This window comes from Nannobrachium achirus (assembly GCF_963921795.1).
Source record: "Nannobrachium achirus genome assembly, chromosome: 23".
NCBI classification, from domain to species: Eukaryota; Metazoa; Chordata; class Actinopteri; order Myctophiformes; family Myctophidae; genus Nannobrachium; species Nannobrachium achirus.
The window spans coordinates 17510382-17639656 of record NC_137830.1 but is presented as its reverse complement, the minus strand read 5'-3'; the positions used below and the strand labels follow the sequence as shown (position 1 = coordinate 17639656).

Genomic DNA, 129275 nt, shown 5'->3' with positions numbered 1-129275 from the left:
TGCGCATTTGTGTACTGTGTGATGTCATACTGATGTCAGCAGTGTGATGTCATACTGATGTAGCAGTTATGTCTCTATATATGGAGTTATAGGTTGTCCATGCCCAAATATGGGGCTTGTGAGGTCAGACTTAGTGAGATGTGTCGGTTATCTCCATTTATGGAGATTCAACCTTCAATGTGTAACTAATATGGCTACCTAACGACTAGCCACGTGACGTGAATGTGAGTGAGGGTCTTTGTAACACTACAGTGGAGTGGCAAGAAGTGGGATTTGATTTGCTATTTTGGATGATCAGATCACATTCAGTGTGTGAACTTTCTGAATTTATGTTGACTGAAATCTCTATATTTCGACGTCCCATTAGTCTGACTAAAGGTTAGGGTTAGGTTTAGGGCATAGTAGCATTCACCAGGTTAACATTCACCTGGTTAGCATTCACCAGTGTCGGCAGGTTAGCATTTCACCAGCTATAGCATTCACCAGCGTCGAAACTAATGGGACGTCGAACAAACTCATGGTGCTCAAGTACACTTTAATACAATGTATCCAGATCAAGGCCAATCTGGGAACCCAAGGTAAACACATGATACATGGAATGCAGAGACTAGCGGTAGACTAGGATCACAGGTAAACCAAGATCCAAGCATCATTCTAATCAATATTCAATCAAAAACTATAGCATACCAGGTAAACAATGAGCCTAGCGGGTGCGTAGCGTTGTTCCAACGTCTCGTTACTCCGACGTTCCGTTGGTCCGACTCTCCCCATAGACCAGGGGTTCTCAAACCTTTTTAGGCTGTGACCCCCAAAATAAACATATTTGAACTGGGGACGCCCACCCTGGCAAGCACTTGGAATTGTCGGTATTACATTTAATGTGACTCAGTTTCACAGATAAATATTGTGAAAATAGCAGATCTACATGCTCACATCGCCTCGCAACGGCTATTTTCTTGAAAGTCTTTCTTGAATTGTCTTGAAAGTCCTTAAATTGTCACTTTATTATAAATGTGCAGATACCCTGTATACAAATACTGTGTGTTTGTTTACCATTGAGTGAGAAAATAAATTACATTAAGCTAATCATCTGGGGACCCCCCAAACTTTGAGAACCACTGCCATAGACTAACACTACATGAGGGATTGAATGTCCCTGAGGACTCTCAGAAGTAATGTTGGAGAACCCAGACCGGTGCCCGTTGGGCAGAATAGTCACCATTGACAACCGTGCCCAGGCTGTGATGTCATCTCCCGATTTGGGCACTGTAGTGATGTCAGTCAGTGATGTCAGCCATCTCCAAATTTGGTCACTTGTTTCATCATGTCAGACAGACATTATTTAGGCATTGTTTCAGCATGAGGCTGTTACCATTGTGGCGACACTGTTTAATATCAGTGATGGCAGCATGCAGACTGTTTCACCCGTTTATGCCCATACAGTATGGTGTCCCGTGATGTCTGGCATTGTTTCAGCATGCGGCTGTTAACATGGTGACGACACTGTTTAGTATCAATGATGTCAGCATGCGGACAGACGACAGACGGCGGACAGACAGACCTTCCGTAAATTAATAGTTAGATGTGTAACCCTAACCCCGCGCCCCTAGTGGCCAAAAAGTGAAAAACTTCTGGGAACCCAGATTACCCTAACCCTAACCGCACACAGGACTAATGAGACGTCGGACTTTCGTTATGCTCCGGAGTCTATAGCATATCTGTCAAAATAATGCTTTCTAAAATACTTACCTTGTGGTCAAGACAAAGCCTAAGTAACATAAACTTGAGAACATGACATGGTCGTCATAGGTCAAGTGTCTTTAGCATTCTGGGTCATTTGGAGGGGCTTAATGCACATTATGGGAGGCCAGTAATGAAGGAGTTACAGTACAGTAGTCAAATTCTGATATGACTGATCTGGATAACAAACTGGGCTGACTCCTGGGTGAGGAAGGGTCTAATCCTTTGAACGTTATGAAGGCCACCAAGGCCCTTGGCCATTGGAACCAAAGCCACCAGGGAGTTGTCTATGGAAACAGTGCACAGGGAGTGGCTCACCGTGTCAAATGCTGCCAGGAGATTCAGGACTGCAGAGCGGGAGGCAGCCGGGGGAGCATGGAGTGATTCTACGACTGCAAGGAGTACGGTTTCCGTGGTGTGAGGCGGTTTGAATCCTGACTGATTGGGGTCCAATAGGTTGTTCTGTGAGAGATGGAGAGAAAGCTTTATCCCCAACCCCAACTATCCATAATTTATTTTACTTTCTTCATCTTAATGAAGTTTATTTTTCATTTTTGTGTGGTGTCTTTCAATGTCCAGATGAGCACAATAGTATAGAACATTGCAGTGGGGGTGGTTTACTGGTCCCACAAAAAAAAAATCTCCCATTCATTTCCTCATAAATTATACTTTCACGAAAATATTTATAACAATCATGTTAAGCCTAGAACCAAGCCATCCAGGATGGCAGTGAATCATGAACATGAAACCTTTGTTTCTATGAAAAGAACATTTTGAAAATCGCTTAACAAAGGGTATTTATTAAATGTAGTATATCAAATAATTAAATATTGAAATATGTTTTCATATAGGATCAGAGGTTGTATGGTCACGATTCACCGCCGTCCTGGATGGCTTGGTTCTAGGCTTAACATAATTGTTATAAATAGTTTTGTAAAAGTCTATGGGGAAAATTAATGGGAGATGTTTTAGTGGGACCAGTAAACCACTTCCGCCGTGATGCTTTATTAGTCAGATGATGTATTATTATTGTTGTTGCTGTTATTAGTATTATGAAAGCCAACTCCCAGACTCATTGAAATGTTCGAAAGAAGAAAGCTCATCAAGATCTTTCCCATAGCTTTGAAGATCTTCCCTGCAGCTGTGAAGATGCATGAAGATGACGTGCATTCATTTGACTGAAAACTGTGAACAACACCCCAACAGTGAGTGCATTCACAGAATGACATCTAAGTGTGTGTCTTTTCTATATCAGTCATTGTTAAAAAACCCTCTGGTTGACAGCATACACTTAAACAGCTAAAAAACAAAAGCCCCCGTCAAATTACATAGGAAGCCTTGTCATCATGCAGAGATTAAATGAATAACACTTGTTCCTCTAATTCAATGGTCTGTGCACTGCAGTTATAGGAGCAGACTATCTGTCCTGACATCATTTAACACTGTGCTCCATTAAAATGTTTTGTCACCCAACAGTTTATTGTATGGGTTTCTGTCATAAGACGTGACAGTATCGAATAGCTGCATAAAGCCTTGTAGGTATTTTTGAGACTGGATGAAAGTTAAATTCATAAACAGCATGAACCACAGCTTCCCTTTTCTGGACATGTCATGATTGGTTGAACATTCAGCATTCAAATACCAGTAAGACTCCCTAATCGGGAGATAAGCGACCGTCAGGTCGCAGCGTGATTTTAGGCCAAAATGTGTAGGAGCAGTGTCCAAAAATGTGTTTGAAAAAAACGGCCTGATGGTAGCGCTATATGAGACAGATCCATGTTGATGAGATTAGTGTAGAGTAGACATACTGTGTACCGATTTGCGTGATTTTAGGGCAAAATCTGTAGGAGCAGTGTCCAAAAATGTGTTTGAAAGAATAGTCCTGATGGTGGCGCTATATGGGACAGATCCATGTTGATGACATGAGTGTAGACATACTGTGTACCGATTTGCGTGATTTTAGGGCAAATGTTTTAGGAGCAGTGTCCAAAAATGTGTTTTGTAAGAATCGGCCTCATGGTGGCGCTAGAAGAGGGCCATGTGAGAATTGAGGTGGAGGTTGTGGTTTGGCAGGCAAGGAGTGTGTGTGTAAAGTTTGCCATGGATCGGGTCAATGGTTGCGGAGATATGAGTAGGGCAAAAGTGTGACGTGTGACATGTGACTGACTGACTGACGGACGGACAGCCGGTGGAGGTTTTGATAGTAAATGCGACCTGGCGGTCGCAATCAGATCAACAAGCTCATCTACAAAATGAGAGCTTGTAGATTGGCTATTTCCGGTGAAGAGATTTAGTGTAACAAAAGGTGTGGAAAAAGCAACGCTGGGGTGGCCAAGGATTCCTGGGGGACACCGGTCGAAGTAAACAAGTTAAAAAAGGGACCTTTTTACTAAACAGAACTGGGGCCATACTGTAACTGGGGGTTTGTCAGCAAGTGTAAATGGGAAGAGAGTTTTCAAACGGCTGAAAAATGAAGACAGATTTGAAAGGGGATACAGTGCCTGTCACCTCAAATCTTCCGCTTGCTGTATCAAAGCCACCCGGCACCATGGTGAGGCGCGCGCGCACTCGCACACGCACTCGCACACACACACACACACACACACACACACACACACACACACACACACACACACACTTACTTGGAGAGTTTACAAAATAAAAGCTGGCAGAGATAAGAGAAGAACAAAATACAAAGGAAACAGGCTTAAATTACCAGTAAGACTACCTAATCGGTCTCTTATCTCCACAAATAGGCCAAAAGTTTGTTTTACCAAAATCGTCCTGATGGTGGCGCTAGATGGGACAGATGCGTTTTGATTACATGACTGTAGAGATACTGTGCGATTTGTGTGATTTTAGGGCAAAATCTGTAGGAGCAGTGTCCAAAAATGTGTTTTAAAAAATCGGCCTGAAGGTGGCGCTAAATGGGACAGATCCATGTTGGTGAGATGAGTGTAGACATACTGTGTACCGATGTGCGTGATTTTAGGGCAGAATCTGTAGGAGCAGTGTCCAAAAATGTGTAGGAAAAAATTGGCCTGATGGTGGCGCTATATGGGACAGGTCCATGTTGATGACATGAGTGTAGACATACTGTGTAGCGATTTGCGTGATTTTAGGGCAAAATCTGTAGGAGCAGTGTCCAAAAATGTGTTTTGCAAGAATCGGCCTCATGGTGGCGCTAGAAGAGGGCCATGTGAGAAATGAGGGGTGGGGTCTCCGCGCCGCCAAGGCGGACGAATAGGTACCGGCCCCGGCTCTCTTGGTCGCTCCTAGCCCGAGTTAAGGCATTTTATGTGAGCTGCAGTGGAGGGGGTCCTCCACTGGGGGCGTCACCACTTTTGCATCCGTTCTGGAGCACCAGGAGTCGGTGGTCCCCGGGAATTCCCCGTGAGCAGCCCCGTTGGGGTGGTCATTTGGTCATTTTTCCACATTTGGTAATTTTTTACACCTGGGGGTCCCTGGAGCTCCGGGGGTCCTTGGAGGTTGTAGTTTGGCAGGCAAGGAGTTTGTGTGGAAATTTTGCCATGGATCGGGGCAACGGTGGCGGAGATATGAGTAGGGGGAAAGTGTGACGTGTGACGAGTGACGTGAAGGAAGGAAGGAAGGAAGGAAGGAAGGAAGGAAGGAAGGACGGACAGACAGACAGACTGATGGCTGGTGGAGGTTTGGATAGTATGAGAGTGTAAAAGTAACTGCGACCTACCGGCATAGAGTAGTGTGCACACACCACGAGCATGTGCATGGATTCACATGCACGCCTGTGTCTTTTTGTGCGCCAGTGTCTTTGTGTATTGTCTTTGTGTATTGTCTTTGTGCGTCCGTGTTCTAGCTCACCCTTTGTCTACGTCGGGGCTGGGGGACCACAAGGGATCCACAAGGGAACTGAAAGTTTGCGACTGAAAGTGTACAAATGGAGTTTGGTATTTTACAGTGCATATACTGGGGTCCCAGAGATACATTGAATCGATTGGGAGTTCTTGGCCTATAGTGCAGTGGTTTTCAACCTGTGGGTCGGGACCCCCAGGCCTCAATTCTTAGTGCTCGTAAGGGTGGGGGGGTCCCCATGCAGTTAAACTATGATTATTTTGGGGGTCGCGGCCTGGAAAAGTTGAGAACCACTGGCCTGGGCTCCTTGAAATGAAAAAGGTTTGAAAATCACTGATCTAGCTGGCAGCCTAGCAGGTTCCGGTACTCAAAGTGCAAAGTACAAAGAAGCTCAGTATGACCCCCCTGTATATGCATCAGGTATAACCTTCCACTCACAAGCTCACCATCTGTCCCTGTCATCTCCTTATTACCACACGGCCCTCTGACCCTCACTTCCACCAAGCAAAGGAAAGACGACTCTACAGTCCAGCCAAACTGACAGCGTGACAATGGCCCCTTTTCACAGCAGCCATTTTGACAGGTAAACACAGCTGAAGGTAATGACGTTAATCGTGGGTGTGGATAATTTGGGTGTTCAAGAGTTCAAGGTTGTGCTTTATTGTTACATCTTGAGGTCAGGGAATGAGATGCAGGGGCTGACATTTCTAAAGGGGGCTTTTGGTGAAAATATTGAAAATAGCAGACCTCCAAGCTCACTCGCACCGCAACGCGTTGTGAACTTGGAGGTCTGCTATTTTCGGTACTTGATACCACACTAAACTAAGCATAAAAAAGGAAATACTGGAGAGGTGGCGTACAGCATGGATTTCTACACAGAGAGTGCAATTATTTCAACATAAGATGTTGCATTCAAGTTCAGGAGTTTGGACAAGGCAAATGGCATGGAAAGAGGGCATTTGCATTTCGTTCACCATAGTAAAAACAACATTCATGGGCTGGAGAGGGCACTTTTTACAGACGGGTAAAAGGGCAGGGGCTCAAGCCCCCTTTGATGTCTATGTGTGCACGTGCCTGGTACAGGTACCTAAGAGTAAAGGTATTTGTGCGTGTGTCAGCAAACATGAGGTTAATTGTACAGGATGTGTTGATGAAGGCACACAGTGACAGCAAAATGAAACACATACACACAATGAATGTCATTATTGTATCTTCTGTGTTTGTTTACTGGTCAGAATGGCAGCTGTGGAAAAAGGGTCCAATATTGCTTTCAAACGTAATCTACAAGATACTTTGCTGCTTCGCTCACTTCCGAGCAAATCCATAACCTACAGTAACTACTAGGTGACCACATCCTCACTAGTCACTGCCTTTCTTGTAAATTTGTCGCGCGCGCACGCACGCACGCACGCACGCACGCACGCACGCACGCACGCACGCACGCACGCACGCACGCACGCACGCACGCACGCACACACACACACACACACACACACACACACACACACACACACACACACACACACACACACACGCAAGCATGGCTTGCGCGCGTATGTCTGATAAGAAAGTAATGAGGCAGTTTATTGACGCAAGGCCTCCATACCTCCTTTGGACTTCAAAGCAGTGTCTGATGACTTCCTATGAGTCAAGGGCCTCCACCTTCTCTCAGAGCAGCCCGCTCAGCATTCATCTGTCATCGGCAGTGCTTTCAGGAGCATTAGGACTGCAGCGTCAGTCGTTGGTAATAAAACAGTCACACAGTGACACCACAGTGTCTTCAGTCTACAAACACAAACATAATGGTTCTTTAAAAGGCTATAGGCTATATGGTTTCTACTAAAGAATCATTTTATTTAGTGACATTTTCTAGAGAACCTTTTTTTTGGGGGGGTGGTGGGGGGTGGTCAGAGGAACCAGAAACGATTCTTTGAGGTACACATTTAACCACATAAACCCTATAATGTCCCTATTCGGGCATGTCTCAATACTAGGCAAACATTCGTCGAAAATAGCTGATCTACAAGCTACACAGCTCACAACGCAAAAATGGTTCTTCTATGGCATCGCCCTTAAGAAGCCGTTTCGGTTCCACTTGGCACCTTTATTCTTCTGTGTGTGTAGTATGGTGGTGTTCCGTGGGTGTTGCACGTGTCTGGTAGCCAGATGTTTTTAGCTGACGTACGTCGTTCGGTAACTGCCAGCATGCAGCATTCCTGCTCTGTAGTAGTAGCCACTGAAAGCACAGACAGACAAGGACACGCTAGCAGTGGCGTCAGTTCAGAAAAAGCTAAGGTATGGCAACATGACTGGTGTCTTGCACGCGCGCGAAGGCGCGCGTGCAAGACACCAGTCATGTTGCCATACCTTAGGAACAGGCATGATACATTTATTTTAAGTACATTTTATTCTTTTCTCCGTTTCTACGGTTTCTTGGGCTGGATATGGCAGCCTGGAACGGTTGTTCAAGTGCAGCTAAACTTGGCATATTTGTTAAATTTTGCATTTGTAGTTATTTTACTGTAATTTAACAACATAATAACCAGCACAGATAGACAAAGAGACATGCATGGATTTGTATTTAAAAGTTGTTGTTTTTTTTATTCCCCCCCCCCCCTCCCACCCCTGGACCCAGGGTATGGCAGCTGCATACCCCTGCCATACCCAATTGACGCCCCTGCACGCTAGCTGTAACAAAATCCGGTTGCTGTTGGCTGTCCTAATGTACTTTTAACCCCACTGGCACCAGATAATAAAATCAACCAAACTCACTGCAGTCTATGTCCTCTTGGAAGGGGAAAAACAAAAGCCTGTCCTCGTTGAAAAGGTTGAACTGAAACTTTTTTTCAAACAAAACAAAACAATATGGCAAAATGCAGGACTAATGAGATTGAACTGTTCCCACGCAAATGTTTGATGTGTTTTATTACATCAGATGGAGCTAGATGTGTTTGTTACAGTTCCTTCAAAGTGAACAATACACATGGACAATAACAATGCATTAGGGCAACAATGACAATGATCAATTCATATGTTGGTTATTTAGAAATGCGTATTTGATTGAGACCATAAAATGTCGTCAGACTAATAAAGTAGAGAAGGAAAAAAGTTTTCTGAACCCAAACAGACATCTTAAAATGGCTTAAATATTCTTACTGTTTTTCATTTTATGATATGGAACACACATTGAATTCAACTGATTTTCCATCAGTCAATAAGAAGATTATTCGATGAATCATTTCACCCGTCCCCTACACTGCCTGAAAATAACATAAAGGAGGGAAACGTTTGAGGTTCTGCCAGAAACGTGCCAATGGGCCGATAGGCTCCATGCATATACGCCATTTTGTTCTACTTCCGGGTGTCTTTCGACTTCCTTCACAGGTGTTACTGATGATACTAATGAAGGCTCTGTTTGATTTATTGTACAGTGGTTCTTTAATTTCAAGGACCCCCATAACTCTATACAAATGGAATCAACAAATGGAAGCAAGGGTCCATTTGCTTCCATTTGTACACTCTCAGAGTTACACACCCCACTCAAGGACACTTTGAGACCCACTGGTGTAGCAGAGTGTTTCCAGTGAGCCAACATGCACAATATCAGCAGCCTGACTCTGTTTGACCAGATTGGAACAGACCCTTCATTAGTATCATCGGTAACACCTGTGAAGGAAGTCGAAAGACACCCGGAAGTAGAACAAAATGGCGTATATGCATATAGCCTATTACATGAGTTATATTTTGTCATTGTTGGGTGGAAACCTTGTATGTCCAAAACCGTTTGTTTTGCATTTATCATTTATCAAAATGATTTAAACTAGTGAAAACAGCCGATCTACAAGCACACAACGCCTCGCGGTGCGAGGCGTTGTGTGCTTGTAGATCTGCTGTTTTCACTACTTTTGTGCGACGGCCTTGTATGGTGAAGCAGGGCTTTGCTTTGCGAAAAAAAAATTGACTTGACGACAGTGACGATTTACTTTGTTGACTGCCCAGCCCCCAAAATGGAACGAAGGCCGTCATTTTATTTTTAATCTTTTCCTAATGGCCAGCCTAGACCGGCCGGGAATGAACCGGCCGTTCGGGAGTTGTCCCGCTTTTCCCAATGGCCAGCACATCCCTGGTAGCCTGATTTCAGACTCAGCTCACGCTTTAGTCTGAAACTGTGCTCCATTCTGAGCGATTTACGGGGGACTTTTTTGCGAGCGTGCACGCGCGTGTCCGCGCGCGAGTGATCGCGACGCACGTTGATCGAGACGCACGGTGGACGCGACGCACCGTCGGGGAGTGTGTGTGTGATTGTGTGTGTGTCTCTGTCTGTGCCAGTGACTGCTTCCACACAGAACTGCGACCAGAAACTTGTAATCAACATTAAACAGCTTGGTGAAATCAGTGCGCTCGTGCGTGTGTGTGTGTGTGCCTTCCTCTGTGTGTGTGAACTTCGTTTGAATCGTTTCAACTGCTGCGCGGATTGGATATTCGTTAGACCCACCCCACCCCCACCCCCACCCCGCGCGCTCATTGGACAGCCGAAAATAAAAACCGATTCATGTACTAAGCTCCAGACCAGAGAAAGAGTCCACTCTGAGAGTGGGCGGGGTCTCTGGTCTGGAAGCAGGCTACATCCCTGGGTTCTGCCATGTGGAACAGTTTATACTGACCAGTATCTGGCTGTTCTGTTTGACCAGCTATCAGGAGACCCAGAATTTGAGGGCCTCTCAACTCATGCCAGTTCATGAGCAGCAGTGGCAAAACATTGTCCACAACTTTTGAGTCGACACGCAGGAACCATTTGGTACGGCTTAAGAGGCTCGCTGGGGAAGCTCAATGTCTTTGATCAAAATCACGTCCGACCTCTAAAACTAAACACACAGACGGCGACATCTGGACAACAGGGGCAGCAGCACTGGCAGAGGTCATTGCTATTATTCATTCTATAGTCTGAACGTTGTGTACACCGCTCACAGATGGTTTGCATCAATGGCCAGAGCCAGACATAGATAGAACATGAAAGTCTATGTGTGCAGTGCACGTGCACACGTAGACATTAAAAGGGGCTTGAGCCCCTGCCCTTTTACCTGTCTGTAAAAAGTGCCCACTCCAGACCATGAATGCAGTTTTTACTATGGTGAAAGAAATGCAAATGTCCCCCCCTTTCCATGTCATACCTGACGGCAGCATTCAAAAGAATCGTTTTGTCCAAAAATTCTCCTGAACTTGAATGCAGCATCTTATGTTGAAAGAATTGCCCTCTCTGTATAGAAATCCATGCCGTTACACACCACATCTCCAGTATTCACTTTAGCTTAGTGTGCTATCAGGTACCGGAAATAGCCAACCTCCAAGCTCTGTAAGCTTGGAGGTCTGCTACTTTCAATATTTTCACCAAAGGCCTTTTTAGAATTTCAGCCCCTGCCTCTCTAACATTCTCTGCACGTCCCTGACCTGAATTCAAACACACGTGTAGGAAACCAAACATACCGTATCCCTCCTCATTCAGAGGGGGAACTGCCTGGCCAAGGAACATATTAGGCCTCTGGGCATCAGGCAGGGCTACTCTGCTACTACTGTATATGTATACCTTCCCAGATTTTCGAGCGGTGCTCCTGGAAGGAGCTAAGTTCCAACATCCGGCTTTGTCCGGGCCCTGAGGTGTACACAAGTGCCTACATCTTGGCGCAAAGCACTCAAAGTTTGTTGTAAGCCCAGGGTCACATTGGCCAAGCTTCGCGGGACGCTTAATTAACACATATGGTGCCAACCCCGAGTTTCCCGAGTTTGTATTGGTACTAGTGCTGTGCCAACCCCGAGTTTCCCGAGTTTGGGCCGTTTTTGATTTTTTTTTTTTTTTTTTTTTTTTTCAATTTTTTTTTTCCAAATTTTTTTTTGGGACCTCCAGAAATGTATTAGGCATGATCGCGATCGCGAAATTGCATGTTTAACCCCCATACCAACCCATTCTTTCAAACATGGCAGCCATGTTTGTTTACATCTGAAGAAAACATAATGGCTGATAAATCATGAATGCCTGAACGGATTTCCAAGCGGATTTTTTTGTTTGAAAGCTGTGAACAGCATCTACACACGTGGTGCATCATCTAGGCATGGGCGTGCACTTTTTACACACTTGCACAATTACATGGAAGTCTATGGTAACCATGGCAACGCGGGACATTGGCCGGAAAAAATCATTGCAACATAAGTGTTGTTTAAATTAACTCATAAATAGCACAGCTCAACTTCACACTAGGTGTGATTTTTGTTTCCGGCTGACTCCAGCTTATAAGCAATTCCCATGGCGGCAGACCTGGTCCGTAAATATAACGTGACAATCAAAGCCTCAAAAGTCCCCAATGTATTTGTTTATTTTACTTAACCTTGTTAAACCAGGCAAAAAAAGAAAATTGAGAGCAGATTCTAATTAACATTTGTGGCCTGACAAAAAGCAAGGCATCTTGAGGACAGGGGAGATGTCGCCAAAAGAAAACAACATTCAAGTTAAAAAAACAGACTAAAGAGAACACAATATAATAAATCCCGGAACACGGTAGAAAAAGAACACAATAAAATAGATAGAAGGAATAAAAACTGCAGTGACCTTAGAAAAGACAACAAATAAACAGAGCTAACAGCAGCACTTTCATTTGAGAATGTTCATAACAGAATCTGTAAGAGCCGTTTTGTGAGAAATCCAGGTTTAAACGTTTTCGTATAGGTCACCACTCCAGTGAGTCTCCGGCTGCAGCAGATTGAGACGGCGACAAACCGAAATCTTCAACAGAATCAAGTGAGCATAACAGGTGTTGTTGTATACAGCAAATTAGGCATGCAACAGCTGACACAGAACGGGGTACTACAGACCAGTGGTGGAAAAACTCATGTGTTTTTACTTATAAGTAAAAGTATCATTACTGTAATGTACTGTAGAAACACTCTGTCTGTTACAAGTAAAAGTCCAAAATTGTTGTGGGCTCTCTGAAAGCGAGCACACGTATGTTATCTTCATTATTTATCTATCAGTCAAGTTCTCCACGACAGTACAAAGGCAGGGCCCTTAGCCAATGAGGACGCAGCCAAAGGGTAGATCTTTATGCCCATACATACATGGTGTTACATGCAAGCCCACACTGTTTCGTAGGAACAGTATTTCTAGTTCAAAATGTACTTGAGTAATAGTACAAAGGTATTGGCATCAAAATGTACTTAAAGTATAACTCATTATGCAGAATGTACCATTTCAAGTTTTCAAATGTATAAACATCTTTTGAAAATTTCTGATCTAATAGGCAGTGCTATTTTCAAATGGCCAAAATGTATATGGGTTGAAGTGGTTAATTTTGTAATAATAATCTACAAAGTAACTATAGTAACTAAAGTTTTCAAATGATTTATAGTGGAGTAAAAGTACAATATTTGGATCCGAGATGTAGTGGAGAAGAAGTAAAAGTATTGGAAATTGGAAATACTCAAAGTTCAAACACCTCAACATTTTACTTCAGTACCGTACTTGAGTAAATGTACTTTGGACTGTCAATATGGTATGAGAAGGACAGAGTGTTATCTAATCCAGATTTCCAAAATGTTATATTCAGTAACATGGTCTAGAGTAGACCAGTAGACCCGTCAAGGGTGGAGATACTAGAGGCATTTGGACACATGACCCCTTCTAACAAACTTTAAACTGAAGGAGTAAGCTGGAGAAGGCCGGTTGGGCTCTCCTGAAATCAACACCGGAGTAATTGACAGAGTGGAATGGACGTGAATCTGCTACAGAACTGGCTATCTTATGCATATAAATGGAAAAGCATGTAAGTCGACCTATAGAATCAAGGAACTCCTTTTGAAGGGTCACTGTGGGTCTAGTCTCTCAAGAACAGACGAACTGAACTCGAGTTAAAACTGAGCTCCAGTTAAAAGTCAAGTGAAAAGAGCGACCAAACTCTTCCTTGATGATGGCTAGCCAGATTGCTGTGGGTCAAACAACAGTAATTCTCAATTGTGACCAGGTGCGTTTAATTGCAATCCCATGATTCCCCCTGAATGCTTCCACTCTGCTGTTAACCAATTCAAACCATAGCCATGCTCGACAATAAACGAAAGACAAAATAATAGAAAACTGTTTTTCTATTACATTACTCCTTAGTTTTCTACCTGGCCTTTCACTGCCACGAGGCAAAAGTGAAATATTGATCGACGCCAAGAGCCTGGCTGACCACTCAGTAATGGTAGTTAAAGGACAACTTTGGGTTTTTTACAACAAGGGTTCATATTTTAGAAGATAGTCATTAGAGAAAAGAAAAGATAAGTGTTGTTCTTTCTATCGTTTTAGTGATTTTAACGATTTTGATTTGCATGCATGCCCCCAGGTTGGGGGCATGCATGCAAGTGGCTAAATATGTATTTTTAGACACAATAAGCCCATTCCCAAGATGCACCACAATCTTTCATGGGCAGATGTGACTTATGGGGGCTGGTGTAAATAGTAACAAAAAAATCGCCACTGAAATCAAAATACTAAAACCGCCAAAACAATAGAAAGCAGTAAATGAAAACATTTTAACACCTTTGTTGTAAAAAAAACAAAGTTTTCCTTTAAGACATGGATCTATATTTTCTTTATTTTTCTCTCGATAGGATCCACAAATGGAGACATGAAACAGATCTCTGCATCCTCACTGCCAGAACAAAGGCTCAGGAACGAACGTCCTCTGGGACGCTAACTCTGATTTATCAAGCTGCCCTCACGACTGCTGGCGAACGGCTGTATCCAGTGCCCCCCCAGGTCATATTTCCTCTGGAGTATTCAGACTATATACAGTAGACCGTATGCCTCTCAGATCTTTCTTTTCCTCCTCCGTCCGCCTGTCAGGGTTCACAGGTCCCTCTGCTTCAAGCAAACATGAAAAGCAGGTTAGTATTCATGGGCAGAGAGACATGAGCCACACACACACCTGCTGTATAGCTAGCCCACACCACAGCCCACACATACATGTACAGTATATCAGTCAAATCCATTGTTCACATTTAGGGTTAGGGTTATTGAATGCTTAACCAGTGAAAAATCGCAGACATACAAGCTCACAGAGCGACACTGCGAGCTTGTAGATCTGCTATTTTTGAAAAAGTCGTGAAAATGTGTGCAAATCTTTGAATATGTGTATTTTTAAAGCGAACGTTTGTAACTCAAATTTTGCTTCTGGGTGGTCTCTGGGTCCGTGGGCCAAACACACATAATTTTGGGGGTCCTTCACATGAAAACCACTGACATAGTAGTCTCTCAAGAACAGACTAACTGAGCTCCATTTAAGTGAAAAGGACCTTTTCTTTGACGATGGCTGGCCAGATTGCTGACATAGAAACATAGGTTTTTCAAAAAATCTTAGAAGGATTCAAAAGACACTTATAGAATCAGGTCAAAATTCTAATTTTCACGATTTTTCAAAAATAGCAGATCTACAAGCTCGCTGAGCTTGTATATATGCTATTTTTCAATAGTTAAAGCATAAAATAATGATACACAATAATGTGTACCCGTTCTAAATGAGTTAAAGCTGCAATCCTCTTCATATAGTGGAGATCGGTTCAAATAACGTTTTATTGATGAAAATAAGTTGTGGATTACAGGTGAGAGTGTACAAATGTAATCAAATGGGCTGGTAAAGTATGGATCTGTTTAATAACCTTTGTACGCTTTACAGTAGAAACAAGTTACAAATAGAAACAGTAAAATCCTACTAACCCTAACCCTGCATTATGGAAGCACGAAGGGTCATATTCTTGTTTTTCTCCCTCAAATCCCCAATTGTGGGTTTTGCTAACATTGCATTAATTACATAGGCTATCCCCTGAACCTTAGACGAGATGCTGCTCCCTCATTGGCTAAAGGCCCAGCCAACAAGATATGGCCACATACCCACAAACATACTGTACATACTGTACATAGATACCACCCACAGACAGCTATCTTCACCCTACTTGCGGGCTCTGCTGGCACGATAAACGTAGAACTATTCAGGCAGTGGTGGCCTAAATGTTAAAGGAAGCAAGTTTGTAAATGAAAGGTTCCCGGTTCGATTCCCTGGACCAACAGGGGACAAAAAAAAGAAAAAGATCTGGGTGGAGAAGTGAAAGGCCTCCACCTACCCTATAACACTGCTGAAGTGCCCTTGAGCACCAACCCTTGAGTAGCCAACACAGTATAAGACTGTGGTTGTACTGGGCAGTTCTCATGTTTTAATGTGTGTGTGTGTGTGTGTGTGTGTGTGTGTGTGTGTGTGTGTGTGTGTGTGTGTGCGTGCGTGCGTGCGTGCGTGCGTGCATGCGTGCGTGTGTGTGTGCACGCACGTGTGAGTGCGTGTACGTGTGAGAGAGAGAGCTAGTGTGTTTCCCCCACTCCCACTGATCTAATTGTAAACATCAGTGCTGCTCAGGGAGGTGCAGAGGATGTTAGAGAGGCATGAGCTGACATTTCTAAAAGGGCCTTTTGGTGAAAAAATAGAGACCTCCAAGCTCACATTGTGTCGCGTTGCGACGCGTTGTGAGCTTGGAGGTCGGCTATTTTCGTTGATTGATACCACACGGAACTAAGCATAATCAAGTCAATACTAGAGATGTGGCGTAACGGCATGGATTTCTACACTCAGTGGAATAAATTCCTTAACAAAGACTTTCTTTACCAACGTGTTTGTAAAGGTGTCTAGTAACACAGACTGAAATTCAGTTTCCCTAGGAGAATCCATTACAGCTGATGAAAGTTGGGGTCCCATTAACTTCGAGGGGGCGGCATAGCTCAGGGGTAGAGAAACTGGTATTAGAGCACGAAGGGTATAAATCCCGAAGGGTTCCCAGTTCGAATCCGGGCTCCCCCTGAGTTAATGTCGAAGGGTCCTTGGGCAAGACTCTGAACCCCTAATTGCCTCCGGTGAGTAGGTTGGTGCCTTGCATGGCTTCCTCCGCCACCGGTGTATGAATGTGTGTGTGAATGGGTGAATGTAATGCACAATCTATGTAAAGCGCTTTGGATTAAAAGCGCTATATAAATGCACCATTTACCATTTACCATTTACCATTTACATATACAGGAAAAAACACACCAAAATAAATATGCTTTAAGTAGCATGTGAGGGGTCAAACTAGGAGAGAGGGCGAGTGCCAAAGTCCGGCCGGCCGTAGTAGTACCTCGGACGGCCGCTAGTAAATTCAGACGGCCGGTGCTATATTCGGCCGGCCGCTAGTAAATTCAGCCGGCCGGTATATTCGGCGGAGGTCTTTTCGGGGTCGGGTCCTACTCTGACGTAATATGGTCTTTTGGAGGTCTTTTCGGGGTCGTACGTCGTACTGAGGTCTTTTCGGGGTCGGGTCCTACTCTGACGTCATATGGAGGTCTTTTGGAGGTCTTTTCGAGGTTGGGTCCTACTCTGACGTCATATGGAGGTCTTTTGGAGGTCTTTTCGGGGTTGTACGTCGTACTGAGGTCTTTTCAGGGTCGGGTCCTACTCTGACGTCATATGGAGGTCTTTTGGAGGTCTTTTCGGGGTCGTACGTCGTATGGAGGTCTTTTCGGGGTCTTTTCGGGGTCGGGTCCTACTCTGATGTCATATGGAGGTCTTTTGGAGGTCTTTTCGGGGTCGGGTCCTACTCTGACGTCATATGGAGGTCTTTTCGCCGGCCTAATGTACCGGCCGGCCGCGACTTTGGCACTCGCCCTTACTGGAGACTAGGGTTTTTTCATGATTCTGAATCCATAGCAAGCATTTATTTTGCGAAAAACATTCCTTGGGCTAAGAACGGCCCCACAAAACTATGGTTTAGTGACGAGTCATCACTTTTCACCGTTTTGTGAGAGCCGCCCAAGGAATGTCTTTAGTGCAAACCGAATGCTTGCAATGGATTCAGAATCATGAAAAACCCCTCACATGCTTCTTAAAGCATATTTATTTTGGTGTGTTTTTTCCTGTATAGTAAAGTTAATGGGACCCCAACTTTCATCAGCTGTAATGGATTCCCCTAGGGAAACTGAATTTCAGTCTTTGGGAGGGGTCCATCCTATGTTCCCCAGGTTCTATGTTCCCCAGGTTCTATGTTCCCCGCTTCCCCCCCAAAAAGGTTCTATGTTCCCCATGTTCTATGTTCCCCACCCACCCTCCCCACAAAAAGGTTCTATATTCCCCGCTCAACAAAAAAAAAAAGGATCTACTGTATGTTCCCCACCAAAAAAAAAAGTATATGTTCCCAACTCAAATGCAGGAAATGGGGGCAATCCTAATTTAGTTGCCCAGGTACCCAGATGTCTCCACCCCTAAGTTGGATGCCCACATGTCACTATGTCCAGGACATGTCTCCACTCCGACATGACTTCTTATTGTCGGAGTGGCAGCACTTCCATAGAGGTTAGGTTTAGGGTTAGGGTTAGTGTCGGAATGGAGACATGTTGGAAAGGAGACATGTTGGATCCAGGTGCACCAGGCCCAGATGTCCAGGTGCACACTCGCCAGATGCCCAGTCATAACAAAAGTATGGTGTCCAGATGTCCCTAGTGCCCCCTGTCCCACTAGTATTCGCATTTTCTCCCCATTATTGTGTGTTTTGAGTTGTTATTAATAATTAGAAATGAATGTTTCCCATGCATTTTTGGATGAGTGGGGAACATAGAACCGTTTTTAAGTTGAGCGGGGAACTTGGAACCCTTTTTTGTGGGGGTAAGTGGGGAACATAGAACCTGGGGAACATAGGACCTTTTTTGGGTAAGTGGAGAACATAGAACCTTTTTTGAGGGGGTAAATGGGGAACATAGAACCTGGGGAACATAGGTACGGTCCCCTTTGGGAGATGTGTTACTAGACACCTTTACAAACACATTTATGAGGAAAGTGTTTAGTAAGGAATTTATTCCGGGACTCTTTAAGATATCCCCTGACTATTAAGTGGTTTTATGTTTGATGCTTCAATTCATGGGTTGCATTTGTAGTCCTACAGCGGCCATGTTGAGGACCAACACAGGTGTTCCGATTGGCGTAGAACATTAGTTCTATACCAATCAGACAAATTGAAACACCTGTGTTGGTCCTCAACATGGCTGTTTAGAACTACAAACGCAACCCATGAAATTGCCTATTTTACTAAAACTAGGGGCTCACATCTAGCCTGCTTCCAGACCATAGACCCCGCCCACTCTCAGAGTGGACTGTTTCTCTGGTCTGGAGCTGAGTACATGAATCGGCAGTTATCAGCCAAAGTTTTCGGCTTCTCCAATGAGCGCGGGGGTGGGGGTGGGTCTAACGATTATCCAATCCGCGCCGCAGCCCGTATTTTCAAGCGACATCATCATCAGAGCGTCATCATTAGAAGACGAGGTGCTCACGTGGGTGCTCACGAGGAGACCTGTAGTGATTGGGTTTTTTAAAAATCAAAGCACCTCCCACCCCCCTCCCTTCCAGAAATCGCCCACAATAGGGCACATGTTTCAGACTACTGCGTGAGCTGAGTGAGTCTGAGATCAGGCTAGCTCACATCTAGAGTTTGGGTCGATACGCGGCCCTCACACTGCACAGTGGATCCGACCAGTATGCCCATAGGCTATACTGTATGTACTCTGTTTCAGTTCGATGTCCCTTTTTAAGCCCATACTGTATATGGAGATCACTGAAGTCATCACTATATTCACATATATGGGCATGCCCCCTGTAAGAGCAATTTGACTTTTGAGCCATGTTTCTTATTTTGATGATGTCACTATGAAGGCCACGGTCACATGTTTATTTTATACAGAGTATAGGACTTTGGAGAGAATAAATGTTATAGTTTATGAACTCAACGACAACATCTGGAACCACAGGCGTAGCGACCCCCCGCCGGGCCCCAATGCAACGTTTTCACCACAGGTGAAAATAAACACCACATGTTTATTTTACATGCCAAGTATTGGACTTGGACTTGGACACTACACGCTGCTGTCTAGCAACCTTGTTTAGGTCTGGAGGAACAACAGAGACTAGAGAGGCACTGAAAAAGGAGAGTGAACTAACTCTAAGCTGAAAGAAAGAACCACCAGCATCTACTACTATGATTGTGTTCCTCAAGGTGCCTCTGTGAACCTGTCTGAATATGGATGGTGACAGCAGTAATGATGTGCATGCGGAGCTGGACTCTGTGGAGGCTGATCTTCAGGTTGTGGAGATCAAGATCGCAGAGCTCCTGGGGAAGCAGGCTGAACTGAACGCCCGCAGGAAGAGGCTTCTGCGCAGGCTGGAGGAGGCCTGTGATGCTGCCCAGCCCTCGGAGTCCGCTTCTTCCGCATCGTCATCTTCATCATCAAAGTCATCTGGTGCCGAGCGGGCGATGACCAAGCAAGACCTGAAACGCTATGATAATCCTGACTTTGCTTGGTCCAAGGACGTGGAACTGCATCTGAAGGATTCCTTTCAGCTGTCCAAGTTCCGCCCTCTCCAGCTGCGGGCCATCAACCTGAGCATGGACGGCAGAGACCTGTTCCTCGTCATGCCCACCGGACGAGGGAAGAGCCTCTGTTACCAACTCCCTGCTGTCTGCTCACAGGGTTTCACTTTGGTTGTCACTCCCTTGGTGTCGCTGATGGAGGACCAGCTCATGTATCTGAGGTCCATAGATGTGTCAGCCGTCACTCTCAATGCTTCTAGCAGCAAGGAACACACTATGATGGTCCTGAATGGAATGACCGACACGAAGGCCCCTTTCAAGTTGGTGTACGTGACTCCAGAGAAGGTAGCCAAGAGCAAGATGCTCATGTCTCGGCTGGAGAAGGCCAACAACGCAAACCGCCTGCGTCGCATCGCTGTGGACGAGGTGCACTGCTGCAGCCAGTGGGGCCATGACTTTAGACCTGACTATAAACTGCTGGGCATCCTGAAGAGGCAGTTCCCCAATGTCCCGTTGCTGGGGCTGACGGCCACAGCCACCAGCAGCGTGCTGAAGGACTGCCAGAAGATCCTGTGTGTGCCTCAGCCAATCACCATCACCACATCCTTCAACCGCACCAACCTCTATTACGAGGTTCGACAAAAAGATTCCAACATTGATGTGGCCATTAGCGACATCTCCTCACTGATCATGAATCGATACAAGGACCAGTCAGGCATTGTGTACGTGTTCTCCCAGAAGGATGCAGAGGTGGTGTCGTCAGACCTTCAGAAGCGGGGCATCCAGGCTTATCCGTATCACGCCAACATGCTACCTGAAGACAAGTCACACGTTCACCGAAATTGGACCTCCAACAAGATTAAAGTGGTGGTCGCCACAGTGGCGTTCGGCATGGGCATCGACAAGCCTGACGTGAGGTTTGTCATCCACTACACCATCAGCAAATCTATCGAGAACTACTACCAGGAGAGTGGACGGGCAGGCAGAGATGATCGTCCCGCCGACTGCATCGTCTACTTCGGGTTCGCCGACATCTTCAGGATCAGCACCATGGTGGTGATGGAGAACGTGGGCCAGAAGAAGCTGCTCCAGATGGTCGACTACTGCCAGAATGTCGACAGGTGTCGACGGTCTCTCATGGCAGTTCATTTTGATGAGGTGTGGGATGATGAGGGCTGCAACGACATGTGCGATGCTTGCCGTCATGGAAAAGACTGCGTCACTGTAGACGTCACGAAGCATGCGCGGGACGTGGTGCAGATCGTGGAGCTGTCAGCGTCCATGGATGAGAAGATGACTCCTCTGAAGGTGGTGGACGCCTGGACGGGGAAAGGCCCCGCCAAGCGCAGGAACATGATCCAGACCACCTCCATGTCCCGGCTCAAGGCAGAGGCCATCATTGTCAGCCTACTGCTGCTGGGTTACCTCAGCGAGGATTTCAGCTTCACCCCGTACACCACCTACTTCTACTTGAAGGTGGGACGCAAAGCCCCCCTGCTCAAGAGCCAGGGTCACACCGTGACCATGACCACCAGGAAGACAGGGGCTGAATCTGCCACGGTTAAAGCCTCAGATGCGAGTGACCAGAAAAGGGCCAAAGAGCAAAAGAGAACAGTTGAGAGTTTGATGATATGATGTGATGACATTGTAAATACTTTTTGTACCAAAGCGTTTGCTAAATATCTGATCTAAGCTGATTTAAGTAAATCTATATTTTTATATTATATCTAAGTACCAAAAGCCAATGTTTTACAGTATTGTCCCACAGTCAGGTTACTAGAGTTCATTTTAAGGTTCATCCACTCACGCACAGTCCTGTCTCACACGCACGCCAGCATGCACCTAGAGCGTGATCACCTCATGCTCACCTCATGTCACCAATGATATAGTAGTGCATGCTCTGTGAATGTTGTTTTGCATGAGTTAGCTTGTGCGCACCGATACTCCTCAGCCGCCTTGAAAAAGCTACATTTCTCTGTTATCTTCTGTGAATGATGTTTTGCACCTGTTTTGCACAAGTCAGCCTGTACGTGCAGATACCCGCACCCACGCACTTGCGGGGTCTCAGCCGCCTTGGAAAAGCTACATTTCTCTGTTATCTGTAAAGAGAAACCCAACGATTCCTGGCACAGCCCAGGGGCGGGGGAAGGAGGAGTGAAGATCACGTGGTGATGGGGCGGAGGCAGACAGCCTTGCCCCCCTGAGTGTGTGGCCCAATCATGCCTGCCCAGCTGAAGAAACATCCAATAGAGTCCAGCCCGGGACTCCTCCCACGAACCAATCAGAAAGTCTCACCTCCCCTGCTGAAGACCTGCGAAATACTATAAAGACTCTTGTTACTTTCATTTTGCGTCCGTCTCTACGAGAACACCACAGCTTGCTGTTGTGTGCTTTACTGAACGAACCTCTTGGTACCGGTACTTGGATTATTTTCTCTTTTGTCTCCTTACATAGATTTTACTTAGAACTTAGAATAGCCCATTTGTGCAAACGGTATTGATATAATAAAGTTAACTGCTATTATTTTAAATAGAAGTCTCCTGTTTTTAGTATTGATTTCACTGGCACATCCATACTCATTCTTGTTCTACGCATAACCTCACCTTCTGAAGTTTTAGTGCAACTTAGGCGGAGTAGAGAGGCTCGGGCCTCGAGCCTTGTTCTTCTCGTTTGGAGAGAGGTTCTTCCAAAACCTGGTGACCCCGACGTGATGAGTTTTGTGCCTTTTTAACAATTTTCGAGATTCAAAATTTTCGGAAAAAACGCGTTGTTGCTTTCCCTGAGTGTTCCAGTTCCAACCAGTACAACAGGTGATCACCTACAATATCTAACAAGGTAAGCACAAACCTCTTACACTGAAATTGTGCACATTGGCATAGGTTCTAAATTTAGTTGTGCTGTTGTATGAACTGTCAAACATTCTAGTTCGATAGGAATATTACAGTAAAATCTGTGGGACAAACACTGCTTGGGAGCGTAGTATAACTGCATCCTACTGTAAGGAGCGCAGTATAAAGAAGTTGCCTACTGTAAGGAGCGCAGTATAAAGAAGTTGCCTACTGTAAGGAGCGCAGTATAAAGAAGTTGCCTACTGTAAGGAGCGCAGTATAAAGAAGTTGCCTACTGTAAGGAGCGCAGTATAAAGAAGTTGCCTATGTGTAAAAGTGTGAGGGGAGTGCATTTCCCAATAACACAACGGTGTATCCGCCGTATTGTAAATAATAACAGTGTCTCTGGAGTACAAGGGGGGCTGTTACGGTGTCTCCGCCGTGTTGTGAATGTTTAAACAGTGTCTCTGGAGGACAAGAGGGACTGTGAGAGATTGTGAGAGCGAATGGAATAAAGTGAATGATTGATGATTTGAATGAACTCAATGTATAACGGACTGTTTTAAAAATAGTTAAACAATTTTGTAAGCTCTCTAAATAATTTTAGTAGATAGAATACATCCCAGCGTTCCTTCTGAGCATATATATTATATATATTGTCAGCATATAAATCGGGGACTACAGTTTGAGGCATGGGACATGTATATTGTTGTTATTGATATTGGTGGTTCACTGCGAGGGCAGGCATTTAGTGAGTGTGGTTATTGTGAGCGTTGACAATATTGGTTAACAGTTTCAAACAAGCAAGTCAGTTGGTAATGTTATACACATAGCATAAGATGCCAAGTACAAGTCGAGTTTGAGATGTGATTGACCAAAGGTTGTCATTTGAGGTGTTGTAAGTGTTGGTTTGACTATTTGCCCTGTCCTCGCTGACTGCGCCGCGCGATTCCTTCTAAGTGAACATTTTTGAATTAAAACCATTTTTGAACATTTTAGAATAAAAACCAATCTTGACTGTCTCAAAGAGTCCAGAAATTAGAAAGTCTTAAGAAGCTTCCGACCATTAGATGGTTTGGATAAAAATACTTAAACAGTGTTAAATCATTAATTAAACCTAGTATAAGTCTGACAATTCCTGCCTGTGTACTGTTGTAAGACGAACAGCTAAAGTAAGAATATCTTTGTCAATGTGTACTACAGTAACAGCCTATTTTACTGAAGCTGGTGTACTAACAAGTTATATATAGTTCATCTCCCAGTCTCGATTGGTGTTTTAAAATTGCCGTCAATTATCATAAACATTGGTTCATAGAAATTCAGAAGACACATGGACAAATTAGTGAGACCTAAAAAATCAGGACACAGACTCTCAAAAGGCAAAGACAATCCAATTATGACTCAACCAGTGAGCCAGGGTTGCAAGACATCGAGAAAAATCCCCAAACCACTTAGAGAGCCTTCTGGGTGGACCAGAACTAGTTACACTCTAAAAGAATTGGAAAGTATAAGAAATGATCCCTGGGCTTTTCCCTTTTTCCCCTTTTTGCCAAATGAGTGTTTGGTAGCTGTGATCAGAACCGACAGACCCGGGGAAGAAACTGAAACCATTATTTCTTCCTCCCAAACACAAAATGAAGGGCTAAGGCCCATACACACAGTACTACTCCACTCTAGAAACTCCACCGAGAGGGACTTTCCCCCGACTATAAGTTGGTCTACGACTCATTACAAACATTTTCTAGCAAACTGTAGGCACGTGTCTGACCAGCACCAATCAGGATCTGTGTCTCTGCTGCCCGACAGAGATCCATTCACTTCCGAACCTGAAACTGAAGGGTTCTCTGAACATGTCGCGATTTCGGTGACATACAACCCGAAAAACCCGACTGTAATCTGGAACAACCCAGAAATCCAGAGGTTCTGTGAATTGTCCACTAACTCGGAAGGCAGCAGAGTAGTGGTGAAATTAGGATATGGACGGACCCACACTTGGGCGTCCCAAATTACCAAACTCAGAGCAAGACTAATATTGAGTGACTTACAGGCAGGCCGCACTATTCCTAATTGGAAAGACCACAAGTGCACAGGTCGGACTTGTGCTACTCCATTGACTCCACTCCCTAAAGTTGAGCAGGCTAATCCATTCTTGCCCCCAGACGCTGAGCGTCGTTCTCTTAATCAGTCAACTCCTTTCCTATTGTTACTTCCTGCGGCCCCTGTTTCAGTGCCTGATCTGCCTCAGGATCCAGACGTCCCAGCGGTACCTACAGTAGCATCAGCCCCGCCCCAGAGCCCAGACGTCCCATCTGGGGTGCCTGCTGCAGCGCCGGTTCCGCCTCAGGACTTTGTTCCCCCTGCTGACAATCCCAATCCAATCATTGAAGGGCTGATAATCCCTGCATGTTTAATATTGTGAGCTGAACAGTCAAATTTAAGAAGTCCAATTGTCAATGTGTACTACTGTACCGGCCTACTTTACAAGAGATGGGAAACTTATAGGTTATAGTTCAACTCCCAGCCCTGAATGGTGTTTCGACATAGTCATTGGTTATTGCCATTGTGTGTTTACAGAGATTTTAGAAAATAGGGCACAATTAGGAACAAGGATAATTGAGGTCGAAACCCGTCAGTGCTGTCTCTGTTTCATTAGGAGAGGAGACTGAAGGACAACAGACTCTAATAGTTCTATACATTTCAATAAATTATATTTCAGAACAGACCCATTCCGTCCAATTGCAGAGCCTATTTGTACTCACCACCCGTTAGAATTCTGTTTATATGAACCAAGGTCCTTTTTGGATAGAGAACCTTTGAGATTTTACAATTTGGGAATTTTTAATGTCTGACATCCGTCCACTGGTTTACTGCGCTTCTAACCTTGAAGGTGAACTGTTTAGTTGGAGTGCTACCCTCAGCACGGAGTGGAGTTTTAAAATAGTAATAGGTCCAACTGTTACTTTTACTGAAAAATTAATGAATCACGATCAACTCCTACACCGTATTGCAGAGCTTTTTCAAATTCATTGCCCCATGTGTTTAACTGATAACGGTGAGTGGCAACAAATAGACCAATACAGAGAGAAGTTCTTGAAGTCCACCCCGCTAGACCCCATGCGACGCTGCTACCCTAACTTAGCAACTCTAGGAACACCCATATCACTCGAAACACCCATAGGAGGCTCCCCTGGTCAGGAATCTGAGGATGGGGAAAGGGGAAGAAAGAGTAACAGTAAGAGAAGGGGGAGCAAGAGAGAAGAAGGAAAACCGCAAGTAAAGATAGTGACGGTCCTCCAGCGAGGATGAGAAAACAGGAAAGAAAAGTAAGTTGAAGGGGAGGAGCTCTGACACGAGGCCAAAGAGAAGTGAAAATGCTCACTCCTCTGAGGGCTCAGAGCGAGACAGATTAGATGACGAAAGGGCCAGGGTGAGGGATAGACACCCAGCTGAAGGATTGAGGAGATGAGAAAGCTAGAGTTGGAAAGAGAAAGGTTGTTAGAATGGCAGGACCAGGTTGCAAGAGCAGAAGAGAGGAAAAGAAAGGATTATGAGGGCTTCCCTCCAAATCAGCGAAGCGACCAGGGGCCGCCTCCGTCACACCAAAATGCACCCACTCACAGTCCATATAACCTGCCCCCCCCCCCCTTACACAGCACCCTCTCCCGCAGGGATGGACGGGTACCTCCAAGGTCTCTCTCAGGCCAATACCCACCAGCCCCCACTACAGCCCCACCTGACATACACATAGCCGTACAAGCAGCAATGACTGACTACTTCAGCCAGAACCAAAATTACGCCCAAGACCAAGGTTACTAGGGCTGCCCAAGAAGATTGAGGGTAGCTGCAGCAGAGGAAGCCAATAAGCCATTTATTAGATGTTTCCGAGAAGGACGGCATTTTCAATGTAGTCCTGTATCAGAAACATAAGGGGGATGGTGGGGAACGTAGTGTAATAGCACACTACTCAAAGATTTTGCTCAAATGATAGTAAGTCTGTTAAATGTTGTGCTGTCATGTACTAATGTCTGTTGTTCTATGTCTCCACAGAAATCATCTATTGATAACTGCATGAACACCACCTCTGACGCCAAAACAGGATAACTGAGAGATCTGGGCGTTTAGATAAGAACCTACACTTACACATAATTTAGAAATTGACTATGCCCAGATTTAAAGAAAGAGTTGAAAACATATAGTAAGTCAGAGAGTGATATTAGGATATATAGGAACACCAAGCCCAGCCGTCTGAAGTATACCATGCTCTTGACTGTACTTACGCTCCTCAAAATATGGATGTTTGTACACTTGATAACTCCTGTCCAAGGTGCAAACCGCATATCCGGAGGGACCAAGCATCAGATTATTATCATCATTACATGTTCTGTACTGAGGGAGTGGATTGTTCCACTCACGTGAAAGGGTACTGGTATACTTACTACGGCACTGGTTATCATGTATACGCATGCTTAGGAAATTGCAAGGACAATTGTCAAATTATTGCAGGATCCCGCCCCTTGTCCAATCGCCATAACGGAGGCTGCAGAGTTGTGTTCCCACGACACCTCCCCAGGCACTGTAGCGTTAGGTATATCTCTGTGCGAACGCAATATCCATCTTAATGACGGTTATTGCACCTCTGTGGCTCTAGATGGCACCCTGCTAAATGTCTCATGCCCATGGTTTAATGTATCCGTTTCTCACCTCAGCTATGCTGCTGTGTGGACTTGCGGCAGAGCCGCAAGACATTTTCTCCCACCCAAATGGAACGGCTGCTGCCACCCGGGTTATATTTTTACCAGTGTTATAATTTACCCTGTTGTTCCCCCAGAAGATGACAATGCCCACAATAGAGTTAAGAGGAGCCTAACACCCACCACTGCCTGGGCCACTCCAGACCAGACTCAGACTAACTTAGAATACATTAGGGCCAAGTACCCAGGTTACACATTCAAGGACCCATGGACTGACTCAGACTCCCAAATGGCCTATGGCCTAGGTGCCACCACCTTTATCACCTCTGGTGTGACTGAAGAGTTCACCCTGAAAAAGATTAACACTCTAGCTGCCGAACTGCTAATGTTACATGACTCCCTCTCTGACCTCCAGCTGGCAGGTCAGCTCCTAACCAACGAACAGTCCCAAATCAGGACAGTAGTCCTCAGAAATCGTGCTGCCCTGGACTGGATGACGGCTAAGGAAGGTGGTGTGTGCAAAATGCTAGGTGGAAAATGTTGTTTCTTAATCCCTAATAATCATGCTAACATTTCTTCCCTCATCTCTCATTCTCGTGATGCCATAGCTACCATCCCACAGCCCCAGATTCCAAACACTTGGTTTGACTTTAGCTTACTAGGGGGCTTTAGCAACTGGTTTGTCACCACCATTCTCCCAGTCCTGTTGATCGTAGGGCTCATCATTTTCGTAGCCATACCAATGTTGAAATGCATGATTAACAAAGCTGTCCGCACTGTTTACCCTTCTACTGACTTCCAGCTAGCCCAACTGACCGAAGGAGAGGTCCACCAACCTCTCCTGGATCTTGTTACGGACCAGGTCCGTCCACCTCCTGTTTACGAGGAGGCATTTGAGTGAGCTTTTGTTTTTTACATACTGATGGTTTAATCCACCCACGCATAGACCAGCCTCCAGTCTACTTACACATTGAACCCGTTGTTTTCTATAAGAAATTGTTTTTCCCTGCTTGTGTGAATCCCTAGCATCCCCAAAGGACTAGGTGATATAGTTTTAGGTATTTTCTGCACTGATTTCTGTTTTACCCCGAAGGGGGTCTTGTGTCAATTCATGTTTTCTGATGTCATCTTATGGATGTTGTCTTACAACCAAAAAAGTAAAGTTGGACAGTCACACAGGAATGACAGGGGTATGTTGATCACAATTGTAACAGAAAAAGTTAGGGAATCTGATCAACAATACCCCACTATAGACTGACATGTCAGTGGCTAAAAACTGTGGTCTGTCCAACCAAGTGAAAACTCTGGATTCAGGGACCAAGTTGACCTTATGGTCAAAAGATAGAAACTGACAAGTATGAAATAGATGTCATCAGAAACATAGAATCCTGTGCCATTGTTTATGTGTTAGTTGCATCCCAAAGGGGGTGCCATTTATTGTTTCTAAGTTATTAAAAAAACAAGTGTTGATTCTGTTGACCCCCGCTCACCATATTTTTCAGAAACGTTACCCAGTTTAGGTGGACTTCTTAAAAGAAGTCCAAAGGGGGAGTTTAAACTTTTCTGAAAAATGTGCCAAGTATCACATCACTAGTTAGTGATCTGCCCTGGAGGCAGATCAAAGGGGGATTTGATGATATGATGTGATGACATTGTAAATACTTTTTGTACCAAAGCGTTTGCTAAATATCTGATCTAAGCTGATTTAAGTAAATCTATATTTTTATATTATATCTAAGTACCAAAAGCCAATGTTTTACAGTATTGTCCCACAGTCAGGTTACTAGAGTTCATTTTAAGGTTCATCCACTCACGCACAGTCCTGTCTCACACGCACGCCAGCATGCACCTAGAGCGTGATCACCTCATGCTCACCTCATGTCACCAATGATATAGTAGTGCATGCTCTGTGAATGTTGTTTTGCATGAGTTAGCTTGTGCGCACCGATACTCCTCAGCCGCCTTGAAAAAGCTACATTTCTCTGTTATCTTCTGTGAATGATGTTTTGCACCTGTTTTGCACAAGTCAGCCTGTACGTGCAGATACCCGCACCCACGCACTTGCGGGGTCTCAGCCGCCTTGGAAAAGCTACATTTCTCTGTTATCTGTAAAGAGAAACCCAACGATTCCTGGCACAGCCCAGGGGCGGGGGAAGGAGGAGTGAAGATCACGTGGTGATGGGGCGGAGGCAGACAGCCTTGCCCCCCTGAGTGTGTGGCCCAATCATGCCTGCCCAGCTGAAGAAACATCCAATAGAGTCCAGCCCGGGACTCCTCCCACGAACCAATCAGAAAGTCTCACCTCCCCTGCTGAAGACCTGCGAAATACTATAAAGACTCTTGTTACTTTCATTTTGCGTCCGTCTCTACGAGAACACCACAGCTTGCTGTTGTGTGCTTTACTGAACGAACCTCTTGGTACCGGTACTTGGATTATTTTCTCTTTTGTCTCCTTACATAGATTTTACTTAGAACTTAGAATAGCCCATTTGTGCAAACGGTATTGATATAATAAAGTTAACTGCTATTATTTTAAATAGAAGTCTCCTGTTTTTAGTATTGATTTCACTGGCACATCCATACTCATTCTTGTTCTACGCATAACCTCACCTTCTGAAGTTTTAGTGCAACTTAGGCGGAGTAGAGAGGCTCGGGCCTCGAGCCTTGTTCTTCTCGTTTGGAGAGAGGTTCTTCCAAGTTCTGGAGTGCCCCCATGTTGCTAAAAAGTTCAAGTTATACCTTCCCTAGGGCCCCCCTCCCTCCCCTACTCGAAAGACAAGATTGGAAAAAGAGGAAACATCATCTGTCGCGGTCAATGAGAGAGAGGTAAGCGTGACTCCCCGCCACGGTGGGCAGCAACAGCCATCCAAAAAACTTTGAGAACCACTGACATGATAGAAACATACGTTTTTCAAAAAACCTCTTAAGGATTCAGGCCCTATTTGGACAACACCGGTCTCTAGAGAAAGCGGCAAAATAACATTACGTTCTCCCATTTAATCCAGTGTTCATGACTAAAACTAGAAATACTGTTCCTACGAAACAGTGCGGGCTCACATGGAACACCATGTATGGGCACAAAGATCTACCCAACAGGCACTCCAATATACAGTATATGGGCATAAAACTCTGCCCAACGGGCACTCCAACATTACTTCTGAGACTTACTTTATATACTTTAGTATCTAATGATTGGGGAGAACATACTACAAAAGATTCCATGTGGGTGTTGTTGTTATCTATATCAGGTTGCACTTGTTGGTGGTGATGTCACCAAGTACTAAGGCAAGGCCTTTCTTTCTGTCACCAAGAACGCTGCTCCTCAAGGGCCCTGCATTTGTACTGTCGGTCATTTTTTGGGGGAGAATAACCTTGGTCTATGAGGTTTTGGTATAATATACTGGTCTCGCCTTTCAGCGAGCCTACAACTATGTAGTATCCATTCCATGTCGCTAGGTGGCAGTGACGGACTATCTGGCAGTGTGTGACATCATGTCCGCTCTCCTTCCTGTCACAGCATAGTTTACATAATCACCATGGCAGCGTACAGGCTCCGCTGCTTTGCAGCGTCAGCCATGACATGACATCACACATTTTGAGGATTCCCTGTAAACTCGCCAGAGGATCGTTTTCAAAGATTTTCACTCTGGGAGGAGGTTTTTCTTTTTGCGTTTCCAACCCCTGAAAATGCCGTTGTCGTCTAAACGGATGGCGTGTCTGACATCTTTTTTTTGCAGTTTTCTCGTGGAAATGGAAGACACTTTGTAGAATCGGCCTCAGGTTTAGGAGTCTAAAGAGTAGCATCATGACATGCAGTGTGCTTGAAGAGAGCAGTGGTGGAAACAGTACTCACCTTCTTTACTTAAGTAAAAGTATCAATACTGCAATGTAGAAGTATTCTATTACAAGTAAAAGTTCGGAATTCAAAATGGACTTGAGTAAAAGTATGAAAGTATTGGCATCAAAAAGTACTTAAATTACCAAAAGTAAAAGTACAAAATGTTTGAAAATAGCAGATCTACAAGCTCGCAACGCATCGTGCTGCGATGCGTTGTGAGCATGTAGATCGGCAGCCTAGGTACAAAATAGCGCTAAAGTGGTTCATGTATGTTTTATAATATTATAATTTATATCTGCAAAGTAACTAGTGACTAAAGTTTTCAAATAAATGTAGAGGAGTAAAAGTACAACATTTGGATCTGAGATGTAGTGGAGTAGAAGTAAAAGTATTGTAAATTGTAAATGGGGCGGCATAGCTCAGGGGTAGAGAAACCGTTATTAGAGCACGAAGGTTTCCCGAAGGTTAATGTCGAGGGGTCCTTGGGCAAGACTCTGAACCCCACATTGCTCCCGGTGAGCAGGTTGGTGCCTTGCATGGTTTCCTCCGCCACCGGTGTATGAATGTGTGCGTGAATGGGTGAATGTAATGCACAATCGCTGTAAAGCGCTTTGGATAAAAGCGCTATATAAATGCACCATTTACCATTTAAATTGGATATACTCAAGTAAAGTACAAATAACTCAAAAGTGTACTTAAGCACAGTACTTGAGTAAATGTACTTGGTTACTTTACACCACTGGAAGAGAGAAGCCTGGGAAACTGTCCTGTGCAGCATCGATTCTGCCAAACGTTATTCCTCAGATCCCCCCACCTCCCCCCTACCTCTCTCCCTAGTTTTCTCCTCTCCTCTCCCCATGGGTTTCTCTGGCAGTGAGAGAACTCCAGCCACCCCTGTGCTGCTTGCTTGACAGCGCTCTGTCAAATGCAGACCCATCTTCTCTCTCTCTCTCCCCCCCTCTCTTTGTTGCCATAGTAACAAACGTACTGTGGAAAAGTACAAGCGAGCGGTTAGTCTGAGAAGAGCATCACACGGGCGGAGAGGAGTTGGCCGTTTGCAAGCTTAATTAAGCTTAATTCATAATACTAGAAGCTGGGCCGCCCTTCGGGCGGCCCAGCGTCTAGTCGGCGACCTGGCCAACTCGGAACAATGTAAATAGGGAATGAATGCCCCGCCCTTTAATGCAAACCCCATTATACCTGTTTTCATAGGACCTGTTTTGACTGTGTCCATTTATACCCATATATGGAGATATCTGTATCTGTCTGTCTGTCGGCGTCCATTTTATGTCCATATAGAGATCACTGCAGTTATAGTTCTGGGTCCATTATATGCCCATATATGGAGATATCTGTCTATCTGCGTCCATTTTATGCCCATATATGGAGATCTCTGTATCTGTCTGTCTGTGTCCCTTTTATGCCCGTATATGGAGAACGTTGTGATTCTGCGTCCATTGTATGCCCATATATGCCATATATGGAGATATCTGTTTATCTGCGTCCATTTTATGCCCATATATGAGATCTCTGTCGCTTTTTCAAACAGATGGTCAAAACGGGTCCTATGACAATAGGTATAATGGGGTTTGCATTAAAGGGGGAACCGGCACTGTGTCTGCAACACAGTCGGAGGCACAGACAGATACAGAGATCTCCATAATGGGAATAAAGGGACACAGACAAACAGATGGAGGAGGAGACAAACTTAATGCAAACACCATTATACCTGTTGTCATAGGACCCGTTTTGACCATCTGTTTGCCTGTGTCCATTTATGCCCATATATGGAGATATCTGTATCTGTCTGTCTGCGTCCACTTTATGCCCATATATGGAGATCTTTGACCATCTGTTTGCCTGTGTCCATTTATGCCCATATATGGAGATATCTGTATCTGTCTGTCTGCATCCATTTTATGCCCATATATGGAGATCTATGCAGACACAGTGTCAGTTCCGGAAAATCCTGATGTCAGACATCAGAATCCGAACCTTTCGTGCTGGTTACAGAAAATCGTGTATCGGGTCGGGTCGAGGCCGAGCACTGCACTACCTGCTGCAGTGGGGAACGCGCGTGCCGAATTTGAAATAGGGAATGAATGCCCCACCCTTTAATGCAAACCCCATGAATGCCCCACCCTTTAATGCAAACCCCAATATACCTGTTGTCATAGGACCCATTCTGACCATCTGTTTGTCTTTGTCCACTTATGCCCATATATGAAGATCTCTGGACACACAGTACCGGTTGCGGAAAACTCTGATGTCAGACATCAGCTCCGCATACGGGCATTCATTTTATTCCCATATATGGAGAACACGCGTGCCGGTGGGACGAACGGTTCTCGAGATACGCGGATTACATACATACATACACACTCACAGAGATTTTTTGTTGACTCATGTGGCGTACGTGATGTCAGAGCCTTTTATGAGGTGATGTCACAAATCTCACAATGAGTCAGCGCTTGCACCGATTTCAGTTCTCAGTCTTATGCCCATATACGGAGATATCTGTCGGGTCGAGGCAAGATGCCCATATATGGAGTTCTCAGTATACGGAGATATCTGGTGAGGCAAGATGCCCATATATGGAGTTCTCAGTATACGGAGATATCTGTCGGGTCTAGGGTCTGTGTCCCTTTTATGCCTATATACGGAGATATCTGTCTATATATGCCCATATACTGAGATCTCTGTATCTGCCCATATGCCCATATATGGAGTTCTCAGTCTTATGCCCATATACGGAGATATCTGTCGGGTCGAGGCAAGGCCCGGCACTGCAGTGATGTCACAATGAGTCAGCGCTTGCGCCCGGCACTGCAGTGATGTCACAATGACCGATTTTGCGCCGATTTCCTCCGGAACAGCCTGATGTCAACAATCAGCCCCGCATAAGGAGATTCCGAACGTTTCGCGCCGGTTAGGGAAAACCGCGCGTCGGGTCGGGTCGAGGCCCGGCACTGCACTCCGTGCCGCGGCGGGGAGCGCGCGTGCCGAATCTGAAGCCGGTGGGACGAACGGTTCTCGAGATACGCGGATTACAAACACACACGCAGAGACTTCTCGCATTTATAGATAGATACTCAAGATCAGTGGCGTCAGTTCAGCTAAAGCTAAGGTATGGCAACATGACTGGTGTACCAGTCATGTTGCCATACCTTAGCAACAGGCACAATGTATTTATTTTAAAATGTACATTAAAAAATTTTCCCAGCAGCTGCCTGCCATACCTCTGCTCAAGCTATTCTCTCAAGATGTACGACTATACTGCGTCAATCGTTGTGAATGAACACGATTTTCGACAGAGAAGCGTGAAGCGAGAGAGTGAGAAGAAGAAGAGAATGTGAACGAAAGTTGCCAAAAAAGACAGGTGTTGGAGGGCTCTCTTTTTTTTTTTTACAGTGAGGCTGGTGTTATTTGACAGACTAAAACCAAATGCGTTAATTCCTTAGGTCTCATTTGATCCAGCAGTGAAAGGGAGGAGGGATACTGGGGCTTGGTGCGATCTAGGAGCCATCTGTTGGAAACATTCTTGTTTCAGTTGACAGTAGGCCTACACCATGTTGTTCTAGCACTGTTACTGTAGGAGCTATTCAATATGTGAACACAAAAATGTCACTATGTGGTAGAAGGATTGATAACAACTACAAGCCACGCACGCATGCACGCACGCACGCTCGCACGCACGCACGCACACACACACACACACACACAGAGAGAAATTGAAAGATAGATATATTGTGTAGTTTAAATCAAGGGTCTTCAACAGGGGGTCCGGGACCCCTAGGGGGTCCTCAGAGTTACTACAGGGGGTCCTCCAAATCTTTATGTGATAGAAACTTTTTTCCTCCTTTTTTATATTAAAGGACCAGGTCACCTCTGGGACAACCAGATCTTATTTTATTGTTGTGTGGGACACGATCAACACAATCCTGAGTTATTTTTTGTGTTCAGTCTGTGTTTTTAGATATTTTAGTATTTCAGACGATTTCAGCATGCTACAACTGGTCATATGATGCAAAATGCATCATATGACCAGTTGTAGCATGCTGAAATACTAACATATCTAAATACAGATTGAACACAAAAAATTATTCAGGATTGTGTTGATCGTGTCTCACACAACAATAAAATAAGATCATGTTGTCCCAGAGGTGACCTGGTCCTTTAACCACTTGAACCCTAGCCTCCATATCTGAGAACTTCAGCCAAAAATAGCAGATCTACAAGCTCACAACGCCTCACACTGCGCTGCGAGGCATTGTGAGCTTGTAGATCGGCCATTTTCGGCAAAAAGGTTTGGTGTAGAGGGGAAAAAGATCAGACCAGGTACAGAGTGAAATGTCAAGTTTATTAAGTATTGACGGTTGGTTAAATATCTGAAAACACATGAAGTTGACATGAATCCAAAATACACTGATGATTGTGCTGTCAAATGATGAAACTACATGGAATCTATGAAAAGGTTGTGGGGGTCCCTGCTTCATCTCTCTCTCTCAACTAAGGGGTCCTTGGCCTGAAAACGTTGAAGACCCCTGGTTTAAATGGTTATTGTGGTACTCCCTTACTGCACATATATAGCTCACACTGCTGACACTCTCTATAATATAGAGGCTGGCCTGTTAGACTCCATAATGTTTTTCTTGCTCATAAAAACAGGCAAGTAAAAAAAAGGATGCCCTCATCAGCAGCTCACAAACTACCAGTTTATTATGCAACCATGAGTCTATTTAGGGCATCTTCAGAGCATGCAAATCACCAGGGACCTGGTCATCAATAATGGATCGCTTGCCCCTATTTCACAGTGGGCTCATTTAATCTTGATCACACATTCACAGAGAGAGACGTGGCGCTAACCAGGAGGTGCTTCCATTGCGTGGCTTTAAGTCAGGGGCATAGTTCTGCCGATTTAAAATGACTCCAATAGGGAAGTAAAACTTCCTATGATTGGCCGCTAGTTGCGCTGTTAATAATTATAGTCATACTAATAATTGTGATTCATTATTTAACCGTGTTTTTTTTGGCATTGAACATTGGATACATTAAAAAAACATCTTTCTGTATTGGCTCTGTAAACAAAATATCCAAAGCTTATTTGTGGAATGGACTCTATAATGTTATACTTCCAAAGATGTTTCAAAATAGCGGATCTACAATCTACACAATGCATCACATCGCGGCATGTTGTGAGCTTGTGATCGGCAATTTTTTTCTACATTTAAATGTTTTGAAAATGTATGTAACTACATTAAACACAAAGCTCAGACCTACTCTAGATTGGATACTTTTTAGTACAGTGTTTAGTACCACTTTCACCACCACTCTAGCCAGGTCCTTGTAGTGGAAAACCTGGCACAAGTGGGCGGTGTGGTGTGGTGTGGTGTGGTGTGGTGTGGTGTGGTGTGGGGTGTTGTGTTGTGGAGTGGTGTGGTGTGGTGTTGGGCCATGTCAGTGGAAAAGGGGCTAAAGAGGGCAATTCTTTCAACATAACCATTCAAGTTCAGGAGAGTCTAAAAGTCAAAAAGTGAACATAGACTATACGTTGATTAGATGTTAGACGTCTAATATATTCACGTTATTCCTGGCCCCGCCCCCGGCTTCCTGTTCATATCCTGAAAGAGGCGGAGGCTGAAAAAGCTGGCCTGAAAAACATCATATGGTTTCCTGTTGTCCTTGCATTAAAGTGTAGTTGGCGTTCTAGGCTCTGGGCTCTGAATGTACCTGGGTTGCCATGTCTGCTTATAATAAGCAATTTGTGTCTCTAAAAAAATAGTATAGTTGCTTATTGGGCTTACTTTCTAATATTTTTTAAACCAGTGGTTCCCAAATCTTTTCATATCAAGGACCCCAGAAAGATTAACATATTTGTCCACAGTCGCAGACCCCCATCTGAAAAGATGTGGTGCCAGGGACCTCCACACAGATTTATGTTGTTAAAATGTTTCAAAAATATTCAAATGTATTTTTTTCCCCTCAATATTTTTTAAATAGCAAATATACAAGCTCACAATGTGTCACAATGGGTTACATGTATCCATTCCGACATGTCTCCTTTCTGACCTGTCTCCTTTCCGACATGTCTCCTTTCCGAAACTAACCCTATCCCTAACCCTAACTCTAAACTTAACCTCTATGGAGAAGTGTTGCCACTCCGACAATAAGAAGTCAATGTCGGAATGGAGACATGTCGGAATGGAGATACGGTCCCCGTCACAATGTGACACATTGTGAGCTTGCTGATCTGCTATTTTCAATTGTAAATGTAAAGCAGTATAGCCTAGTTGCTTCTATTGGGCTTATTTCTTTGGCAAAATCTGGCAACAGACAATTCCGTGTCACTTCCTTACTTGGGAGGAAGTGAAAAGATGTTTTTTGAAGCAGCACACAGAGAAAAACTCTCTAGCGCCCTCTGTAAAAGAAAATGGCAGCCTCCATAGAGAGGGCCAGGAATATGGTGAATAGACCGTGATATATGCATGCCTTTTTCTCTGAGCATTTCTCAGCACATTCATTGTCTGTGTTGCTGGAGTTGTGAAACAAATACCAAGAGAAGTGTACAGTATGGGGGGAAAGGGTGGGGGACTGCATGTGGAATTTAAAGCGAGACCAATCTGTAATCAAAAGTTGTTGTTTTTCTTTTGTTTGTTTTTTGCCAGACCCTCTGTGGCTTGCAGCAGGGCCGCAGAGAACTGCACTCACAAATCATGTTGAGTTGGCACAGCAGCAGGTGGCAGGAAGGAAGCATGTGTAAACGTGTGACAGCCAGGGGTGGTCCCCACAGCCAGGGGTGGTCCCCATGTCTGTGGACACTGTGGTCTTACTCTGGAGAGAGAGAGAGAGAGAGAGAGAGAGAGAGAGAGAGAGAGAGAGAGAGAGAGAGAGAGAGACCCAGCCAGCCAACTAGATCAGTGGTTCTCAACCTGTGGGTCGGGACCCCTGGGGGGGGGTCCCCAAATTATTTGGAGTTGTCCCCAGATGATTAACTTAATGTGCAACATTTGTTTTCTCACTTAACAGTAAACAAACCAACATACAGTTTAAGTGTATCTGCACATTTCTAAAGTGACAATTTAAGGACTTTTTAATACCTCTAAAATGACAAATTAAACATTGGCCAAATTGTCAAATATTAGAGGCAGAAATTGTGAAAATAGCAGATCTACATGCTCGCAACGTTAAAATATTATTATATGGGGGGTCGCAGCCTGAAAAGGTTGAGGACCACTGAGCTAGACAGACAGACAGACGACAGACAGTCTGACAGAGAAAGAGGGAAGAGAGACAGAGATAGTGTTCAGAAGGAACACAGGGAGAGCGTGTTACATTAGAGACGGCGAGGCCGGCGGGGGGTGGGGGGTGGGGAGGTTGAGCCTGCAGGAAGGCAACCCCCTCCCGTCCTCCTCCCACTCACTGTCATATTCTGTGACATTGAGAGAAACCGTGTTCTTTCTCCCTAACATCGCCTACCAGGCTTTCTGGGGGAAAGCCTGGTGTTCGTTCACAACAGGCTGTTTGGTTTCCGCCTAAAGCGCGGAAACCACTTGAAGAAGCGGCGTCGCTTTGATTTGGTTCCCTCCGTTTGTTTCCCCAATCCCCATTAAAATGCTCGAGTAGCCTAGTGTAGTCTTGCCAGTCGCTATGAGTTGGACTAAAAGATGCATATACCAAACACATTTTTCAAAAGCAAAACTACTCCGCATCAAGGTGTTTATTAGGTAGGCCCAGCATCATAGAAAGAGAGAGTTACGACACTTCCATCGACTCCCATAGTAAGCGTGGAAAGCCTATTTACTCTATGGTGGGAAGCTAACTTTGCCTAGCTTACGCATTCGCACGCATGCACGCATGGAGCCTGTTCTCATTCCTAGCTAGCCTCTGCTGCTCTTCAGCCCTGTCCGCCCCCATTATAACCGAGGAATTTTCACTCGCTGGTAAGTAGACTAAATCACGTCTTTTTCACCCTTTTAATAATGTACCTACCTTGGAGAGGCCTGTGAATGCGTTAAAATGGTGAAAAAGACGTGATTTAGTCTACTTACCAGCAAGTGAAAATGCCTCGGTTATAATGGGGGCGGACCGGGCAGGAGAGGAACAGAGGCTCGCTAAGAATGAGAACAGGCTCCATGCGACGCCATTTCCGGTCTGCGGGGATTTCAAAGCGTGTCGCCACTCTGCTTACACTGCTCTGGGTAGGCCCTAAAAGTATGTCCTTGAGCGCAGGGGAAGGGGTCCCAAGCAAAAGCATCTCAACCATTTAACCACTTTAACCATATTTTATACTTTGGCTATTCAAAAATATATACGGTATATAGGCCTATACAAGCTCATGAGCTTGAAGATCTGCTATTTTTGAAAAGTCCCGCAGATTTGTGCAAACCTTTGCTTCCGGACGTCCCTGGCACGAGACTATTTTTGAGATGGGGGTCCGCAGCCAAATACATATCACTCCGGGGATCCTTGACACGAAAAGGTTTGAGAACCGCTGCTGTAGAAAGACGGTGACAGAACAGGAGAAACAACATTACAGAGAGCAATACACACAGGGATATTACCAGTAAGACTCCCTAATCGGGAGATAAGCGACCGTCAGGTCACATGTATACACAAAGAGGGCTGTAACTGCCATTGCTTCCTAGTTGTGTGGGCAATGTATAGTTTTGGTTGGCTGAGAAAATGTGGGGTTAGCTGTGACATGGTTGCGTTTATGTGGGCAGAAAACGTGTAATATGTAGCTGTTGCAAATGTGTAACATGGGACAGATCCAAGGTGATGAAATCAGTGTACACATACTGTGTACCGATTTGCGTGATTTTAGGGCAAACATTTTAGGAGCAGTGTCCACAAATGTGTTTTGCAAGAATCGGCCACATGGTGGCGCTAGAAGAGGGCCATGTGACAAATGAGGGGTGGGGTGTCCACGTTGCCTTGGCGGACAAATAGGTACCGGCACCGGCTCTCCCGGACGCTCCTAGCCCGAGTTACGGCATTTTATGTGAGCTGCAGTGTAGGGGGTCCTCCACTGGGGGCGTCACCACTTTTGCATCCGTTCTGGAGCAGCAGGAGTGGGTGGTCCCCGGGAATTCCCCGTGAGCAGCCCCGTTGGGGTGGTCATTTGGTCATTTTTGCCCATTTGGTCATTTTTTACACTTGGGGGTCCCCCAGGGAGCTGGGGGTCCCTGGAGCTCCGGGGGTCCTTGGAGGTTGTAGTTTGGCAGGTAAGGAGTGTGTGTGCAAAATGTGGCATGGATGGGGGCAACGGTTGTGGAGATATGAGCAGGGCAAAAGTGTGACGTGTGACGTGTGACTCACGGACGGACATTTGTTTTACACCTGGGGGTCCCCCAGGGACCTGGGGGTCCCTGGAGCTGCGGGGGTCCTTGGAGGTTGTAGTTTGGCAGGTAAGGAGAGTGTGTGCAAAATTTGGCATGGATGGGGGCAACGGTTGTGGAGATATGAGCAGGGCAAAAGTGTGACGTGTGACTGACTGACTCACTCACTCACTCACTGACTCACGGACGGACAGCCGGTGGAGGTTTTGGTAGTAAATGCGACCTGACGGTCGCAATAATATCCTCAGCACAGAAAGACACTGCGGGTTGTTTGGAGTCGGAACCCTGTGGTAAACGCGAGCCAGCCAAGCTGGCCTTGCTGCTAATAACCGTCTGGATGTGTCTTTATCAAAGGGACTCCTGTGCAGGGGCGTCACAACAGGGGGAAAAGTGGGACTGGGCTACTAGGGCCCAAGGTGGAGGGGCCTTCATTATTTTATACTTTAGCTATTGAAAAATAGCAGATATACAAGCTCATAGCGCCTAGCTTATTGATCTGCTATTTTTGAAAAGTCGTAACAATGTGTGCAAATCTTTGAATATACAGTATGTATTTTTTAAGCGAACATTTGTAACTCAAATTTTGCTTCTGGGGGGTCCCTGGAACTAAATATTTTGAGATGGGGGCCCGTGGCCAAATACATATCATTTTGGGGGTCCCTCACATGAAAAGGTTTGAGCGCCACTGACATAGAAACATAGGTTTTTCCAAAAAAAACCTTAGAAGGATTTTAAATATTCCAAGACTTTCAAAAATAGCAGATCTACAAGCTCGCAGCGCGGCACTCGGTGCCGCGCTGTGAGCTTGCATATCTGCTGTTTTTCAATAGTTAAAGCACTAAATGTGAGTGGATCCTTGTACCCAGGGCCCAGAATTTGATGAGACACCCCTGCTCCTGTGGCTCTGGGGTGCCGTAGAGGCTTGCAGAGAGGCGTGTTACAGTCGTCCCCTGCGATAAGGCCTGGTGAAGGAAGCCATGGTCGTCATTAACCCCACGCACAGCACAGCCTATAATCCCCTTCTCATGGATCCTGCCCGGTGGGGAGACAAATCCATTGTCCCCCTTTCACTGGCGAGGCCCTGATAACACAGAGACCCAATACTCAGTGTTCATTTTAACTCAACACTGAAGACTGTTTATGCATGGAAATGCTTGCTTGTGTAGTGATAAGCGGAAGCGGGGATTGATCCCGGGACTCCCACTCGCCAGTCCAACGCACAACTAGTCGTGCTAATAGGGCTGAGCCCGATTAGCAGGGCTGTTGTCACTGGTTCATGGCTGATATTAACTGTGGGGGCTACAATCACCCCCCTGATCTTTTGGAGCGCGACCTCACGCTTCACACTTCACACCGCGGACCACCGCACACGACATGGACCTGTCCCTCACGCGAGGATATCACGCTCCTCATCCTGCCGACAACGCCAGATTGTAGTGATATGCGGAAGCGGGGATTGAACCCGGGACTCCCACTCGCCAGTCCAACGCACAACCAGTCGTGCTAATAGGGCTGAGCCCGTTTAGCAGGGCTGTTGTCGCTGGTTCATGGCTGATACTTACTGTGGGGGCTACACTTGCTTGCTTGATTGATTGAATACTTTATTAGCAGTTAGCAGAAAAAAGCACAGGACAGTACAGTTCAATACAAGGTCTGAGAAATTAAACCCAAGAAGGCTTGTTTCCATTGGGGTCCTTTGTACTCAATTCCTTGAAAAACGCAGGCACAAATCCATACAATGAATGTGCATGTGCACGCAGCACACAGCGCACTGAGCGCAGTATACGAAACACTGTATTTACACTCACACGTACATTTCAGTGCACGTGTTGCTACATAGGCAGGGCCGTAGCGTGTCTAATCAGCGCTCTATGCGAGCTCTCTCGAATGCGCCTCTCTCCACTCGAGTGTGAGCGAAGCGTAAGCGTGCGCGACTTTAGCGGGTTTTGGCGTGAATTTAGTCGGTTTTGGGCCAGTTTTGGGCCGGTTTGGGTCCACGCCCTCCATTTTGGCGCCCCCTCGGCGCCCCCTCTAGGATGGCGCTCTAGGCGGCCGCCTAGCTCGACTATAGCTAAAAAGGAAAAGGTTGAGAACCACTGATTTAGCCTATGTAACATAGGCTAAATCAGTGGTTCTCAACCTTTTCAGGCCGTGACCCCAAAAATAATCATATTTTAACTGAGGAGGGTGGGAGGGTTATAGGATTATTTTGGCGGTTGCGGCCTGAAAAGGTTGAGAACCACTGCTCTATTTTTGTATATAATTTCTTTATTGCTTTTTGACATGAATACAATAAGCAATAGTAGTTTATAGGGTGTCAAGAAGTTTTTTTTTTTTCACCTGAACCACTGCTCTATTGCAGAGGAAACAAAAAACGCACTACAGGACTGGGTGGCTGGCAGAGTGTTGTCTGTCTTCGCTCCTTGGTGTGAATGTAATATGCTATCAGAAGACAACAAAGCCGCTCAGGCGCCCCACACTACAAGAGTAGGCCTATGTGCCTATCAGATGTTGTTATGGTAAACATATACTCTAGTGGAGCTACTTCCCAAACCGTTGTGCGTCACTGAAAAGCTCATTGTTCCTAAAATGAATGCTTATCAGATGACCGGCTAAAAACTCACATGACTTTCAGCTCTGGGACACGCGTTTGCGTTTGTGTCTACTTTTCCAAGTGTTTCAATGCAGGGTTCGAGTTATGCGGGGGCCAGTGGGAGCTTAGCTCCCATAGTTAAAGTCTGGGACCCCATAGTCAACAACCCCCTTTGGGGTCTCTTTTTTTCTAAGTGTGTTTTTTTTTTTTTTTTCTCGTTTTTTTTATTTTTTATGTTCCATTGGAAGAATTTATATTATTTATGTTAACTAGATATACTAAATAAACATGTTAGACAGTAAGACTGAACAATGACATCACACCGTTTAATCCTACTATTAATTTTATTATTATAAATCAGGCGCATTTAATGTGGGGTGTGAGTCTTCCTTTACCGTCCGGGTTATAACACACTCGCTGCAATGGTTCCTACCTTTCCCCCAGCTGGATGCAGACCTACCCAGCTGCGTGGTCTCGCCATGGCCTGGGCATAGGCTAAGCTAGGAACCACTGCATCGAGTCTTTGCACTTCTAGCCACGGCCTGGACGGCAAAGGAAGGCGGACACGCCGGAGAGCAACAAAACAACCAAACAAAACAACGCTGTCTTAGCAAGACCATACCCGAGGGAAGTAGGGGTGCTGGGGGTGCGGCCGCACCCCCTCCCCCACGTCCCACCACACCCCCTAAAGGGGGGTTGGGGGGAAAATATTGCCGATCGGCAAGTAGAGGCTCTGACATCAGTGGCGTGAAGTAGGAGCTATTGGCTACTTCTATTTCCAGTACAATTTCAAAATAAACATGTGTTGAATGATCGATTGTATAGACAAAAAAAAAAAAGAAAGGCTCTTGTTTTGAAATGTGCTTCTGGGCACTGTTCAGAGAGGAAATGGCTTTCAAAGGACTTCCCTTTTAACTTGTCTGAACGTCTGTCTCTCCGTGCGTAACTGATGCGTCATGGACTCGGTGGATTATAACAATACGGCCATAAAGGAATATACAGAACACCAAGACAACACAACCTAGGCTATGAAGACATTAAACATCGCCCTCTGCTAGCCCTGGCGTCCTCACTGGTGAGTCGTGGGCTCGTGGCTATAGACTTGTAATGATGAATGAATGCTATGTTATGCTGCTGTGCTGCCTGGCTAGGCTAACGTTTGGGCTAGCTAGTGGCTAATGGCTATGGTGTACCAGAACCATCGCCAATGAAGCCTGGGTTTCCGAGGCTAGCTGTTTCCTAACACTGGGGTCTGGACCGATGTGTCAGACACGTTGTATGGGTCACAACGCACTGAACACAGTGCGAAGCAACTCGTTGTGAGCTTGTACATCTGCTATTTTCACTACTTGTTTGGTACAAGGTAGTAATGTCTCTTGGTTCACGGGCTAAAAAGTTTGGGAACCATCATACTTGCTGTTGTAGACAGGTTCACGGGCTAAAATGTTTGCTTGCTGTTGTAGACAGTGGTGTAAAGTAACTAAGTAGATTAACTGAAAAGCTCTGGGAACTGAATGATTTTATGAAACTGGCACTTGTTGTCTGACTGTTGGTACCAAGAAATCCAGACTATATACCGAAAAGTACCTGATTTAATATGATTTAATATAGGAAAATACTCGTTTTAGCCGACTTTATACCCGAAAAATAGGGCCCCCATAACTATGGGGGCCACCCCCATAACTAGAGGGACCCCATAGCTCTCGGAGTATAACTCGAACTCTGTTTCAATGTCAATGTGTATTTCCCCGACTAGCTACCGCCTCAAGCAAAGCTTATGTTCATAAGGCATGTGATTGTGTGTGTGTGTGTGTGTGTGTGTGTGTGTGTGTGTGTGTGTATGTGATGTGCCGTCAAGAGATTTAACAAAAATCCTGATGGGATAAATGAATAACATTTTTTTTTCCATGAAGAAGGCAAAGAAAAACAAAAGGTGAAGTGTATGGCAGACATAAATCTTTTCTTGGGCTGTTTCCTGTCTCCAAATTGTTTACCTCAGAGCAAAAGCCCCAAGGCAGTGTCGAAGGAACAGACCTTTCCTTGCTTTCATTTCACGCACACACGCCAAGCCAAGCACGACCACCTTGTACCTGTATTTATAATGACAAACCACATCATTCATACGGGTCTGTTGCGTCAACGTGGTGGTGACTCACTGTTAATGTTTGAATGGAAATCTTTGTTTTATCCTCAATTGTTTTAAGGTATATGATTTGGATTAATGCAATCTAATAAACTGAACTAAACTTAAGTCACAAAGCTCATGGCCAATGTACATTTTGAATGCCGCCATGCAAAAGACAGAGTGAAAAACTGCTTGAGGACATATGGACTCTGTGGCTAATTTTGTTTAGCACATCACAAGTGCCCAGGGGCACTTGACAACCAGGGGCCCCTGAGCTGTGAGACCCATTGCCAATTTTCTACAAATGTATATAGGCCTATACTGTGTGTAGGTTAATGCTCAAATACTTGGGGCCCCTCAGCCCATGCAGTACAAGGCCCCTCCTAAGGCTAAAGGATCATTCATTGGCCAGTCTCAGTGTGTTTTTGTAACCAATATCCTAAGGAAGGATATATAGAAACGTTCTTAGAGAAACACTATACTGTAGCTCTCACGTGGCTCAAGAGATGCAATTTAAAAAATAGCAAAACAATGCCTCACGCTGTGAGCGGCTATTTTTGACAAAGTGGTTTTGGTGTAGAGGGGAAAAAGAGCAGACTAAGTACAGAGTGAAAGGTCAAGTTTATTCATTATTGACCGTTCAAGTGGTTAGATATTTTGAAAACACACATCAACATGAATCCAAAATACACTGATGATTGTGCTGTCAAACAATGAAACTATACTATAATCTATGAAAAGGTTGTGGGGGTCCCTGCTTCATCTCTCTCTCAACTGAGGCGTCCTTGGCTTGAAAACGTTGAAGACCCCTGTTATAGACAGTAGAATTAAAGGGTGTATCTAGAGTAGAAAAGAGATGTGCTCATCATCATTTCAAGAAATTAATTCGGCATGGGGAGAAAGGCATTAAAAAAAAACACCAATCAAACAAACAAAGTCAACAAAGCCCACACTGACCGATTAATCTGTTATTATTCAACTATAAAGGGACAGCTTTGCTTACAACTATGGTAGAGCAATCTTATCTCATGCCCAGTTCCTGCCTCCAGTGTGATACCATTTTCATGCCAAAGCAAACACTCTCTTGCTGCATTCTCCAAAGCTCTATTCATTGCCCTCACCAACAGGTGCTCTGAAATATGTCATTTTTAACCACATATGAACACTGACATCACTATTCTGGGGCAAACATTCTGCACAAATAGTGGACCTACAAGCTTACAATGTGACACGTTGTGAGTTTGTAGCTTTGGCTATAAGAGATTTGGTGTGTATGTGTGTGTGTGTGTGTGGGGGGGGGGGGGTATCTAACTCTAACCCTAACCCTAACCTCTATGGAAGTGTTGCCACTTCGACAATAAGAAGTCAATGTCGAAATGGAGACATGTCGGAATGGAGAGCACCCCCCGGAAAGGAGAGGGCCTATAGTCCATTGGTTCTCAAAGTGGGTGACTCCCAGGGGTCCTTGATGGAGTTCCAGGGGGTCCCCAGATAAATGATAGTTATGTAACTCAGAGTGTTCAAACGGGTCCATTTGGTTCCATTTGTACACTCTCTGAGTTACATTAAGTGCCTATCCCGGGTATACATGCGATATATACTGTAAATACAGTAAAGTTGTTTCTTCTTACCGTGGAGTCTGGGCTGTCCGTTGTGCATCCGTCATGGCCGCGGTTTGTTTACAACGCACGTTGGCGTGCACGCGTAGTGAATATCCTCCATAGAAACCCATTGATCTTCCATCAAAGAAGTCTCATTATCTCTAAAAAAATACATTTTGATCCCAAGGCTGGCATTTTTCACAGCAAAATAGCGCTGGTATGTCTTTTTACTGATTGCGGCCATGACACCCTCCTGCTTCTAAACTAGATCCGGGTCAAGGTTGAAAAAAGTAAAGTGACCAAAAATCAGCGCAATTTCCACCCGGCCCTTCAGAGCAAGAGCGGAAGGCTATGGGAGGAAGTGCCAGCACTCTGCGTTCCTTATCCCTTCAAAGTAAGGGGCACTAAGTAAGCAATTTACCATGAGAGGGAGTGGGTTGTTGGCTGATTTGTTGTTTGGCACTCGGCTTCGCCTCGTGCCACAATCCTGAAACATTGGTAAATCAGCCAACAACCCACGACCCTCAAATGGTAAATTGCTTTTCTACCACTTCTACCATATAAATGAAAGAGAACACAGTTGTAACTTGCAAGGTTATTTAGTTACAATCATTGCAACACAACATTGGGCGGGGTCCATGAGCCAACTCAAGGTTGTTGACTGATTTACCACTGTTTTAAGCCAATCAGAATCCAGTATCTGAACATGTGACCACAAAAAGTGGTAGAAATGGGTTTTTAACATTAACTGACTAAGACTATATGTACAGTAGTCACTAAACTGTACCTTGTGGCTGACTACTGCTGTGCATTGCAAAAACAGAATGTTATTTTTGTGGGTGCTGGTTTTGCCCTCAACTAGCCTGTATCAGCTGGAATTCACACATGCCCTTCCTCTCCTTTCCTTTTTTTTTAAGGATTAAAAGAGAGTGGAAAACGGACTAAAAAAAGCTTGAATGTCAGAGCACAACATAATTGGGTACATTTGGTGTATTTGATTACTTTGTGACCCTGCCAGCTTTCGAGGAGCAGCAACCCATTTATCATTCCCAAATGTCAGCGGCTCAGAAATGATGGATCGCTCGCATGATTCTTTCCACTTCCATTCAGGGGTGTCGCACCAAATTCTGGGCCCTGGGTACTTTAAAAAAAGTAGCAGATATACAAGCTTGTGAGCTTGTACATCTGCTATTTTTTTTAAATCGTGAAAATGTGTGTATGCCTAAGTCTTTGAATATTTCAAATCCTTCTAAGGTTTTTTTTGAAAAACCTACGTTTCTATGTCAGTGGTGCTCAAATCTTTTCATGTGAAGGACCCCCAAAATGATATGTGTTTGGCCACGGACCTCCATCTCAAAATATTTCGTTCCAGGGACCCCCCAGAAGCAAAGTTTGAGTTACAAATGTTCGCTTAAAAAATACACATATTCAAAGATTTGCACACATTTTCACGACTTTTCAAAAATAGCAGATCTACAAGCTCGCAGCACGGCTGTGAGCCTGTAGTGTACATCTGCTATTTTTCAATAGCTAAAGTATAAAATAGTTAAGGCTCCTCCACCTTGGGCCCAAGTAACTCAGTCCCATTCCCCCCCCCCCCCTTATGACTCCCCTGCTTCCAGTTTCTAGGGAAAAAAATAGGGGTGTAACAATATAGTAACTGTATCGAAATATCGTTTTTAACTTTAAAAATCGAAGTAGATCGAAATGAAAACAGCTAAAATCAAATCGAATCGTTTTATTTTGTATCGTATCGAATCGGCAGTGCAAAGAATCGATTGTATCGATACTATCTACATGTGCATTGTATTGAGCATTTTTAAGAAGAAAAAAATAAAAGGAGGGGTTTAATTACTTTTCCTTTCCATATAGCTACACTGGTATATCGCTAAATGTGAGTAATCTCTGGGTTCATGTCAAGGTGCAGGTTTGTCAATATACAATGACCATGTATTTGGCAGATAATCACTGTTTACTTATTTATATCCATAATAATACACGTTTCCCTTAAAAACCTGCACTATCCACACCTTTCACACAGATTTAATTTCTTTGCTAAATAGTTACTATATCGATTTTAAATAATTCAATCGAATCGTATCGTATCGCCATGAATGAACGAATATCGTCCATGTATCGCATCGTCAACCATGTATCGTGATATGTATCGAATCGCTATTAAAATGTATCGTTACACCCCTAGAAAAAAACATCTCTACTGTGCATTACTGGTCTTTTATTTAAGGGTAACCGATATGAAGAAGCTACGGTAAGTAGGTTTGACATTCCACGGTGGTTGACTATTGGACTAACTGCACCTACTGACTGTACATCGATATATACTGTGAAGCTGTTTACAAAAAGTTAAGTAAAAACAAAATGCTGTTGTTGTATAGAATATACCAAACCTTTGTACATTTGATGATGCTCTTTTTATTCTCTCTTTGCTCTTTTGCACCCTCTTTTTTCCTTAATCTTTCTACTATTTTTTATTTTATTTTCTAATGTTATTATATACCGCTGCATTGTCTGAAGGAAGCCGAACCAAAACAAGTTTTACTCTTATGTACCAGTACAAAAGATGTAACAATAAAGTACGCCTTGAACCTTGATGGTGAGACTCTCCATTTACGTTGTTTTAACTGGACCCCAGCAGGGCGGTAACGATAGTGTTATCTCAGGCGAAAGAGGAAGCGCACATTTTACACGAACCAGAGTGTGTGACCTTGGGTTTGGATGGAGGAGGTTGAGTTTGCTTTGGCAAGACCGACTTTAAGCTGCACAACTGCTGTTATCACTGCTAGACAGCCGTATCACCTGTACGTGGGCGGGCGCTCCGTGGGTGTTTGCATGTGCATGTGTCATTGACCGTATATAAACAGGTGTGTGTGTGTGTGTGTGTGTGTGTGTGTGTGTGTGTGTGTGTGTGTGTGTGTGCGTGTGTGCGTGCGTGCGTGCGTGCGTGCGTGCGTGCGTGCGTGCGTGTGTGTGCACGTGCGTGCATGCTTTTTACTCCATCCTGTGGGGAGTAAAATACACTAGGGTTCCAGTCAAATTTGTTGATAACAATTCTAAGACACATTACACCTATCCTTGTACTCTGGCTGGTATAGTGGCTGCCTGTGACATTCAGATTTCACTGATGAGTTTGCAAGCAATTATGGGACCAGAATCCTAGTCACATTTTTTGTTCGGGTCTCTTAGGAGCCTGAAATCCCCAGATAAGGCCCTTTTGGTTGTTCCCGAATACTCCACTTGTACCTGGGGCGATCTGACTTTTGCAGGCCAAGTGCGCCTGCCTGAGGATCTGTCAGTGTCATGTCATCTTTTAAATCACTTCTGAAAACATGCCTTTACAGCTGACAATTTACAACTGAGGCATTTAGCAAATGCCAACGTGACGTGCAATAAGCAAGCAATACATAGTGTCTCAAGAAACTAGAATTGCTGTTGCAGGTAAACCCAGACCAGTAGGGGTGTAACGATACATTTTAATAGCGATTCGATACATATCACGATACATGGTTGACGATACGATACATGGACGATATTTGTTCATTCATGGTGATACGATACGATTCGATTTAATTATTTAAAATCGATATAGTAACTATTTAGCAAAGAAATTAAATCTGTGTTAAAGGTGTGGATAGTGCAGGTTTTTAAGGGAAATATGTATTAGTATTGATATAAATAAGTAAACACAGTGATTATCTGCCAAATACATGGACATTGTATAATGACAAACCTGCACCTTGACATGAACCCAAAGATTACACTCATTTATCGATAGAACAGTGTAGCTATATAGAAAGGAAAAGTAATTAAACCCCTTCATTTTTTCTTCTTAAAAATGCTAAATACAATGCACAAGTAGGTAGTATCGATACAATCGATTCTTTGCACTGCCGATTCGATACGATCCAAAATAAAACGATACGATTCGATTTTAGCTGTTTTCATTTCGATCTACTTCGATTTTTTAAGTTAAAAACGATATTTCGATACAGTTACTATATTGTTACACCCCTACAGACCAGCCAGTCTAAATAACACACTGTTAAAATAGTCCCCAAATTATTTTGGGGGGTCCCCATATGATTAACTTAATGTGCAACATTTGTTTTCTCTATCAACAGTAAACAAACCAACATGAAGTGAAAGTCTATAGAGGGTATCTGCACATTTATAACGTGACAATTTAAGGACCTTTTAATACCTCTAAAATGACAAATTAAACATTGGTCAAATTGTCAAATATTATAGGCAGAAATTGTGAAAATAGCAGATCTACATGCTCACAACGCCTCGCAACGCGAGGCTTTGTGAGCATGTAGATCTGCTATTTTCACAATAGGACCGTGTTATACAAAATGTGATTCCTCAACTCTTAGTGCTCGTCAGGGTGGGGGGTCCCCAGTTAAAATGAGAGTGAATTGCTAGGTGGTGTAAAGTACGTACATTTACTTAAAGTTATACCATGTAACTTTTTTTATAAAACAAATCTTAAAATTGTCCTAACTCTTAAATCGCTAAAGTTTTTAGAACACCCACTCCGTTATGTTCAGCTTCTGAAGCCTTCTCTTTATATGTTTTCTATGATCCTGACCGTGGTCCGGTTTTCGCGCAAAAATTACGTCATCATACACTACCGGCCAATCACAGCGAGGGTTATACACTGCCGGCCAATCACAGCGCATCTTGAAGTGGGGTCGCTAGCTATCACAATAGGGCGGCCATATTTGTAGGCGCCCGTGTGTCTCTATCTATACTCGGGTGAAACACTCCGTTTCTCCGGAATGCCTGAACGCACAGGAACCAGGGACCCCTCTAAAGATAGATCTCGGCGAGGTGGAGGCAGACGCGGGGGTGACGCGGGGGTGTGAGGCCCGGTCCGCGGCGAAAAACGGCCGAAAGACGCGGACGCTACTGACCACTAGTTGAGCAACTTACACAGTATAGCTTTAAGTTCTGCACTTAAGTAACATTTGAGGTATTTGTACTTTACTTGAGTATTTCCAATTTCCAATACTGTTACTCCACTACATCTCTGATCCAAATATTGTACATTTACTCCATTACATTTATTTCAAAACTTTACTTAGTTACTTTGCAGGTATAGCCTAAATTATAATACTACCAGTAAGATGCCCCTAAGGCTAAAGGGCGAGGTCGCGCCATGTCTTGGCCATCTGGCCAGTGATGTATATCGGACCAGTTACCCATATATGGAGACCCCTGATACCCATATATGGAGATCCATGTATATGGAGATGAGACCCCATGCTTACTCAGTTATTACTCGTTATGTGAAAGACGTCAATGACAAATGACATCTGACATCATACATACAATCCCTTTTATGCCCAAATATGGAGATCCCGGTCTGTAGAACCAGCCACACAGATATGGGCTGTCTTCCTCCATATATGGGCATTCCCATATGAAGTCCCGTTAGATATAGGGATCTCCATATAAGGGCATAAAAGGGATTCTGTAGTGTGGTTCCCCTGACATCTCAGTGATGTCAGAGGGTGATGATCAGAGCGTCAAACTGAGCGGACACGGACAGAGACATGATGTCACCGTTGTCATACTAAACTGCGACCTTTGGTCGTAATAAAACATACATAAACCCACGTTTATACTTTGGCTAATTGAAAATAGACAAGGTTAGTCAATAACCAAGGTTTCAAACATTTTGTACTTTTACTTTTTGTACTTTAAGTACATTTTGATGCCAACACTTTCATACTTCCTTTACTCAAGTACATTTTGAACTTTTACTTGTAACAGAGCATTTCTATAATGCAGTATTGATACTTTCACGTAAGTAAAACATTTCAGTACTTTTTCCACCACTGAGGGGAGGGGAATGGGATGGGTGCAGGGAGAGTGAAGTGCTAGGGGGTTTATTGTTTGTTTATTTAAGATCCCCATTAGTCACTGTCTCAGCAGTTATAATCTTCCTGGGGTCAAATTTCAAAATTACAGTAAAATTGAAAATGACAAGCACAAATACATTTACAATTAAATCACTAAATACACATTTACACTACATACCATAGAAAACAAAATAAAAAGTAGTACATTATTTGGTGCCTGTCATGTTGGACTATGCAAGGCAGGGGCGTCCTTTTCCCTGAGCCAAGCCTAAACCTGACCGCATACCCCAAGTACTAAAAGTGCACATACCTAGAACAACACTCTAAAATGAATTTATACAAAGGTAGTGAGTCTGAAGCGGTGAGTCTTCAGATAACGGCGGCAGTAGGCCTACTAACTGGAAAGGGGAGTTTGTTCCACAGTAGCCAGGAGGGAGATGTTACTTAAAAATAGAAAACACACAGAAAATAATAGCGTCAAGCACACTGTCAAAGAAATGTCGCTTCATTCGGTGTCTGACTCCAACTAATCAACATCATATTTATAAATGCAGGAGGTCCAAATATTTTAAACGTCAAACATTAATTAATATGCTTTTTAAACAAACATGATATAATTATCTGCACTAACTTTTTTACCTTATTTTTTATTTTTTTTTTCCCTAAAACTATTCTTAATCTTAATCATGAATTTGCTCAAAATAAACAATCACAATTGGCTCTTACACCTGCACCAGCTCTCCAGGCCTGGTTGTGACACACGGTCCATGAAGGTCGCAGTTCAGGTTCCAATAATCCACAAAGAACATCCACATTATCCTCTTGCCAGACCAATGTAAAGAGAGTGGTGACTGACGGATGTCCAAGATGCTCGGCCATTATGTGACTCACGTACAGACCTAGTTACAGTACATTCCAGTCTTCTTCTTCTTTCGTGTATCATCGTCCTTGATGATTGGTTGACAACATTTTATTAGGGGAGGCCATGGGGCTGGCTGTGGTCTTCTCCCCCTTGCTGACGACGGCCTAGGCAGGGTTTGAACCACTCAACCTTCCGCATGAAGGGCATATGTAACATGTTAAATTGATTCGGTTGTGATGTGATGAAAAGATACAATCTGATTCTTTAAATGTCTTACTTTGTAAAAGTGCATCACAAAATATGTTCTGTTCAGCTGCAACTCCACTGTGTGATATCCAGGAACTACTGAGGCTTCACAAGCTACAATTGCTATAATAAAAAAGAATCACACCCAGTGTGACACGAGCGGTGCTATTATAACAAAATTCATTAAGCATCCTGCGAAGCTTGGCCGATGTTGACCCTGGTCGTACATATACAGACAAAGCCAGATGTTGGAGCTTAGCTCCTTCCAGGAGCACCGCTCAAAAATAAATTGGGATGGTGACATGAACAGAGTAGTTGCCAGCTATACCGTTACACTCTCAGGGCTCTATTTTGATTGTCTGAAGTACCAGCTCTTATGCCTTAAATCCATACCGTCTCCGACCACCGAAGTTTTCGTCAGAAAGGTCCGGTTCAACTACAAAACGACGTCACTCGCATCTTCTGAACTATACACCGAATTCAATCAAAATAGACAACAACTGATAACATCTGTGGAAATCTAATTCAGACTTAAAGTTACTATATGTCGTTTTCTGCTGACATAAGCAGGAAAAAGGCATTTTTATTTTTTATTTTATTATATTCAAACGTCTAACAATGCTCCCTAGAAAAAATCTAGTCTCTGTGGCGCTTCTAGGAGCCACAGTCTGCTTCCAAAACTATTATTTTATCTGTAAGAAGCTCTGTCACTAGCAGCTCATTGGTGCATGAAACCAGCCGAACCGGGGCTAAAAGGATTGACAGACAGGTCAACCAATCCGAACAAGAGGCAACCCTGATTGGTTAAAACCAGGGCACGCTATCTGTCGACGAATGACAGAACTTCTCACAGATACAAAAAATTGTTTTGGAGGCAGATTGTGGCCCCAGGAAGTGTCACAGAGACAACATTTTTTTAGGAAGCATGGTTAGCCGTCTGAATATAATAAAATAAAAATAAAAAATGTAAATAAGCAATTGCCTTTTTCCTACTTATGTCAGCAGAAAAATACATAATAGCAACTTTAAACGCTGGAGAAAACAGCCACTGCTTTCAAACCCCAATCCTGATACCAACCATATATGAAGGACCATCCTAAAGTCTTATTGGGTTATGATTCGTATGAAGCTGTTATTTTACAAACGCTTGAATAGTTTCCACCCATATTAGCCCATTTACTGTATTTAGATGTGACCAGACACATCAGTAGGAGGAGATCTCTGATTGTCTGGCCAGACTAGGGTTCATGCCCCTTTAAAGATAGTCCCACTGGGATTCACCATCAACATAGGGAGGGAGTTGGGTGAAAACGCAGCGTGTGCTGCTGGCTGCCAAACTCTCCATTCTGCAGCCAACCTCACCCTCCTGTTTGTAGACCACAGAAGGCTACCGTTTTCTGCTCTGCGTCTTGGTTCCTTTGTACCGGGACACATTCCAGTGTCTTCTTGGCAGTGGATTCTACCAAACCATCCCCAGCAACCGTGTTTGGTGCCTGAGTTTCGACCATGTTTGACGTGGCTAGTACCAGTAGGGCTGTCACAATTATTACATAATCGTCTAATCGTGATTATTTGACATTATCGCAATTATTTTGTCATAATCGTCATAATCGTGAATGTTGAAAAATGTCAGAAATAGTGGAAATAGCAGATCTACAAGCTCACAACGCGTCGCGATGCGACGCGTTGTGAGCTTGTAGATCGGCTATTTCCACTATCAATGTTATTTTTTAAGTAGTAAGTTGTCAAATATGTCAGTAATGTATTTGTATCTTTAGGTTATGTGTCATATCTACCATATGCAACTTCAAAGCCTAAAAGCCAAACAGAAATGTAATTATCAACGACAAATACACAATTAAATCGTTAATCGCCAATTATTTGAGTGACAATTAATCGTCATGTAAAATGTCATATCGTGACAGCCCTAAGTACCAGTGCTGATTGGTCAGTAGCCATATAAAACCCCTTGGGTATATATTGCAGCTGAACAAACGGCTTAAGCTTCTCAGCCTCTTCACCCCCTTGACTCAGGGAAAATCAATTCTGGTTCTATGATAATATATTGATACATTGTCCAGCATTATGTGCAGACTTCACCACTTGAACCCAAGCATCCCAGTCTTTAACTAACGTCCATATCATATCACGTATAGCCTGGAATCGCTTCACATTTCTGGGTTTGATCCGGTCAAGGAGAAGAAACCACTCTACCTCATGTTGTAGTCCTCAAAGGACTACAATTTGGCCGGAAAGATCAAACCAAATTCAGTTTAAACCCAAAAATAATTCCCCTGCGCTCAAGGACATACTTTTAGGGCCTATAATGAACCCCTTGATGCGGCATAGTTTTGCTTTTGGAGAATTCGTTTGGTATATGCATCTTTTAGTCCAACTCATAGCGACTGGCAAGACTACAATAGGCTACTCGAGCATTTTAATATTACGGTATAAAGGATGGGGGAACCAAAACAAAGCGACGCCGCTTCTTCTGCTTAGATCCGCGTAGATGTTAGAGAGGCAGGGGCAAACATTTCTAAAAGGTCCTTTTGGTGGAAATTTTTTGGTCGAAAATAGCAGACCTCCAAGCTCACAACGCGTCGAGCTTGGAGGTCAGCTATTTTCGTTGTGTGATACCACTCTGAACTAGAGGATGACATTTTGATGAATTTTCACTCCTGTCCCGTCCCACTCCTGCAGAAAAAATCCTGTCCCATCCCAATCCTGGGCCAGAGTGGGGAAAAAAATCCCGTCCTGTCCCACTCCTGTAAAATGGCTCCTGGTCCCATCCCGCTCCTGGTCAAAATCACTCCCGTTCACAACCCGCTCCCGAAAAAAAATAAAAAAAATAAATCGTGCAGATGTTTTTCTATTTTGATCCATATTATATTTGATATCATGTTTATTATTATATAATGTATAATTTTATAATGTTCGCAGTTCAAAGACCTCACTTTCCTGTGCAATTTATTTCTGCGATTTGATGAACTGGTCTGGGATGATTCCCACTCCTGCCCACTCCTGTTGATTTTCAATCCTGTCCCGTCCCAATCCTGGCATTAATACAAATTTGACTCCTGTCCCACGGGAATCCCGCGGGAACGGGAATAAAATGTCATCCTCTACTCTGAACTAAGCATTTATCAAGTCAATACTGGAGATGTGGTGTACGGCATAGATTTTTACACAGAGAGGGCAATTCTTTCAATGCTGCATTCAAGTTCAGGAGAGTTTGCAGTTTGGCCTTCAGGTATGGCATGGAAAGAGGGCATTTGCATTTCTTTCACCATAGTAAAAACTGCATTCATAGGGAACACGGGGAACCTTTTCCAGACGGATAAAAGGGCAGGGGCTCAAGCCCCCTTTGATGTCTATGTGTGCACGTGCCTGGTGGTCAATTCAATTTTCAATTCAAAGGAGCTTTATTGGCATGAGCGTTTACATTGCCAAAGCAAGTATCACAAATACAATAAAAACAGATGAAAATGGGGAACATATATACAGTTGGAGGGGGTACAGCATTGTGTAAACAGAGCTATGTCGCATTGTGACATTTTATACAGGGTACAAATAGCAGCATTATTTTCCTCAAAATGCATTTAAAGGTATCAGCTCTGTTTCATACTGTATGTGCAGTAGGTCTAGATGTCAATCCATGGTTTGTAGTCCTTAGGGTGGTTTCTAGCCTTCTTTTGTCACAGTTCACAAATCTTGCTGCTGTGTTTGCGCATTGTTGTATTTCTCCCAGTAGGTATGGGAGTTTTTCATCATTGGTCATGTTTTCAAATTCACTTCGGGTGTGTGTAATCTGTGGGAAGTATGTGTCTCTGATGCAGGGACGTGCTGGCCATTGGGAAAATTGGGACAACTCCCGAACGGCCGGTTCATTCCCGGCCGGCCATTAGGAAAAAATTAAACTGTTTGCACAAAAGTAAAAATTAAACTGTTTGCACAAAAGTAGTGAAAACAGCAGATCTACAAGCACACAACGCCTCACACCGTGAGGCGTTGTGTGCTTGTAGATCGGCTGTTTTCACTAGTTTAAATCATTTTTAAAATGATAAATACAAAACAAGCGGTTTTGGACATACAAGGTTTCCACCCGACAACGACAAAATATAACTCATGTGATTGGCCCACTGGCTTGTCACTTGTCATGATCTGAAATGGCAAATCTCTGAGTAGCAGCGGCGCTATAGAGAGAGATCTCTCTCTATAGCGCGCAATGAGGGCCTCTGCAACTCTTTTTTCCCGGGCTGAATCAGGGGCCCAGCACGTCCCTGCTCTGATGTCTTGGTATAGTGGGCAGCTGGTTAGTGGTCAGTGGTGCAAGGTGACATTCCTGCTCTTATCTCAGACTTCCTGCACTAATCACTGACAGGAGGCCATAGCTATGCCCACGCTGACCTGTGCGTGCTTCTAGCACAGGGTGGGCTGGTAACAGGTGCAGTGGGCTGGTGTGTGTGTGTGTGTGTGTGTGTGTGTGTGTGTGTGTGTGTGTGTGTGTGTGTGTGTGTGTGTGTGTGTGTGTGTGTGTGTGTGTGTGTGTGTGTGTGAGTTTGTCTAGCTATACTTATGGGGACTAAACGCATGTTCACACAGTCACCTGCAGGGGACCTCTGACAGTGTGGGGACAAAATAGTAGGTCCCCACAACGTTTAGTGTTAGGTTTAGGGTTTGGGTTAGGGTTAAGGTTAGGGGTTAGGTTTAGGGATAGAGGTTAGGGTAAGGCCACAGGACTTCATAAAAATTAATGGAAGTCTATGTAATGTCCTTACAAGTGATGTAAATATATATAGTGTGTGTGTGTGTGTGTGTGTGTGTGTGTGTGTGTGTGTGTGTGTGTGTGTGTGTGTGTGTGTGTGTGTGTGTGTGTGTGTGTGTGTGTGTGTGTGTGTGTGTGTGTGTGTGAAAGGTCAGGGTCAAAGCCTTCTGCCACACACCTGCAGGCACCCATGTGTGAATTCCTGGTGTATGCACACCCACACTCTTAAAATGTTACGTAGAGAAAGGAGTAGGAAATTGTAAATGATGAATATGATTTCACCAAAGTTTGCATCCAAGTATTCAAGTAATCACTTGCATAATATACCACAGTTTGTGTACGACTGAACAGACGGATAAGGAGACAGTTTATATTTGTTATACTTGATCTTCATCTTCACCTTCCTCTTCCATGTCGAACAGCTTGCTAATGGCTGATTACGTTGGTGGTGGGCCTGGCGATGATGGTGCCCTATAGGCCAGTGGTTCTCAACCTTTTCAGGCCGCGACCCCCAAAATAATCATATTTTAACTGGGGACCCCCCCCCCCCCCCCACCCTGACGAGCACTAAGAGTTGAGTCATTAAATTTTGTATAAGACGGTTCTATTGTGAAAATAGCAGATCTACATGCTCACAACGCCTCGCGTTGCGAGGCGTTGTGAGCATGTAGATCGGCTATTTTCACATTTTCTGCCTCTAATATTTCACAATTTGGCCAATGTTTAATTTGTCATTTTAGAGGTATTAAAAAGTCCTCAAATTCTCACTTTAGAAATGTGCAGATACCCTCTATACACTTAAACTTTATGTTGGGTTTGTTTACAGTTGAGAGAGAAAACAATGTTGCACATTAAGTTCATCATCTGGGGACCCCCCAAAATAATTTGGGGACCCCGAGTCCCGACCCACAGGTTGAGAACCACTGCCCTAGGCAACGTCTTGCGATGCCCCACCCATCCTGAAACAGCAAATGATTGTTTACCGCCATCATACCATCTTATTGCTACAACGGGTTGTAGAAGTGCAACTAAACAACTGCTGAAGCCTAATGATCACGAATGAGGAAAAGGCATTTGCCTTCAGATATGTGTGAGAGAGATAGAGGGAGAGGGGAGCATCCAACTTGATGTCAAATTAGTATAGCAATTAGTATAGCATAGTACAGTACCACTGACAGTTGGCAGTGGTATAGAGCAGTGGTTCTCAACCTGTGCGTCGGGGGGTCCCCACATGATTGGGGGGGGGAGGGGGGGGGGGGCAGATGACTATTTATCTGTGGAATTGAGTCAAACAAAATCTAATGCCTCAACTCAGTACATTCCAAGTGCTTATCAGGCTGGGGGTCCCCAGTTCAAATATGATTATTTTGGGGGTTCCCCAGGTTTAAGTATGATTATTTTGAGGGGTCGCGGCCTCAGAAGGTTGAGAACCACTGGTATAGACCAGGGGTCTTCGACGTTTTCAGGCCAAGGACCCCTTAGTTGAGAGAGAGATGAAGCAGGGACCCCCACAACCTTATCATATATTCCATATAGTTTCATTGTTGACAGCACAATCATCAGTGTATTTTGGATTCATGTCAATTTGTGTTTTCAGATATTTAACCACTTGAACCATCAATACTTAATAAACTTGACATTTCATTCTGTACTTAGTCTGCTCCTTTTCCCCTCTACACCAAAACTCTTTGCCGAAAATAGCCAATCTACAAGCTCACAACGCCTCGCAGCGCAAGGCGTTGAAAAAAGGTTCCATCACTCAGTTTTGGAGGACCCCCTGTAGTAACCCTGAGTAAGCCCTAGGGGTCCCGGACCCCTGGTATAGAGAGCAGGGTGCCTATCTTTAGCCTGAATCCTGTGCCGCAAAGTCCTTGATCAGGAGCGTAATCCACTTTCCGCAGTAAATCACAATCAAAGGACATCATCAAGGTGAGAAGATTAAAGCCTCTTTGAGCCATTGGAAACTGACAGTCTGCTTTTTGCGTCTGCTTGCGTCTGTGACAGGTATATAACATATGGTAAATCTGTAAAGCCATATGCCTATCCACATACAGTAGATTTCAATTCCTCAGAGCTTTAAACAGGGCACACAGGACCACTGGCGTATACCTAGCTACGTATGAGGTTCGAGTCCCAATCCCGCCTTTGCTGTGCGTCACTCCCCATCTCTGTCCCCCCATTTCTTGTCTATCAATAAAGGTATAACAAGGCCTACAAAGTTCTATAAACGGTCCAGCCATACGTTAGGTTTTGACCTAGTCTTGTTATATATGCATAGTGGCCTCACTGGTTTCCCGAAGCTATTCTTGAATAATGTACCGTTAATGTGGGCATCCGTTTGCCATTCAAGCAATTCACAACTGTATCACCCTGATCCAGTACCTCGGTATGATATACATAGATGCTTGTGTTTGTGTGCATGAGGCTAGGAGAGGCACATCTAGCAGTGTTTAAGTTCATATTTCAATCAATGTAGGTTGCTGTACCCTTCCCCCACCCCCTCGATTGTTGTGCCCGCCAACGTTTGGGGGAAGAAAGCCAGCGTGAGTGCCCCGAGGGCAGGTATTAAATTGCAAGAAGACAAGGGCTGCCATATGTCACCTATCTGTGCCAATTGGATCACCACTGAACTACATAAAAAACATAATAGAGCATAATCAAGACCAGGGACGTGCTGGGCCCCTGATTCAGCCCGGGAAAAAGGGTTGGAGAGGCCCTCATTGCGCGCTATAGAGAGAGATCTCGCTCTATAGCGCTGCTGCTACTCAAAGATTTGCCATTTCAGATCATGACAAGTGACAAGCCAGTGGGACAATTACATGCGTTATATTTCGTCATTGTCGGGTGGAAACCTTGTATGTCCAAAACCGTTTGTTTTGTATTTATCATTTAAAAAATAATTTAAACAAATTTGAAACTTGGAGATACAAGGTTTCTGCCCGACAGTGACGATTTACTTAGTTGGCTGCCCAGCCCCCAAAATGGAACGAAGGCCGACATTGTATTTTATTTTTTTTCCTAATGGCCGGCCTGGACCGGCTGGGAATGAACCGGCCGTTCGGGAGTTGTTCTGCTTTTCCCAATGGCCAGCACGTCCCTGATCAAGACCTCAAGAGCTGCGTGGGCCTCCTCATGCTCTGTTCCCCATGATTTGCCATTATGCTCTGAGAAAATTACACAGCTGAAAAATCAGTATCCCAAACACACACACACACAATAGGGACAGATAAGGAACAAACCATATTGAAGGCTATCTCTCTCTGAGCCTCCCATGGCTGCAGAGAGTGAATGAAGGTAATCTACAGTGAGGTTCACTTTATCTGCCCTCTCCACCCACGTTGTCTTTCACACAGTCGAAAGAAGAGAACAAAATAAGCACTGACCGTGTGAACAATCTGTGTTCCATTGGCTGAGTTGATGGTCTGATGATCTGTCTCAGCAGCACCTCACAAAGCACATGGAAACTAGCCCATGTGCGAGATGTCCCACAATAATGCCTTCTATAATTCTTACGTTTTGACTGCCAGAGAATTGAGAATTGGAATCAATCAGTGGCAACCTCAATGGCAAGTTAAAGAGACACGACGGATCGTGGTTATTTAATCATATTGTATGATGTAAATCGTGGTACAATGGGTTTTCCTCTGTGTCCGATACAGTATATATATATTTTTTTCTTTAATATTTTTATCCCACGTTTTTTGCAACCCATTTTCTCACCCAGTGCCAACTACCTAACCTGTAGTCCTGGTTTCCGCTCTCCCCCTGCCGCGCCAGGGGAATTGGGGAGCACCTGGCTGGCTATGGGGAGGTAGTATAGAAACCAGGACTACTGCATGTTTTTGTGAGGGCATCTACCCTAGGAGACACGGGGAGAACATGCAAACTCCACACAGAAAGGCCCTATCGCCAACCCCACCTATGGTGTGGGTGCTGATGACGCGGAGGGAGGAACACGCCCCCAGCGCCCCCCGGAAGGAATCGAACCCAGGGGAGAGTGTTTTCTGCTGGTGTTTCAGTCGGAGTGTATCAAAGGGTGCGTTCGGAAATGGGCACCGGGTGTGGTTAGGGGTTAGGGTTAGGTTTAGGCATAGTTTTACTGAGGTTAAGGTTAGGGTTAGGTTTGAGTTTAGGCATAGTTTTACTGAGGTTAGGGTTAGGATTAGGGTTGGGTTTAGGCACTCACTACACTGAGCACACACCCGGTGAGCATTTCCGAACGCACCCTTTGATACACTCGGACTGAAACACCAGCAGAAAACACTCTCCCTCGATCCCAGTACCTTCTAGCTGTGAGGCGAAGCGCTAACCACTGCGCTACCGTGCCCCTGTGTCCGATATTTGATGAATTGTAAATGCTTTGGCCCTCTGTGCAAGGGGCCGAGCCGTTTCTGCTCTAATAGGCTCAGACTTTGGAAGTGCATCCAAGTGTATCTGAGGGCAGTTAAATCAGTTGATGCTTATGATCTCTTGTTTTGTGTGTGCCTTCAACAAGGAATAGTTTTACCGAGACCAAATGTGGTTATATGTTTCTCTTTTACACTTCTCTTATTGATTTAAGGAATTACATTCAATTTGTTTACTGATTATATTTTGCAGTGCAGGCACTTTTATGTGAAACACATTACACCACATTTTACTGCCTGGATCAATTGTCTTCCAACTGGCTATTGTAGAGCAATGTTCAGACTGTGACTCAGTTGATACAATGCTTGGATGGTTATCGATCACTGGAATGTCCTGGGATTGACAAAGAGAGGATGTGAGCATCACAAGCGTAAAATCAACAAGGCATGACAGCATTTATGTACTATATCGTCATTGTCAGATGAAAACCTTGTATGTCCAAAGCCGTTCGTTTTGCATTTATTAAGATTAAGATTTAAACTAGTGAAAACAGCCGATCTACAAGTGCTTGTAGATCGGCTGTTTTCACTACTTTTGTGAGACGGCCTTGTATGATGAAGCAGGGCTTTACTTTGCGAAAGAACGTTCAAATTTGAAACTTGGAGATACAAGGTTTCTGCCCGACAGTGACGATATGCAGGTCACTGTGTCTTGACATATAGAAGCGTAATGGTAAGAGAAGACACAACAAACACTATGGATCCATTGTAAACGTATCCCCCCTTTGCTTGAGAGAGACTTAGATCCATATGACAGATTAGCGTGTTCAAGCCCATGGGGAATATGGCGGCCTACATCATCACCTTCTGCCCTATGATCCACTCATGGCTCACCGAAGAGCCACTTGCCCTTTAATAAGACATGAGACGTCGGTGGTAATGCCCACTTACTTTCGGGTCCCAGAACATCAAAGGCTTATCAGAGGCCGTGCATGCATGCGGCGGCGTTGCAGGCCCATACGAAATCAATTCAATGGTGGGTCAGAGGGCAAAGTGGTGTGAGGTTACTAAGCCTGGGTCTGACACTCGCTGATAGCTGAACTTTCAAGAAAGCCGCCGTGGGGGAGGGGAAGCAGGAAGCTATACAGTGAGGAATTTCGGCCATCTAGTGTGTGTGTGTGTGTGTGTGTGTGTGTGTGTGTGAGTCTGTCTGAGAGAGAGAGAGAGAGAGTATATTGTCTGTCAACATAACTTCATCACAGGTGAACTCCTATACCAGGGGTTTTCAAACCTTTTTGACTCAGGGCACCCCGGCATTCCTATTCTAGGGGGAAGGTTCACTAAATAGAGCCGATCTACAAGCTCACAACACGTCACAATGTGACGTGTGATTTTTGGTGAAGAGAGTTGCCGTAGATGGAAAAAGAACTCGTCAAGTACAGTGCAAATCAGGTCTGTTTTACTAAGCATAGTGAAGTGATATTGATGTAGTGATATTGATGAATTTCAAATATCAAATTATCTCGCGGCGCCCCTGGACTGGCATCATAGCACCCCAGGGTGCCCCGTCACCCACTTTGAAAACCCGTCCTATACTGTAACTGGCCTCAGATCACTGATCGCTTTGATTGCCCTTCATCAATCAATCCATCCAGCCAGCCAGCAGGCCATCAAAAGGCCAATCAAGGTGTTATGTGTAGGTCTAAAATAGTCTTACAATATGCCGTCTATGATGTGTATGCTGTCTAAAATATATTGCTTCACCCTTGTGCATTAATGTGCACAGCCAGGGTGAAACAATATCGGTAACAATGCAGTAATTTGATTTGATTTGGGGGCCACGTTAGGTGTTGGAATTGATTTTATGATCTTATGAAGTCATTAGTACCTTGTCAAAAGAAAGAGTTGGATAGGAAACCCAAAAATGCCAAGATGGAGCTTAACTGAATTGGTTCAGATTACGAGCTACTTCACCACAGGATATTTACAGTTCATTCAGATTATCTGGTAGCACGGCAAAACCCAGAGGCCCCTTAACCTCTTGACGCCAAACCTATTACTTCCAGATCCTCACAAAGCGCAAAAGAAACAGGAAGTAGTCTATTTAAGGAAGGTTGGTGTGTTACATTTGCCGTGCCAGAGAATAATATCTCTCAGTGTCAGACGTCAGCAGGGACGTGCTGGGCCCCTGATTCAGCCCGGGAAAAAGAGTTGGAGAGGCCCTCATTGCGCGCTATAGAGAGAGATCTCTCTCTATAGCGCTGCTGCTACTCAAAGATTTGTGACAAAGTGACAAGCCAGTGGGCCAATTACATGAGTTATATTTCGTCGTTGTCGGGTGGAAACCTTGTATGTCCAAAACCGTTTGTTTTGAATTTATCATTTTAAAAATGATTTAAACTAGTGAAAACAGCCGATCTACAAGCACTGTAGATCGGCTGTTTTCACTACTTTTGTGCAAACAGTTTAATTTTTACTTTTGTCCCAACAGTTACATTTTTTCCTAATGGCCGGCCTGGACCGGCCAGGAATGAACCGGCCGTTCGGGAGTTGTCCCGCTTTTCCCAATGGCCAGCACGTCCCTGGACGTCAGTATTCATAGTGACAGAGAGGGGACAAGTGCGGGCCCCTTCTACTGCTATCTGGCAGCGGGCACCCTTCTGGCATGCAGATGTGTCAAAACTAAGTGATGCCGTCATCTGCATTTCTCTCCGGCCTGCGCCTAATAGAGTTAGTTCAATTTGGAAGGGAGATAGCTGCAGACACGTGTGCATTTGACATTCGGCTGACGGTTTATCTCCGTGGCAGCAGTTGGCAGTGAAACCGTATTCTCCGCAGCTTCCACTTTTAGCTCAGGAAAGGGGGTGACAAGTTCAACGGCTGTACAGCATGAAAGGGTCGGGACCAACAGCGAGCAACAGCTACAGTAGTTAAACAGGTCATTTAACCACATGGATCCTAGCATCCCTATTCTATTCTATAAACCCAGAGTGAGCTTGTAGATTGGCTACTATCTGCAAATACATGTATATTTGGTGTAGAGGGGAAAAGAATATAGCACTGTGGTGGGAACAACACATTAAGTGTATAGGGTTTAAGTGGCTAAAATAACAGACCCGAACTGCACGTCTCAGACTATGGGGCTTTTAAGCCGTGACATCATTTTGTAGTCAGACCTCCAAGCAGATTTATTGTCAATATCTGTCCCTCGCTATTTCAACAGATCCGAGAAAAAATAACGACTTAAGTATAATTCTAACACTTTCCTTTCAACAACAAAGAGAAGAAAAATTAGTAAATAGTAAAAATAGTAAAAAGATTTTTTGGGGGCAAAAGTTCTCCTCTGCCTACAAAATGATGTCAGACTTAACAGCCCTTAGCTGCTGTCGTGAGAGCTTTTCAGAGAAATCACATGAGGCGCCGTTCATTTGAAATGGAATGTATATTTTCAGAGGTATGAAAATAGATCTCACACATTCAAAACAATCAAGCGGACAGACTGGACACTGTAAAGGGCACAGCCAGGAGAAGTCAGTATGAGGTGATGATGGCAGCATTGAGGCATGTGTTTCGGAGAAGCACTGCTCCAGTTGTATTCAATAAAGGGCACAGCTATCACTCCGCTCGTGCTGTGACGATGACATGGAGACATGTGACAGGGTGGTGATACACTGGCCCGAGTTTATAGTCGCCCTGCAGACGGGCAGCCAGGGACGTGCTGGCCATTGGGAAAAGCGGGACAACTCCCGAACGGCCGGTTCATTCCCGGCCCGGTCCAGGCCGGCCATTAGGAAAAAATTTACAAATAAAATGTCGGCCTTCGTTCCATTTTGGGGGCTGTGCGGCCAACAAAGTCGGGCAGAAACCTTGTATCTCCAAGTTTCAAATTTGTATTTTTTTTTTTCGCAAAGCAAAGCCCTGCTTCATCATACAAGGCCGTTGCACAAAAGTAGTGAAAACAGCAGATCTACAAGCACACAACGCCTCGCACCGCGAGGCGTTGTGTGCTTGTAGATCGGCTGTTTTCACTAGTTTAAATCATTTTTTAAATGATAAATACAAAAAAACGGTTTTGGACATATAAGGTTTCCACCCGACGACGACGAAATATAACTAAAAAATAATAAAAATGAGGGCCTCTCCAACTCTTTTTCCCGGGCAGAATCAGGGGCCCAGCACATCCCTGCGGGCAGCACATCCACCAGTAGGAAACCACACGTGCGGGACAGAGCAGAGCATCAGACACTTTTCTAATGCACGAACGCAGACATAATTGATGTGAATGCAGACATTTCGTCATCTTTATCGTGCCTGGTGGGAATGACACTTTACAGAACGGTTTTCATATATCGTCGTTGTCGGAGGGAAACCTTGTACGTCCGAAACCGTTCGTTTTGTATTTATCATTTAAATAATGATTTAAAATAGTGAAAATAGACGATCTACAAGGACACAACGCCTCGCATTGCGAGGCGCTGTGTGCTTGTACACTGATGACGGCCTAGCCGAAACGCGTCTGTTTGCCTGCTGCTGCTGCTGCTGAAATTTCATTAAAAAAGACTTGTATACCTGACATTGTGAATGCGGATTATAACTTTTTACATTAGTACGATGAAGCAGGGCTTTCATTTACGAAAAAACGTACAAATGTGAAACTTGGAGATACAAGGTTTCTGCCTGACAGTGACAATATGCAAGCGAATAATCTTTTTTTTTGTTTTAACACTGACTTCTGTCAAGACTGGTTGCCTGTGTATCACCACATTTAGGGGAATCACACATAGGGATGGGACGATATGAAAATTTCATGTCACGATTATTTTTGACCAAAGAAATTGTGATTTACGATATTATCGCAATAATCCGAAATATCCCCGACATCCATTATCCTGGGGGCGGAACGTTTGCCACAAAAATAGCAGATCTACAAGCTCACAACGCGCCGCAAAGCGATGTGTTGTGAGCTTGTAGATCGGCATTTTTTTGGGCAAAGAGAGGAGTGAAAAAAAGACTGTATCAAGTATCTCATTTTCCGGTCCTTTTTACCAATTATAGAGGGTTTAAATGGTACCGGATATGCAGCTCGGCAAATAAAAGGTGAATTGATCCCAGTGCATGACGGAGGACGATTTCAAGATACATTTTAACCTCCACGATATGATTATTGTGAGTGTTTTTTTGTTTTGTTTTTTTATCACAAAAGATTATCGTCCCATCACTACTCACACATTATCTGCAGTTTATCTGTATTCATTCTCTACATTCTTCCTTCGTTTCAGCTCAGGAGGAGCTGGAGAGCTTTCACGGATTTAAGACTCAAAACAAAAGCAAAAGGAATAGTCTACATAAGTAACCAACTCTGGTTGTTGGTGTGGTATACTGTACACCAGGTCTCCCCAATTAGTTTTCCCCAAGGGCCGAATTATGTCTAGGGTACCAAGCCGAGGGCCACAACATTGCAGGGGGCGACGGTGGCGTTCCCACTACTCCAGCGACAGTACAGATATCGTCGTTGTCGGGTGAAAATCTTGTATGTCCAAAACAGTTCGTTTTGCATTTATCATTTTAAAAATGATTTAAACTAGTGAAAACAGCCGATCTACAAGCACACAACGCCTCGCACCGCGAGGCGTTGTGTGCTTGTAGATCTGCTGTTTTCACTACTTTTGTGAGACGGCGGTAGATCTGCTGTTTTCACTACTTTTGTGAGACGGCTTTGCGAAAGAACGTACACATTTGGAGATATGAGATTTCCACCTGACAACGACAATATACTAGTGTTGTTGCTGCTCTTATACCACCATTATTACTGGGGTTGGTGGGGGCCTGACAGTAGCCCCCCGCGGGCCGCAAATGGCCCACGGGCCGCCTATTGGGGAACCCTGCTGTATACAATTGAAAAATGTAGATGATATACTGCAGCTATTAATCAAACAAGCGATCAAATAAAACACATATAGCTCATTTGGGTATTCCATCATATCTGCACAGTTTAAACACTACACAATAGAGGAAAGATAGGAGTCTTTGGTTCAATTGAAAAATGATAACAATGTGTTTTAAGGACACAATTCTCTGAAAAGGAAATCTAATCGTATGGATGTGACTGAAATGAGCAACTAACTACATTCAATCCAAGTAACACCACTAGGCTTATTTCCAATGGAATTTGTTCTATATAACATAGGATATGAACCTCCAGAGCATATACTTCCAATTGACAACCATACATGTACATTCATCATCAATGACACAACACCTTGATAAAAAATATATACACATCTAATAAATAAGAGATATACCGTTGCACGTTGAAATACAAGGGTTTTCTCATGCTTTGTACATCAGTCTGTTTGTGTTTTTGTTTCGTTTCTTTTTTAAAGAAGTCTATATTTGAAAAAAAGGGGGGAAAAAAGGGGAATCGAGGCGAAGGATGCTGATCTCTTGAAATCACTAAATGGAAGAGGTGTTTCCTGGTAGATGGTTCTTCTCGGTTGTGATGAAGCGACGTGGTGGAGATGCAGCCGGGTTCAACGTGGATCCCCCGCTGGATGTCCAATTAGCCTGTGGATGCACAATCAATTAACACTGACAGCATGAACAAGACCAACAAGGCACGCACACAAAGTCTCCAATAAACACATATCGATTGCATTACATAGGAGCTATGATGACATGAAATCGCCACTAATGTTACCCCTTCACACCAACATTACAGGGTTGCTACTTAGCCTACTAATGCAGCCACTAGTGCAGAGGTCTTCAACAGGGGGTCCGGGACCCCTATGGGGTCCTCAGAGTTACTACAAGGGGAGGCCACAAAATGTGTGATAGGATCATGTTTTTTACATTAATCACTGGAACCCTATAGCATCCCTATAGTGGAATATTAGCAAAAAAATAGCAGATCTACAAGCTCACAAGCTTGTAGATCGGCTATTTTTTGGCACAGAGATTTGGTGTAGAGGAACAAGAGCAGACTAGTAGGTATTGACAGTTCAAGTGGTTAAATGTATGAAAATACACATTAATCCAAACTACACAGATGATATACAGTGCTGTCAAACAAGTCTAAGCTGTATAAGAAATCGATGAACATCTGCAACACAATGTTATACTGATATGTAGTAGCTCTCTCTCAGCTAAGGGGTCCTTGGCCTGAAAACGTTGAAGACCCCTACACGAGTGTGTTATGTCACGTACTTCAGCTAGTGAGCGAATAGGCTCTAACATCTGGGAGAGCAATAAGCAACGTGGGAAATTTCGGGTGACAGCATTTTGAAGTGTGGATGTAATAGCTGGCCGCGTAATTCTAGGAATTAAATTAGTCAAGGTTACATTTGAATATTTACTTATGCATTCAATCTTTCGTTGCAGATTTATTATACATGCAGGATGAATGCATAACACAAGCATGTAAGGAAAGAACGGAACCAATGTCATCTTAGCTGCCTTTCCCCCATCAACACCGCGCGTAAAAAGCCACGGTGTTTGGGTAACGAGAGAACCCTCGTCAAAGATCAAACGGTGCCAGGGAATGAATATCAAAGCGATTTTCTCGTGGGGGGGATTTTCACCTCTGTGGAGGATAAAGTGGGGGCCCAAGAAAGCCGAGGGGAGAGAATGAGATCCATGTCGGACGTCTTACCGCAAATGGCGAATGTCCAAGCAGCAGCAGCGGCGGCGGCGGCCAGGCGGCGGCGGGTCACGCAACGTTCGGCGAGCTGCGGACCATCTTCTGTCCCGGGATCTGCACCACGAGCAGGTGCTGCTTCTGCCTGGTCGACTTCACCGCCAGGATGGCCTGTCTGTTCTTGTACTGCACCATCTGCAAAGTTATCTCCGCGTTCCAGCCCTCGTCCTGCGGGCACCTGAAATCTATCTCCTTGCCCTCCGTCATGACCACGGTGAAGTAGACGTATTTCCCTTTCCTCTCGACGCAGTCCACGGTCTTCATGTTGGCAAAGTGCAGCTCCTTGATCTTGAGTCCCGCGTCGCCCCCTCCTCCGCCGCCGTGGTGCTGGTGGTGCGGGTGGTCGTGCTGCTTGGGGGGCAGCAGCAGCACGCCGTCCTCGGTGAGCACGCAGTGCTTCTTCTTCCACAGCTGCAGCAGCCCGTCGCTGCGCTTCTCCAGGAGCCCCTCTTTGAAGACCTTGCCTCCGTTGTTCTCCAGCATCCTAACGTAATAAACGCCGCCCGTCGCCGCCGGTCCGCTCCTCCACCTCCTCAGGAAACAACAGCACCGTGAACGCGTCCTCTTCTGGATTATCCTCCCTTCTTCCCTCGCCCAGGCGAAGGCATCGGACGATGCGGGGATGGGGATCACTGCGGTCGGTGGGAGAGGAGAGCGGTGGTCTGTCTCTCTCCGTGTGTGTGTGTGTGTGTGTGTGTGTGTGTGTGTGTGTGCGCGCGCGTGCAGAGTGAACGATAAAAGCCGGAGTGTGTGTGAAGTGTTCTCTCCTCCTGCAGTCAGTAGTCAGTCAGAGCAGCGCTGTGTGGAAGTGGTAGTGGCTGCTCGTCTCATTGTGATTGGGGTTTTGTGGAGCCCCCCCTCCCCCTCCTCCCTGTGACATCCACTGGTCTCATGTGTCAGCGCGGGGCCTTATATACACACTGAACACTGAATTGCGGTGGTCGCAGGGGCGTCATTTGGGTATGGCAGGGGTATGCAGCTGCCATACCCTGGGTCCAGGGGGGGGGAAATAAAAGTTACTTTTAAATATAAATCCATGAATGTCTCTTTGTCTATCTGTGCTGGTTATTATGTTGTTAAATTACAGTAAAATAACTACAAATGCAACATTTAACAAAATGGTCACTTGACAAAATGGTATATTCCCAGGTTCCGCAGGTCAGCTGCACAGGTGCAATGCATTATTGTTAATTGTGGCACGTTTACTAACATGCCAAGTTTAGCTGCAATTGAACAGCCTTTCCAGGCTGCCATATCCAGCCCAAGAAGAAACCGTAGAAACAGGGAAAAATTGAATGTACTTCTTAAAATTAATGTATCATGCCTGTTGCTAAGGTATGGCAACATGACTGTCATGTTGCCATACCTTAGCTCATGTTGCCATACCTTAGCTTTTTCTGAACTGATGCCTCTGGGCTCTGGTGGTGGTGTGTGTGGAAGGGCCTTTCAATGTCACTGCTGAGCCTCCGTGAAGTTGGCACCCCAGATGAAAACAAAATAAATGGTGTCATTCTTTAGTGCTGGATTTGTGCTGAATTGTGCCGTACATTTTATAATTTGTGTTGGTATCATTATTCTATTCGAGATATTCTACACACCACCGCTGTACTGATGTCTGCTGCTATGTTCTACTGCTGCTCTACACCGCCCTCTAAAGGTCAAACCCTGTACTGCTGCTAATTCATAACATATCAATATTTATATATATATATAAATATATATAAAAACACAATTGATGATTTCAACGGCATCCAGCAGTAAAGCATGAGACCCCTTTTTCCCCGATTTGGAGCCAAAAAAGTGGGGGTGCAAGGCTCAGCAAACCTATAACTTAAAATATCTAAAAAAAATATACCAGCACAAATTATAAAACTTATGGCACAATTCAGCACACATCCAGCACTAAACAATGATACCATTTTTATATATTTTTTCATCATACCGACTTCACGGAGGTCACAGACTAACTCCTTTCGGAAGCTCAGGGCTTCTTAAGCCGTGACATCATTTTGTAGTCAGACCCCCCGCTGGTGCCAAGCAGATTTATTGTCAATATGGGCAGTGCTGTGTCCCTCGCTATTTCAAAAGATCCGAGACGAAAATAACGACTAAAGTATAATTCTACCACTTTCCTGTCAACAAGAAAGGAAAAAAATGCTTATTGTAAAAAGATTCACGGGCGCTGGTGCCTCGTTGGCACCAGAAGTTCTCCTCCGCCTACAAAATGATGTCAGACTTAAGCCTCTATCAGAGTCCAGGGTGAAGAGCTATTCACCTAAAGTGAGAAAATAAGTGGAGGCCATCATAGTCAGTCACGGTGAAGTCCTATTCACCGTGACTGACTGGTCTAGATCGACCAATCAGTCAACGGGGTGAAGAGCCTATCTGTCTGAAAGTAAAAACAGAGAGATGTGTCGGGACTCGCGGTGGAAAGCTCTTCACCGCGAGTAATGACGTAACGTTGTAGTTTTATGACTCAAAAAGACTACACAGCGGTGGAAAGCTCTTCACTGCGGTACCGACATCTGATAGGGGCTTTTAGACCGGTTTCTTGTTTACAAACATTGAGACTAAATGCACAGCTGAATGTATCATGTAATCAATTCCCACCAATCCCCAAACCTGTTGTTTTGGGGAGCGCTGCATGGTTTCAATTTATTGGCTAATTTTGGTACCGACCCATCAGTGTGACGTGGACCAGAAACCCGTCTATAGCTCCTCCGAGATGAGGTTCCTCGGTGTCAGCTGCCCAAATGAGATTTCTCCTGGCGAATGTTCGCCACGATGACATGATTCTTACCTTCTCCACACACCGTATCCAAAAAGTAAAGGACGTTTTAGTGTCTCAGATGTATAATTTCTGAGCGATGGACTGAAACAAGCGTTTAAATCGCTGTTTTCGTCAACCTGTGGACAGATTTTCCCACAAATACAATTTTACAGAATCAGTAATGCGCATGCGTGACTGGCCACTAATCTGTGTTCCCAGAACGTTTCTCCATCAAGCTGTTGGGACGAGAAAACTGGCCAGTCCGACTAAAACAGCGATTTAAACGCTTGAATTCAACCCACCGCTTAGATTTTCTCCGCCGCTCAAAAATACATACACACAAAAATACATCTGAGAGACACTAAATCGAACTTTGCTTTTTGGATAGGATGTGCGGTAAAGGTAAGAATCATGTGAGCGTGGCAAACATTCGCCGGAGGAATCTCATTTGGGCAGCAAACGCAGAGGAACCTCATCTCGGAGCGGAGGAGTGGTTTGGAAAAGGATTAAAGGAGTAGTTCACCCCTAAAATGACTTTTTTTCTATTGATTACCCATGCCATGGAGACTAGAGTTCAATATTCTTTGGTTTTTGTCACATTCCTAAGAAAAAAATTTGATTCGAGTAAATTTAACCCCATTGATTCCGGATGGGGACCCGTTTCGAAACGGGTCCCCATCCGGAACGAATGGGTGTACATTTATTGTTATCACATTTTTGTCTTAGGAATGCGACAAAAAACTAAAAATATTATTGAACTCTAGTGTCCATGGCGTGACTAATCAATAGGAAAAAAAAAGTCATTTTGGGGGTGAACTACTCCTTTAAGTAACAGCGGGGACTGGGAGGATAGTTAGGAAGTGATATGAAAAAAAGATAATTTATTGTAAAAAAAAAAAGAAAAGAAAAAAAGAAGAAAAACAACAACTATACATTCTTATTCTGACCACCAGCAGAGCTCAGAGTTCATAACTCCGCTCCACCTCAATTGAATGGGGCTTTTAAGCCGTGACATCATTTTGTAGGCAGAGGAGAATCTGCCCCCAGAGCATTTTCTGTCCCTCGCTATTTCAACAGATCCGAGACAAAAATAACGACTAAAGTATAATTCTAACACTTTCATTTCAACAACAAAGAGAAGAAAAATGTGTAAATAGTAAAAATAGTAAAAAGATTCACGGAAACTGGGGGCAGAAATTCTCCTCTGCCTACAAAATGATGTCATACTTAACAGCCCCATGTTGGCGCCTTATGAGCCACCCAGGGTGGAAAAAGTACTCACATTTTTCGTAAAATTATCAATACTGCAATTAGCCGGGGACCCAGTCACCAAAATGGGAGAGGATCTGTGATGTTCTGCCGTACTTTTTATTTCCGTTTTATCTATTAGTTTGTCAATAAGGTCCACAGGGGTCATGGGGCATGTGAAATCAAAATTTCGGCACCCCAAAACTGTGAAAAGTGGAAAATCACTTTTCACAGTTTTGGGGGGCCGAAATGTTTGGGGGCCCAAGGAATGTTTTTAATGCAAAACAAATGCTTGCAATGGATTCAGAATCATGAAGAACCCTTAGTTTGACCCCTCACATGCTAGGGGAGAGCCTGCACGATTGTAACGTTTTTCACATTTCAATATTTTACTCAGAGATTTTACCTACATAGCCAATATTTTCAGGCAAAGGACCTACACATGTCTGCTATCATAAACCACTTCAAGTTTTTCATTTTATAAAACAGGTCATGAGTTATTAAACCGAAAGTGGACGCTGTTCCAATGTTACATTTGAAGCCCACATGGGATTAATTGTAACAGCATGATTTACAAATGTAACACAGCTAAAGAAACGCATTAAACAAATCGTTTTTAGTTTAAATCAATTATATGTCATTCAAGCAACTCTTTTACATTGTTTTCATACCAAGGATGTGATAAGATACTATATCATATGCAAGGAAAATATTAAATATTACCAGATGTACCAGTTCGAGCGTTTAGTGAATTCCTTTGGGAAATACATTGATTACCTAAATAAATAGCAAGTTTGATTAATGCAACACGTTATACATCCCTAATCTGACTTAACATAACCTGTAATTGAATGTCAGCTGACTGAACACAATATTGGCCAATATGTCAAATATGTCAATATGATATTATCATGTTAAATGTTACAATTGAACCGATTTGGCACCCCTGCTTTGACGTTGCCTACAGAACAGAACTAACATGCATAGCATGTTAAAACGATGTAAACTAATGAAGAACAGATACATGCAGACAACCCTCTAGATTATATCTCAGCAACATTAAAGAAAAGATTTGTGGACCAAAGATACTCAAGGTGATTTTTTTACGCATTTTGCGAAATACCAGTTTGTCTGCAATAACTCGGTCTAGGCTGGATGAAAATAATTCTTACTTCCTGGAGAAGTTCATTACGGCCCTGGTCACATACTGATGTGATGACGTCATTGACCAATCAAGAGATAATGTGCTTGTTACAATTATGAAGCGTTACAAATGAGGCGGCTCTCCCCTAAGCAGATCTTTTTAATTGTTTTAATATTTCTAGTGAAGTCAATGAGACAGTGAATATACAAATGGCCATAACCTTTTTCGCGATGTTTCCGGCAGAGCAGGCCTCTCATTCTGTGGACCTTAATGACCAAACTAATAGATAAAACAGAAATAAAAAGTACAGCAGAAAATCACAGGTTCAACCCTATTCCTTGAGCTTTTGGGCTTGTGGGTCCCCGACTAAATGTAGAAATACTCTGTTACAAGTAAAAATCCAGAATTCTTGAATAAAAGTATTGGCATCAAAAAGAACTTACAAGTACCAAAAGTAAAAGTACAAAATGTTTGAAAATAGCTGATCCACAAGCTCAAAACACGTGAGCTTGTAGATCGGCTATTTTCAAATGGGAGGCTCTCTCCATTCCGACATGTCGCCACTCCGAAATTGACTTCTTATTGTCGGAGTGGCGACACTCCCATGGGGGTTCGGTTTAGGGTTAGGGTTAGAGATAGGGTTAGTGTCATGTCGGAGTGGAGAGATGCACTCTTTTCAAATAGCCAAGGTCTAAAATAGGCCCAACTGGTTTATGTATATTTTATCATTTCATTTATCAGCAAAGTAACTACAGTTTGCAAATAAATGTAGTGGAGTAAAAGTACACAATATTTGGTTCCGAGATGTAAAGTGGAGTATAAGTAAAAGAATTGGAAATTGGAAATACGCAAGTACATTACAAATACCTAAAAATTGCTTAAAGGAGTAGTTCACCCCAAAATGACTTTTTTTTTCCTATCGATTACTCATGCCATGGACAGTAGAGTTCAATAATACTTTTTGGTTTTTGTCACATTCCTAAGACAAAAAATTGATTTGAGTAAATGTACCCCCATTGATTCTGGATGGGGACCCGTTTCGAAACGGGTCCCTATCCGGAACGAATGGAGGTAAATTTATTGTTATCACATTTTTGTCTAAAAAACAAAAATTATTGAACTCTAGTCTCCATGGCATGACCAATCAATAGAAAAAAAGTCATTTTGGGGGTTAACTACTCCTTTAAGTAAATGTACTTACTTTACACCACTGAGCCACAGACATCTATAATGCACAGAGTATCATACATTAGACACATGTCTAGTCTATATATGCCACAGGCACAGACTATATAGGCTTACATTAAATATTAAATACAACTAGTCTTGTCATCATATGAATGCATACAAATTATGCAAGTAATATAGCGCCTATACCTGGGGATTAATTAACTGTGGTTCCAGTGGATGTAAATGCTGTGAAGTGCCCTTTGTTTTGGACTGAATCAAGTGATTCCTGACAATCTTGAGTCCGTTAAAAAAAAAAATTTCTGGCCACTAGAATCCCCAGAGATAGCTTGGATCACAAACATTGATCTTGGAGAGTTGGAGCTGAATAGGCTATGGGCTAATAAGGGTAGTTTCAGTTTTCAGTATTAACCCCTCATTAACTCATATGCTGCCATTTAACAATACCGTCGTACTCTTTAACTGCCATTCGTCTCCATAGACTTCCATGTAATTCATAGTGCACGGATCATGCACACCCATGCCTAGATAATGCACCACGTGTGTCCACATTGCTCACAGCTTTCAAACAAAAAAATCCGAATGGAAATCCGTTCAGGCATTCATGAGATAGCAGCCATTATGTTTTACACTGTTGTGAGCTTGGAGGTCTGCTACCTGAGTTGTATGGGGGTTGTTTGGGGGTTAAACAAGCAATTTCGCGATCGCTATCATGCCTACTAACGTTTTTGGGGTCCCAAAACATTTTTTGAAAAAAAAAAAAATTTGATTTTTTTTTTCTTTTTTTTCAAAATGGCGGAAATTCTCGGGTTCCTCGGGCGTGGCAGGGAGGGACATCGCGAAATTCTCGGGTTCCTCGGGTTTGGCAGGGTATGAGTTAATATTGTTCCACTATTGCAGTGGTTCTCAACCTGTGGGTCGGGACCCCCAGAGGGGTCCCAAATTATTTTGGGGGGTCCCCAGATGTATAGCTTAATGTTAACATTTTCTCACTCAACAGTAAGAAGACCAACATACAGTATAAGTGTATAGAGAGGGTATCTGCACATTTCTAGTGCTCGTCAGGGTGGGGGGGTCCCCAGTTCAAATATGATTATTTCGGGGGTCGCGTCCTGAAAAGGTTGAGAACCACTGCGCCACTGAATAGCCTGCTGCAAAAGTCAAGTAAAGATTGATAATGGGCCTAAAAATGAATCACAGACCTAAACAGCAAATATTTATCTACATACATTCTTAACTGATCAGATAAATAATCCAACAAATCTCCATTTATAAATTATCCAATTAAAATTATTTAACCACAAACTCACACTCAAAATAATGAACCACAACAAACCACGTTGAACCAATTTATTCATACACGAACAGTTATTGAGTACATTAGTATTTTTAGCATAGCATTTTGCTTTGACAACAGCTGCTCAATAAAAGGAGCCAAACAGAATCCTGTTGCGTCCTTCCAAAATAAAACAGAAATTTTGAGTTCTCCCGTCTCCCCTGACAAATTTGTAAAGTACCCTGGCTCTCCACTAGGGGCGACAGCGAGAGGGCTGCCACTGGAAATGATGCTGTCCAACACAACCCGACATGAACGGTATACAACTAAAAGAAAAGGCATAAAGGATGCAGTGGGTGGGTGGGGTTTCGCTACTCTTCCTTCACAATCCAACCCCCCCCCTCCTCTCGCCGACGTTTTTAAGTATTGCTCAGACATGCTTCAGTGTGGCCTGCTGGGTAGAAGGGCGGGGGGAGGGTATGACCACGGAAAAGACTGGATTTTGACTCCGTTCCTTCACAGTGATAGAAGTGAAACACGCACTCGGTGTGCAGACCGAGGCGGTGCCATGTGACAACGCAGTCTTGCTTCAGTCTTGTGAGTCAATAATAAAGAGCTTTAAGGGGGGGGGGGTTAAAACAAACAGAATATTATCACACCCAGTGTGAAGTGAGTGGTGCCATTTATGAGTCGAAGCTGTGCCAATGTGACCCTTGCAGTACAAAACGGACACCAATTGAACCTAGAACAGTCCGGAACAGCGGGACAAACGCACAAAGCCAGATGTAGGAGCGGCGTTAGCGACGCTCAAAATCTACACCAGATGCTTCAATTTGGACCCTTCATTTCACTGCGCTACATCTACCAGAGCCCGTTCCTTAACCAGTGCTTTTACAGAGGGACCAAATGTGACCCTCCCCACGTTAAGGTAACACACTAAAGGGCTTGATATACTTTGTTGCATGCGGTTTCGCGCACCAAAAATAGCAGATCTGTAGAAGTCAAAATACCCCCGGCGGGACAGGGAGGGAGGGAGGGAGGGCGGTGTGACCACGTTTGATTACATCCGTCAAACAAAGTGCTGCTCTTGTGACATGATTTTTGCACAGGGAATACTTGGGGAACAGCTAACCGTCCACAGAGAAGACACCACTGGTACGACCACGCAGTAGTACAAAGTGCTATAGAAAAAAGACAACAGTCAAACGCAACTGCAGGCCTACAGTGTGTGAGAGAGAGAAGCCTCAAAACAAAAAAAACATCATGGTGGGCTTGGTGGCCCCCTACTGGCCAGCCCTCAAAACGTAGTCTCTCATCACCTTGTCTAAAAAGAATTCTCTGGAATGTTAAAGAGAGTCTCCTGACTGGGCCACAACAAGCCGCGCGGGGCGGAGGTGGTGGTGGTGGTCGTGGGGCGGGTGGGGACCTCGTCACAGATGAATGAAGTCAAGAAAGACAACGTTGGGCAAAGGGGGAATGCAGAGTGGCAGACTTCATCCTTGCTCAGTTTAGCAGCGCCAACACATGGTTCCGTTTCGTTTAAGGAGTCGGGGCCTGTTGAGCCGGATAAGACGGACCCTTCCGAGAGGAATTATTTACTTCCCATGCCTGCCCAGTCTGCTTATACTGGAATGTATCAAGAGTGGAAAGTAGTTCAATAATGATGGCATAAGAGGTGGTCCAAAAAGAGAAAACAAGAGCTCTAAAAATGTCATACACTGCAGATTAGATTAGCCAGAACTGCAGGATGCAACTGTTCACACGTCGGGGTACCCCTCTCTTCTCTACAACCCCAAACCCTTCATTGCTGTGACAAGTGCTAAAGACCCTGCTAACAACCAAAAGTACTCACTTTCAAACTTTTTTTTTTTTCCGACTACGGTAACCTGGAACTCTGTAGCAGGAGGGGTGGGGGGTGGGTGAGGTATTGGGCTCATTTGGAGTTGCCGCGTTGCAGTCTAATTCACAGCTGTTGTCTAAGAGCAAACACAACAAAAGACTTCACGAGAACCCAAACTAGTTTAGCAGTGAGGGAAAAAAAAACAGTCATGCTTTTTTTTTAAGGGAAGGGTTCTGCTGTCTAACTATTGTACAGGAGGGTCTAGTAAAATACTATGCATGTCGAGCCTCTGCTCCCAGTATATTATCATGAGTTTTTTTGTAACAAAAATCTTCAAACCTTTTTTTTTTTTTCTTCAAATTATTTCTTCTACCAAGAAAAATACAAAACATTATAAGGCGTAAGTAACTATGTTTTTTTTTCCTTTTGGTTGTTTATCATCTTTTTTTTTTCTTCTTTTTTCTTTTTTTTGTTGAGAGAAGCTGTTACAGTGCAGTTGATCCTCAAGGCTGTCCAAGGGTGGGGGGGGGGGGGATGTTGAGTGGTGGTGGTGTTTGGGGGGGCAGGTTTCACTGCTGCTTGCACTCGGCCGGAGGGTTTGCATCCTTCTGCAAGAGACCGCAGAGATATGGAAGAGAGCATTGGTCAAGTGACACCAATCCACATCCACAGTTACAACACACTCAAAACATCTCAGTCAAACATAAGAGCTGGGAACTAGAGCCCGACTGATAAGTGATACAGCCGTCTGACCGATATATATATAGTATATTGCAGGGGTCTTCAAAGTTTTCAGGCCAAGGACCCCTTAGTTGAGAGAGAGATGAAGCAGGGACCCCCAGATTCCATATAGTTTCATCGTTTGACAGCACAATCGTCAGTGTATTTTGGATTCATGTCAATTTTTTTTTTTTTTTCCAGATATTTAACCACTCGAACCGTCAATACTTAATAAACTTGACCTTTCACTTTAACTAGTCTGCTCTTTTCCCTCTCTACACCAAACCTCTTTGCCGAAAACAGCCGATCTACAAGCTCACAACGCCTCGTTGTGAGCTTGTAGATCTGCTATTTTTGGCTTAAGTTCTCAGAATATGGACACTAGGGTTCAAGTTCAGGTTAATATACTGTAAAAATGGAGGGGGAAAAAATCTATCACACACAGATTTGATGGACCCCATGTAGTAACTCTGGGGACCACCTAGGGGTCCCGGACCCCCTGTTGAAGACCCCTGGTATATTGCAATGTGCATTTCAAGCCACTTTCAAACTGGCATCTAAAATTGTCAAGTTATCAAATATTGTCAAAAGTAGCAGATCTACAAGCCCACAACATTTTGAGATGCATTCTGAGCTTGTAGATCTGCCATTTTCCAACAATGTGTTAAATCGTTTATTATCCATCAAAAAGTCATCTTTTTTTAATGTATTTGTTTGCCTACAATGTCCTTCAATAGATCAATCCTGGTCAAAACATGGGTGGTTGAAGATCTGGCATCAGTCGGGCTCTACTGGGAACAATCAGAAGCCATGCCACTGTGCAACACATTCAAAGTGACCAAACCATGGTCCTTGTCAGGATAGGAAGAGAAAATATATATCAGTTTTGGGGCTTTCCCAGAGTATGCCTCAAGGACAGAATGGCCACAATATAACCTGTTGTCATAATCAGGGTGTCCACAAGGGGGGGAAAGTGGGACTGAGTTACTAGGGCCCAAGGTGGAGGGGGCCTTAATTATTTTATACTTTAGCTATTGAAAAATAGCAGATGTACAAGCTCACAGCACGGCACCGAGTGCCACGCTGCGAGCTTGTAGATCTGCTATTTTTTAAAAGCCGTGAAAATGTGTGCAAATCTTTGAATACGTGTATTTTTCAAGCAAACAATTGTTAACTCAAATTTTTCTTCTGGGGGTCCCTGGAACTAAATACTTTTGAGATGGGGGTCCGTGGCCAAATGCATATCATTTTGGGGGTCCTTGACATGAAAAAGTTTGGGCACCACTCATATAGAAGGATTTGAAATATTCAAAGACTTTTCACGATTTTTCAAAAATAGCAGATCTACAAGCTCGCAGCTTGAATATCTGCTATTTTTCAATAGTTAAGGGCCCACAGTGAATCCTTGTACCCAGGGCCCAGAGTTTTGTGCGACACCCCTGGTCATAATCAGGGATGAGTTTTGGCCTTGACACACTGAAAGCATGTTATCATAATTGTGTTCGACTTATGGCCTTGACACTCATGTTAAACGCACCAACACTGGAGGCGTCAAGTGGACAAAACCAGTCGTCTTTCAGAGCTTGGATAGTAAGCTCGGTGCATGGACCACATCTTCCATGAGTTGGAGCAGTGCACAAGGGTAACCTAGTGTCAACATGTGTGGCAGTGTATGAATGCTCGTTTTCAATTGTTTGACATTTGAGTCCTTCGAGTCCATTTTTTTTTAACCCATTAAGACCTGAAAAATACCTAAAAATGTCTTCTAAATCCTAATGTTTTCTGAAAAACTTAAGTTTCTTCATCTGTGGTGCTCAAAGTTTTTAATGACTAGGACCCCTAGAATTACATGTATTTGACCAATCTCCAAATATCTTGTTCCAGGGACCCACGGAAGCAACGATCTGAGTTTCGCTTTAAACTAATATATATATATATATATATATATATATATATATATATATATATATATATATATATATATTGTTGTATATATATAGGCCTATTTCAAGATTTGCACACATTTTCATGTTTTTCAAAAATAGCAGACATGACGCTTTCAGTGTGTCAGGGACCTTTAGGTCTTTTTTAACTTCTTAAGACTGGAAAACAACAGGTTGGTCCATGGTTGTGAAACATTGACCGGGAAGCACAGGACAATCTCAAATGTGACGGGAGTACATTCCACAACACAGCTCTGAATGTGGCCACGGCACATTCAGGTCCATTAGTACCAAGTTACCTTCATAGCCGCTCTTTACATTAAAAAGGAAAACTCAATATTTCTTTTGACACAACATTCATTCATTTTCATAGCATTTGCCATAATGCTAGTATACGTTAATGTTTCGCCCACCGACTTGATTGCAGACATTTTATGAAACGGCACCACCACTAGAAAGCTTTACAACATGTAACTGGGCCACAGAACACGAGAATTAGAGTTGTTCAACTCGCAGTAACGACCTACTGTACTTACACTATTTGCATTGCAAGTAATTAACCCGTTTGGACCCGGAACGCATTATTACTTAACCATTATTTTATACTTTAGCTATCGAAAAACAGCAGATATACAAGCTCACAGCGCGACACAGAGTGCTGCGCTGCAAGCTTGTAGACCTGCCATTTTTTTTTAATCCTGAAAAAAAAAAAGTCTTTGAATATCTTTGACCCGATTCTATATATGTCTTCAAAATCCCATCTAGGGGTTTTCAAAAATTCATGTTTCTATCATCAGAGGTACTCAAACTCAGACCCCCAGAAGCAAATATTTGAGTTACAAATGTTCGCAAAAAAACAAAAGAAAAAGCGTGGCACCCAGTGAGCTTGTATATCTAATAGTTTTTGGTTAAAGTGGTTCAGGTCTTGTTAACATACAGTATTTATTTAGAGATATTAGTTGGGATTCCGGGCACCAGCTTGAAACGGTGATGCCGTGCAACAGACATCACTGTAAACCTGTCTAGTGGTGGTATCCAATATCTCCGGTGAGTGAAAGATCATGATTACCAACAGGCATGATGGCAAATAATCAGAAAATAAGACTCGAGTGGTAAAATACATTTTACTTTGAACGGGATGCTTTTGAGCGTTCATGATCAGCCTCACATGAAACACCTACAGTATATTGTGTGTGTGTGTGTGTGTGTGTGTGTGTGTGTGTGTGTGTGTGTGTTAGGGATGGGACAATACGAACATTTCATGTCACGGTTATTGTGACCAAAGAAATTGCGATTTACAATATTATGGTGAATTGACGATGATCAAAATATCCCCAACATCCTTTATCCTGGGGCGGAACCTTTTGTGAGCTTGTCGATCGGCATTTTTTTTTTGCAAAGACATTTGGTAGAGTTAAAAAAAGGAAAAAATAAAATAAAAGACTATCAAGTACGTAATTTCGAGGTCCGTTTTACCAATTATAGAGGGTTTAAATGGTACCGGATACACAGCTCGGCAAATAAAAAGGTGAATTGACCCAAGTGCATGACGGAGGATAATTTCACAATAATGTATGTAAATCTCGACAAATACGATTATTGTGAGCATTTCTCTTTAAATCACGATAAACCATAATAGTGATTATCGTCCCATCCCTAGTGTGTGGTGTGTGTGTCCCCTTCCCATGTGACCCTCAGCAGAGTACTAAAAAAAAAAAAAGAAAGAAAAAGAGACAAGGAGACAGGAAATCTCTCAATATGTAATCATTTAAGCCATGAACATTCATTTTAGTAGTCGGTTTTAGCGTCACCCGTTTCGAACGGGTCCCCATCCGGAATCAATGGGGGTAAATTTACTCCAATCAAATTATTGTGTTAGGAATGTGACAAAAAACAAAAAATATTATTGAACTCTAGTCTCCATGGCGTGACTAATCAATCGAAAAAAAGTCATTTTGGGGGTGAACTACTCCTTTAATTAAGTAAAGCAAAAAAGGTCTAAAATCTAGACTCTAAATGCCTGCTTCATTTTCTCAAGTCCTGCTGCTCACTGTGTGCGCTCCAGTGACGTTGTTTAGGCAGAAACAGTTGTCTGGTTTTCACAATAAAATGTCACCCGCCCTTGTTTAGTCACGCACCGCCCGTCCCTGTACCCGCAAATTTATAATAGTATATGTTCCGCCCGTTTTCACCTATCAAACACAGGGTACCGGCGGGCAGGACTCTGGTGTAGAGTGGGAAAAAGGAGGTGACCAAGCATAGAACCCTGGGGAATAAATACCCCAGGGGTCCTCCAGTACAGACATCCCAGCACTAAACAGCCATATCTCTGGGAGAGGTAGCGATCCGCCCAGAGGTAGACTTAAAATTAAGAAAAATAAATAATAAGAGATGAACAATGACATTCACATGGATCGGAAAACATGACAAAAAAACAAACATACATCGAAAATAAACAAAGCAGAGTTGAATGACTGACGATGGATTTTCCTTATGAAAAGGAAAATTGAACTCTAGACTAGTCCACGGTCAAACTGGGTACAAGGACTGGACCAACTTCAACATACAGAACAGATGCAGGTGCTATAAGGCATAGAGCGCACTAAAAAGGTTAAAGGGAAAAATCCAAAACTAAAACCAGCAATGCACAGGGTTAGTCAGTCGGAGGTGGAGGTGGTCAGAGGCGGAAGGTGCAGGGATGGAGATGGGAGGAGGGGTGGGGGAGCAACAAAAAAAGAAATGGGCGAAGAGGAAAGTGGTTGCACTAGGGCTGGGCAATATATTAATATTGGATAAATATTGTGATATGAGACTAGAAATATCGTCTAGGACAGGGGTCTTCAACGTTTTCAGGCCAAGGACCCCTTAGCTGAGAGAGAGACGAAGCAGAGACCCCCAGATTCTATATAGTTTCATCGTTTGACAGCACGATCATCAGTGTATTTTGGATTCATGTCAATTTGTGTTATCAGATATGTAACCACTTGAACCGTCAAAACTTGACCTTTCACTTTGAACTTAGTCTGCTCTCCCCCCCCTCTACACCAAACCTCTTTGCCGAAAATAGCCGATATACAAGCTCACAAGGCCTCTTGTAGACCTGCCATTTTTGGCAAAAATAGTTCAAAGATAATCTTCAGTCACACTATTGATGGAGGTATTTGGTCACAAATATGGATATGACTGATATTAGATTTTTGTCCATATGGCCCAGCCCCATTTTGCAGTAAGCAGACAATTCACAGGCTGTACCTACCAGCACAGGGTTATTTCTACAGACACCATTTAAACCTAGTGAGGAAAGATTTAAAGAGCAGCTCACAAAGGGTGCCCAGGTGATTGGAGATGAAGAAACATTAATGAACTCGGGGAAAATTAAGCAAGAATACAGAATGTCAAAGATGTTTTTTTTGGTCAATATACTGTACAGCAGTGGTTTCCAACCAGATTAACTTAACGTGCAACATTGTGTTCTCACTCAAACAGTAAACAAACCAACATAAAGTTCGAGGGTATCTGCACATTTCTAAATTGATAATTTGAGGACTTTTAAATTCCTCTAAAATTACATTACGCAATGCGAGGCGTTGTGAGCATGTAGATCTTCCATTTTCACAATAGAACAGTGTTATACAAAATGTAATGCCTCAACTAGCCAGTAGCTATGCCCCTCCCAAAAAGCTTTTGTCCAATGCTAGCTTAGAATAACTTCCTGCTTGCCAAGGTTTGCCTTGGCAACAGCCTTGGCAAGCTGCCGGTTGCTAAGCTAGCATTGGACAAAAGCTTTTAGGGGAGGGGCATAGCTACTGGCTAATTCTTAGTGCTCATCAGGTGGGTCTCAAGTTCAAATATGATTATTTTGGGGGTCAGGTAGGCCGGGGCACAATGGTGGGCCGTGACGATATTGTGGGCCCCCAACTAATTGGCAAAACACTAAGATTTGAATTATGAAATAAATATGAATTTCTTTACATTCTTGTTATTATTAATTTTCTTTACAACTTCAAATGTTGGTTTTCATTGTGATACTGATAAATACTTCATGTCAGTTCTACTGATCCAAGTCGGAACACAAATGCAATTGTTTTTTTTAAAGTGTGTCCTGATCCAGAACCACTGCTGTGCAGCACAACAAAGCGTTCATGCTCATTTTACTCTCAGGCATTCCTTAGAAGAGAAAAGGTTATGTGTCCAAAACCAGACTTCTTTTCATGGAGCTGGTTTCGATTTATTCATTAATCTTAAAAAGCAGCTTTAAACATGGCAAAAAGCACTGGAGCAAGTATCCTCCAGATGAATCCATGAAATGTAAACATATCCTATGGATGTTGTAATTCCAATTGTGTATTGCAGAACTTTTTAGTCAAGACATCTTAGCAGGCATTAACAGCATGCAACAGTGTCACAACTAACAGCCAAACTACAACGGCGAAACCAAGACAGACTGAAATAACAGGATTATAAAATAGATTTTTGGTTCATTTCGCAGTCTGGCCAGCCTGGAATCGAGATTGTCAAGGACACAAAAAGGAAAGAAAAGCTGATGCAAATTAAAACCCGTGCAAAAACGAGAACAGTTATTATTCTGTATGTTGAAATCTGACAAGTCGTTGTTCAGAACTTTTTTTTTCTTTTCTTTTTTTTTAAAAGGGGGGGGGGGGGGGGGGGGGGGCAACAGTGAGTGGATTGAGGGACGTCTTACCTTGGGATCGTAGTCGGGATCGTTTTCCTCGTCAGCTTCTTCCTCGCCCTCCTGAACGGCAGAGAGAGAGAGCCATTAAACCAGTGGTTCTCAAATGTTTGACAGTGTACAAATGGAACCAAATGATCAGAGTTGAAAGGATCAATTTAGAGGAACCTAGAGAGTAGAGGCCTGCAGCGGAAGCGCACTCCCGCGGGACCTGCAGGACCTGTCGCCATATATTGCGGCGCGGGCGGGGACACGCGGTCAAAATAACATCGGCGGGCGCCGCAAAATCCCGCACTCTCCCGCAATATGCTTATATCTATACTTTAGCAAGATGTGAATATGTAGAGAATGTAATTTCCCCTGCTGAGCGCCTGAGGACAACGCATGCACCTACAGCACGTGGACTTTCTCTTTCTCTCTCTCTCTCGCTCTAACTCCCCATCCCTCCCTCTCTCGTCTGTTAACGGCTAACCGGTGGGCAGATATTTGCGGCGGCATTGTCACTCACTATTTAGCCTAAATAACAACTATTTATTATAATATAGTCCCATCACCTATGTCCCATCGCAATATAAACACTATACCTCTGTTAACCTCACAAATGCTCCTCTCGCGCACACACTAGTCCTGTTGGTTTTGGATCTCAATGGATAAGATACAAACGTCAACGTGCCTTCTTTAGCAAGTCAAGATGTGAATAGAGAACGCAATTCCCGCTGCTGAGAGGACAACGCACCCACATTGATACAGTACGTGGACTGGGGTCTCTCTTTCTCTCCGCCAAGTTCTCTCTCTCTCTCGCCTCTCATCATTTGTTTATCGCGGGTGGGAGCGGCGGACAGGAATTGTCTGCGGGCGGTCAAAAATGAAATCATTGTGGGGGCGGGCGGGAGTGGTCAGAAATGATGCGGGATAAAAAAAATCAGTCCCGCGCAGACCTCTTCTAGAGAGTCCCTGATTAAAACACCTGGACCACTGAACTGAAAGGTTGTGTTTGAGAGCTTGGCGAATTTGGCACACTGGTAAAAGTAAAAAAAAAAAAACACCATAAAATCCCTTTCTGCAGTACTTCAAAGTGATGAGCAGTGAACTACACTGGATGCGGGTTTCCTTCATTACACTGAATAGATAATCCCGTTGATTAACCATTTAGGCCAGGAACCCCATTTTCTAACGGTACCTTTCAAGACAGGATCTTGTTGCCATGCGTACTGTATATAGTATTATAGCAACATAATGTTTTTGGGTCAGGATTTACAAGGCGTTTTTAGACTCGGCCTCAGGTCTAAATGGGTTAATAGTCAGTCTACATTTTTATGAAAACCATCAATTAGAAATGAAGAAAAAAACCAAACAATTGAGCAAGCAAGGTCTCATCAATTCATTTCAACGTTAAAGCATTTTTTTTTTTACTGTTCAGGGACACTATCAAATGGGGAATTCTATGAAACATAAGAATGCCTTGTTGCGACCGTCAGGTCGCACTTACTATCAAAACCACCACAAAGTGTAAGTAACTCCGTCCGTCCGTCCGTCCCTCCGTCTGTCTGTCACACCTCACACGTCACACTCTTGCCCTGCTCATATCTCCGCAACCGTTGCCCCGATCCATGCCAAATTTTGCAGTTCAGTATGTCTACACTCATCCCATCAACATGAATCTCTCCCATATAGCGCCACCTCCAGGCCGATTTTTAAAAACACATTTTTGGACACTGCTCCTACAGATTTTGCCCTAAAATCACGAAAATCACTACACAGTATGTCTACACTCATGTCATCAACATGGATCAGGAAGATTTTGGCAAAAAATAATTTTGCCCTATTTGTGGAGCTAAGTGACCTACGGTCGCTTATCTCCCGATTAGGGAGTCTTACTGGTAGTGTAGGCCTATGTGGCCTGAAATGCCTTTCTTGATTAATAAAATGTAAGGACTTTATCCCCAGTTTCAGGACTCAAGTTATGTTAAGTTTGCGCCCCCACCACCAACCACCTCCATGGCCAACCCTTTTGTGCTCCTTTAGAACCAGGAAAAACATTCAACAATTGACAAAACCGGTGGAGGTTTCAATTAACCATTTTTAACTGCTTCGGCAGCGATTGATCATCATGACTCTTACCTCATCGTCGGCCTCCTCTCCTTCCTCATCGTACTACAACACAACAAACGTGGGGTTAGCAAGAGACATCATAGAAATGAACAACTCTGGTTTAATTTATCATACACACAGGTCACATTTTATGTAAAGATGTTCTAACACACATAAGTCACAATTTATGTATAGATAATATTCATCTATAGATATTCTCATATACAAGACACTAATGCTGGCCTTCAAAGCAGCAAAATGGTATGGCACCTCCAAAACCTGATCAACCCCTACAACCCCACCCGTTCACTCAGATCAGCCAACACAGGGATGCTGACAGAACCCTCGCTAAAAACCCCAGGACAAAAATCCACTAGTCCAAGACAATTCGCCCTCCTGGCCCCCAAACTGTGGAATAAACTCCCCGTCGCACTTAAAACGACTGACCTTCTCCCCAGCTTCCGCCATGGCCTAAAGACTCACCTCTTCAGACTCCACCTACGCCCATAGCACTTACCATAGCACTCGCCTACCCTCATTGACCATACATGAAAGCTAGATAGCATAGGTTAGGTGCTTGGTCTACCTACGTAATTTTTTTTCTAGATTGATATTTCTATGCAATTTCTGTAATAATGTTGATGTATTGCCTTGCTTATTGTCAGTCGCTCTGGATTAAGAGCGTCTGCTAAATGCCTAAACTGTAAACTGTAAACACAAGTCCGATTTTATGTATAGAGATGTTAAACTACCACGTACACGTCAAAAAGAAAAATGCCAAATTGTTGCTAGACACTCACGTCGTCGTCATCATCCTCGATGGCCTCTCCTGTGAAATAGAGCACAGCTCTGGGAACGATGCGCTCGCGGATGAAGTGACCGATCTCAAAATCTGCGGCCAGGATGGCCTCCGAGTCCTCGTCCTGAAAGAGGTCACAATCTCTAGATCAGCACTCTTCCAAACCATACTCTTATTGACTCTTAAGGACCTTTTAATGCCTCTAAAATGACAAGTCAAACATTGGCCAGAAATGGTGAAAATAGCCGATCTACATGCTCACAATGCCTCGCAATGCAAGGCGTTATGAGCATGTATTGTGATACTGATAAATACTTCATGTTAGTTCTATTGATCCAAGTCGGAACACAAATGAACAAGCTCTGATAATGCTCTTCTGCCACTCCTGCCTTTGTGGAGCGCAGCATAATGTGTGGGACGGCCATACGACAAAGCATAAACTAAGCATTAGTCACTAAAACAAATACTGTCTGGTAATAACTACAAAGACACACTACAGTAGATAATGACTCCAGTATTGAGAGTCGAATTGAAAGAATGACTTACCAGTTCTCCACTTTCTGGGACTGCAAAATGACAAGAAACGAGGTAAAATATGTTAAACATAAGCAAACGCAACACAGAAATGCACTCATACAGTCAATTCCCCAAGCTAAAGCTCATCATATCCATCCAGGGGCGTCAATTGGGTATGGCAGGGGTAAGCAGCTGCCATACCCTGGGGGTCCAGGGGCAAAAATAAAAGTTACTTTTAAATATAAATCCATGAATGTCTCTTTGTCTATCTGAGCTGGTTATTATGTTGTTAAATTGCAGTAAAATAACTACAAATGCAAAATTTAACAAAATGGTCACTTAACAAGGTATTATAATTATATTCTCCACACTTGTATTCTCCCCATCTTGACAGCATGGTATATTCCCAGGTTCCACAGGTCATTATTGTTAATTGTGGCACATTTACTAACATGCCAAGTTTAGCTGCACTTAAACAACCGTTCCAGGCTGCCATATGTAGCCCAAGAAACTGTAGAAACTAGGGGAAAAAATGAAATGTACAAATACATGTATCATGCCTGTTGCTAAGGTATGGCAACATGACTGGTGTCTTGCGCGCGTGCAAGACACCAGTCATGTTGCCATACCTTAGCTTTTTCTGAACTGACGCCACTGTATCCATCTTTCCTCAACATAGTGTTCAGTACAGACCAAAGATGGCAACTTCAGCAGATTTACACAAAAACTCAAATCAGCAGTTCTGTTCAGTCATAGTGCTAGTGACCTCCTGAAACTTTCATGTTGTGACTGTGGTGGTAGAACGCGGTTGTCTTTTATAGCCAACCTGCGTGTGGGCTGGGCCATATGGACAAAAATCAACCCAAAAATTATGATCGCTATTGTGACAATAATGTCGCTTTTTTATCTACTCTTTTTAACTTCTTAAAAAAAAAGACAAAAAAAGACAACGCTTGAGCCACATCTACAGATCCATCTAAAAGAAATAGAATATTGTGTAAAAGTACATTTTCTTCTGTAATATAATTCAAAAATAACATAACATAAAAAGTTTGACATTTCTGTATTATATGTCCTTTGGAGTGGTCACTTGTAATATTCTAATATTTTGAATATTTCACTGCATGCAAAATGTATCTAGAATATATGAACGTTTTTAAGGTTAGAATCTCTACATGACAAGAAAGAGACACCGGTGTCTACGGTCTACATATTGACAGTCAGCTGGGGCATTAAGGCCACTGTGGTCTCAGGTAGGCCTGTTCTCTAAAAATCGACGAATCGACGCGTCGTTTTAAGCCCCCGGAATCGACGCCAATTGTTTGAGTCGAGCCGTCAAAAATATATTATTTTTTTATCACACCAGTTACTGTGGTGCGGTATGAGAGCGCTGGACTGTGACTGTCATGTAATTCCTATTGAGTCCATACTTCCTACTACTTGTAAACTAGACTTAAAAATAAAATCAGTTCACGTGACGTGAAAGTTGCCTTGATCATATGACAGGGAGCTCTTATTTTGAAGTTAACCGCTTGGAGAGGAAATGCGTCGACTTGTTGTTATTCTACTTGAGAGCTGGCCAAAGAAGCAGCAGAGTGTGGTGGTCTCAGACTCAGGCTGAGGAATGAATAGCGACTGGCGAACTGTTTTCTTTTTATTATCTCGCACCAGATCGGCAACATAGCTCTTTTGATACAGCAGCGCTGTGCTCTGAGAAAATACAACTTGTGGAAATAATACACGACATGCTGTCAAACAGATGCATTATTCTCTCCTCCGTTGTTCTACTCTGCTCCACAATTCACAATTACGCACGGCTGGACGCAATCTTATCGTCATTAATGTCCAGTGTCCACCGCTACCATGTCTCTCAATGTGCACGGTAGTTCATGGATCTAATTCACTTTAAAGGCTTAAAACATATTGCTGTTTTATTGTATTACGTTGACGTGGTTTAAAAGCTTAAAGCACCACTTTCTTTTATTTATTTTTATTTTTTTTTCATAAACGATTCGTCGACGCGTCGGATTAACCCCCGCGACTCGAATCGACTTGATAAATCCTGCGTCGAGGACAGCCCTAGTCTCAGGTCATGCCATGGGTTTGAGGGGCATTAAGGCCACTGTGGCCTCAGGTCATGCCATTTCTTTGAGGGGCACAAGGCCAAACTGAGAGGCCTTCATGAAATTCCTGCCCTGGATGGATGTGTATAGCCTATAATCTAAATATATCTATATACTGTAGTCCAGCCCTAGAATTAGCTGCATTTTGCAGCAGTGTGAACATGGACATTCCTTACCCTCTGGCGGGGTGAAGAAGTTGAAGAAGGAGTCGTTGGGGACCGTCTTGGTGACCGTCCTGACGGTGCCGCGGCCCTTGTGCTTCTGCTTCTTCTTGATGGTTTTCAACGTGACGTTCTTGCCCTTGGTCCAGTCGATGGTGCAGCTGGGCGGAAGGACGGCGGACAAGTTGAGGAAAACAACATTTTAATACTTTTTATCCACAAGTTGTTATTGTGGTCTTCGCTTCCTCCACACAGCTGATTCAAATCACTTAACAAAGCACAATGTAGTCACCATGCAGAGATTCAGGTGTCACAGGCCCACAGCAGTCAGAATTAAGGAAGCTCCAAATAAGGAAAGGACACTGATGCGTTTTTTGGCACCACGGCTATGCGCCATGACACTCTCGGTGGCAAAACTAGCACCGGAAGTTCGGTGAATAACATAACTATGAGAGCCGGCTGGGACAGCTCATGAACAAAAAAATAATTCTGAACGATAAAGACCTTTATAAAATACTCAGCTCAGGAATATAAAAGACGACATGTCACACATCGTTTTCTGCTGTGTTGCTTTTCGACGTGTACACTGTATAACTTTATAGGGGCATCTGAAGAGCACAAAGTATGTTTCTGAACAAGCTAGTATCGCAAGACTCTCCACCATTCCCTGTCTGGAATCCAAATCTTGCGATAGACAGAAACTATACTTGCCGCTGTTTAGCTGCCTCAATAACATTATGTACCGTGCACATCGAAAAAGCATGCGATTGTAAAAATACCTGTGATGTGTCTTCTTTTATATTCCTGGAGCGATTATATGACAAAAGGTCTCTATCGTTCAGAATTATTTTTTTGTTCATGAGCTGTCCCAGCCGGCTCTCATAGACTCCAATGTTGTTCATCCAACTTCCGGTGCCAGTTTTGCCACCGAAAGTGTCATGGCGCATAGCCGTGGTCACTGAGCTGTCTTCTCCTTCTTGTAGTCTTCTTGGTCAAAATGAAACAGCCAAGAAGAACAGGACTCCCACTCAAATGGGAGTCCATGGCCTAATGCGTTTCAAACTGGGGTCACTGCAATTAAACAAGGTTGAGAATCAATGCTTTAGACTAGAACATTTAGATAACACCCTCACTGAAATGTGTAATTACATTTTAATTGATTTTGAGCTGGCATGGTTTCCGATAGCCAGCTGCGTGTGTGCGCGTGTGTCTCACCCTGTGCAGCCCATTATCTCCGGCCCGTCAAAGGAGAAAGGGTCATTTTCGTCTGGGACAGATCTCATCTTGTAGGTTTTTGTCAGCACTGTGTTTGTGAAGAAGTCGTTGGGCTCAAAGTAGAATTCTAATGTGAAACTCTGGAACAACAGAGAGAGAAAAACACGAGGGGGTGAGCTAGGATGTCACTATCAACACAGTAACTGCCGTACCAGTCAAAAGTCGTTTTTTCAAATACAACCGTTGATTGCAAAACCCGACTTAACGGAACTATAGTCAACTTTTTTTATAGTCAACTTTTTCACTTTTTCAAACATAGTCAGCCTGACAACGGCCAAAATGATTATTTTATCATCATTTTACACTTTTTGTGGTCATTTTTGAAAAGAAACACATATGAAGCTTAATTTCTTTTATAAAATATTTTCCAATGATTATTTTTATTTTAGCATCAGTTTTTCAAGAAAAGATGCTGAAAGTCATGCGACCTTCGCACCTCTCGACACTGCGACTCGCTAGCTCCTTTACAAGAACCAGCCTTACCCCAGTTGCTGTTTTGAAACACGCCCATTGCGCGTTTCAGGAAATTGGATTTATCTCACAATAATTTGTCTTTATCGGGTGATAACAAAGACAAACCATCGTCCGTTCCGTTCATAACTAGTCTAGAACAGTAAAGATCAGTGTGATCAGTGCAGTTTGTATTGTTGTTCTGCCATTTGTCCAGCGTCTGGAGATCCTTAGGTTGTCACAATGACATGGCATCCACATTAATACTATGACACTGGATGAACGAGCAGTAGGAACTCACCATAGGCTGGCCTGGGTCTGAGAATTTGACTTTGATATCTTGTAAGTGTTTTAAGATGGGTTCGTCGTGTTCCTGGAGAGAGGGAGGAGAAAAAGAAAAAAAATGACATTGTGAGATGGAGAACCTTAGTTCAATGTGTTGCTCCATGGCCAGAATTAGAATCCCTTTATCGACATTGAGGTAGCAATCCAACTCGGTACATCAAAATGACTAAAAAATATACTCTATATATCAAGGGTCTTCAACAGGGTGTCCAGGACCCCTAGGGGAACCTCAGAGTTACTTACTACAAGGGGTCCTCCAAATCTTTGTGTGATAGAAACTTTTTTTCTTTAACCACTTGAACCCTAGCATCCATATTCTGAGAACCTTAGCCAAAAATAGCAGTTCTACAAGCTCACAACGCCCCGTGCTGCGAGGTGAGCTTGTAGCTCGGCTATTTTTGGCAAAGATATGTGCTTTAGCATATCGATATAGTAGATCATTGCAAATTAAAATCGATTTTTCGATTCAGTTACTATATCGTTACACCCCTAGCTGTTAGCATGGTGGGGACACTGTGTAGTATCAGTGATATCAGCATGCAGACAGACGGCGGACGCCGGACGGACAGACATTTGGTAAATTAATAGTAAGATAATAATAATAATGGATTGCATTTTAAAAGAGCTTTTCTAAGCGAACTCAAAGCGCTTTACAATAGGAAAATCCAGCCCAAAATGATAATAAAATAGGTGACAGTGGGTCCCACATAAGACCACAGCTGGAGAAACTGCCTTAGGCCAGTAGGTGGCAGCAAAGATCCAGTTGTCCCTTTGCAGTGTTTTTTGCATCAGGTGTGACCTAGTTTTCCAGCAGCACATCCATCACAACATATCGTCACAGTCGGGCAGAAACCTCGTACCCAAGTTTCAAATTTGTACATTTTTTCGCAAAGCCCTGCTTCACCATAAAAGGCCGTCGCACAAAAGTAGCGAAAACAGCAGATCTACAAGCACAACGCCTCGCGGTGCGAGTCGTTGTGTGCTTGTAGATCGGCTGTTATCACTAGTTTAGATCATTTTTAAAATGATAAATACAAAAAGAACGGTTTTGGAGATACAAGGTTTCCACCCAACAACGACGATATGGTATTGATCTACAACAGGGGTTCCCAAACTTTTTTGTCTCAGGGCACCCCATAAATATTTGTTCTAATCCGAGGCACCCCTACATTATAATTTTCACTCCCAGCACCTTATATTTATAGCATATCGTCGTTGTCGGGTGGAAACCTTGTATGTCCAAACCATTCGTTTTGTATTTATCATCTATAAAATGTACTAAACTAGTGAAAACAGCAGATCTACAAGCACACAACGCCTCGCGAGGCGTTGTGTGCTTGTAGATCGGCGTTGTGTGCTTGTAGATCGGCGTTGTGTGCTTGTAGATCGGCCGTTTTCCCTAGTGTTGTGCGACAGTCTTGTATGATGAAGCAGGGCTTTGCTTTACTAAAAGACGTACACATTTGAAACTTGGAGATACAAGGTTTCTGCCCGACAGTGACGATATTTTAGTGATTATGTTGCAAGGAAAACGTTGAGATAATAGCCATTTTGGTTAGAACTGACTGAAAATAGCTTTGTACTTAAAAGTTTAAAATGATACTAAATATTTTTTCAAGTGTCCAAATAAATTCCAAATATTATCAAATGATCTCGCGGCACCCCTGGACTGCCGCCACGGCACCCCAGGGTGCCCCGTCACCCACTTTGAAAACCCCTGATCTACAAGCTCACCTGCAGCATGTCGCTGAGCAGGTCCACGTTCTTGAAGACGGTCAGCCAGAACTCGGGGATGCCCTTGGGGTCCTCCTTCTCCTCGTCCTTCTTCTCTTCCTCTACCTTGGCCTTCTCCTTCATCTCTTCCTAAAAAGCAGGGGATGAACGGACGGATGGGAGGAATGAAAAAGGGACACAAAGACGGGGGTCTCACCTTCAAAACAAGGATTTATTTTCCCCCTTGTTTAGCACAGTGATTCTCAACCTTTTCAGGCCCGCGACCCCCCCCAAATAATCATATTTTAACTGCCCCCCACCCTGACAGTTGAGGCATTACATTTTGTATAACACAGTTCTAGTGTGAAAATAGCAGATCTACATGCTAACAACGCCACGCAAACGCGAGGCGTTGTGAGCATGTAGATCGGCTATTTTCACAATTTCTGCCTTTGATATTTGACAATATGGACAATGTTTATTTTATTTATTTTAGAGGTATTAAAAGGGTCTTAAAAGTCCTTAAATTGTCACTTTAGAAATGTTCAGATACCCTGTGTACAGCTCTACAGTATGTTGGTCTGTTTACTGTTTAGAGTGAGAAAACAATGTTAACATTTACAGTAGCTAAACATCTGGGGACCCCCCTCCAATATAATTTAGGGCCACCACCCCACAGGCTGAGAACCGTTGGTTTAGAAGAAGTTTACACACCAACTGAGCCAAAACCAAAAACCCTTCACTTTAATTAAAGGCTCCCATCAGAAGCAGCACTGTGCACCCAATACCACAACACGGGAGAATTAGCATTCAGCAGTGCCACCGCAAAATTAAATCTCTATTCCAATCACCATTAGCACTATTGTCGGGAGGGGGGGGGGGGCAGTTTGGATAAAGCAGTACAATGTGTAAGAGATTGCATTGTTAGATTTGTATAGCCTCGTGTAGCCAGACGAATCTGCCATTGCAAAGGAAAAAAAAATGGCGACTGCCCATAAGTCCTACATCTCATTAGTCCTACTTTGGTTAGGGTTAGGTTTTAGGGTTAGGTTATGCATAGTTTTACTGACGTTTAGGGTTAGGTTTACGTATAGTTTTAGTGAGGTTAGGGTTAGGTTTAGGCATAGTTTTAGGTTTAGGCATAGTATTTTTACCAGGTTAACATTCACCAGATTGTAGGAAAGATTTTTTGCTTGTACGTACTTATACTGTTGTTCCACAAACTGTTGGAGATATACTGTTTTTACACTTCCCATAAGTATTATGTATTGTAATTCCTAATACTTGAGGTAAGTAAAAAAAAAAGATCTAATGAGGGGGGAGTGCATTAAGAATATAACAGATTAAAAACTTCTAGTTTGTGGTTTACAATCTGGTAAATCTAAAAAAAATATCTATATTCAAAATTTTAAAATATGGACTTAAGACTGTTATTCGTCTCAGGTACTCATTTCTAAAGTGACAATTTACAGACTTTTTAAAAACCTCAACGACAAATTAAACATTGGCCAAATTGTCAAATATTAGAGGCAGAAATTGTGAAAATAGACGATCTACATGCTCACATCGCTTCTATGCTTCACATAGAACCGTGTTATACAAAATGTCATTCCTCAACTCGTAGTGCTCGTCACGGTTAAAATATGATTATTTTGGGCGTCGTGGCCTGAAAAGGTTGAGAACCACCGTGTTATCGCACAATGCAGCTTTGCGTTGCTTGAATAAGAGCTGTAAGAGGCATGCAGGCGTAAAAGTCACCTGTACCTGCTTACTTACTGTCAGCTCTTCCTCCTCATCTGCCTTCCATTCGCACTCCTCGTCTGTGGGTTCGTAGATTGCTTTGACGATGTCGCTCCTCTGTGGGGGAAAAAGGTCGAGAAAGGGAGAAAACGAGTCAGAATTTGGAACGGCAACGGGGCAGACAGGCGTTCCTAATAAACAGCATTTAATTTTGGCCTTTAAAAAGACCACTAAAAGCCTACTTCGTTAACTGGTGTCCCCCACGGGTCTTCACTAGGGCTGTCACGATTAGGACATTTTACATGATGATTAATTTTCACTCAAATAATTGCGATTAAGGATTTAATTGTGTTTTTGTCGTGGACAATTACATTTCTGTTTGGCTTTTCAGGCTTTGAAGTTGCACATGGTAGATATGACACATAACCTAAATATACAAAGAAATTACTGACAGATTTGACAACTTTATACTTAAAATAGAACATTGATAGTGGAAATAGCCGATCTACAAGAAGATCTATGGAGATTTTTCAACATGGAAACGATTATGACGATTATGAAAAAGTATCGCGATTATGTCAAATAATCGCGATTAGACGACTATGTAATAATTGTGACAGCCCTAGTCTTCACTTAGTTGGTACCCTCCTTTTTTACCCTTACACCAAATCTCTCGCAGAAGAACAGCTCGTCTGCAAGCTCACAGCAGGTCGCAACACACCGAGACGCGTTTATAAAAATCAGTGCAGGTGCCCTGGTACTGCTACCAGGTCTACCAGGGTACGTTGGTTGCATTGACATGGTAAACTGACGCAGTCCTACCAGGGCCAAGTTCTACCTGGTAGGATGTTTCTATCCTGCGGTGCTGGGGAGGCTGCAGAGGTCCGAGGCGTTTGCTTCGAAAGATGCAATGGTTAAATAGTATTGAGGAGCGGATGATGCCAACGTCTAGAGGGAAGGCTGGAGATGGAAGCCCGTAGTGGGAAGAAAAATCTGCCGTTGTAGGGATGGGACGATATGAAAATTTCAAATCACGATTATTGTGACAAAAGAAATCATGATTTACGGATTTTACGATACTATCACGATAATCAAAATCCATTATCACGGGGCGGAACATTTGCCCAAAAATAGTCGATCTACAAGCTCACTTGCAGAGAGCTTGCAGATCGCCTTTTTTTTTGACAAAGACATTTGATAAAAGTGAAAAAAGAATGTATCAAGTACATATATTATATGTGCCTTTTACCAACTATAGAGGGTTTAAATTATACCGGATATGCAGCTCGGCAAATAAAAGGTGAATTGATCCCAGTGCATGACGGAGGGCGATATCACGATATATTAAATCTCCACGATACGATTATCGTTAGTGTTTTTTTAATCACAATAAACGATAATATCGCTTATCGTCCCATCCCTACGCCGTTGTCAACCAAGATAAATGCAACATGAGCCCACTTGCCAAGCCAACACATTATTTCACTAAGACAGTGGGGTTTGGCGTGTGGGGGGGCACCATCCCTCCTTCTGGCCTACATTACATCAGCTGTAAACCTCGCGCCACCCTAAAAAATCTGATGGTGTCAACATTTCAGTAGTTTTAGAGTGCAAAAAAGGAAAAAAAAGGCCTCCATTTTCAGATTGATAACAATCCATTTCTGGAAACGGTATTCGTGTTTATTTATGGTGAACTTTGCTCTGCTTGTTAAAAAGGAATGCGTAAAACCTTCCGTTTGTATAAAAACAGTGAGAAACGATCTGAATAATCTGCCCCCCACCCCCTCCCCCGTTCCCAAAAAGGAACTGCCAATACATTCTGGGCTGCAACCCTGGGCTCTGCCTGAAACGGCCTTGCTTGCTTTCTTTCGAAACAGAAAGCATCTTCCTTCTCCTTAAATCTTGAGCTAGCTTCAAAGAGCGAGAGCCAAGCGAGGGGTGGGGGGGGGGGGGGTGTCTGTGCTGGCTAAGCAGCGGCAGAAACAGCAGTGCCTGGGAGGATCTGTGCATGCAGGAGTGTCACACCAAATTATGGGCCCTGGGTACAAGGATTCACTCACGTTTCGTGCTTTAACTATTGAAAAATAGCAGATATACAAGCTTGCAGCACGGCACCGAGTGCCGCGCTGTGAGCTTGTAGATCTGCTATTTTTTGAAAATGTGTTGTCTTTGAATATTTCAAATTCTTCTAAGGTTTTTTGTAAAACCTATGTTTCTGTGTCAGTGGTTCTCAAACCTTTTCACGTGAAGGACCCTCAAAATGATATGTATTTGGTCACGGACCCCCCATCTCAAAATATTTAGTTCCAGGGACCCCCCAGAAGCAAAATTTGAGTTACAAATGTTCGCTTAAAAAGTACACACATTCGAAGATTTGCACACATTTTCACGACGAAAAATAGCAGATCTACAAGCTGGCTGTGAGCTTGTATATCTGCCATTTTTCAATAGCTAAAGTATAAAATAATTCCAGGCCCCTCCACCTTGGGCCCTAGTAACTCAGTCCCACTTTCCCCCCCTTGTGACACCCCTGTCTGCATGCAGATGGCTGTCTGATCAAGGCCAACAGATGCTGTGGTGGAATGACTCCACGCCACAACGTTACAGAGAGGCGCGGCGGTGCCGTTTCCTAATCTTTCTCGGCGACCAAAGTACGAGAGTCTCAGATCAGGTGTCACAAAGCAAAGACACTCGTTGTGCCTGTGCTTGTTCAACTGTTCATTCTAAAACGGCTAGTTCCATTCTTTGATTCTGATTGGCAGGTTTCCCTTTAATTGACCAGTCTCTATGCCCCTCCTAAACCCGTGCTTGCCCAATGCCACGTTAGCGACAGGTTACTAAGGCGGGTGCCTTGGCAAGCTGCCATGGCGGCGTGCAGAGGAGGAGAAGCCAGCTGTCAAAATCCAATGTTAAACCTGACACAAACGCACGTCCAGGAAGAAAACAATAGCCTATACTAAAGTCAGATTAACATACAGTACACAAGTGTTACCAGTTATATTTTCTCATGAAGTGCTCCTAAATTATTCCCGTGGGTTTGTGTAGGTCAGTGCAATCCGTTCTGTTTTTGTTTCAGTGTTTGTGACACGGAGCGAGTGGGTGGGACGTTCGCGAACGAATCGAGTCTTTTGAACGGCTCTTTGAAATGAACGATATGATTCGGTTCACAGTAGGGAGCCGTTCCTTTCTAATGAACAGTGGTGGGAAAAGTACTACATTTCTTTACTTAGGTAAACATATCAATATTGCAATCAAGTTTGGAATGTTATTAATGTACTTGAGTAAAAGTAAAATAGTATTGGTATCAAAAATCTACTTAAAGTACCAATATTAGAACGTACTCATTATGCAGAATGTCCTGTTTCACAGATTTTCCAATGAGTAAAATGTAGAAAAAATCATTTGCAAATAGCCGATCTACAACCTCACAATGCATCGCAACGTGACACATTGTGAGCTTGTAGATCACCTATTTTCAAATGCCAGAAATGTATCCAATGGCCAAAATGTATAGGCCTATTTGGGTGGAAGTGATTTGCAATCATAATCAAAATCTACAAAGTAACCAGTAACTAAAATGAGCCAGTCTTTTGAACGGCTCTTTGAAAGGAACGGATCTCAGAGATCCGGCTCACTTGAAAGAACCATAAATCCCATCTCTATCTAGCAGCCAGACTCGGTGCACCGATGCGCGCCGCCATGGCAGCTTGCCAAGTCAGCTGCGTTAGTAACCTGTTGCTAACTTGGCATTGGACAAGGACGGCTTTAGGAGGGGCATAGCGACTGGTCAATTGCTGTGGTATATGGAGACTATAACCCACACCTTGAATCAGTTTATATCAAACCCGGGTGCGTCATTTCTTTCCACAGTGTTTCACAGTGCACCAATTATCTGCACCTGTGTCGTTTGTGCTGCCTGGCCGGGAACTACTTTATAAGCAGACCTTATAGTGTATTATTAGTGAAATAGAACAGTTTTAATTGGTACATGTCTATGATTTTTCATGTTGCCATAGTGTAACCGTTTTAGAAAAGCAAAAAGCCACGCGAGGCATGTGGTGTATATGTACCTGTATTTTATAACGGCTGAGAGGCGTGGTCTCCAACCCTCTCATACTGGGCTGTGACGGTCGGACGCGGTTAGGATTTTAGTTTCACGACCAAAAGTAAACAAACTGACCTCCGTTTTAAAACCGTCAGATTACACAACACGCCAAGGCTTCTGGGGCCCCCACCTTCGCTTAATGCGGCCCGCAGGTAAATACCGGAAGACTGATATATTATTGATTTCAGCTGTTACAATTCCAAACATGACCTGCTTTAATTCCGTCAGACTATTAGTAGCTTAATGACTAGTATAGTAGTATTTGTATTTAAGTTCATAAAGTTAACATGAGTATATATCTAAATGCGTTTGAAATTAAATCAAAGTGTTACATTTCAGGATTCCAATTCAAAAGAAGAAAAAATAGCCGATCTACTCAAAACGCATCGCAGCGCGATGCGTTTTGAGCTTGTAGATCTGCTAATTTTTTGCTTCTTTTGTATGATATAGTAGAATGACAAAGTAGGACGTAGCAATATGCAATGTGGCCCTCTGGAGTGAAGGTGGAAATACAGTGGCCCTCGCCATCCTCAAAGTTGCCCACCCCTGTGTTAAAGGGGGGCCCAGTACGGTACCTTGTCGAACAGGGGCTGGTAGAGGGCAGCGTACTTCCTCTCCAGCTCGTGGACCTCCTCGTAGAACTTGGCCTCAATGTGAGCACATTTCACCTGCAGGTTCTTGAGGGCGTTGACGCGTCTCTTTACCACCTTTGGTAAACTGAGGATGACAGGGGGGAGGGGGGGACAGACAGAAATGTTAGTCGATTCATACGTGAACGGCTTATTTTAAGCCAAGCTGTAGGGAGAACAGTACATGTAACACCGATATTGAGTCTGAAAGAGTTTTAAGGGCTAGAATTATTGAATGCTTTAACCAGTGAAAAATAGCAGATATACAAGCTCACAGCGCGGGTGCGAGCTTGTAGATCTGCTATTTTTGAAAAAGTCGTGAAAATGTGTGCAAATCTTTGAATATATGTATTTTCAAAGCGAACATTTGTAACTCACATTTTGCTTGTCCTTGGAACTAAATATTTTGAGATGGGGGTCCGTGGCCAAATACATATCATTTTGGGGGTCCTTCACAGGAAAAGGTTTGAGAACCACTGACATAGTTTGGAACTAAATATTTTGAGATGGGGGTCCGTGGCCAAATACATATCATTTTGGGGGTCCTTCACATGAAAAGGTTTGAGAACACAGTAGTCTCTCAAGAACAGACTAACTAAGCTCCAGTTAAGTGAAAAGGACCTTTTCTTTGACGATGGCTGGCCAGATTGCTGACATAGAAACATAGGTTTTTCAAAAAACCTTAGGATTCAAAAGACACTTATAGAATCGGGTCAAAATTCTAATTTTCACGATTAAAAAAAAAAATAGCAGATCTACAAGCTCGCAGGGCGGCACCGAGTGCCGTGCTGTGAGCTTGTATATCTGCTATTTTTCAATAGTTAAAGCATAAAATAATGATACACAATAATGTGTACCCATTCTAAATGGGTTAAACTACATGGCCCCGATCCCACAAATTTCTGTTTTACAATACGAACGCTCAACTAGGCTTCTGAAAGAATTAGAAAACGCGGTTATCATAATGCCTGGTTTATGCCCAGGTTGCGTGACATCGACACAAAACCAAGGAGAACAACCTTTTAGACATCAAGCTCTGAGGCGACATAACCTGTTGGTACCGTACAACGACAAAAGATTATATCTTGTCCCGCTCTTCAAGATCAACAAGGCCATAACGCTAGCATCTTTTGTGTTTTCTCCATTCAAAAAGAGTCTGTATGGCAATAATGCCAGCCATCATTGTGCCTTCTCCTTTCAAGAGCGAAAGCGAGTGTATTTTGTAATTAACAGCTGGCCTCTCGGGACGGTGGCCCCTAGAGGTTCTAGCGGAAACTCCTGGAGTCATTAGGTTGCTAAACGGCATACGTCCCTCGAGAGGAGATGTATGCCCTTTGGTTAAGACCACGTGACACAGCTAGGGATGGGACGATATGAACATTTCATATCACGATTATTGTAACCAAAGAAATCGCTATTTACGATATCACGATAATCAAAATATCTCCAAACATCCATTATCCAAAAAATAGCAGAAAAATAGCAGCTCACAACGCGTCGCGTTGTGAGCTTGTAGATCAGCTATTTTTTGGCAAAGATTTGGTAGTGTGAAAAAAAAAATGGATTCAAGTACATATATTATAAGTACGTTTTACCAATAGAGGGTTTAAGCGGTACCGGATAATATGCAGCTCGGCAAATACAAGGTGAATTAATCCCAGTGCATGACGGAGGACGATATCACGATAAATTAATCTCCACGATAGGGGTGGGCAATATGGAAAAATACAATATCACGATATTTTCCCAAGCTGTATCACGATACACGATTTTATCACGATTCTTTTTCACATTGCTTTTTATGGTTATTTTTCAAGTTACTTGACAAAAACTAGACTCTCTGGGTTCCTTTTGGGAGGTCTAAATTGAACTTTACAAGTATGTAACTCTGACAGTATACAAATGAAACCAAATGGACCCGCATTTGTATACTGTCAGAGTTAAGTGGAGACCCTTGACATTTTAAAGTTTGAGAACTACTGATTTAGACCAAAATGAAGGTTTAAATTTAATTCAGCAATGAATTTCTGTATTAACGATTAAACAGGATTTCTTACAAGGCTCCCTCAATTGTATCACGATATATACGATACCTCTGAAAAGGCATATCGTCTCAACGATAATTATCACCATATAGCCCACCCCTACTCCACGATAGGATTATCGTGTGTGTTTTTAATCACGATAAACGATAACATGGCTTATCGTCCCATCCCTGGACAGTGCCCTCTGGGACCAGGAAGTCAATAAGGGCGATGGTGCTCTTCACATGGGACAGAGAGTACATGAACAGAGGCACATCAAGGGAAGCAGCTGCTTTGAATGAACCGCTTACGTGTTCACTTCACAAGTTAACTGTCAAATACCTGCGAGCTTGTAGATCTGCCATTTTTTTTAAATCGTGAAAATGTGTGCAAGTCTATGAATATCTTTGACCCGACTTCTAAATCCTTCCTCTAAATCAGTGGTTCTCAAACTTTTTCATGTCAAGGACCCCCAAAATTACAGGTATTTAGCCACGGACCCCCATCTCAAAATGTGTTGTTCCAGGGACCCCCCAGAAGCAAATATTTGATTTACAATTGTTCGCTTTTAAATAGATATATTCAAAGACTTGCAAAGAAAAATCATGATTTTTCAAAAATAGCAGATCTACAAGCTCGCAGCACGGCACTCGGTGCCGCGCTGTGAGCTTGTATATCTGCTATTTTTCAATGGTTGAAGTAGTCAATAATCCTAGGCCTAAATGGGTTAAGGATGGTCACCTTGATGCAGTCTCACTACAAAATAATTACACATCGAGCTTTAAAGGAGCTTGATAAGCTTGTGACCCGCTCACGGTTGTCTTTCTTTTGACAGACAACAGAAATGTCACAGACAAAATAAATCGTGGTTTACGATATTAAAATCCATTATCCTGGGGCGGAACATTTGCCAAAATAGCAGATCTACAAGCTGAGCTTGTAGATCTGCTATTTTTTGGCAAAGACATTTGATAGAGTGAAAAGGAATATTTTACCAATTACCAAAAACCAGAGGGTTTAAGTGGTACCGGAAATGCAGCTAGGCAAATAGAAGGTGAATTGATCCCAGTGCATGACGGAGGACGATATCGCGATAAATTAAATCTCCACGATACGATTATCATGTGTTTTTTATCACGATAATATCGTATACCGTCCCATCCCTAATCACGTTCGATTGGATCAAGACTTCACTTGCCATTTTGTCTGCCGGTGAGATGACAACAGCAAACCCTATGAAAGTCATCACCAAAATCTCTACATAATGTGTCACATCACAGTGACATCAGAGCATGATGTCAGAGCGGAGAATCCATAGACCGTAAAAATGTGTACACGTCTACACAGACACGCTGTGACGTTTCTCATAGTAAACTATGACCTTCGGTCGCAATCAATTTTTTGGGTCCTACAAATTACACATAACAAGGCTGGCCTCAGTACAAGGCAGAAAAGCGTTTTTTTTTTTTTTCTCCCACACTGTAGCTCCCCATTATTTTATTGTGTCATCGACCATAATGTAACGTTCTGATCAACAATGCCCTTGCTGAATGATTAGCAAGACTGACATGAAAATGGTCTTGTCTCGAGCCTGGCTCCGCCCCTGAATCGCTAGCCTCGCATTCAGGGTCTGGTGACGCCATCGAGGGCAGCGTTTTCTTGCCCGTTGGCCTAGCGGTCCAGGTGCATAGCATCACGTGGTCGAATCCCGTTCTCGGCGTCCTTTGTTGCGTGTCACTCCCCATCTCTCTGTCCCTGTTTCCCATCTACTTCCTGTACCATCAATTAAAAAAAACGTAACCCCCCCAAAAAAGAAATAAATAAATAAAAATTACCGGCCCAATGGGGATGGGGAGGATCTATTATGAACCAATCTCAAAGAGTCCCACTTTGGCCACGTCCCCATCTCAGAAAACGGCTGCACTGTGAGGGCTTTCAGACTGAATAATAGGAGTGAAACGAAATGAGAATTCAGGCCGAGTGTGTCAGCCAACTGGTCTCCATTGACGAGTTGTAACAAAAGTGGAAATCTCTAGCATGTCATCTTACAAAGCACCATGTTTCGTGACTTCAAGCGCAATAAACTTCAAACATCCTGATCATTACATTATTATTATTATTTTTTAAGATTTGTTTTTGGGCTTTTATGCCTTATTAGATAGGACAGTAGACAGACAAGAAATGGGGGAGAGATGGGGAGCGACACGCGGCAAAGGTCTTCCGGATCAGGAATCGAACCGGCGACGCCACCCACCAGGCATCCATGCCTATGTGGCAATGCCTAAGTGGTATGCGCCTGGACCAGTAGGCCAGCGGGTGCCCCGATCATTACATTCTTAACCACATGAACCCTATGATTACAATACCGCTGGTTCTCAAACGTTTTAATTGCAAGGACCACCATAACTCTGAGTGTACAAATGGAACCAAATGGACCCATCTCAAGAGTTACAGACCTCTAAGGGTCCATTTAGAACCACCTATAGGAATGGTTAAAGGGAATCGTTAAGGAACCGGAATCGTTAAAATCTAAAAAAGGATCCCAAACCCTCGGTGTGAGCTTGTAGAACAACCATTTTCTGTGAAGATATTTGGTAAAGAGGGAAAAGGGAGGGGGGTGCTGGTCAATTAATATTGTGTATTATTATTTTATGCTTTAACTATGGAAAAAATAGCAGATATACAAGCTCACAGCGCGGCACTCAGCTCACAGCGCGGCACCGAGTGCCGCGCTGCGAGCTTGTAGATCTGCTATTTTTGAAAAATCGTGAAAATTTGAATTTTGACCCGATTCTATAAGTGTCTTTTGAATCCTTCTAAGGTTTTTTTTTAAAACCTATGTTTCTATGTTGGCAATCTGGCCAGCCATCGTCAAAGAAAAGGTCCTTTTCACTTAACTGGAGCTCAGTTAGTCTGTTCTTGAGAGACTGCTATGTCAGTGGTTCTCAAACCTTTTCATGTGAAGGACCCCCAAAATGATATTTATTTGGCCACGGACACGCATCTCAAAATATCTAGTTCCAGGGACCCCCCAGAAGCAAAATTTGAGTTACAAACGTTCGCTTTAAAAATACATATATTCAAAGATTTGCACACATTTTCACAACTTTTTTCAAAAATAGCAGATAGCTGTGAGCTTGTATATCTGCTATTTTTCACTGGTTAAAGCATTCAATACTTCTAGGCCTAAATGGGTTAAGTATAATAGGGTTTGAGTTATTTTAACACAACTACTGCCTCTTAATCTGAAGGTTTGCTTGGTGCCTCGGTGCCACGCCGTTTCCGCCATAGGCCGCCGCTATTATTTTGAAGGGCCGGAAGGGGGTTGTTTTAGTTTTTTTGGATTATCACTTGACGGCAACGATTACGTCATCTAGTCACATGACAGTGTGAGCCCAGAAGAGAACATGGCTGCGCCCAGCTTTTGTGTACAAGTATGGAGAGTGGAGACCATCCTTTGTATAAGAATGTCCCTTTTGGAGAAAATGAAGTCTCTTTATGGGCCTCTCAATGGATTTACTATGGAGGACGTTAACTTCGCGTGCACGCCCGACGTGCGTTGTAAACAAATCGCGGACATTACCGATGCGGGCGGGACCGGAGCGACGTACAGTAAGTAATAATATCTTTACTGTATATACAGTAAGATTGACAGTCCTCGCCGTCAACGGCGCCATGGTATTAACCCTTTCACTGACGGTGAGCGTCGTCAAGGGCAGCAGAACAGTTAAGAGTCCATGTTTCCAGTGAGTTGGGTGTGAGGGTCTCACCTCTCCATGTAGCCCGATGGGGAGCCCACCAGGCCGTCCAGCCTCTCCTGCAGGGCAGCCAGGATCTGTGGATTCTGCATCATCTGTACTGTGAGCTGGCGAGCTGAGGACACACACACACACACACACACAAACACAGAGAGAGGAGTAGCCGTTAGGGATGGGACCATACCAGTGTTGATTTCGTCGACTAAAACTATGACGAAAAATGTTTGTCGACTGCGTTTTTTTCCACTGACGAAAACTAAATAAAACTAAATAAAAACTAAGCTGTGATGACTAAAACTAAGACTAAATGTATTGACAATTTCGTCGACAAAATAAAAACTAGACTAAAATGATGGGAAGGGACTAGTGGAGAAGAGAGTCATTTTACGTATGTTTGGTTGCGCTCAGGTGTTGCGTGCTGAAAATAGCCGATCTACAAGCTCACAACGCGTCGCAGAGCTTGTAGATCTGCTATTTTCAACACGCAACCAAGTGTAAAATCAGTCATTACGATGCCATCAAGGCCCGCCAAAATACATTTTAGTTGATTAAATCAACTGTAGATGTAGCCTAAAATGACATTTAGTCGACTAAAATTAGACTAAACCTAAAACTTTTCAGGTGACTAAATTATGACTAAAATTAAATTACATTTTATTCAAAAGACTGACTAAAACTAAATCAAAATGTGCTGTCAAAAACAACACTGGACCATACGAACACTTTCATGTCACGATTGTTGTGACCAAAGAATTTGCGATTTACAACGTTATCGCGATAATCAAAAATATCCCCAGCATCCATTATCCTAGGGGCGGAACATTTGACCCCCAAAAGAATAGCAGATCTACAAGCTCACAACCTGTCACAGACGCGACGCGTTGTGAGCTTGTAGATGGGCTATTTTTTGGGCAAAGAGATTTGGTAGAGTGAAAACAAAACAAAAAAAAAATCATCAAGTACGTCATCAACGTCCGTTTTACCAATTATCGGCAAATAAAAGGTGAATTGATCCGAGTGCATTACGGAGGATAATTTCACGATAAACTTAAATCTTCATGATACGATTATTGTGATTTATTTTTCTTTTTTTTTATCACAATAAACAATAATAACCATTAGCGTCCCCACCCCCTGGTAGCTGTGTTCACAACATTGTAGAAAGACACATTTTGGCACTGGTTTTAAACGACAGGAGGCATTTTACAGTATTTGGCATCACACAATCACATCATAATATATTTTACAGTTACACCGAGCATCCCTATGAATAAACATAACACAAGGCAGACAATACAGTGTACATATGAATCAAATAGTTGCAATTATCAAGTTACATCAACAAACACACAAAAATCATAATATACGGAAAGATGAATACAGTCTAAACTGTACAATACTGCAATAATAGCTCGATACAGAGTTAACATAAAGGCTAAAGTAGAATCAAGTCAAAACTGAACATCTAACAAGGCAACTTACTTTAGATGCACCCACACCACACCAAGCACAGAATGCAAACTGAAGTTGGAGACAGAAAGTGCACTGAATGTGCTCTGCACTACTGGGCAGCAGGTGAAACTAATCATTTGGGATGATTAGGTGGGACCAGAGCCGTCTAATCAGAGAGTCCTGCCACTGCGGGGTCAGAAACAGCGCTGGTCACGTGGTTCATTGTCACTTTACACCTCATAGACTTCAATGCATTTTGTAAACTTCCGGTTCGCCGTTTGTCACTATACGCCAATAGATGTGTGCGTAGACGACCTGGCCCCATGAAGTGAACGGGAGTGACGCAACTCTCCATTATACGGCTCTGGGTGGGACCTGGGAGATCAAAGGACCAGCTAATACAGACTAGAGATGGGATTTATGGCTCTTTGGAGTGAGCTGGATCTCTGGGGTCCGTTCCTTTCAAAGAGCCGTTCAAAAGACTGGCTCATTTTAGTTACTAGTTACTTTACTTAGTTACTAATTACAAATCACTTCAAACTTATATACATTTCGGCCTTATACACGTTTCCGCCATTTGAAAATAGCCGATCTACAAGCTCACAATGCGTCTCGTTGCGACGCATTGTGAGCTTGTAGATCTGCTATTTTCAAATTATTTTTCTACATTTCATTCATGGGAAATCCTGTGAAATGGGACAGTATGCATCATGAGTACTTTCTACTATTGGTACTTTAGGTACAGTTTGATACCAGCACTCTTGTACTTTTACTCAAGTACAATTTACAGTATTGATACTTTTAATTAAGTAAAGAATTTGAGTACTTTTTACACCACTGTTCATCAGAAAGGAACGTCTCCCTACTGCGAACCGGATCCCATCGTTCATTTCAAAGAGCCGTTCAAAAGACTCAATTCGTTCGCGAACGTCCCAGCTCCAATACTGACATACAGGTAGGCTGTACCACTAGAAAGGTAGCCTCGTAAACCAGTCTCTTCCTGAAGATGGGAGGAGTCCGTTTACTAGGCTACTAGAAAGGGGGGGAAACAGCATATTGACATATTTAACAAGTGGCGTATGAATTATATATTGTTATGCCAGTTGGCAAATTAAAAACAAATCGTGCGATATACTACCGTATCTATATGTAAACGCATCTAATTTCCGATGTGTCAATAGTAGAACATATATTATTCTACAGTAATATTTCAGTAGATCTGAATATGACACATTCAGGAACCACAGCTTCCTGCGTCTCTCGGTGGTTCAGTCTGAGTCATCAGACTGTTGCCTCGCACAATTCTCACTTGTCTGCCTGGAGCAACGCAAGCTCTGGAAACGATCAGCGGTAAAGCACATGCAATGCTGGTGGGTGATATGGTGATACATATCATTGAGACGATATGCCATGATATATCGTGATACAATGAGGGATCCTTTCCTGTTGAATTATTAATTCAGAGATTCATTGCAAAATTCATTTTAAATCTGCATTTTGGTCCAAATCAGTAGTTCTCAAACTTTAAAATGTCAAGGTCTCCCCTTAACTTTGTCAAGACTTGAAAGGGTCAATTTAGACCTCCCAAAAGGAACCCAGAGAGTCCCTGGACCCCACTCTTTGAGTCTAAATGGTCTGTTACTCCTTTTTCTTTTAGTTTTTGTTACCTCTTGTTGTACTGTTACTGTAAGTAACTTGAAAAATAACCATGAAACCAAAATAATCGTGATAAGATTGTGTATCGTGATACAGCTTGTAAAAATATTGTGATATTGTATTTTTCCATATCGCCTCCCCGCTTCGGTTTAGTCTTACTGTACAGTCGCGCAAATTTGTCCAAATAAATTAAATAGATATCATACCTTGCTGCTTATCAGAAATTGAGATTCTAAAATAAAAACGCTAAAGCTAAACGTAAAGCAATTTTTTATATATATATTTTATATTGTGTTAACCTCATGAACCCTAGCGTCCATATGCAGCAGCAAACTAGCAAAAATAGCAGATCTACAAGCTTGCAATGCATTAGATCTTAGGGCTGTCACGATTATGACATTTTACATGACGATTAATTTTCTCTCAAATAATTGCGATTAACGATTTAATTGTGTTTTTGCCGTTGAAATTTACTTTTCTGTTTGGCTTTTAGGCTTTGAAGTTGCACATGGTAGATATGACACATAACCTAAATATGCAAAGAAATTACTGACATTTGACAACTTTATACTTAAAAAAGAACATTGGGCGACGCGTTGTGAGCTTGTAGATCAGCTATTTCCACAATTTTTTTACTTACTAAAAAAAAACAATTATGACGATTATGAAAAATAATCACGATTATGTCAAATAATTGCGATTAGACGATTATGTAATAATTGTGACAGCCCGACTTCTATTTTCTGCATTTGGTGTAGAGGGAAATACTAGCACACACAGTACAGAGCCACGGGGGACCCCAGTCAACTATTAGACTATAATATAGCTCTATGCCCGATTTATATTCATTGCATGACAGCGTAGGGAGCTGAAAATAAACAATCTACAATATCACAAGCTACTTGACATGCTGTGACACACGCATACAACACTGCTGCATGACAAGACCAGAAATTACGCATAAACGTGAGGCAGGCACACAAAAACCAAAAGCAAACTCGCATTATTGGCCAGATATACGCAAATAAATCACGAGCGCATCGCAGGTGCTGTAAATGGGACAGATATTCCTGGACCCCTCGGCTAACCAGTCTTTTGACAGCAGTGTTAACCCGTTTAGGCCTAGAATTATTGAATGCTTTAACCAGTGAAAAATAGAAGATATACAAGCTCACAGCGCGGCACCAAGTGCCGCGCTGCGAGCTTGTAGATCTGCTATTTTTGAAAAAGTCGTGAAAATGTGTGCAAATATTTCAATATAGGTATTTTCAAAGCGAACGTTTGTAACTAAAATTTTGCTTCTGGGGTGGTCCCTGGAACTAGATATTTTGAGATGCGGGTCCGTGGCCAAATAAATATCATTTTGGGGGTCCTTCACATGAAAAGGTTTGAGAACCACTGACATAGCAGTCTCAAGAACAGACTAACTGAGCTCCAGTTATGTGAAAAGGACCTTTTCTTTGACGATGGCGTGCCAGATTGCCGACATAGAAACATAGGTTTTTCAAAAAAAACAAGACAAAAGTTAAGTGAAAAGGACCTTTTCTTTGATGATGGCTGGCCAGATTGCTGACATAGAAACATAGGTTTTTCAAAAAAAACAAAAGACACTTATAGAATCGTGTCAAAATTCTAATTTTCACGATTTTTCAAAAATAGCAGTTCTACAAGCTCGCAGTATATCTGCTATTTTTCAATAGTTAAAGCATAAAGTAATGATACACAAAATGTGTACCCGTTCTAAATGGGTTAACGTGCACGCCGATCCACTGATCCACTCGCTGCTGCGAAGCGAGTGCAAGCGGGGAATGCACTTCCGTCTGTGACAGGCGGACGGGTAAAACGTGACACTGCCGAGTGCGAAACACACCCATCAAAGCCCACTCGGGTGGCTCACTGCAGAAGGCGAGTTGACAGGTATTGACATCCTGAAATTAAGTTGCCTTGTACCGGTTTACAGCCGTCACAATATTCCAAAACTCAAACGGTGTTTACAGCTAGACGATTTGACTCTCAAATACCTGGAATGCGCCCGAGTCGCGTTAGATTTTAACCACTTTAACCATTATTTTATGCTTTAACTGTTGAGAAATAGCAGATATACAAGCTTGCAGTGCCACGCTTTAGAAAAATCATAAAAATGTGTGCAAGACAAGTCTTTGAATATCTTTGACCCGACTTCTAAATCCTTCCTCTAAATCAGTGGTTCTCAAAGGTTTTCATGTCAAGGACCCCCAAAATTACATTTATTTGACCACAGACCCCAATCTCTAAAGCATTCAATCATTCTAGACCTACAAGGGTTAAAAGAGCCACCCGTCTCCTGTGTGTGTGCGTGTGTGCGTGTGTGTGTGTGTGTGTGTGTGTGCTGTTATCGATAATCACGCATTGCCAAAAAAAAAAAAAGGTGGAGAACAATCGTCTGCAGCGACAACTAAAGCGAGGAGGAAGCTGCTGCATAATTTATAACCCCAGCCAGCAGGCTTATTTTCTGCTGTTGCCAATAAGATGTTCCCAAATCTTTCCAATTGTGATTCACGCGGTCCTCTGTCTCTGCATCGTTCGTGTTGACCGACGGTCGTTTCTCAGCATGCAAACCGTGGCAAGCTGTAACTCTGCGTTACTCGTTGCAATTCTAATTTCACTTGGCGTTTAAAGCTCAAACAAAGGTTTTCGCTGTGCGAGCGCGCGTGTATGCGTGTGTGTTCACAGTCAGCATGACTCGGAATTCTTGAAGTAAGGTTTAGACTATAAATAAGCAAAAGGCCAAAGAGTTGTCCAAGTATATGCACATTAATAGAATAGACTGCAAGTAAGCCAATACACGAGGACAGACCAACATTATTTATTGAAGATCCAAGGCGGTATAAAAAAAGTGTGTCTACGTCTTAAAATAAAACGGATACTACATTTCAAACCCTTACAAAACTAAATGCCAAGCCAAACCAACATCAGTTTGATTTTACCGAGTGTTGAGTCCAGAAGTGGAATGGGCACTGTTGAAAAATATTCATATTTTGTCACATTAGTGACAAACAGGCAAACCCTGTTGATGTGAGAAACAAACCCTGTTAACAACGCAACTGACAAACGGCGTTGTCATTTTGATACCTTTGCTGTTGACGTCTTCTCCCGTCTCCTCCTCTTCTACCTCTTCCACGTCCTCCATGTCTGCGGGGTCCAGCTCAGCCTGGTCTTTGCTGTTCAAGGAGAAGTGGGGCAAACAGAAGGCAGGGTCAGGGAAAATACTAAACGCCATGAGGTTTTACAGAGGTTCTACGGCTACAAAGTATCACGCAATGAAGGCGGTTCATTCAGATCCGGCTGGACACGATTTCTCTAGAAATATAGAGAATCCATCAATCCTGAGTTACAAATGATCGCCTTCAGGTCCTTTTAATCCAGTTACATTTGATGTGGCGACATGCGGTAGGTACAAAACCCTTTCAACGAATCACAAGACAACACTAAAACTAACGGCAACAAGTCATCACCTTCTGCCTCCCACAATCGTGTCAGTCCGTATCGTAGGGGCAGATCAATGAGCAGTGGGTGCGCACGTGTGTGTGTGTGTGTGTGTGTGTGTGTGTGTGTGTGTGTGTGTGTGTGTGTGTGTACGCCTAAGAGGGCCTCTGTTGCCGTGGTGTGACAGACACTGGAGCGTTGCTCCTATTGGACGTGTGTCAAGATGAAGACCCATCCATCAAAAGCAGCGATGTACCTGGAAGCGTGTGTGTGTGTGTGTTCAAGTGCCTGTCCATTTGTATGGGGGGGGGGGGGGGGGGGGGGGGTGTCGATGCATCGCGAGGCCGGGCAGAGTAAACAAACAAATACTTTTATGGCAGTGAAACGAGGAAGAGCCTCCTCTGACCAGAGAGAGACAGCCAGGTTGGATGGCTTGGTGTTTATTTATCCGCTTTACTCTGGACACAAAGAATGAAACGTCGTCTTTGAGCAGCATTCGTTCCCGTTCTCCATCAACGCCGGTCCTGTTCACAAGCGTCGACCGTAATTGGCTTCACTTTGGGCTATAATTTGGTTAAGACGGCTGCCATCCCAGACAACACGGAGGACTAATGTGAGGTTCAAATTGATACCACATCTGCCCTTCACCTCACCACTCTAAAGAGTAAGGGCCACCCAACAACCAAGATGTTTTACATGATATACTGTTTTTTAATTTATTGTTTGCCGAGCTGCGTATCCGGTAAACCCTCTATATTTGGTCAAACGGACCTGGAAATAACGTACTTGATACTGTCTTTTTTTTCTCCCACTCTCTGCCAAATCTCTTTGATGTGTCCTGCCCCAGGTTAATGGATGTTGGGGATATTTGTCTCCACCAGCCGAAGGCTGAGGGAGAGTATGTTTTCCCCTCCGTCCGTCCGTCCGTCCGTCCGTCCGTCCGTCCGTCCGTCCATGCGTCCGTCCGTCCGTCCGTCCGTCCGTCCGTCCGTGCGTGCGTGCGTCCGTGCGTCCGTGCGTCCTCGCAGTTTGTGAGCAGCTAATCTCAGTCACCGTTGGCCCGATCGCTGCCAAACTGAGCACACACACTCCCTGGATGCCAATCTAGAACCTCTGCCCCACATTTTTTAAATCAGCCTCATGGTGGCGCTATAACAGGCCGATTTGTGTGGCCTGGTGGAGACCTGTGCTCGGAAGAGCACTGCTTCTAGTTTATTATGAGTTCAGTTTACTTCCTCTTGGTGCAGCCCATGTAAAACGATGTGCATGGATGGGCTTGCTAGATGCACAGAATGCACTGAGAAGTGTTATGTCATATTCCTCAAAATAGAAGGATAGGATTCAGGTTTTAAAAGAAAGAAAAAGGATGAACTTACTTGTCTAGGTCTGCCATCTTAGCCAAGTAGATTGGTGCTGTAAAAAATAGAGGAAAGGAAACAGTTTAGACTTGGACAATAATCAGTATTTTGGGGTTATATCACACTGTCACCAGACATGATTCAATCAGTATTTGCAGTACATTCTTTATATTAATGTTAACATGCTAGACAGCTAGAGGTTGGAAGGATTTGCAGTCTAGAACAATACATGGCTGACAGTAGCAGGAAGGATTTGCAGTCTAGAACAATACATGGCTGACAGTAGCAGTAGAAATTTAGACGAGCAAAGTGGAAGTCGGTATGCTTCTGTGACCGACAATTGCACTCATTTGTTTTCAAAAACAAACTGCTAAGAATTATTTTCTATTTCAAAACGCCAATTAATCTAGGTCTGATTATGACAGAATGTTACATTAATAAGCATTCATTCATTCATCATTAAAGGAACCAATATCCCAGAAACCATTAACCAGCAGGACATAAAAACTATGATTATATTTAGCATAATCATTTAATATGATCCTCTACTACACTTTCAAATACAATCACTAAGAAGGTCTTAAAAATCTCTTCCGCCTGGTTTCTCCATGGAAACAACATGATGTTTACGAAGTGTAAATCCACCAAACGCCAGAGAAAACAGCAGTGGGTAAAGAGCATTACCCCAACATTGCCCTGGTGGAAAGCAAAATGCACTTAATGGCATACATGTTCATTCCTATACTACTTGGTCACAGTCAACATCTGATCATAACAGGTACACATTATAGTGTATTATTTTATGCTTTAACTATTGAAAAATAGCAGATATACAAGCTCACAGTGCGAGCTTGTAGATCTGCCATTTTTGAAAAATCGTGAAAATTAGAATTTTGACCCGATTCTAAAAGTGTCTTTTGAATCCCTCTAAGGTTTTTTGAAAAACCTATGTTTATATGTCAGCAATCTGGCCAGCCATCGTCAAAGAAAAGGTCCTTTTCACTTAACTCACTTAGCGCCGAGCGAGCCAGATTTCAATATGAATCTGCGCTTATAACGCCAGGAAATAGCTATATTGAATCCCCAAAATCACATTACATAAACAGGTACACGTGCCTGCGGATGCCACAAGATGACCACTAGAGTGAGCCATAGCTCATAGACTTTCCATGGTCCCATGTTAAGTCAGAATAAAAAACAAGGTTCATGACATAACAGGATGGTACAATGACATGCTCTCCATTGACATTCAATGGACAGGCCGCGGGCCGCCATTTGAGCTCAATACTGCTCAATTCGTGCTTGATCGTCTCAAACCACCATTGGTATGGGCATCGGAACGTATATAGATGCCACACAGAAAGTTTCCGAATCAAAATCCGACCTAGTGAAGCTACGTGAGGGTCGGATGGTTTGCATTGAGCCTAGCGGCTAACAGAGGCCTACGTAAACAGGAAGCTATGGCTTAAAGGTGACGTCATAATCGTATCCTTTTTTTTCACGGTTTTCATCTGTATGCTAGTCGAAGGTAAGCTAACCGTTCCGCTCCGTCTATCAACCCAAATTAAAAGCTTAAACAATGCTTTTATATAAAAGTCGCTCCGAGTCGCTCGGCACTAAACGCCATCATTAGTTAGTTGCCCCGAAAGTCGCTCGGCGCTAAGTGAGTTAACTGGAGCTCAGTTAGTCTGTTCTTGAGAGACTACCATGTCAGTGGTTCTCAAACCTTTTCATGTGAAGGACCCCCAAAATGATATTTATTTGGCTACGGACCCCCCCCCCCCCCCCCCCCCATCTCAAAATATTTAGTTCCAGGGACCCCCCCCAATTTGAGTTACAAACATTTGCTTTGAAAATACATATATTCAAAGATTTGCACACATTTTCACGACTTTTTCAAAAATAGCAGATCTACAAGCTCGCAGCGCGGCACTCGGTGCCACGCTGTGAGCTTGTATATCTGCTATTTTTCACTGGTTAAAGCATTCAATAATTTTAGGCCTAAATCTGTACCGTGCATGCCAGCCTACCTTGGGCTGAGGCTTTGGCTGCTCATGACTCAGGACAGGTGATAACATGATAGCAGCATGCAGCACACATGGCCTGACACAAGACAGACACATCTGAAAGGGCCGTTTTCATCCAAAACGTGCCAACACAGTTACACAGGGCAGAGCCCAACATGAAAAGAAGACAGCGCCCAACTGATTCCAAAGCAGACATTTTTCAACCTTTCATGGGCCAACATATCGGTTTCAGCTTGGAAAAACAGCTTCTAGGCAATGGCCAAAAAGTGGCTGGCAGACAAGACTATGACAGGCAGCAAAAGACAATATTTACCAAAGATTGGCTAGTGACAGATGTAAGCTTCAACCTCTAGCTGCTGCTTGTAAAGAAAGCCTTGTTCATAACAGAAGATGGCAGACAAGTACCAATTTCAACTCCCCAATCTTCCTGGCCTATATTGATCAACCCAATAGTTTGTGTGTTTTGGTGAATTAACAGATACAGAACAATGAAGCACTGTATAACTCGTCCATCATTTCTAAAAGGATTTTCTTTTGTATACGTTTCTCAGGTAACAGTAACAGACTCATTGCCTTTGCTGCTGCACATTGTCAAGACATGGACCCATCATTTTTATGGATAGCCTCTAGTCACCTTCAAAGCCCAAATGTGAGTGAGTACCTGGTCAATTTTATAGACTACCAGCATGTTGTGACTTGCATAAAGTAACTTATTTTGTTTAATTTACATTTCAAATTCATACATGAATATAACCAATTATAACAATAAGTAACATCGAATACAAGTTAAACACTACAACTTGTCAATAAATAAATAGTCTTGGACAGATGACCAACCGTGTGTCCCACTACATTGAAAACCTGTGATGCAGTAAACAGCAGTATGCAAACACAATTTACAGAGCGTGCAAACAATTTTAGTTGAGAACAGCTCCTAAAAATGACTTCACGTCGTCATACAATTAAGCATTTGTATATACAATACGAGGCCCCTTTGTTTCAGACAAATAAAGCCACATGGGGACAGTGAGAATCAAACTTCTGGGCGACTGATCTTCCTGTGTGAGATAATAAGGTATCCATCTATCCATCCCACCACCTTCCCTAACCTCTTCCTAGAGCCTGGGGTTTTCAAACTTTCTTGACTCAGGTCAGCCCTGTAAATCAGCCTTGTAAATCATTTTCATCCACGGCACCCCCGACTGAATTACTTTTATTTTTTAGAATCTTGACATGATACGCTACGTAAACGTGCAAATCTTTCTCCCTAAGTTAAGGTACAGTCATGGTGAAATATCCATCAGAAATTCTGCCTCACAACGCGTCACGTTGTGAGGCATTGTGAGCTTGTAGATCTGCTATTTTTGGTGAAGAGAGTGGGGGTAGATGGAAAAAGAACTTGTCAAGTACAGTGCAAATCAGGTCTGTTTTACTAGGCATAGAGGGTATACGTGGTTAAACTTAGTGATATTGATGAATTCCAAATATTATCAAAGTATTTTGCGGCACCCCTGGACTGGCATCACAGCACCCTAGGGCAGTGGTTCTCAACCTTTTCAAACCCCAAAATAATCATATTTTAACTGGGGACCCTGGTGAGCACTTGGAGTTGTTAAGACTTGAGGCATTACATTTTGTATTACGGTTCTATTGTGAAAATACATGCTAACAACGCCTTGCGTTGCGAGGCGTTGTGAGCATGTAGATCGGCTAATTTCACAATTTCTGCCTCTAGTATTTGACAATATGGCCAATGTTTAATTTTTTTATTTTACAGGTATTAAAAGGGTCTTAAGTCCTTAAATTGTCACTTTAAAATGTGGAGATGCATGTTGATTTGTTTACTGTTGAGTGAGAAAACCATGTTTCACATTAAGCTAATCATCTTTTAATTTGGGGACGTCACCCCCCTGGGGTCCCGACCCACAGGTTGAGAACCACTGCCCTAGGATGCCGCCCCTCGGGGTGAGATGGATTACCAGTGTTTTCTCAGGGGGTACGAGGGACAGGAGACATTCAGAGGGACAGGAGACATTCTCACCGACAAAATCAGTACCACCACACAAGACAGCCATGGCAACAGATCACAACCTGGAACTGACACCGGTGTCAAAACTCACAATCGCTAAGGTGGCTGTAACTCAAATCCACTGACTTGTGGAGGCAGATTATAGATTGGAAGAATATTCTGCTTGTCAAGTGAAATGGAGAGCCATGAATGCAGTTTGTTTAAGGAGTTTGGATTTTCAATGTTGGTAGCACAGAAATGTCATAGGGGTAATAATTGATCGTAATAATTCTTTAAAAAACACATGCTACGGGGGCACGGTGGCGCAGTCGGTAGTGCTGTAGCGCTTGATGGTCCCAGGTTCGATTCCCATCGGGGACGCTGGGCGTGCCACCTGCGCCCAGAACCAAGTGGGGTTGGCGAAGGGGCCTTTCTGTGTGGAGTTTGAGTGTTCTCTGTGTGTCAGGCAGGGCTTGTGATTCTGTTCATCCAGTGCATGCATGCATCAGAGGGATCGGGTTTTCTGTGTATCAAACACATGCTCTCATCTGAAGGAGAAAACTGCCTTGAGCTACATGACCATCACAACACTATATTAATGATGATTGATGACCGGTTAATTGAAAATCTCATTAAATGTTGCTCATTGATGCAATTTATACATTTAGGACAAAAGTGACAATTTGGCATATGGGTTAACTGAGGTAAGCAAAGCATAATTGTTATTGAAATAAACCTTAAACCTGAGAAACAAGTGTTTGTCTTTACAAATGAAGACAGCGTCGTAGCAATGACAGTGCAGGAAGATAAACTAAATTTGATTTTGAGAATCATGACACTTCTAACAATTACAGTGCCAGGAAGGAAGCCTGTGTTCCCTCACACAAAGGTATAATCCGCCTCACTGCTTACAGCATAATGATGCAGACTTGCAGAGGCAGCTCATCTTACAGAAAACTATCAATACTTAAAGCCATAATACTTAACCCACTATGAATCGCACCCCCTAGAAGGAAACTCACTACTGGAGGTCACCAGAACTGAACATGCAAAGAACATGCCCAAGAACATGCCCAAGAACAGTGCCCATTTGTCAAAGCCTGGGGCAATATATCAACTGTGTACGCATAATGATGCCGAGCAAACGTCTATGCAAATCAGCATGCCATGTATGCAAAGGAAACTTGACGTGACAAGCTGCGCACCTATCCATAGACCAGGGGTTCCCAAACATTTTGGGCTCAAAGCACCCCTAGAAATGTATCTTTCATCCGAGGCACCCCTTCATTAGATTCATAATTTTCACTTAGAGCACCTTATATTTATAGAATATTTTAGCGATTATGTTGCAAGGAAAACGTTGAGATAATAGGCATTTTGGTTAGAGCTGACTGAAAATAACATTGTATTTCAAGTTTAAAATGATACTAAATATATTTTTTAAGTGTCCAAATAAATTCCAATTTATCTTATGGGCACCCCTGGACTGCTGTCACAGCATCCCATGGTGACCCGTCACCCACTTTGAAAACCCCTGCCATAGACTACAGTTAGTGTAATGCAAATCTTTATTTTAATGAGTAGTGGTTTTAAGAATTATAAAATGTGATTTTTTACTGTTCTTTCAGTCCAATAGTCTGATCTAAGTCTAGGGCGGCTGGGCAATACTTTAATTTGATATCAATATTGTATCTAACCGTGTGATATCAGACCTTTCTTCACTCCACACTAAATCTCTTTCCAAAGACAGGCGATCTACAAGCTCACAACAAGGTGCCTTGTGAGACATCACATGACCCATTTTGGTCATGTCATTACAGGCGACAATGACATTCTTCCCAAAATGTCAACCAACCAACAACATAAAATGTAACAACTGATTATCTACAGAAAACTATCCACTAGTCCAGTAACATTTTAAAGCAACCCGTTCACCAACATTCGTCATTGGTTTTCAAATGGAAGAATTTGTATCACTTAATACTGACAAGTGAAAACGACACACCAATACTATACACCAGCCCCGATTCCCCTGTGACTGCATCTCGCTTGGAGATTAGCCAGGAGGGTAAGGTAACCACAGTCACCACTCGACCAGTCAGTGGCATTAAAAAAAAAGAAAGAAAAAAAAACACCAATCGACAAAGATCCATTTTAAATGGAGCTTGCCATAAGGAAACATGATTTATCTCAAGGAAGGAACTTAATTTAGTGAAACCGACCATATCAACGGCAACATCTTTCTACTGATTGATTAATTCTGAATCAGCCTGCAATTAGCTAATGAGGTATGATCAGTCACCTGCATGTTCAATTATATTACATTTACACTAGTGCAGGGGTCTTCTTCGTTGTCTCCCCCTAGGGGTCCGGGACCCCCCCTAGGGGGTCCTCAGAGTTACTACAGGGGGTCCTCCAAATCTTCCAATCCTTTTTATATTAACAACGTGAACCCTAGTGTCCATATTCTGAGAACTGTAGCCAAGAATAGCAGATCTTCAAGCTCACAATGGCGAATGGCGTTGTGAGCTTGTATCGGCTATTTTCGGCAAAGAGGTTTGGTGTAGAGGGGAAAAAGAGCAGACTAAGTACAGAGTAAGGTCAAGTTTATTAGGTAATGACGGCTCGAGTGGTTAATTATCTGAAAACACAAATTGACATGAATCCCAAATACACTTGACGAATGTGCTGTCAAACGATGAAACTATATGGAATCTATGAAAAGGTTGTGGGGGTCCCTGCTTCATCTCTCCCTCAACTAAGAGGTCCTCCTTGGCCTGAAAACGTTGAAGACCCCTGCACTAGTGCGTAGGACAGCGTTATTGTCGTTTCTTTTTCAATGGGGGGGCAAGGAAAATGACACATTTTAGATGTTATTACACTTGACTTCTCATGAAGTGTCAGAACAAGAACAGCCAAGATGCTATCCGGCACCAGGACATGCTGTATAGTCCTATGCAAGTATGCATTATAGAAGATTAGTCATATGTCATAGATAAGTTAACATGACAATATCCAAGGCGAGATGATCTCCATAGCCATAACCATCCTTTAGTCCCCCCAGGAATCCGCGATTCCGTGATCGCAGAATTTTTCGCGGAATTCGCGACCACCCGCGGATTTCTCGGCCGTTCGCGGACTTTTCTGACGTCCGCGGAATAGCGGTCGCGAGTGGCAGCAGAGCGGCGGGAGTAGTCATTACTACTATTATAAAACAATGTGTACATGGTCTGGCAAGTGGCCACTTCATACAGAGCCTGGGGAATAGCTTAGCTTCCTCCTGCTAGTTGCACTGACGCTGTATTGGTCCGGTCCCACATTCGTTCCTGACAGAAACTGTGTCCTGATCTATAGTTCCTCTCTGCCTCTATAATGGTCCTGGCAATAACAATGCTAATACAGAAGAGAATAAATAAATATTACACCCATACTAGGTAGTAGGTAGGCTATCCTCTAAAATGTGGTTACTATGGGCATTGGTTAATTTGCATGACAATATAGTCTTTGCAACAGAAAGTAATTATTAAAAACAATAACAATTAAAAAAATAATAGATTTAATATTAGATTTTTATTCTCAAAAATGATTATTTGATTATTCTAACCACTAATTACAATTAATTGTAGCTATTTCATGAAGGGTTTTACTTGATTATTAGAACTATATCATTTTTAGCTTGATAACTGGTCATTTTAGGTTGTTTATTAATGTCCGCGGAATCAAGAATTGTTCACCACAGAATTCCGCAGAATCAGGATTGTTCTCCGCGGAATAAAGCATTTTTCTCCGCGGATTCCTGGGGGGACTAATCCTTACATTTTTGTTGATACCAAATTATTGATGGCAGGGAGAGAGTACTATAAAAAGGCTCTTCTGAGGCTTGTCTCTTTTTTTTTCCCCCTTCTAAAAAGCAAACGATGCATTAAATTCAGTGAGAGCAGATATGTTTGAAAGCAGAACTGTTAATTTTTCCCAACCATTGAAAAAGCATCCAACTAGGACAGGATGTTACATAAATATGAACATGGAAATCAACAAAAATAACTACTGGAGTCACTATGGTCCTTTGATTTCCCGCAAATCGCCTTTCTATGAGACTGGAGCTGTGCCAAGTAAGTGCCACTGCAGAAGATCTTTAAATACCTGCCAACTCACAGATCAGATCAAATACCTGCCAACTCACACAATACCAGATCAAATATCTTCACCGTTTCCCTTCATTGCCATGTTGACGACAAACAAAAATAAACCTCAAAGTGAGGTCAGAGGACCCCCAAGGGTACTTGATGGGTTTCCAGGGGGTCCCCAGCTACAGTTACTGACAGTAACCAAACAGACCTTACAGGTCTGTATGTATGGGGGCTGTTCTAGCCCAATGCATACTGGGGGGGTCCTTTGATTTAACCCATTTAGAACTGGAAAGCATCTGTGATTTTAACCACTTTAACAATTACTTTAACCATTGAAAAATAGCAGATCTACAAGCTCATAGCGCGGCACCGAGCTATGAGCTTGTAGATCTGACATTTTTGGGAAAAAAATCATGAAAATGTGTGTAAATCTTTGAGTTTGAATATATATATATATATATTTTTTTTTTTTTTTTTTTTTTTTTTCAAAAAATGTCAGATCTTATGAGTTTGTAGATCTGACATTTTTGAAAACAAATCATGAAAATGTTTTTTTTTTTTTTTTTTTTTAACAACATCACTTGGAGCAGGTCTTCTATTCAAATACTGTCATGTCAGACACGATATTGGCCTGTCAAGGTTGGGCAAGTACTCTGCACTGAACCTGGCCAAATATGACCATCCAACAGACTGCCTCCTCTTTGGCTTTGGATCTCAAAGTGGGGTCCGGGGACCCTCAGGGCCCCTTGAGGGAGTTCCAGGGGGTCCCCAGCTAAATGATAGTTATGAACCAAATGGACTCTAACAGGTCCATTTGGTTCCATTTGTACACTCAAAACTAACACTGATTTTACAATACTGGCCGTGGGGTCCCAGAGATAGAAATGACATTAAATGGGGGTCTGTAGGCTAATGCATGTCAATCGTAGATACCATTTATTTTGTGTTTTACGACTGTTTTTCTGATGATATCTTCTGCATAGTACTGGGCTCTGTCATTTAATGTTATAATTAATTCAAAAAAAAAAAAAATATATATATATATATATATATATATATATATATATATATATATTTTTTTTTTTTTTCTTTTTTTTTTTTTCAATTTAAACAAGCCATAGGCTTTTTTGGGTGTATCCTGGACTTACTCTTCAATCAAACTGGGGGTCCTTGAAATTAAAATGGTTGAGGATTACTGCTAGAGCCCTGAAAAGAAAAAAACTTCCCTCATGGGGGTCCCTGGCATCTCTTTTCGAAATTTTTCGGGGGTCCTTGACAAGAAAAAGTTTGAGAACCACTGCTCTTTGGGACCTGGCAGCCTTTCACCAAGCCTTGTTGCCAGCGACCACGTGTTGCATGCACATTGCGCTACCATCAGTGACTTCACAAAGGACTTTCTGGTGATGGATGCACAAAGTTAACAATCTGATCCACAAGCCTACCAGATCTTGATCTATAGATTATCTGTTCGTAACGGTAAATGCACTTTCCCCAAGATACAGCCTAGTCATACTGTAGCAAGTTAGTCAGTCTTCTTGTCAGCACAGTGCATTTAGTTAGTTAGCTTCTACTTAGCCACCTCTGCTATGAAACTACCGGTAAGACACTTTATAGCGCACAAATACGAGAAATATGAGACGTATAAAAGGCAAAAAAAAAACACTGGCAATCGGATGTACGAAAAGTGTGCCAGAGATTAACATTTAAATTGGATTTGGAGCCCAATAATATTACAACCACAAAACAAAAGTAACTCTAGCAAATCACATCATTCAGTCCACTCTATTCACACCCCTCCCCGCAGCATTAAACCATATCACTGGTGTTTATTATAGGCATTATGTTATCAATCAATAATGAATTGGGGGGGGGCTTTCAGAATATCCCACACAAGACTGAAGACAATATAAAATATAACTTCCACACCCTCATCCCAATGACCATTAAAACACAACACGTGCCAACAAACACGGATCATCCGAGCAGCAGAGCACATGGGTCTTCAACAGGGGGTCCGGGACCCCTAAGGGGTCCTCAGAGTTACTACAGGGGGTCCTCCAAATATTTGAGTGATAGAAACCTTTTTCCTTTTTTATATTAGGCTAACCACTTGAACCCCAGTGTCTTAGAACTTTAGTCAAAAATAGCCGATCTACAATCTCTGAGCTTGTAGATCGGCTATTTTCAAAGAGCTTTGGTGTAGAGGGGAAAAAGAGTAGACTAAGTACAAAGTGAAAGGTCAAGTTTATTACGTGTATTGACGGTTCAAGTGGTTAAATATCTGAAAACACAAATTGACATGAATCCAAAATACACTGATGATTGTGCTGTCAAACAATGAAACTATATGGACTCTATGAAAACGGTCGTGGGGGTCCCTGCTTCATCACTCCATCAACTAAGGGGTCCTTGGCCTGAAAACGTTGAGGACCCCCTGGTCTAGAGGAAGATCCATGATGAGTATACCGGTAGTTCTAAATAAATGACCGTTAGCAGCAGCCGAGCTGCTTGCTTTACATGTTAAACCACATCATGGTGGAGCCAGCGTTGTCGTTGTGCCAAACGCTGCATCCTGTCATAATCTGTTACCACTCAAAAAGTTCACCGATTTCGTCCACCCCGTTTTGGTATTTCACGTTAAAAAGCCGAGGAAATAAAATAAAACAACCGCGAGTACCGGGCGGAGGGGGAAAGAAAGAAGCCGATCCTGACGGGGAAACAACATTCGGCACAACACCCTACCAGGGGCGTCAATTGGGTATGGCAGGGGTATGCAGCTGCCATACCCTGGGTCCGGGGGGGGGGGTGAATAAAAGTTACTTTTAAATATAAATCCATGAATGTCTCGTTGTCTATCTGTGCTGGTTATTATGTTGTTAAATTACAGTAAAATAACTAGAAATGCAAAATGTAACAAAATGGTCACTTTAACAAGGTATTATAATCATGTTCTCCCCATCTTGACAAAATGGTATATTCCCAGGTTCCGCAGGTCAGCTGCACAGGTGCAATTCATCATTGTTACTGTAATTGTGGCACGTTTTTATTTACTAACATGCCAAGTTTAGCTGCACTTGAACAACCGTTCCAGGCTGCCATATCCAGCCCAAGAAACTGTAGAAATGGGGGGAAAAAATAAAATGTACTTCTTAAAATAAATGTATCATTCATGATGTGTTGCTAAGGTATGGCAAAAGACACCAGTCATGTTGCCATACCTTAGCTTTTTCTGAGCTGACGCCGCTGCACCCTACCCCAGCCCAGAATGGCTGCTCCTGCTGGTCTGGTGTTCAACTAGCATTTAGCCTGGAGGGGCGAACAGTGTCTTCAACAACACCGCTACAATCCACATTATCAGCGATTCCTTTAGGGGTCACAGGGAGTGGAAATCCCGCACGACGTGTGCTCGACGAAGCGATCGCGGTTCTTGTCGCATCGAGCATAAATATGGAGTGTTTTTTACCTTGCTTCGAGGCGGCGGTGCGTCGCAGTGGAGCTAAAGGTTCCTACAGGGAGAGACGAGGGAAAAACACTCCGCTCTGATGGCGCTAAAAAAAGGGACCTGATATCCCGCCGCCCGCGCTCATATACATGCTACGTCATCACGTAAAAAAACCCCGCGCGGCCTGTACGCGCTGCCCCGTGGTGGGAGGGGTCAGAGGAGAAGGTTTCCCGGGAAAAAAAGTAGTAGGCTAGGCATGCAGGGGTCTTCAAGGTTTTCAGGCCAAGGACCCCTTGGTTAGTTGAGAGAGAGAGATGAAGCAGGGACCCCCACAACCTGTTCATAGATTCCATATAGTTTCATTGTTTGACAGCACAATCATCAGTGTATTTTGGATTCATGTCAATTTG

General features: G+C 43.3%; 3 protein-coding genes across 4 annotated transcripts; 1 reads left to right on the top strand and 2 right to left on the bottom strand.

Annotated features, from left to right (window-relative positions):
* Positions 1-19677: 19677 nt before the first annotated feature.
* On the top strand, positions 19678-21603 carry LOC308308776 (ATP-dependent DNA helicase Q1-like; the record flags this gene model as incomplete). Its single annotated transcript, XM_080754229.1, has 1 exon — positions 19678-21603. The coding sequence occupies one exon, from the start codon at positions 19678-19680 to the stop codon at positions 21601-21603; it is 1926 nt and encodes a 641-aa protein (XP_080610355.1).
* Positions 21604-70791: 49188 nt separating this feature from the next.
* phlda1 (pleckstrin homology-like domain, family A, member 1) lies at positions 70792-71262 on the bottom strand (the record flags this gene model as incomplete). Its single annotated transcript, XM_080754228.1, has 1 exon — positions 70792-71262. One exon carries the CDS (start codon positions 71260-71262, stop codon positions 70792-70794), a length of 471 nt encoding a protein of 156 aa, XP_080610354.1.
* A 7203-nt stretch (positions 71263-78465) lies between these two features.
* Positions 78466-128972, bottom strand: nap1l1 (nucleosome assembly protein 1-like 1). Of its 2 annotated transcripts, none has more exons than XM_080754699.1 (15): positions 128887-128972; positions 117277-117313; positions 115547-115635; positions 109340-109442; positions 103492-103633; positions 98836-98928; positions 97093-97221; positions 95315-95386; positions 94504-94643; positions 93304-93449; positions 91035-91054; positions 90490-90612; positions 89720-89752; positions 87611-87661; positions 78466-80853 (listed from the first exon to the last, which is right to left on the bottom strand). In XM_080754699.1, the coding sequence occupies exons 2-15, from the start codon at positions 117291-117293 to the stop codon at positions 80815-80817; spliced, it is 1197 nt and encodes a 398-aa protein (XP_080610825.1). In that variant the 5' UTR covers positions 117294-117313; positions 128887-128972; the 3' UTR covers positions 78466-80814. The 2 variants fall into 2 exon arrangements, with proteins under 2 accessions (XP_080610825.1, XP_080610826.1); XM_080754700.1 differs by having other exon boundaries at positions 98848-98928.
* Positions 128973-129275: the final 303 nt, after the last annotated feature.

Coding starts and splice junctions, on each gene's coding strand:
- nap1l1 (XM_080754699.1), bottom strand. Junction 98,929..103,491: donor ACCAGCCCCTGTTCGACAAG/GTACCGTACTGG, acceptor TTTCCCCCACAG/AGGAGCGACATCGTCAAAGC. Junction 93,450..94,503: donor GAGATAATGGGCTGCACAGG/GTGAGACACACG, acceptor CCTTCCGCCCAG/CTGCACCATCGACTGGACCA.